This window comes from Ursus americanus, chromosome X (assembly GCF_024610735.1).
Source record: "Ursus americanus isolate L20-20 chromosome X, mUrsAme1.1.p, whole genome shotgun sequence".
In the NCBI taxonomy this organism is placed as follows: Eukaryota; Metazoa; Chordata; class Mammalia; order Carnivora; family Ursidae; genus Ursus; species Ursus americanus.
Window position 1 is genome coordinate 78,569,272 of NC_142164.1, and position 136,495 is coordinate 78,705,766.

Genomic DNA, 136,495 nt, shown 5'->3' on the forward strand with positions numbered 1-136,495 from the left:
CAATATGTAATTACATACTTGCTAAGCTCAAGGAAGGCGAACGACTCACTGAGAGCGTTTATCAGAGAGATCTGCCTCATCTGGGAGTGAGAGACGGTGCTGCTGAGGAATTGACATTTGAACTGAGATCTGGAGGATGAATAGGCGGTAAGTAGGCAAAGGCAGCGAAAAGAGCTTTCCACGCCAAAAGAACAGCAGGTGTGCAGGGCCCAAGAGGGGAAGAGCCCAGCTCCCAGGAGGAGCGGTTTGCTCCTTGAGGGCACAGCCTGCCTCTTGTTCCTCTCTTGCTATCGCTCCAGGCCTGGCACACGGATATGCCAAATCAATGCCTGTTGAATTGGATGAAATTTTGTCATGGAAAGCATCGTGGGCTGGGGGTGGGGGTGTCAAAAAAACCTAGCTTCTACTTCCAGCGCTTCTGGGCAATTCAATTCCATTTCCCAACTGCTTACTGTGTATTCGCCATGTGCAAGGACCTGCCGCCTCGTCTAGTTGGGGGATTGAAAGGTAAACAAAATTGTCTCTGCCCTTTGGCAGCACATGGTCGGTCAAGTGACAGGTAGACAGGCGGCCCCTTCCACTCTCTGGGCTTTTTTCTCTCCAGTTCTAAAGTGAGGGTTTGGGGTTATAGGATCTCGAAGGCTCCTTCCGGCTCTAACAGTCTTGATGTGCTTTTTCCTGAATAACAGCAGTGGGAGCAATGGAGCTGATTCTTTCATTTCTCCTGCCCTATGGGAGTCACATGGAATAGGACTGGAGAAATGCAGCCTGGTATTCTGTTTATGGACCATTTTTCCATGTACAAGGATCTCAGAAGCAGTTAGGGTTCGTTCGCTGTTTTTGACTAGAATGTTCTAGCATTTGATGAACTTTTGTTTCTTTCTTTCCTGTCTCCTTTCCCTGCCTGCCCTCCTCTCCCGCAGTCTTCTTTTCTCCACCCAGAGCTGTGTTTTTGCATATATTAGGGCTGGAAAGGGCCTTTTAAATCATCTTATCCAACTCCTCCATCCAGTGTTTACATTCCCTATGCAATAACAGACTCTCCAAATGAGGCCATCCAGCCACTCTTTGAAGACCTCCAGCGATAGTGAACTCACCATCTTTACTAAGCTTTGCCTCTGAGAGGTTTCTTCCCTCTGGGAATTTGTCTTCCTGTACTTTTTATCCATTGTTTCTGGTTGTGCCCTTTGGAGCTAAGCACAATAATTCCACTGCATTGGCCCTCTGACAGCCTAGTGGGTATTTGAAGCCAGTAATCATGTCTTCATAAGCTTGCTCTCTTCTAGGCCAAATATCATCTGTTCCTGCAAATGTTCTTCACTAGTTCAAATCCCCTTAGCATCTGTAAATATAGTTTAGTTTATGTAAGATTTATATCCCACCTACTTTAAAGAGGATATTAGGAGACTCATCAGTTATAACATGAAAGAAAGACAATTAGGGATAAAAATGTGGAAGAAAACAGACCAGAGACCATGTAAAGGAAGCACGAATAGATGTTGCCAGGTACCCAAAATGAACTGGATTATAATTGGACTCTGAATTTGGCTCAAAATTTTATGGCAGCTAGGACAAATTTGGAAACACATTGGGTTATGTGGTTTTATGTTCTGACAGGATCAAGCTTACAAATCATCTTCAGAGAGAAAATTTTTCCTGAAACAAAACTCCCGACTAGCCTATTAGGATTGCTTTCTGTGAGACTGTTCAAGACTGACAGGAACTTTGGATATATCTTGCCTCTTCCCCCACTAGGGGAAGAGGGCTGGAAGGATGATTAATTAATTAGCTAAATGCTGTCTCAGTTTTAAGCACTGCTATCTCTTTAGGGATCCCCACAGAGATGAGAGACTTCCTTTTCCCTTCCTTCTTCATTCCCCTATGTTCCTCACAGACAGTCACTTTTTTAGTGTTCTGCTCTTTAAAGTCTGCAATCTTAAGATGCTTTGGAACACCAGACCTCAGGAAATAGCCCAAGTAAGGGTTGGTAGCCTAGTGGTCACACAGCAAGTATGTGCAAATCATTTCTCTGGGGTCCTCAGTGTCCTCTTCGATAAAGTGAGTTAATCTCTAACATCACTTCAGCTCTGACATTCTGGACCCGTAAACTCTTTGACAGAAAGACCAATGATTGTTTTGTTTTTTAATTTTTGATTTTCCCATCTCGTGTCTGGCAGCTAACCGGTATAAGAGAAGATCTGTTTATGGACAGAGCTGTGAGAACCCAATAGGAAAAACCAATTTGAACAGATGTCACCTTTGCATCTGAGGAAAATATTTCCTGGCTCTCATTATCATGACAAGTTCTTGTTGACTGGATACTGGTAGTGGTGAGATGTGGTTTTCAGGGCTCTTTCCTGCTCTGGCTCCATATTCCTTGGCAAAGCTGGCCCCAGGGTAAGGAGAATTGGAGCAATCACACCAGGGGCTGAGGCTTCTGGGAAATGACCCTGGGAGCCAGCAGGCAGGAAAAAACAAAAATGTAGTAGCACAGTTTGTGCTGAACAACAATGAACCAAGACAAAACTCACCTTGTAGTGTGTAATGTTTGGTACATATAATATCCATGTGGACCCCCCCTCACTGCCTACCATGTTACTCTCTTGCTCAAAAATGTTCCATGACTTTTCATCGCCTATAAGAGAAGGTCCAGATGCTCTAGCTTGGCAATGGAATCTTCTCTAAGCTAAATCAAGCCACGGCTTCCCTCTACCTCCTATCCCTTACAACACACACACACACACACACACACACACACACACACACACACACACACACACACACACACACCTGCTCATGCATGCATCTTTTGTGCTCTCTTCAACCAAGCTGTGTGTGGCTCCCTAAACACACACCATTTTACTGGCTGTTCCCTTCCTCCCACCACACGTGGCTCCCTTCAATAGGTATTTTTCAGCTCTTCCACTTCCACCTGTTGAAATCCTAAGCCCAGCTGAAACACCCCCACAGCCATAAAGACCTCCCAGCACCCCAGTCCTGCTGTGCCTCCACTCTGGAGCTTCACACATTGTCTTGTTAGTCCTGTTTGTGCTTATTATGCTTGCAGCTCTCTGACTAGACCAGGAGCTCCCTGAGGGAAAAGGCTATGTCTGAATCACTCAGGGCTCTCCATCATCCTTCCCTGCTTTGTCTTTCTCCAGAGCACCTATCACTACCTGTGTGAGTCTCCTAGGGCCGCTGTAACAAACTATCACAAACTGGGGGACTTAAAACAACGGAAATTTATTCTCTCACCGTTCTGGGGGCCAGAAGTCTGAAAACAAGGTGCAGGCGGGGCCATGCTCTCGCTCTCTGAAGTCTCTAGGGAAGAATCCTTCCTTGTCACTTCCTACCTTCTGGTGGTTGCTGGCAATCCTTAGCATTCCTTGGCTCGTAGACCGCCATCTCTGCCTCTGTCTTCACATGTCGTTCTCCTCGTGTGTGTGCATGTCTACATTCAAATTTCCCTCTTCTTACAAGGACACCAGTCCTTGGATTAGGACCCACACTAATAGAGTATGACCTCAGCTTAACTTGATGACATTTGCAAAGACCTTTATTTCCAAATAAGGTTACATGCACAAGGTGGGCATCCAGTTTTGAGGGCAACTATTCAATCTAGTATACCATCCAGCGTGCTCTGTATGTTCTATTTGTTTATTGTCTCTCTGTCCCCCTAGAATGTTAGCTTCATGAGGTTAGGGATTGCTGTCTATTTTGTTCATTACTCTATCCTCAGTGTCTAGAACAGTGCTTGACGCATAGTAGAGACCCAACAAGTATTCTTGAATGAATCTTCCTACCCATTTGCCCCATGCCCACAGGGAGTCTGAATGAAAGAAGCAAGGCTAAGGATGAGAATGCGTGTATTGCCTAGAACATAATAAATACTCTGTAAGTGTTCCCTGGATGAATAGAGGTGTTTGATGGAGTGTTAACACTTATGGAGCACCTTTTTTGTATCAAGTACTGAGAAAAGGCATAGAGAAGCGAGAAGGAAACATCTGAGCATCGCAGCTATGCCTCTGTGTGACCCTGGGCAAGTCATTCAACCTCTGGGTTTCACTCTCCTTACCTATAAAGTGGAGGTCATAACACTACCTACCTCACAGGATTGTCATGAGGATTCAGTGAGCTCATCCATGTAAAATGCTTAGCACAGTGCCTGGCACATGGTAAGCTGCGTAGACGTGTTAGTTATTATTACTCTAGTTGTTGTTATGTGCTATACTTTGGGCAAGGTATTTGTGTTTTTTTTTAACCAGCCTTATTGAGATAAAATTCACATATCATAAAATTCTCCCTTTAAAAATGTACAGTTCAGTGATTTTTAATTAACAGAGTTGTGCAACCATCACCACAATCAAATTTTATTTTTTATTTATTGCATTTTTAGAGAGGGAGAGAGAAGGGGGTGGGGGCAGAGGGAAAGGGAGAGAGACAACCTTAAAACAGGCACCATGCCCAGCGCACAGCCCACCTTGGGGCTCAATCTCACGACCCTGAGATCATGACCTGAGCTGAAATCAAGAGTCGGAGGCTTAACTAACTGAGCCACCCCGGCGTCCCACCACATTCTAATTTTAGAACATTTTCATTCTCCCTCAAGAAAACCCATACCTGTTAGTAGTCACTCCCCTTTCCCCAACACATGCCCCAGCCCCTGACAAGCACTACTCTGCTTTTTGTCTCTATGAATTTGCCTATTCTGGAATTTTATATAAGTGAAATCACGATATGTGGGCTTTTTTTTTAAAGAGAGAGAGAGAGAGAGAGAGAGTGCATGCAGGGGAGAAGGGGCAGAAGAAGAGGGAGAGTGAGAAACTTAAGCAGTCTCCATACCCAGCACGAGCCCAATAGGGGGCTCGATCTCATGACCCTGAGATCATGACCTGAGCCAAAATCAAGAGTCAGCCGCTAAAGCAACTGAGTCGCCCGGGTACCCCATGATAAGTGGCCTTTTGTGTCTCATTTAGCATAATGTAGCATAACCTTTTCAAGGTTTATCCACATTTTAGCATGGATCAGTACTTTATTCCTTTTTATGGCTGAATAATACTCCTTTGTGTGGGTATGGCACATTTTGTTTGCCCATTCATCAACAGATGAACATTTGATTGTTTCTACTTTTTGGTTATTACAAATAATGCTGCTATGAACGTTCATGTACGCATTTCTTGGTGGACATATGTTTTCATTTCTCTCGGCTATATACCTAGGAGTGGAATTCCCGGGTCATAAGGTAACTCTATGTTTAACATTTCGAGAAAATTTCAAACTGTTTTCCCAAGTGACCACACCATTTTGCATCCCAAAAGACCACCCAATGGTTGTTCCTATCCATTCAGTGGCCTAAGCAGTGGGAGCTGCAGAGCAGTCTTCTGCAGTGGGCTGAGCACTCCAGTCTTCAATAGGGAACTTCTGGAAAGGCACAGAGGGCACAGGCACACCTTCAGACCAGTTTGTGACCTTGGGTTGAGTAACAGTAAACTTGGGAGCTGGAGCAGTACATTCACCTTGAAATTCCTCCTTGGCCACACACAGCCTTTTCAGCAGTGGCCTCCTCTTCCTTTTCGATCTCTTCAGGATCTCTGCAGAAGTAGCAATCAGGCATGATCTCCCATGGGTGCTCATGGGAGATGATGCCACGCAAGCACAGAAAGAACTTCGTGGTCCAGCATCCACCACATCAGACTCACTGAGTGTTCTCCCTTGTTGTTGCGCAGGATGGCAATGCCCACATGGCACAGAGGAGAGTCTGTGTTACACAGAGCAATGGTAGGCAGATTAACATAAGACGCCTCTGTGACAGACTGGTGGTCAGCCCTGGGACCAGTCACCCCCTCCTGGGAGGCTGCCTGGAGCTAGCTAGTGAAGCTTCGAGGAGTGAAGTGGCCAGCAGTAGGAGGGGCTCCAGGAGCAGCAGCAAACTTCAGCACAGCTCGCTGGCCAGTATTCCTGGAGGATATGACACTGGCATCAGCCAGGTTTTCAATGGCAACAATGGTACAAGCCACTGGCGGAAGCTTCTCCCAGATTCTCTTCAGATTGAAGATGTAGATGCCTTCACTTTTCCTTCTAGAGATGTACTGTTCCACTTGGAAGTCAAGCATGGTGCCACCTAAGAGGGTTCCTCCTGCAAGGAATTTAAGTTATGACAGGAACCCATAACAATACCGTGTGGGTAGCACAGAAAGCTCATTGTGTGTGTGTGTGTGTGTGTGTGTGTGTGTGTGTTTTCTCACTGTGGTTTTTGATCTGCATTTCTCTGGTGGCTAATGATGGTGAGCATCTTTTCATGAACTTATTGGTCCTTTGAACTTCTTCCTCAGAGCAATATCCCTTCAAATTCTTCGCCCATTCAAAAAAGTTGGGTTGCCTTTTTGTTGTTGGGCTCTAAGGGTTCTTTGCGTGTTCTGAATACAAAACACTTATCAGATATACCATTTGCAAATATTTTCTCCTGTTCTGTGGGTTGTGTTTTCTGTGCCAAATGTTTTTACCTGGGTTTTTTTTTTTCCAAGACCACTCCTGTGAGGCAGGTGTTATTGATTGGGGAAATGGAAGTTCAGAGAAGAGAAGATAGAATTTAAATCCATTTTTGTCTGACTGTAAAACGGATGCTTTCTCCTCTACCCCAACCTGCTCACAAAGATGAATGGAGACATGTTTCTGGCTTTAAGGAGCTCAGCCTGGCAAAGCACATAAAACAAGAACACAAATGAATGCGCTTTAAAGCAGCGTTCCACTTGTCCCACGGTGCCACAAGTATAGAGAAGTGCAATGGGAGGTTGAGAAAAGAGAGAAAGCAAGCACTTCTGGCCAGGGAAATTGAGGTTGGCTTCAGTAAGGTGGCATTTAAGTCCTGAAGGATGGGTACAGTTCCCCTGGATGAAGACCATGGGCAGAATGGAGAAGAGCATTTCCAAAGGAGGGCAGAAAGTGAGAGTTGAATGAATGAATGAATGAATGAATGAATGAAGCTCTGATCCTAAGACCGGCTGCGTTGGGGAGTCCCAGAACTCCTTGGGATGGGATCCTGGGACTGCCTCGGTTGGAGGACCCAGGGACTGTCTAACCTTCGCGTTGACTGGGGTAGGGGAACTGGGTGCTGTCTTGGATGGAGAGTTTAGGAACTGGCTGGAGTGGGGGGATGTCTGTGATGTGTGTGGGGGAAAGGGGGGTGATGTTCCGGGGGCTGCCTGGGAAGGGGGAGCTGTGGACTGCCTGGGCTGGAGGGACATGGGGCTGGCTGGGTTGGAAGAATGGTCCACGGACTGGCTAGGATGAGAAATCCTGAGACTACCCGGGATGTGGGCGGGAGGAGGTCGCCTGAGATAGGATGTCCAGGGGTTGGATGGGGAGTCTGACACTTGGAATTGACAGACCCAGGGGATGCGGAGTCCACGGGATGCCCGGATCCGGAGGCTGCCTGAGATGGGGGTTCCAGGGATGTCTTCGATGAGGATCTTGGGCTGAGAGGACCCGAGGGACATTGGAACGGACTGGGATGAAGGGCTTCGTCGGGTTGCGGCAGCACGGAGAGCCCTCCGGCAGCCTGTGAGGCAGGCACCCCGGCCTGGCGCGGGTGTCTCGGGGCGGGTCCGCTTCGGGCGTGGGCGGCGGCCGCAGGTGGGGCGCGCGGGGGCGGGCCGGGCGCGCGGGGTGGGGGTGGGGGCAGGGGCGAGGGGCGGGCCGGCGGCCGGGGCGGTCCCGCGCGGCCGCGCTGCGCAGTGACTCCGCAGCGGGCGGAGCGCCGCGGGCCGCGTCCTCCTGAGCCGTGGCGGTGGCGGCGGCAGCGGTAGCCTCAGCTCCTGCTCCCGGTGCCGCCGGCCCCAGAGCTGTCTCCCGGGCCCCCCCGGGCCCCCGGGCCCTCGAGCCCGGTGCGCGCCCTCGCGTCCCGCCGGCCCCCTCCCCCGGCTGGGCCCGGGGGAGGGTGGCGCCGTGAGCGAGCGGGGACCGGGCTCTCCTGCCCCTTCCCCTGCCCCTGGGCCGCCAGGATGGAGGCGGGGTCGGGGCCCCCGGGCGGTCCGGGATCCGAGAGCCCCAACCGGGCGGTGGAGTACCTGCTGGAGCTGAACAACATAATCGAGAGCCAGCAGCAGCTGCTGGAGACCCAGCGGCGGCGCATTGAAGAGCTGGAGGGCCAGCTGGACCAGCTCACCCAGGAGAACCGCGACCTGAGGGAGGAGAGCCAGCTGCACCGCGGGGAGCTGCACCGGGACCCCCACAGCGCGCGGGATAGCCCCGGCCGCGAGAGCCAGTACCAGAACCTGCGCGAGACCCAGTTCCACCACCGCGAGCTGCGGGAGAGCCAGTTCCACCAGGCGGCTCGGGACGTGGGCTACCCGAACCGGGACAGCGCCTACCAGAACCGGGAGGCAGTGTATCGGGACAAGGAGCGGGACGCCGCCTACCCGCTCCAGGACACTACCGGCTACCCAGCCCGCGAACGCGACGTGGCTCAGTGCCACCTGCACCACGAGAACCCAGCCCTGGGTCGCGAGCGTGGCGGGCGGGAGACCGGACCAGCTCACCCAGGCCGCGAGAAGGAAGCCGGCTATTCGGCGGCGGTGGGCGTGGGGCCCCGGCCGCCGCGGGAGCGGGGCCAGATGAGCCGTGGCGCATCCAGGAGCTCCAGCCCCGGGGCCGGCGGCGGCCACAGCACCAGTACCAGCACCAGCCCGGCCACTACCCTCCAGAGAAAGTAAGGAACGTGTGTTCGTACCCCCACCCCTCTGTTCACCCCAGCTCTTCCCCTCTAGTTCCCTCTCCAACTTGTCCGGCTGATAAAGTAAGAAGCCCGTGCCTGATTCCATGTCCTCCTCTCCCGTCCCAGCCTGTCAGGAGGAGCTGGGTCCTCCTCAGGCAGCTGCCACCCCTTCTCTAGCCTCCCCAGTCTGGGCTGGCCAGATGAGTGCAGGTGTCTCTTTCTCAAAACCACGGCCAGTGAGGGCCTACAGCAGTCATCACCCCTCCACTTCTTCACCCCCTAGCTGTACCCTTGCCAGAGGATGGTTTTCATTTATTTATTTTGGATGTGCTGCTTGGGATTTATATTATCTGATGGTGTCACCTCAGAGCCCCAAGGGAAAGAAAGTCCCCATCCCCCCCCCACCTTTGGGTCTCCTCTGCAGGTCCTGAGTGCAGGCCTGATCTTGTCTCTGGCGGCCTCAGCCCCATCTTTTCCCAGAGAGGCAGGTGGGGACCGGAATGGCTGCTGGAGGCTGAGACGTCCCTCTGAGGGGAACTGCAGCACATCCTGGCCAGGGGAGCAAAGATGGGGGAGCAAAGATGGAGGCCAGGCCCTTGGCTAGTTCCTCAAAGACCACCCCCTCTCCACCCTAGAGAAAAACACCACCCAATTAAAGAGCTACCAGGGAGGGAAGTCTACAGATCTTCCCTCTTGTTGGATCAGTGCCAGTTTCCGTGCTGGGGTCTGTGTGCCGGCCTATTTGGGACACCTTGGCAGTATCTCTTGGGTTGGTGGGACATGGGCTGGGTCCGCTTCTTCCATGCAGACAGTACCATGAGCTGGTCGGGATAAATGTCAGGCTAAGAGAGTCAAGGGCGTGCAGGCTCACAGGGCTGCCCTGGAGGCTCCCTGATTTCCCTTTTGCTGTATTGGAAAGAACACTGAACCGGGAGTTAGGAGACCTGGGTTCCCCTTCCAGCTGTGCTGCAGGTTGACTTCATGACCTTGACTGAGTCCCTTCCTCTCTCAGGCCATCGGTTCCCCCCATAGCTTGTCTGCCTTGAATGCTCTTTAAGGTCTCCCAGCTTAGATTTGAGGGTTCTATGACTGATCCAGCCACACTACAGAGCAAGTCTGAAGTCCTCTAGCGAATGGACAGCCTTCCCCCTCCTCTCACTGCTCAGCTGGTCCTACCATGTGCCACAACCAGTGGAGTGTCTCTTGGAGGCTGGGCTGGGGGTGGGGAAGCCTTCTGCCTCAGGAAATCTGCCGGGAGACAGCTCTCTGCAACTCCCCCGTGGTGAGGCAGCAGGCTGGGGTGCTGGGTTGAGATGGCTGGGCCCCAGGAGCAGCAGCTGCAGCTCGAGGGCCCAGCTGGGCACCACTGCAGTGCACCCTCAGCTGAGTTGTGGTGTGGACTGCCCCAGAGTAGTCCGGGCACGAGGAAGATGGGTTCTCCTGTCCAGGCGTGGTTCCTGGGAGCCCATTCCCCATAGACTGCCTGTGTGGGTCCCACACTGGAGGAAGGGGCCAGACCCACCAAGTAAGGCTGTTTCAGGAGAGGGCCATGGTGGGGGTAGGAGCAGTAGACTGGATGGGCATGGTGGTCCTTGAGCCTGGCTGTGGAAGACTTTTCTAGAGTGGTCAGGCCTGTGACAGGGGAAGCAGCCTCATTATGTGTGGCTTCAGGGAGCAGAACCAGGAGCAGGGGGAAATTGGAGGATAAATCAGGGAGAACTTTCCAACCTGGCTGTCTGGTGATGCAGTGGACTGACTCAAGCGGTGGGGGCGGGGAGAGCTGGCTGGACATGTCCAGCAGAGGCCCAGTGGGTGTCAGGAAGAGCTGGAGAAAGCACCGTTCCTGAATTGGGTGTAAAGCCCAGTGAAGTGACCTGGGTCTTCCCCAGGTCCAGGATTCCATTACCCTCAGATTCTCCATCCTGCAGCCGTGGATCTGAATCTCTTGGCTGGCTGGAAGCCCATTTGCTCTTGAGCTCTGTGCTTCTGCCATCCGCACAGGCCTGCCTCTCGGCCTGTCCCTCCTTTGTGCACCCTCCAGGCTGTTCGTTGGATTTCTTTGCCTCGCATTTCCTACTGGATTAATAAGAGGGTTTAGATAGTACTTTGAATCTCTCCTAACCATATATTAAATATCTGCACATCCATTGTTGCCTCTTTGGGGCCTCACAACAGGCCCTGTGCAGTGAGCATTAGCAACTCCATTTTCGAGATGGGGAAACTGAGGCTCCAAGACGAAAGGGTTTGGCTCAAGGTTATGCTGCTGGCTCCTAATGGAGCTGGGACTCGAATCCATGTCCACCTGTATCCGAGGTCCATCATTTTTCCACCAGAGCTTTACAACTCCCAGGAGTCTCTTGGCTTCAGGACCTGGCCAGGTCGCAAGCTGAGAGAGGCCAGGAGAGCCTTAGGTATCTAGAGGATTTGAGCAGGAGGAGCTGACTCTGGGATGAGTGGGGGCGCCGATGGGGGAAGGAGGGAGGCTGTGCCTCCCTCCTTTCCACTCTCCCTCGCAGCTAGGCATCAGGACGGCCTGTTGCTGCAGTAGCCATCGCTGCCACCGCAGCTGCTGAGGAGACTCCCCTGCCAGGCCCGTTCTGGGTTTGTAAGGAGTGGGTGAGAAGGCTGCCGCGGGAAGCCAGGGCAGGCAGGGTGGGAGTTTTCGCAGCAGAGGCTGCAGGACTGGGGGAGGCTAGGTAGAGCTGGTACAGGCTCTAGGCGTTTCTGGTCACCAGGCTCCCTCTGGCGGAGGAAGAGGGGAGAGCGGGGCCGGGGCTCAGCGGCCGCTTGTTGAGGGACTTAATGTAGTCCTCCGCGCGACCCTGTGCGTCTGTCACCACGATCCACGATTTATAGCCGAAGAAACGGAGGGGGCTCAGAGGATTGAAGCGACACGCCAGAGGTCACAGTACCCCGAAGACAGACTCTTCGTCCTGTGAACTTTCCCTGTACTGCAGCTGATAGCCCCTGTCGCGGCCACCCGCACCCACGTCAGACCCCCAGGATTCCCACAGCCTCCCGCACTGTCTCTCCTGGGCAGGTTCCCGGATGCCAGTCTGCCTTCTGCTCGGCTCTGGGTGTGGCCTTTTTAGTGCAGCACAGAGCGAGACGAAGCTCAACCTCCCTCTGGCCACTGGTCTTCTGCATGTGAGGGCTTTGCTTGTTTGCTTGTCAGTCGCGGCTGGTCTCCACCAACATTCAGGTCTTTTATCCTTGGCATTGTCGCCTTCTCCAGGTGATTAGGGAAGAGCTCTGCGTTCGTTGCTGATCTTGGCCTGGCCCCCTTTGCAGTTCTGGCGCCTGCAGTGATTTACGGGTGTGCTGGGGGCCACTGCTGAGGCGCTCCACACAGAAGAGAGCTGTATTTCCCACGCTTTTTGCATGGGCCCAGCTCTGGCTCTGCTGTAGGCGGTGGTGGGCTGAAACTGGTTTGGTGGTAACTCTCCACCCTCTGCCCCTCACCGCCCCCTCCCCCGCACACGTACCTACCCCCCCCCCCATCCTGCAAGCTGGTTCACACTGGGGGACGGCAACCAGAAGGCCGGGTCTGGTGTTCTTGACAGCCAGGGCAATGCATGGTCTACTGCTGGGCTGCTGGGCTGTGTCAGTGTGCTCCCTGCAGGGGCTGAGGGCACTGGGAAGGAAATGGGGGGGTGGAGAGTGAGCCCAGGAAGGGGCCCCGGGGAAGTCTGTCTCCTCTGGGGTCTCGGGTGCTTTTCCCAGGGGGGTTTCTCCTTCTTCCCAGGAGGGTAAGCCATTTATTTTCCCCCCACTGTGTTGGGAGCATTATACTTGTGTGGGAGGAAATGATAATGTCGAGTTGAATGAGAATTAGAGGAGTCTTGCTTCTCTGTCTAGATCTGGGGCAAGAATGGGGTTGTTGTCATCCACAAACATTTCTTGGCTGCATGCACAGAGCAGGAGGGGCTGCCAGGCTGAGCAAACACCGTGCTCTCTGCATTTGCAGAGCCCCTTCCTCCTGGCCGGAGATGCAGGGTTCCAGGTTCAGCCCACCGTAGCGACAGTGCTCAGCACAAAATGAGCAGCAGGGGTGGTGGGGTGTGGAGGTTCTGGGAGGAAGGAAGGATCAGGGCAGGGCAGGCCACTGGCCGAGGGCCCGGCTGGGGGGCTTTGAAGAGAGTGGGTGTCTCCTGGTGTCAGATGGGGGCCTCGGCGGGAGAAATACTGGACCCAGTCTTGCCCTCTGCTACTCTTTCCTCTCACCGCCCCCCCCACCGTGCCTACTGGGGCCTCTGAATTTGCTGAGAGCATAGTAAAGGCCTGGAGCATGGAGAAGGGGCCCCACTTGTGCTGAGTGAGTCTCAGCCTTCTGTGTGCCAGGAAGCACCCTATGTGGCTTTAGGTAATAATAGCTAGCACCTTTTTTTTTTTTACTGCATTTACTGTGTGCCAAGCACTATTTGTTCTAAGCGCTTTCCATGTATTCATTCATTCATTCAGTCTTCTCGTGAATCCTTTGATGTGGATGTTGCTATTAAATCCATTTCACAGATGAGAAAACCAAGGCCCAGAAAGGCTGGTTAACTTACCCAAGGTCACTCAGTGAATAAGCAGCAGAACTGAGAAGGAGCTTGAAGGAGCCCAGGTAGCCAGGCTCCAGAGTCCATCTGCGGCATTCTCACCCACCATGCAGCCCGGCTGCTTATCTCATTTGCAGAGTCCCTGCCAGGTAGGGGTCCTCATTTTTCAGACAGGAAAATGAGGATTAGAGAGGTGCAGTGACCTGCCTGAGGTTACACAACTGCATGGGGCCCAGAAGTGTCTGGCTCCAGTCTGTGGTACAACATTGCCTCCCGTAGGCAAGGTGGAAAGACGTTAAAGACACTCCAGGCATGGCTCCGGCCTTCCCCAGCCAGAGCTCCCAAGACGGCTGCTCGAGTCAGGGTCTGTCTCCTGATGGCCGCCTGGCTTTTTGCCACAGTCTTCTTTCACAGATGCCTCCCCTGCCTTTGCTCCGTCAAGCCTCTGGTGACACGCAGTCAGGCCAAGCTTTCTGCAGGGCTCCCATGGTTTCACTCTGCCTTCGGCCTGCAAGAAAATGTTCACACTCCTGCACCTGCCATGCAGGGCCCTCTTAGGATCGGCACCCAACTCACCGTTGTCTTCCCATCTTTCTCCAGGCCCCTTCCCACACACCACGCTCCAGTGCCTGTGACCCCCTCCTTAGCCCACTCAGCCTGCTGATAGTCTCTCGGTCTTTACTCGTGCTGCCTCCTTCTCCTGTGCTGCTGCTCCATCCACTTCCTAAGGCTGAGCTGCACTGTCCCCTCTCCCATGTTTGTGTGCTGCTTTATCTCCGACCGTTGAAATGAGCACTTTGTCCCCTTTGATACCTTTACTGTTCTTCATTTGCATCTTGTGTCCTCCCTACTGGATTGAGAGCCCCTTCAGACTGAGATGTAACTGACACGCATTGAGAGCATGTTGCGTGGGTCCCTATGGCAGGTGCTCTGGGCGTGAGTGAGAGAGCAGGCAGCTTGGAAACATGCAGCACAGCACATCGTAGCTGCCTGGTAAATGCTGAATAGACAAATGAATGTTAGAGTAAGCCTCGGAGCACTAATGGCCAGAAGTGCCTATGTCTTTCCTCCTTCCGGGGCTCCTGTGGCATGAGATGACTCCACTTCAGAACCCTCTTGGCTCCTGTGTGGCCTTGTCCTCATGCTCCCAGGAGTGGTTTGGCCTCCACTCTCTGTGCTTTTCGTATTCACCCACCTTTCCAGTTTTTAGGATGTCAGGGTAGCAGAGTCAGACGAACCTTTGGGGACATTGAGGCCAATCCGCTCATTGTTACCTCTCCCTCCCATGCCGTGGCCATGTCATACCATGGTCTTGACCCTCAGTGCAAGATCTTCTGCTCTGAGAGGAACAAAGAGACACGCGTAGGACTTGTGTGCGGTCAGCCCAGTCTAGTGGAAAGTGACTTATTTTCCGTCACGTCTTTATTGGGTTCAGACTCCGGGCTGGGGGTGGTGTCTTAGAGTCAAAGTAAGATGCAACCCCTTTGGCTCTTTCCCTGCTGGATTCCCTGGCAGAATGATAAACCCTGATCATGGGGAAGAATGATGAGTAAATGACTTGTTTCCACTTTTGACGTAACTCACTTAAGGCCAGGTAATTTGCTAGTTACTCTGACTTTCTCCTGGAAGTTATTTGGTCCCTCTCCAAGCATCCACGTTGAAAGCATTTACAAGGGGGAAGCCTGCTCTCAAGCACTTAAGAACCGAAGCTCTCTAGCGGCCTTAGTAGTTAAGGAAAGTGCAGCGCCGTAGAAGGAGGAGTTTTCTGCGACTCTAGGCAAGTCACTTAACTTTGAGAGCCTCAGTTTTCTCAAATAGCAGATGAGGGTCAAACTGTTTTCTGATAGATAAGATTCATGTTGTGCCTCCCCTTCGCCCACCCCGCCGCCAAATATATCAGAAAACTGCCTGTCTGCCTAACATACCCATCAACGTTCTGATCAGGATGGAAAGCTGAGAGACAGGAATGGAAAATAATTTGTGGGGCTGCCCTGCCCCCTAGAGGTGTAATGTAGCAAACAAAAACCATTCCGCCAAGATCCTCACCTCAAATCTTCTTCAAAACAAAGATAACAAGCCAGAGCTCTGCGGGCTCATCAGGATGATTCCTCAAACATTTTGGAAGGAAATTTATCACAGTTAGCACCTGATATGTACCGTTTCCCTAATATCAGTGCATTTCTTTGTAGCTATGTGATTTTTATACCCCTTCAGACGGATAATATGACTGCATATCTGGGCCTTGTGATTTCCTACTGGATTTCAGGATGCTGCACTTACCTGAATAAAGCCAATATTTTCTTCTATATAGCCACTTTAGAATCGTTGTCATCATATCTGTGATGAAAAGTACCTAAATTGTTTTCCCTCCCCCAAAGTTCCCTTATAAAACTGGGAGGGAGGCAGTTGTCCATCTGAGAGGCTGGCCAGCTCATAAATGGTTATGAATCTTCTCATGATTGTTGTGCAAATTAAATAAGATGACATAGGTGAAATGTTCAGCACACAGTGTCTGCTTACTTAGCAATAGGCATTATTATTGTTAATAACTTTGCCAAACTCTGTGCTGCGGAGGAGCCGGAGAGAGAGGCCATGTGGGAGCTCACCGCGCTTCTGAAAGAGAGGTCAGTCCAGTGACTATTGCGTGCCTACTACACACCATGCCTTGTACTACTGCAGTCAGGAAGTTCTGTGGTTACTATCATACAGTTCCTGGCTCCATGGCATTCACAGCTGGGTAGGGAAGATGCACATACTGGGGTTTCCTGTGTGCTGAACTGGAGGGGAGCACAGGGGGCTGTGGGTGCCCAAAGGAGGGACATCCACCTAGATCACTGGGGAGAGCTTCCTGGAGGAGGTGATGCCTGAGCTGAGACTTGGGGGATGAGTTGGAGTGAGTTAGATGAAGAAGGACGGTATGTGGGTTGGTAGAAATGGAGAGCAAAAGGGAAGCTAAGGCAGAGGGGACCGCATGAATGAACGTGCAGAGACATGGAACCAGCAGGGTGTGGAGGGAGCACTTTGATGAGGTCAGTACAAACTAAAGCACAAACAGCGAGGCAGGAAGGGTCTGGAGGAGGGTCTAAAGAGTCAGCCAGCCCAGATCAGGAGGACACTTGAATAGCAGGATAAGGAGCTTTCTTCTGTTGGGAATTGGGAGCCAAGATAGGGTTTTAGGTTGAGGAAAGAGGTGCTCATTTTAGATTATGGGGTGATGTGTCGAGAGCCATGTTTTAGAGAGATCCCACTAGTGGACAGTTTGGAAGACAGATTGGAGGGCATCCAGTGAGGAGGCTAGGATGACAATCTAGATGAGAAATGGTAAGGCCCGATCTCAGGCAGTGGGGAATAGAGATAGTCTACTGGAGGAGAAAGAAAGTGACGACACATTGGCAAGTGCAGCTGACTGCGGGGCCTCATTCACGACCAGCAGGATTTCAATAATCCCAGCATAAAAGCCAAGAAACTTGGAGCTAGAGGGAACCTTAAAAATTATCCAGCTCAAGCTGTTCATTTCACAGATGAGAAGGCTGAGGCCCAGAAAGAAAGGACTTGTCTGAGGCCGCTCGCTGTGTGAGCAGAAGACCTCTGATCAGAAGAGTCACTCTAATGTTAATGCCAGTGTTCAAAGGACCATTCCTTAAATGTGCAATTTTATGCCTTGAAATCCTGGGAAGGTTGCAGGGCTTGTTGTCTTTGTGTCCTACAGATGAGAAAAGCGGGGCTCGAGATGGTTTGGTGACTCGCTGGGGAGGAAGCCATGAAGAGGAGGCATCACCTAAAGAAAGGGTCTCTTGCTTCCGTGACAGACAGACCCTTGCTCTGTCTGGTGCAGCCCCTCAGAAATCAGATTTCCTAGATTCACAGCGAGGGAGGAGACCCAGATTTCCCTTTCTCCACCCAGGCCCATGCAACTCTTTTTTCCTGTTGTTCTCTGCCTTCGAGGTCCTCATTTAATGTAACTGAGGCAGCTCAGAGGCAGTTTTTGGCCTGAGAGCCAGGCCTGTCATCCCCCTTTTTTCTGTTTTCATGGAAGAGGGCGGGCTTGCATCTGTCGTTACTTGTGTGCCCATTGCCTTGGGCAGAGCATCTCCAGCCCGGCTGCCTTTGTTTTGAGTCCCCACCGTATGATACACAAAGAATGAGCTTTGGAGACAGACCTAAGTTTGTCTCTGTTTTGTTTTGTTTTGAGTGCAGTGCACACACAGTGTTACATTTGTTTTCAGGTGTAGGACACAGTGACTCCACAAGTCTATATGCTATGCTGTGCTCACTACAAGTGTAGCTACCAGCAGACAGGCCTGAGTTTGAATCTCCACTGTGCCCCAGCCCACTGGAGGACCTCAGCTATGTCATCTTGCCTTCTCTGAGCTTTAGTTTCCTTGTCTGGAAAAAGGCATGACAATGCCCACCTCTCAGAATTAACTGAAATCATTTGAATGGCATTCCCTGATACTTGTAGGTGCTTAATAGTCATTCCAGGGGAAGAAAACCCATGAAATAACCCAAGATTGTGCCAAAGCACATGCTCTTATACCTCATTTCTTTTTTTTTTTTTTTGGTATTTTAAAAAACATTTTATTTATTCATTTGAGAGAGAGAGAAAGAGAGAGAGAGAACAAATTGGGGGGAGGGGCAGAGGGAGCCAGAGAAGCAGATGCCCCGCTGAGCAGGGAGCCCCATGTGGGGCTTGATTCCAGGACTGCGAGATCATGACCCGAGTTGTAGACAGACATTTAACCGACTGAGCCACCCAGGCACCCCTCTTTATACCTCATTTCTATAATCATGATATTACCTGAGATTCTTAGGTTTTTATAGGAGATAACTCATCCAAGTAGCTAGATAGCACATCATTAAAGTAGGACAACTTAAAGTTTAAAAACAAAACCAAACCAGTCCTTTCCTTTTCCTTCATGAAATCTCCCATGGACAGTGATTTGCAGAATTCTGTGCCCAGCAAAGATTGCGTCCCCCGAGAACGGATATATTTCTTCCTTCCTAATACGAGGCTATCATGGCTCATTTTATCTCGCTCTTCTTCCCCGGCTACCGGCCAATTTGAAATACAGTTTGAGCATCTTTGTTGATCTCTTTTTCTGGGCTCCTATTTTCTAGTTCAATTTTTTATTCTTTTTTTTTTTAAGATTTTATTTATTTATTTGACAGAGGTAGAGACAGCCAGCGAGAGAGGGAACACAAGCAGGGGGAGTGGGAGAGGAAGAAGCAGGCTCCCAGCAGAGGAGCCTGATGTGGGGCTTGATCCCAGAATGCTGGGATCACGCCCTGAGCCAAAGGCAGACGCTTAACGACTGAGCCACCCAGGCACCCCCAATTTTTTATTCTTTCTTTATCTGTGTTATTGGAGTAAGCCACCTCAAATCCTTTGTGACTCAGGCAGGTATAAATAACTAACGGGTGTAAATAGTCGAATGAATGGAAGGCTGGAGAGGCCTGCGGCTGGGCGACTGTGGGGCTGGAAGGAGACTGGAGGGTGGTGCTGGCTGGGGCAGCTGAGAAGGCATCCTCAGGGACTACTGTGGCTCCAGAAGGAGTTGGTTGTTCGCTGGGGGGGGGGGGGGGGGGGCTCGGCCCTTCACTCGCCTGTCTCATTCCTGCTCTAAAAAGAAGCCTGCATTGGAGAACAGGACCTCACATCATGTGGAATCATCACCCTCCCTCTTTTGTCCGTCCCATGTGGGAGACTGAGGTCCAAAGAAAGAGGAGGGACTTGTTTTTTAAAATCAAATTGAAATGGTACATATGCATAATTTTAAATTTAAAATAATGGGGCGCCTGGCTGGCTCAGGCAGTAGAGCGTGCTACTCTTGATCTTGGGGGTTGTTGGGTTTGAGCCCCATTTTGGGCAGAGAGATTACTTAAAAATGAAATCTTTAAAAAAACCTTTTTAAAAAAGGCAAAGGGCACACAAAGACGTGTATAGTAAAAAGCCAATGTCTCCCTGTCCCCTCCTTCCAGCCCCCAGAGGGGGCTGCTTTTACCATTTAGGTTTTCTTTTTTTTTTTTTTTCTAAAGATTTTATTTATTTATTAGACAGAGATAGAGACAGCCAGCGAGAGAGGGAACACAAGCAGGGGGAGTGGGAGAGGAAGAAGCAGGCTCATAGCGGAGGAGCCTGACATGCGGCTCGATCCCAGAACACCGGGATCACGCCCTGAGCCGAAGGCAGACACTTAACCGCTGTGCCACCCAGGCGCCCCCCATTTAGGTTTTCTAGTGGTGATTTCATTTCTCTAAATAACAGGCTTCAATGGTTATTTCTTCATTTATCAACTTTATGTTTTTTCAACATTTTATTTATTAGAGAGAGCACACAAGCACGCGTGAGGTGGGGGGGAGGGGCAGAAGGAGAAGCAGACTTCCCGCTGAGTAGGAAGCCCAGATGCAGGACTCAATCCTAGAACCCCGGAATCATGACCTGAGCCGAAGGCAGACGCAACCGACTGAGCCACCCAGGCTCCCTTCATTTATCAACTTTAAACATTATCTACTGACTTCTTTCTACTAGGACAAATGAGGATTTAGCTTGCTTAAAACACCTGACTCTTTCCCCCTCACAGATTGTGATAGTTACGTTACTACTTTGGTTCCTCTGTTAGTTACCTTTTAACTTTATTAAGTAGTGTTTTAAACTATGCTTTCTTATTCCATCCATTTTCCACAGCATCTCTTCACCACTCGGTCTGTAAGACATAGTTATTAGGGCCCCATCCTTCCCTCCCTCTCTCTTCCACCCTTGCACCTCCCACATTCTGTGCTCAGTACTTTTGCATTCCGCAAGGTTGATTGCATTTGCATCCTGTAATAATTAGGTCTTCAGTGCTTTATCAAGACAAATTGATTTTAAAAGTTGACTACCAATACACTGTGTTTATGTGCTTATGACTATAATTGCACCTCAGTTTCCAAGGTCCACTGTCGCAACCTCTGTACTCCCAGGAAGATGTTCCTAGCACCAAGAGCAAATGAATTTTCCTTTCTTATGCTCTACCACATGGTTCAAAATCATACCACTGTTTACTTTGTTTTATATTTGGGTCCAGGACTTTCTTTCTACCTTACGTTTGCTTGCTTGCTCACTTATATCGTTACTGTTGCGTGGAGTTCCTTGAAACTGCAGGATAATCATAGCATATCTTCTGGGACAGTTTGCTTGGAGATTTCTAGAAGAAGGTTTTTGCGTTTTTTTTTTAAACATCACACTGAAACATAATATGCATACAGAAAAGTGTTCATATCACAAATGAACAGCCCGGTCAATTTTTACAAGCCAAACACACCTATGTAACCAGCTATGTAACCTATGTAATCAGTTCAAGGTCTGTTTTCCATTCGCCCGACCTGGTACTCAGTAAGTCTGTTCAATCGGATGCCTTTTATCTTTTCTTACATAATTTCTTTGGTAGTTTCCTCCCCTTCATTTTCTCTGTTTCCTCTTTCTGGAATGTCCGCTAGTTAGATGTGGAACTTCCTAGATTGATCCTCGAGGCTGCCTATTTTTTCTCTCATACTTTCTATTTTATAGTTTATGAGTGAGTTAGGAGAAAGTCTGATTGAGATGTCTGTATATCCAGGCTGGCTTGTCCACTTGCTGGCTTTATTTTAGGTGAGCCTCAAGGGGGCTGGCTATTCTAATGGGTGTCCTCTAAATGCCAGAATGAAAAGCACTTCGTTCTGGGGACACCAACATGCCCCTCAGTGCCCTAATTCACCCCAGATAGTTTAATTCCCTTAGCCAGGAGCTCTCTGATATTTTGCCATGCCAGGCAGCTTGGATTCTGGATTTGGGAGTTAGAGGAGCAGGGGAGGATTTCATGTACTTACCTTCAGCGTATCCCCCCCGCCCCCACCCTGCCCCGTCCCGTTTTCAGATCTTGATCATTCCTGCCCTTCCTCGTACCTACCATTTCCAAGTCTAGAGTCTCTCCGAGCCTCTGCTGGCCCGATTGGCTCCCACCCTGGCTGCAACCCCCTGAGCAGTGTCCCTGGCTCTCCGTCAACTATGAACACTCTTCTCTTTGTTTTTTGTTTCTTGTTTTTTTGCTTCCAGAAATTTGTTGAAATCTCTCATCCACTGATTCCGCTCTCTTCCATCCTCTTCACTGGTATGACTTCATACCTTGTTTTATTTTTCACATTCATTTTAGTGGGCTCCTGGGAGCGCAGCCCAGCCTCCTTTGCTTAGGCAGTGGGAGCAGGTAGGCCAGAGATGGGCCCCTAGCGCACAGCAGGGGGCTTTGAGGCTGAGCGGAGGCTTCTGCAACAGCAAGCTGCTCTAAGCTGCTCCCCCTTCCACCCACTCTCCTTCCCATCATGGCTGAACCTCCATCCCTAGCAGAGGGAGGCAGGAAGGGAGGGCTGGAGAGAACCAGTTCCATTTTCCTTTTCTCTCTCTCCCCAGCCCCCCCTTTTTTTTCTTTTGGTCATAATGCTGAGCTGATCTGGGCTGCAATACCTGTGCCTAACGCCACCTCCCCTTCTGACCTTGAATGATTGTTTCTTCCAGAAGCACTTCCCCTGAATGCTCACTGTGGGCAGGGGGGCGGACTTGGGCAGCTTGGGCTGCACTGTGTGTAGGGGAGATTGGAGCCAGGTGAGGGAGAGAGGCCAAGCTCACAGGCTGGTATGGGAGATGAAGTGCCACTTAGCTCTGACATGACAGAAGGAAACCACAGCTGTAGCAGCTAAAAGCATTGATTTTAGAGTCAGACCAACCCAGACTTGAATCTCAGCTCCACTGCTCATTAGCTGTTGAAACTCTAGGCAAATCACATCACTACCCTGAGCCTGAGTTTCACATCTATACAATGGGAAGAATAACCATTTCGCCCAGCTGTCAAGAACATAACACAAGCCCTGAACTGTCGTAGGTGCTTAATAAATAGTCACTTTATTCTTTTTGGATTACTAGAAGGCAGAATATGCTAAAGACCAAGTAAAGCCTGCTTGACAAGAAGGAGCATGAGGTGGGGGAAGGGAGCACCTGACCTTATCACTCCCACTCCCGGGGCTGAGCTCCACAAGGGCTCCCCAGAAATTACAAGAGACATGCTGTTGCCTGGTATTCAAGGCTCTTTGTTGTAGCCTCTGCCTATCTTCTTTTTAAAATAAAATGTGAAGTGGCACTTGCCTCATTACTTCCCGAGAAAGAAATTTAAAAAGTGATAGCCAAATATTTCCTCTGAAGTATGCAGCCGTCTTCATCATCATCCTCAGCATCCCTGGCACCCCAGAGCTTGTTCAATGAATGGTGGTAATCAAGGACCACAGGAAGAGTAATCACCAGCGAAAGGACAACTGGCAACTGAAATTGCCTTGGCCTTCATTTTGCATCCCTGCCACCACCTTGGCCTTCGATGTCGGGGGATCCATTGCCGAAAGAGATTTCATTATCCAACAAGCGTTCTGATTTGTCCGGTGGTTCATCTGGCTGTTCTCTCTTATTAACCTTTATGAGATTTTCTCACATGTCACCATTGTCTCATCCTCACACTCTCTCTACCTGCCTCTGTGTCATTTCTAGGTCTGATTCTGGGCTCAGATGGGTCCCTTAAGCAGGAGTCTTCTTCTCCACCTGAATTATCTTTCAAAAGGTTTTTACAGTCATTTTTCACATTGCCATGATTTAGATGGCTCTTGAACTTGGGAGGTATCTTTGCCTCTCCCCGAGGGCTTTTCCAGTCCCTGGCCATCATCACAAGTAAGTCTTTACAGCACTTGTGGTCTAGGGAAACTCTTGCGTGCTCCTTTTGGTCAGGCCATGGCTCCACTCATCTCTCTAGCCACGGTCTTCCCTTCCTGACCAGTACTCAAGTTGCCTAGGGTTCCCTAAGCATAGTGGACTTCGTGCCCCCATGCCTATATTCTGGCTATTTTATTAGCCAAGAATGCCTTTTTACCCCTAAGTAGCAGATATTTACTTAACTGTAGAAGAACATCTTCTCTGTACCTCACATTTTTCTAGGTACTTGGATACAGAGAACAAAACAGATAAAATCTCTGCCCTGTGAAGCTGATATTCTATTGTGTGTATGTTGGGGGGCAGGGGCAGAAAAGAAACAAGAAGATACAGAATATGTCCTATAGTGGTCAGGGCTATGGTAAAAAATAAAGCTGGGCGGGGGGGAGTACAGAAGGCCCCGTCAACTCCACCATAACCAATATTTGCACAACTATTATTAAGCAGCTTTTCCTCATTTAAGCATTTTCCAATGTTATTACATATTCTGTACAACCACAATCCTTCCAACAACCCTATTGGGTTAATGCTATTGTTATCTCCATTATACGAGGAGCAAACTGAGCCTTACAGATGTAAATCACATAGTTAAGAGGGGCAGAGCTGAGATTGAGGCCTAGGCCTATCTGACACAAAGCCTGTGCTCATAACCACTAGGCCATTCTGTCCCCGGCAAGCCTCACCACAGCCCTCTGAGGTTGGAAATTATTACACCTGTTTTACAGTTGGGGAAACTGAGGTTCAGAAAAAGGAATGGGCTGATTGATGGTCACACAGCAAATAAGTGGATTTGAATGCAGATCTGTCCACCTCTCAGTGTTAGACCTTTTCTATAAACCCTGAGGCCTAAGGACCTATGGACTTGCCCGCCTCTACTTCTACAGAGCCCAGGCAAGGTACCAGCCAAGGCCCTTGGCCCTCCCCTATTCTCTTCTCACCTTTGGTTCATACAGAACCTTGAGATGTATATGGACACTCCAGGCCTGCCTCCCTCCAACTTCCCTTTGGCCACCTGTTGGGCCTAGCAGATGGACCCAGATAATAAGACCACACAATTCTTGCAAATAAGCTCAAGAGATGCGGGCAGGGAATTCTGGGGTTCTGGGTACCTGGCATGCAGTCTAGAAGACAGAGGGCCAAAGATCCTGATGATCATATTCCCTTGGCCCCACAGACACTTTACCTCATGGAGAGGAGCATCTGAAGTTTGGGGCCCAGTATAGGGGCCTCTGTTTTCCAGTATGGCCTATGGTATTGTGATTTGTAAGAAGCCAGACTTCAAGATCCTCCTCCTTTGGCGTCTCGAGCGAAGTCCTGCTTTTGTGGTGTGGGGGTGGGTGTTCGTGGGCCTGAATCTTTCAGGCCTCTGGACGGTGAAGAACAGAGCCTCCCCAGCAAGCACTGCTGGACCTGCACACAGACTCCTAGGTGCCCCTCACAGTATTTTCTCCATAGCGCTCTCAGGACATTTATCTTCGTTTCTTAGGAGCTTTTAGGAAAATTAGACATTTAATGCATTCTTGCATTAGAAAATGTGGAAGAACTTGGAAAAGTAGAGGAGAAAAACATTACCCGTAATTACAGCACACAAAGGCAGCCACTGTGAGCATTTGGTGTATTTCCCTTGTTCTTTTCATTCTTTTCATATAGTTGAAATGATATAGCACATACAATTTTTTCTTGCTTCTTTTCACTTGAGCGTTTCCCCCATGTAATTGCATATTCTTTGCGAGCATTATTTTTAATGGCAACTGATACACTATAAGGTACTTAACCATCCTCCGAATGTAGGGCATAGAAGCTGGGCCCATTTTTCCACGGTTTTTAAATCATGCTGCAGTGGGCAAGCTTGCACATATAGCTTTTAGGGAACTTAACAGCTTTTAAGGAACTGGCCTTGTAGAGGAACAATTGTCTTCAACTTATTTCCCTTTCTGGATGGTCCCTCCGGCTGGGTCTGATTCAATCTGGTAGTCATTCATTTATTCATTCATTCCATCACCGCACAGTGACTCTGTACCTCTGTGGGCCAGACCCTGAGATCTGGGGGTATAGGCATGACTACATCACAGCCCAGACCGCCAGGGGCTCCTGATCGACAGGGAGAGTCGGGCATAGAAATGGACACTTTCAGAACAGTTTGATGGGGCTGTGATGGAAGCAAGAAAAGGACGCAGCAGGGGGGCAGAGGAGGGCCTCCTCATCCAGCCTAGACGCATTAAGAGAAGCTTTCTGGAGGAGGTCTTGCCTAAATGAGTCACGGAAGATGAATAGGAGTTGGCTGCAGTAAGAAGAGGAACTTCCTGTTAAACATAATGAGTTGAATAAACTTATTTATTTCTGCTGCTTCCCCAAATCCAACTGGAATATGAGTAAAGAAATAAAAAAGGTAGAAACACACAGGGCCCGGGATGCTGACCAGAAGTAAGCTATTCCACCCAGAGAGCCCCAGAAATGCTTAGGATTCAGAGATGCTAGGAACCACAGAAGGCTGGGTGAGGTGTGGGATTGAAAACAAGGAGAATATTGAAAGTCTCTGAACAGACCCTCTTGTCCCCTCCCTGGCCCCATCTAGTGAGGGACCTCCCCACCACCACCACCAAGCCCCATCCCTGCAGATGGCTCTTGATTCTTTGGACAAACTGAAGTTAAAAGACCCTGGGCTTGGGGATACCAGGCACAATGAAGGGTGGGATGAAACAGGGTTATAAGCAAAGGGGTCTGCATCCTAAAACAGTGGGACCCCAACCTCCCCCCCCCTACTTCTAGGACACCAAAGTTAGGACCATACAAGAGAGCAAAGTAGTCTTCTCTGAGGAAACTGAAAGACTCTAGAAAAAGGCCTCCAAAAGATGACATGTGGGAGTCTTTCAGCAAAAGAACAGGCTTCAGCCCAGCAGTTGTAGTGAGGCCCACCCCTTGGCAAACTCCATCTATACACAGAGCTTCCCATCTGCTTATTAATGTCATGGGAACCAATCACCAAGGATCACCAGCCAAGGACCCTTAAGATAGGTATATTTATTTTATGTACATTAAACCTCAGTCCAACTGACATTTAACACACACACACACACACACACGCACACGCGCGCGTGCACCCCGGCAAGCCTTAGGTAGCTAGAGATGATCAGATAGCACACGGCTATTTGAAGAAGACCATCAACCTGTAAGAGTGACCAAAAAAGCGAGCAAACAAAGAGAAAACAAAGGAACTTGGAAGGAACAGAGGTCAGGAGGGAAAAGAAACCTGGGAAATTAAAGATAGTGAGAGTCAAAATAAAGATTTCAGTGGGAAGAATTAGAAAATAAAAGGAGGCAAACTATCCTAGGAAGCAGAATAACAAGATGGAGAAATAGGCAACAGAAAAGATGAGAAAATTGGAGGATCAGTTGAGGAACCCCAACATCCAAAACAGGAGTTCCAGAAATAGAGGAGGAAACAGCAGGAAGGAAGTGATCAAAGCCAAAATACAAGAACATATCCCAGAACTGAAGGAATGAAAATCCCACTGAGTAACCAGCAAAATAAATGATAAAAAGACCCACACCAAGGTATGCCTGTAGAATTCCAGAATACCAGGGATAAAGAGAAGATCCTGAAAGGTTCCAGGAAAAAAAAATATCATGCACAAAGGATCAAAAAAGAGAATGGCATTGGATTTCTCAATAGCAACATTGGAAGCTAGGATACAGTGGAGCAGTGTTCTCAAAATTCTGAGCGAACATAATTTCCAACCTAGAAGTCTATACTAAGTTGAAGTATCAATCAAGGCGGAGGGCATAAGGAAGACGTTTTCAGACAGATGGGGTCTAAAGATTTTATGTCCCAGTCCTCTTTTCTCAGAGGAGCGCTAGAGAATGTGCTCCAGCAAAATGTGGACACAAACTCAGAAAAAAGGCCAAGGAATCTAGGAAACAGGAAATCCAACGCAGAAGAGAGGCAAAAGGAATCCCAGAGTGAGAGGGAGGGGACAAGATCCTCTTGCACTCTTATGCGGGTCTAGAGAGTGCCCAGCCTGAATTGCAGTCGGGACAATGCAATTGTCCCTCCCTCGAAGGGAAAAAAAAAAGAAAGAAAGAAAATCTGATGGATTACCTGAGGTGTCAAAACACATTGAGAGGAGAAATGCACTCCTGACAGTTTGGGGAGAACCAATCACGAAGAAAACTAAGCAAGCAAAATCATCATCACTGTCACCACCATCAACACCAGGGAAAAGGAAAAGTTGTATGGGAAAGGAAATGTAGTTATAGCATATGCTATGGCGAGCATAAGCAGGGGAGGGGACGGGAAGGACAGAGGGTGAAGCAGGCTCCCTGCTGAGCAGGGAGCCTGATGAGGGACTCGGTCCCAGGACCCTGAGATCATGACCTGAGCCAAAGGCAGATGCTTAACCAACTGAGCCACCCAGGCACCCCACATGGGCTCTTCAGCAATGAGGAGGCAAATACCTGAACAAGCAGTTAAAAGAGTTGAAGAGGGTTTATCTGTGAGAGTGGGGGTTAGGGGTGGGAAGGGGGTAGAGTGGGGAATTTGTGTTTTCTGTTACAACCCTCGCAGTCCTGTGTGACTTGAAAATCTACATACATTTATTACTTTGGCAAAAAAAAAATGTAAAAGGACACACAAGAAAACAAATTTCCCAAGCAGATTAGCAATACGAACATATACTTTAGAAATCTGAAAGTGAACTCAGAAAAATGCTGTTGAAAAGGAGTTTCATTCTGTTAAGATACTTTTACAATATGACTTTTAAAACTGTTTCACATATCACTTTAATACAATTAAAAATAACTTAGGGGCGCCTGGGTGGCTCAGTCGTTAAGCCTTTGCCTTCCTCTCAGGGCTTGATCCTGGCATTGTGGGATAGAGCCCGCATCGGCTCCTCTGGCTCCTCCGCTGGGAGCCTGCTTCTTCCTCTCCCACTCCCCCTGCTTGTGTTCCCTCTCTCACTGGCTGTCTCTCTCTCTGTCAAATAAATAAATAAAATCTTTAAAAAAAATAAAAATAAATAACTTAAAAGACCGAAAGAGGGGCAGGAGTGTTCCAGGTAGTAAATACCAGATGTGCTAGAAAAGTCGATGGGAGGGCAGAGTGAGATGGAGAGCTTTGGAGAGTTTGGGCTGGACAGGCAGGGAAGTCAATGCAAGGAGTTACTGAATACTTGAAGCAGAACTATGTCAGCTGATTTGCATTTTAGAGAAGTTCCTTTAGCAGTGAGAAGGGAGTACTCCAGTGAAGAGACTTGTAGTTAGACAAGGTGATGGCTAGGAGAGAAGGTGCCTGGCTATCCCAGGGCTGGTTCTCAGCTTTTTGAGAGACCTGTGAGATCCCTGGGCCAGGGTGCCCACCTCTTTCTCCTCAGGGCACTGCTGGAAGGAGCCCAGTTCACAGTTGTCCTTCAACCCTCCTTTTTTTTTTTTTTTTAAAGATTTTATTTATTTGATAGAGACAGAGTGAAAAAGAAAGAGCATGAGCAGGGAGTGGAGCAGACTTTCTGCTGAGCAGGGAGCCCGATGCAAGGCTCAATCCCAGGACCCTGGGATCATGACCTGAGCCGAAGGCAGACGCTTAACCGACTGAGCCACCCAGGTGCTCCTCCTTCAAGCGTCCTTTAAAAAAATCTACCTCCATGGGTGTCCAATCTCCTTTCTGTTGGACACCCAAGTTTTTGACATTTTACTCAACTCAAATCCTGACTTGAGGACCAGTCTGTCTCTTTGGGGTAACTTTGCATGTCTCGTTTCTGATGTATTTTATGTTTATTAGTTTAGCTCTCAGAGGACTGTCTTGTTTATCTAATTCCAGGTTCTTGGGGTGAGGCACCTTATTGTTTCCCCAGGTACTGTTTTCAGATGGCTCAGAGGACCGAAACCAGAGGCAGGGAACCAGTCAGGAGGTGATGGTACAAACTCCAATATGGCAACTCAGGGGCATACATTCTTTTCAGTTATTCTGCCCTGTTATCCCAATAAGCCCCTCACAGGTTCAGGAACTTTCAATATTTTGCCATTTATTGTCCCATCTGCCAGATTGCTTCTTGTACCTGGAAGCAGCACCATCAAAATCTTCCATCAGTGGTGCCTGACCGGCTCAGTGGGAAGAGGATGAGACTCTTGATCTCGGGATTGTGAGTTTGAGCCCCACATTGGGGGTAGAGATTACTCAAAATCCTTGGTCAGATTACATAGCCAAGTTTTTGGTTCAGAAAATGTGGTCACTGTACTCAGAGGCTTCAATAAGTTACTGTTTATTGAGGACCACTCCTGAGGATAGGAAGTGGCCCAGCTAAACCTTTTGAGAACCCTGGGGTCCCAAGTGGCCTTTCATTAGGAGAAGGCTGTGGAAGTAGCAGCAGAGATGGGTCTCTTCTCCTGACATGGACTGATAAAAGGAGGCCTGGTACCCTGGGTCTTTGGGTCTCTATGTAGACAGCTGAACCCAGTTGACACAAAAGAGAAACTCTGGCATTCTGAAGGAACGACATATTTTAGGGCCTGAAGATTGTCTGGAACTCAACTAACATAGCGCCATTGTTTATAGGTGAGGAACCAAGGTCCATTGTTTATAGGTGACTTATCCAAGTCTGTGCTGCCTCCCAAAGAATGGTGGCTCGGCTCCGTGGAGTAAGAGGTAGACTGACCATTAGGCAGGGCATTAGCCCCAAAGAGGTATAGGAAAGGGCAGCATTAGTGGTGATTGTTATCTACACATAATTAATAATATACTAAATGTATAAGGGGCTGTAAACCTCTGAGGTGGGATGCACCCCTACATTGAGGGTCACACGATGCCATAGACCCTCAAACTAGTAAGAATCAGTCCACAGTGAGGAGAACTGGTTAATTCATTCTGCATCATGGCTCAGAGCTCTTTTGCTGCCCTTAGCTGCTATCTTGAGGACTGTAACACATCCCATAGAAATGCTCTTGGAGGGGCACCTTGGTGGCTCAGCCGGTTAAGCATCTGCCTTCAACTCAGGTGAGGATCTCAGGGTCCTGGGATGGAGTCCTGAGCCGCCCCCCCACACCAGCCCCGAGCCCTGGAGCCCTGCGTTGGGCTCCCTGCTCAGTGGGGAGTCTGCTTCTCCCTTTCCTTCTGCCCCTCCCCCACCCGCTCCTACTCTCCCTTTCTCAAATAAATAAATAAAATCTTTTAAAAAAGAGAGAGAGAAATGCTTTTGGAGCAGAGGTGCCTATGTGATAACCTCGCAGAACAAAGAGCCCTAGACAGGAAGAGTCTGTCTTGACATTAGGGAAGTAGGATAAGGAAACTCACTTTAACGTTGCGTATGTGCCCAGCACTGAGCCCCTGGTACAGTGGAGAGTGGTGGTAAGAGCACGAGCTTTGGGGTTCATGCCAAGTTCCCCTACTTGTATGATGTGTGGCAAATCATTTCAACCTCTCTGAGTCTCAGTTCCCACATTGCAGGATCAAAGTAGATAATGTAAGGAAAGAGCTTGACACTGTGCCTGGTGCATAGCAGGGGCTCAGTGATTATTCACACGCTGATGGAGATGATTATATAGGTTGCTTATGCTCTAAAGTAGATTGGGGCAAGGTGGCCGGGCCCGCGAGCTCCTGGAAGGTTCATATTCCCAGGTCTGGGTCTGATTAAGTGTGTGCTGGGGGTTGGGGGTGGGGTGGTGAGAAGACAAACCTGCATGGAGCAGAGGGTTAGTGTTAGGGAGAGTGGCTGAGGGGCTTGACCTCAATTCTGTCGACAGCTGGGGAGTCATTGAAGTCAGACCCTCCGACCTGGCACCTGTGAATAATTGGGCCGGGCCTCAGGAGCAATCTTGCTGCTGCAGAGTGAGATGGAAAGTTTTAATAAATGTAAAAAGGTGCTCTGTGGCCCTGGTCCTCTGTCCTTTAGGGGGCTGTGAAGGCTAAAGGTTAGTGCCACTGTGCTTGGCTGAACATGCACCACGTGCCACGCAGACACTGTGCTAGGCGGAGCCTCACAGCCACCTGTTGAGAGGAGGAATTCTCTCCCCCACCCATTTTCCAAGTCAAAAAGCTCAGGCTGGGCATAGGGGAATGCTTTCCCCAGGATTATGTGGCTAATAAGTAGCAGAACTGGGTGCCTGGGTGGCTCAGATGGTTAGGTGTCTGCCTTGGGCTCAGGTCATGATCTCTGGGTCCTGGGATCGAGGCCCACCTCCTCTGGCTCCAGGTTCAGTGGGGAGTCTGCTTCTCCCTCTCCCTCTCCTCCTGCTCATGTGCTCTCTCTCTCTCTCTCTCTCTCTCTCTCTCTCTCAATTTCTCTGTCTCTCTATATTTCTCTGTCTCAAATGAATAAATAAAATCTTCAAAAAAAACTGGGAGCCCTGTACTCACACAGTTAGAGCTCCAGCACCCTGATGCTTGTCTGCCCCACCTTGCCCGTGAGGGCTCCATTCACTCTTCTAACAAATACTCCCTCCTGAGGTCCACCTCCTCTCCCTGTGCATCCCTCTCTCATTTTGCACCCAGCATAGATGATGTTCCTCTCACTGAGGTTGAGTCTTGGTTCTCTCACCTGAGGACAGAGCCTGTGATGTGTTATCTCTGTCTTCTCTGCCTGGGAAGAGGCTGGGCGGGGAGTGGGGAGGAGTGTGAGGGAGGAGGAAGGAGACAAAGGGGATGAGAAAGGCTGCTTCCCACACTTTCCCACTTCTTCCAAGTTCCCTGGTCCTTCTTCCTCCCCTTCCCCACCCCCAAGGCACCAGGTCCACTGTCCCAATCCTCCCCCCAACTCACTACACACCCCCCTCTAAGGAGGGGCAGCCAGAGGGGTGTGGTTCAGATTCCGCTCATTCTTCAGTTCCTTCAAAGCTGTCCTCCACTCCATTCTCTTCTCTCGCCCTTCCTTCACCTCTGAGGGGGCCTCACAATGAAGAAGGCAGACCAATGTAGTAGAAAGGAGCCCAGCAGCTGACTCACTTACCCCTCAGCCTCTTTCTCTTCATCTAGAAAATAAGCAGGTTGGACCAGGCAATTGGCAAAGCTTTTTCTATGTTGTTAATAATACCTGGCATTTGTCTGCTGGGTTCCAAAGGGCTTAATCATCCCAACAGCCCTGCCAGGATTGGCCTTGTGTTCCAAATGGGGAGACTGAGGCTCAGGTCTTGAGAAGGGAAGTGGCTTGCCTGGGTCACAGGGCTGGTACGTAGCAGAACCAATATCCAAGGTTAGGTCTCTCTGTGTTTAAAGCTTGAGCTGTGCCCTGGCCCACAGCTGCAGGCTGCCTCTCAGCCACTTGCATTTGGGCCTCACTTCTCCCTCTGACCCACCAGGCCCCACATGGTTGGTTCCTGGCACCTCTCTGACCTCACCACCTACCACTCCTCCCCTTGCTCGGTCCACCCCAGCCACACTGTCTCCCTCCCTGTCCCAACAACCCAGCCAGGCCCTTCACCATCTCCCAGCCTTCGCACTGGCTCTTCTCTGCATGAAATACCCTACCCCTCACATTTGTGACATGTGTTGGGCCGCAAGGCCATTGCATAGGGCCTGGGAGAAGAAGCATACGGAGCATATTGCTGATCGTTGGGTTTTTTTTTTTTTTTCTGTTTCCCTTTCAGATCTGATGGTGAGAATTCCAGGACAGTCAGGTCAGTACCCCCTTTCTCTAGTAGCAGTTGGGAGATGGGACAGGGACTGGGGTTGGGCCCTCTGGTTGGTTACTAAGGGATCCATGGGCAGGGGCGGGGGTCAAGCCCAGGGGTTTTGTCCTGTTGGTATTAGGAGTGGGTATGGAGCAGAGTGGGAGGACTGGGGTGAGTGCGGCAGGTGCGGGAAGGGGGTTGAAAACTGTTCCTCAGTCTTTCTGACCCTAGCTCCTCTGGGCTGGGCTAAACCCCAGAGGGACTCATGGCTGCTGCCCAGACGGGAAAGCCAACCTGCAGAGAGGCCGGCTCTGGACCTGGGACCTTCTCCACCTTCTATGAGAGAAGTGGGGCTTCCCTGGTCCAGTGTTGGTGCTCCACCCCGAACTGCGCTGGCCCTGAGTAGTGGCATAAGGGTGGACTTTCGATGTGACACATTCTACACATTAGAAACATGCATTATGGTGAAAAGGGCACATTTTGTATTTACATGCTTGCTTAAAAAGGGTTTACAAGCTTCAGTAAGTTGTCACGGTGTGATCAGTCTGCCACTTGGGGAGGTGAGAGTAAAACTGGGATAAAGACAAGGGCTATTTGTACATTTCCCGGGCCTTAACCCATCAGAGGCTTGGCAAAGACACAAGTATCAAGGCTAGGGTCTATATGGGAATGATGGGGGACTCAGGCTGGGGCCCATTCAGTCTTAGCATTGAGGCCAGGGGCGATGTGGTTGGCCTCTGAGATGAGGGGGGCCCAGGTAACCGAAGCATGGGATGGATACACTGAGTCCCAGCCAGGGCTACACAGTGCCTAACTAGCACACACAGTGCCTTCATGAAGGGTGGAATCCACTGAGTGGCTCGGTGGGAGGAATGTTTCCTTTCTACAGGGCTACTGCAGCCTCTCACTGGGGTTCCCGGCTCAGGGAGCAGAGCTCAGTTTGCATGTCAGCCCCCATTTGTGGCCTCTTGGCTGTGAACCCTTGCACAGGGCACAGCTTGCCTGACCATATACAGCAGCCCAGGTCCTGCCATTCAGGTAGCAGATGTGGGAGGGGGGCTGAGGATTGCAGCATACAGCCGAGAGTGCAGTGCGTCATGAGACACACGGCGTCCTGGCGTCCCAGGCAGGGGCCGTGGGACAAGCACGCTGATGCTTAGGGCCAAGGTAGGGGCTGTGGCAAGCGGGAAGGCAGGAGACTGTGATGGAGGCAGTCAGGCCCAGCGTCCAGGCAAAGAGTACACGACAAGATGCAATTAGTCCCAGCAGGCAGCCAAGGAGTACGGCTCGGGCACAGCCTGTCCTAGCGTTTAAGAAGGCACTAGTTTAGCAAAGGACACGGATCCCGCTGTCCCACTGCGGGTTTGGAGAAAAGCAACCGAGCATGGCTCTGAGCACTGATAGCTCTGCTACTCGTCAAGGAACCTGATCAAAGGCATCTCTAGCTCCCAGCTCTCCCCAGCAGGGAAGTTCCTGGGACCCATAGCTCCCGGTGTTTACTAATGATCATAATCATAAGTCATGATGACATGCATTGGGACTTTACAACTTAACAAAAGTTGTCAGGGACTTTCTTTTGTTTGATCCCCCCAGTGACACTGTAGGTGGAACCTGGGCTGGCCTTATCACTGTTTTACAGTTGAAGAAACTGAAGCTTGGGCTGGTTATGGGTTTTGCCTACAGCCACGCAACAAATAGATGGCTGGGCCGGGATTCAAACCCAGGTCTGCCTGGCACCAAGCCCAGAGCCCTGCCCACGCTGCCACTGCGGGAGCTCTTGACAGCCTTGCAGATAATAATAATCCTCCTCATCATCATCCTAATATTAGTAATAATAGTGGTTATCATTTGCTTCTCACATATTAAGAACTCTGAACATGATCTTATTTAATGCTCCCAACAGCCCTGTTAGACATGGATTGGGATCCCTGATTTACAGATGAGGAAAATGAGGTGCCCCAGAGGGTCAGCGCCTTGCCCGAGAAAAGAAGAGCAAGAGGTCAGGGTGGCACCACTCTGACTCATACATACCCTGTGCTGTCTGGTTCCAAAGCCAGCATTTGGTTTACTAAGACGTGCTGCGCGACATCCGTCTTGGGCCCATAGTCCAGGAGGCTACGGGGGCCTTGAGGACTCAGCAGTTGAGAAGCAAGGGTCACACTTGGGCTGTGGAAGGGTCCTAAAACATAGCACCTGTGGGGCAAGATCAGGCAAACGTGGTGGGAAGACCCTGGAACTTGGAACCAGGGCTGGGGGGGGACCGTGTGAGGACGCTCCCAGGACCCCACATAGATGTTGTGCTCACTTCAGTTAGGGATCAGGGAGAGCTTCCTGGAGAAGGCAGACTCTGACCCCAGCTGTGGAGGACTGACATGCAGACTCTGCGTGGCCGTGGGGGTGGTTCACATCGCTGGAAGTGGAACCAGCTTGCTTCCGAAGTGAGGGCAGGATCAGAGCAGGCGCAGGGGATTGGGCTGAAACAGATCTGGGCAGGAAAAGAGCTAATGTTAAAGTTCAGAACACGGACTGGGCCTGGGTCAGATACCTTCTGTCATCAGTGGGACCAGGGAAGGCTGGAGGAGAGAGACTGGGCTCTGCAGGGTAGCAAGGGGAGTGACTGGATCCGGACAGAGGGGCTCCATTTATAGCTAGGTCACTTTCTAGTTATGTGACTTTGGACAAGTCTGTTCATCCCTTGGAGCCCCAGTGTCCTCATCTAATAAACATCGTGTGTCTGTGTCTGTAAAAGGGAAAGGTTTAGGTGGGCAGAAGAAACGCCAAGGATTGGGGCTAGGCCTTGGCTATTGTGCAACAGAGCAGCAAGGAGGGAGCAGGGTCGGTAGATTGAAAACCACCGAGGCCTGAGGGCTTCTAAGTATGAGGTGCCAGAGGAAGTGGGGAGTCTAATGAGAGCTGCACAGCTGGTGTTGCGTGAGGGCTGTGGGCAGAGGAAGGTGCCCGGACTTCCTGTGGATTTGTGAGAAGTTGTCAAGGCTACAGGCACTTGAAACCAAGGTCCGCAGAGGGCGATGGCTGAAGTTCACAAAGCTAGCTCTCAGGGAGCCTGCTTCCTAGCTGTGCGCTCTCTGCAAAGTCACTGAACTTCTCTGATCCTTGGCTTCTTCACCTGTGAAATGGGGACAACAATTCTGACTTCTCTGGGTTAGATGAGAGAAATGGAAATAAAACAGTGTTCAGCATATGATAGTGCTCAATACAGTGTCGTGCCCTCTGCCCTCGTCTACCCCAATCCATTGTCTTTTACTGGAGAGTCAAGCTTGAGGAATGTGGAGATGTGCCCCCAGAGGTAGGAGGGGCCGTACCTCTGCCACCAGAAGGTGAGGGAGCCCGGGGTTTAGAGGCACCGCCGTGGTAGGGAGGGTCAGGCTGAAACGAGGGGGCCTTGGGGACCAGGCTGGGGTTGCCAGGCACGCAAGGATGAGAGCCGAGGAGGTGGCCTGTTGCTAGGGAAGGAGGGAGGAGGTGGGGGAGCCACTGACACCCGCAGAGCCAGGGATGTCCCCATGGCAACGGGAGCCGCTGCATTGGGGAGGAGAAGTGGGAGGAGGAGCCACTGCTGGCTCAGTTCCCAGAGGAGGCCTCCCACTCCGGGCCTCAGTGCCCCCATCTGTCTGACCGAGTTTGGATTAGATCATCTCTAAGATTCTTCCTTGTTTTGACCTCCTGGCAGTCTGGGGTGGCTGAGACCTCACGGACCTCCCGAGGCTCCCCCAGCCATATGTCTCAGACGCCACCAGTCCCGGGAGGCAACCCAGCTGTGTCCAGGTCTTCCCTCCCAAGCCGCCTCCTGTTTGGTGGCATAGCCTGGTGGCCCGCCCTGCCCAGCTCTCTGTTCCCATCACGTCCTGTGCCTGGAACCCTGTCACTTAGTGTCTGCTGAATCCTTTCTGGCTCTGGGGGCCCAACTCCAGTCCTGCTCACTCTGGGAAGCCTTCCCTGGCTGCCCTGATCCACCCTGCCTGCTTCCTCCCTCCTGGGATGCTCTGGCCCCAAAGGTCTGAGCTTCTCCTTGCTGCCCTGAGTATTCACTGCTCCATTTACCGGGCAGCTTCTAAGGGCTGGGCTCCACACGGGATGCTTGACAGGCTCAAATCTTTACAGTAAATCTCTGGTGTCACATCACGAATCCCCATTTTTCGGATGAGGCAGTGCTCTGTGAGCTTTTGCGACTTTGAGGTTCCCCGGGGACTGCGTGGTGGAACCAGGCTTGGAACTTGGTTCTGTGTAATTGCTGCTACCCCGGGCCTGAGGTGGGGTGTTAGCAGCGGCAGCATTTAGTGAACATTAGCTAAAGCTGTTACGTGCCAGGCACCCTGCTGGCCACTTTACCTATACTCTCTCATTTAATCTCCATAATAATGCTATCAGGTGTATATTCTCGTCATTTTATCAGTGAGGAGACTAATCTTCGCTGAAATCATTTATCCCGCAGGAGAACTAGGATAGGAATTCAGACCATCAGAGTTGGAGTCACCACACTGTACAGGAGTCAACCCAATGGAATTCCAGAAGCACATAGAGCATTGCCTGTGTACTAGACCTGTGGTGGATGGTCTTTTGGGGGTTGGGAGGGACAAAAGTGGGGTAGAGACACAAGAGAGCTGGCTCTGGCAAGCCCATATGGGAGGGTGCTGAAAAGGAGAAGCCAGTTGTAAGGACAAGAGTCTGGAGTGGGTAGAGCTGGGATGTCAGTGGGATAGAGGAGAATGGGGGGAAGTTGGGTAATTTTCCCAAAGGAGTTGCCATTCCAGGAAGCTCATGAGGAACAAGAAGGGGTAAGAGGGTCTTCCCTCCCTTTCCTGTTTGTGTTCCCCTGCCTCTGCCTGGCCCAGCCCCAGGAAGTGGGTGACCCCTAAGCTGGCTGCGTGCCTGGTTGGCACCAAAATAAACTTGCCTTCTCTCTCTTCCCCTCCCCTTGCCTCTGTCCCCTCTGTCCTGGCTTTAATTAGCAGCCCTGGGGATGAGTCACTTGGCAGCTGGGGAGGGAGGCTTCACAGAGCCCAGTCAAGCCTCGACTCCTGCCCCGAGCCTCGCGGGCAGTGCCACTGTGTTCATGCGTGTCGGTGCACTCCGGTGTGCCACCCGGTTCCGTGTCCATGTGGGTGCGGAGAGCACAGGGGCACTGGCACGTGTCCTTGTGCGTCTGGGTGTCTGCGCAAAAGCATATCTAGTCATCGCTGCCCTTGTTTCTGCATGCCACTGAATGTCATCGTGTGTGTGTGTGTGTGGCTATAGCGTGTGTCTGTGGTAGCAAGTGTCAGGAAATGAGGGAGCATTTGAGTGAGCAAACACAAACACTTTATAATTGCCTTCCCCGCTCCCTGCATAATGTTCCCTATGCGGTCTTGCTTATGCAAGCCCTGCACTTATATCCCCAATTTTCCCTTGTCTTAGTCTGGGTACATTTTGTTGCAGGGAACAGAAACCCACTCAAACTCGCTCCAGAATAAAGAGTGGGGGGGGGACTATTGTGAGGCTCCATCTCACAGAATCTGAGAAATGAAGTATATATAGCCAGGCCTCACACCAACTGGAAGCAAGACCAAGAAGTCAAGGACCAAGATTTCTCTCCCTCTCTCTCTCTGCATCTCCCAGGCCCATGTCTCGTTCTCTCTGTAGCTCATGGCTTGCTTGATCCCTGTCATCTCTTAGTCACTGACTTGTCTCTCTGGACTAGCCTCCTCTGCTTTCACACGACTTGCTGTGGCTGGCAGCTCACAAGCTATGTGACCTTCTGGCTTAAGGGTCCATTCCATATGACTGCGGTGTTTCTGTCCAGCCTGTGGTAACACAAAACAACAAGGAGCTGTGGGGGGGAGTCAGTTCTGTTAGAAGTGGGTGAGGGGAGACAGGTCAAATACTTCCACAGTGAGCAGTTTTTCTGGGTGCGTAAGTGAGGTCAGTGCCTGGGGTGGGACAGTCTGCTCAGAGCCCACGGTGCTAAGATTGCCCATCCATCAAGACTTCCGTTCCTACTCTAATGCAAGTTGACCTTTTCTCACTGTGCTTTCAATTTCCGTGTTCTTTTCTTAAAACACCCCATTTTATCGAAATAATTCCCCCCTTTAAATGCCAGAACAGCTTTTAAGTGCACAGTGAATATTACCGTTGCTATCAGTGTGTGGTGATTTTCATAACCTCGGAACAACTGGCGTCAGTGCTCATCAGGGTACCAGCTGCTACTGAGTTCTTGGTTGCTTTGGGAATTTTCACATTTTATTAGTGCAGTGACTGAATTTATAGTTATCTGCAGTATATAATTACAAGCACACATTATCAATATTATCAGCTTGACGCTTGAGCTTACTTTTCCATTAATACAAACCCCTGCAGTTTTATATTAATTACAGAGAGAATTAATGACCTCTTAGACAAGTTTTCACCTATGAGTAAAGAGTTTGGAACCAGCTGTGCCCATTATGTCTGCTCTCCAGACGCAGGGCCAATGCCCACGGCCTTGGCCTCACATCCTCTGGCTGAGACTTGGAGGCTGCCCACCGCCTCCCCAGGGCCTCCTGTTTCTGGCCTGGCACATAGAAGGTGCTGTTGTTATTTTTAATAAGAATGATAGTTTTCTCATGATCGTTAAAGCCATCTTCCACGTGTAAATGGTAAATGTGAGTGGGAGACACCATCCCAGGTTCCGGGCAGGGTCTCCTTCAACTTCTCTCCCCTCCCCTCCTTTTTTTTTAACTCTTCCAAATATTAATAATTGCTTTGATCCACAAAATGTCTGCTGCATATTAGGTACTGCCAGGGAGCATTTGGCACACATTCTCTTTAAGCCTCTCGGCCACCCTGCCAAGTAGAGGTGATTATGTGTACTTTACCGCTGTGGGGAAACTGAAGCCTGTGGAGGTAAAGGGACTTGCCAGAGTCATCCATCCACCCACCCTCCCACCCACCTGTCCACCCATCCATCCATCCATTCATCCATCTATCCATTCATTCCCTCAAGGATGATTTATTGAGCACCTCCAATGTGCCAGGCACTGCGCTAAATTAGAAGCAGTTGATACAACGATGAATAAGAGTCCTGCTCTGAGGAGACTCACTGTCCAGTAGGGAAACAGACAAGAAAACAGACAATTACCGGGGAAGTGCAGGGCGGGAACCTCTCAGAAGTGTACCCAACCCAGCCTGAGGGTCAGGGAGGCTTCTCTAAGCTGACATCTAAGCTGAGACTGGGAGGACAAGTAGGAATTGGCCAGGTGAGCAGTGAGGGTGGGGCGAGGCGAAGTGGAGAGTCGGGGCAGAGCAGAAAATGTTATGCCAAGACTGTGGGAGGCGTGTTTGGCGCCTGCATTTGTGAAGAACTAAAGCTGTATCTGCAGAGGAATGGGGCTGTCGTGAGAAATGGTCTGGAACGGGAGCAGAAGGTAAATTGGGAAGCTGTAACTGGGACTCTGGTCAATTAGGCCCAGAGCTGAGGAGCTGCAGGCCCCAGGAGCAGAGTTTCTCTGCTTCCCTGCGCACCTGGTCCTGGGGCCGCCTTGGGGCCGCCTGGGCAGCATCAGGCCGTGATTGCAGTGGCTGCAGTGCCCTCTAGTGTCTACCAGCCCATCTTGCAACCTCCGCCGCAGGGTGGATTGTCTACCACACTTACTGACCCGTGTGACTAGGAGCCCTGTGCTGGGTGCTGGGGACACGGGGATAAATAAGCCCCAGCCCCTGTCTCCACAGGGCTCCTGGCCCAGAAGGAGCAACAGCACGTGAACAGGCGATGCTGAGACAAGCGCAAGGTGGGAAGGAAACAGGGGAGAGAGGTCAGGGCGGGTCCCCAGAGGGCACAGCCTCTAAGCTGACTTGTGAAGAACAAAGGGGAGCTAGCGAGGTGGAGAGGGGGCAGTGGGAGTTGGGGGTGGGGAATGGCTTTTTGAGCAGAGGCAAAGAGAAGGCTTGGACAGCCGTGTGGTTGAGAATGTAAGTGCTTCTGTCTCGGTGGAGTACTGGTTGAAGATGGGGGGGAGAAGGCTGAGACTAGTTGGAGGGTGGGGGGTAGCAGCCAGCTCAGAGAAGGTCCCAGGGTGCCTCCCTCTAGCTTATGGTTGAAGCTTAGTGAATGGAATCATATAAGGTGCTTCCCTGCCCTTTGGGGATCATAAACCCGTGTGAGGATCTGATGAAAGCTATTCTCTCCCCCCCAGACATGCTGTTACTCATTAATATTTTCCATACAACTTCAAGGGCTTCAGAGATACTCCCTCTCCCCACAATGGGGGCGCCCACGAACCACAGGCTGCCAAACTGCTCTTAGTATCAATACTGAAACTTTACCGTGGCCTCCGTGGCTCTGCATGATTGGACCCCTGCCTAGATCTCCAGTCTTGCCTCTCTCCCCTTTGTTTTTTTCCGCTCAGCTGTGTTGGCCTCCTCGCAGTTCTTGGAAATACCGCCTCAGGTCTTTTGTCCAAGTTGTTTCCTCAGCCTGGAACACTCTCCCCTGCTACCACCACTTTTTGCCCAGCTTAATTCCATTCATTGGTGAATGTCTGTCTTCTCTGGGATACAAGCTCCATGAGATCAGGCCCAGTGCCTGGTCCACAGGATCTGTTAAATAAGGGAGTGAAGGCCCCTCCAGTGCCCTGTGGCTGGGGTCAAGCTCCTCACCTTTAATTCTTCTTCCTTTCAGCCACGGGGTCATCACACGAGTCTACCCAACATTCTCAGATATGTCTGAATTCCAGGAGTGGCTCAGAGATGTCTTCCTAGAATTCTCCCCTTCCTTGAAACAAATAGGCTTCCCCGTGGGTCTCCCCTGTCTTACGGGGAGAGGGGTCAGACTCTTTCAGGCTCAAGCTGACTCTTCATCATAGATGTACATTCATTTCACTGAATCCTCACAAGAACCCACGAGGTAGAAATTGCCACTTGTCTCTTAGAGATAAGGAAACTGAGCCTCAGAGGGGTTATCCAGCTAGGAAGTGGTAGAGCTGGGACTTGCACTCGCTCTTACCAGGCACCCCAGTGTAGGCTCTTTGCCTCACCACAGAGCGAAAGGAGCTTGCGCTGGGTCACACAACCTCAGCCATAAAGCCGGGACTAGCATTTCTGTCTCTCAGCTCCTACCAGGCCAAGAGGAAGGTCTGGGCCAGGGGTGTGTGGGGACAGGGCACAGCTGCTGCAGGAGTGAGAAGGGCTGCTGAAGGAGAGAGAAAAAAGCAGGGGTTGAGGCTGGAGCCGCGCCTGGAGGACAGGGGATTTAGAGGGTGGTAAGAGGGAGAGGAGGCCACGACCGGCCCACAGATGCCAACTTTGCGGTGGTCCGGAGGGCCTATCTCTCTCAGCGGCTTTGGCTTTCTTGAGAGGAACCAGCTGCCCCGGCAGGGAGGCAGGAAGACAGGAAGGCTGGCCTGTTGCCTGTCAGTTCCTATTCCTTCTAGATCACTGCCCCCCTGGCCCCTCCCAGGGCCGCCTTCTGCTCAGAACAGCCAGGGGCCTAGACTCTGGGGCCATGAAAGGACAGGAGCACTCTGAGCTGGAGCTGTGGGCCTCTTCAGGAAACCCCCCTCCCCAATCCTTCACATGTCCAAATTCTCTCCTTTCTCCGGCTGCACCCATATGGAGGAGAGAGAGAGACAGAGATGATTGTGATAGGTAGGTGGGGAGTCAGGGCATCTGGATTCTAGTCTGACTGGCTGTGTGAACATTAGCAAGACTCTTCCTCTCTCTAGGCCTCAATTTCCCCATCTGTCAAGTCAGGCAGGGCAGTTTCCTTGGGAGAAGAGCCTCTTGATCCAGAACGGCGTTTCTTCTGATTTTTGCTCTTCTCTTCAGGGAGCATTTCTCTTAGCCAGTCCAGGAAACAACACAGGAGAGAATGAGAGCTTATTGCAGCGGTCAGGAATATTGGCCAGGGCCTCATCTTGATTTCCCCAAATGGTTGATTTGAATATTACTTGATCTGGAACATCCGGGCACAACAAGAAAACAGAGTCTCTTTAATTGTGGAGAAGATGAGAATGTTTGTTGAAAAGCTTCTATGGAAAGATTTCTGTATTCACAAGGCAGCAATATGACCGAGGGGACAGACTCCACATCTGGGGAATGGCCAAACCAGGTCTTGATCTTGAGGTTCTGCCACTTAGTAGCTGTAGTACCTGTGCCCAATTACCTAACATCTCTGGTTCAGTTTTTTCCTCAGGAGAGTGGGGCTAGTGACACATACTTAAGAGGGTGCTTGGGGAGATTCCAGCAAAGATGTATATAGGGAGCCTAGCCTGGGTTTGGCCCAGAGGAGTCACTGTGAGTTCTCAAAACTGCTTCCTCTTACTTGGAGTTCCCAGCCCTCCTGGGGGAGCAGGGGAAGGAGCAAAGTTTCCAGTTGCAGTCTGGCCTACCGCCCGGCTGGCCTGGCCCCGCCTCCTTGGTTCCTCCTTCTAGGGAAGGGCTGGGGAGGAGGGGGTGGTGACACAGTGGAGGCACCGCCCGGCCAGGGGGCCTGCCCTCGGGACAGGTCCAGACCCATGGAGCCCCCCGGGAGGAGTAGCAGGTAGGAAACTAGCCCCCTCCACCTTGCAGCCTGACCCCCTCCTTCCCTGCCCCGGCCTGGACGTGGTCCTTGGGCTGCTGATTCAGCAGCCTCCTGGCTTCCTGGTTCCTGGCTCCCCTCTTGGACTCTTGGAGGCCTTTGGCTTGGGGAGGGAGTTAGCGAGAGTGGGTGAGCGCATGGACATCTGGGTGCCCAGCGTTGTAAGGACACTGGAGCCCTGAGCAGCACAGTCTGTGGGCCTTATGAGGGGTGTAACGAGTGGCTGCCTTGGCATGCTAGCCTGGCTCAGCACTGCAGGGCTCCGCATAGCCGCTGAGATTCTCTGATACGAACATTCCAGCAGCTGAAGGGGCTCTACCTCTCAGGTTTAATGAGATAATGAGTCAAGAACTGGGGCTCATGACTGGCACATAGATGGCACTTGAAAAACAGTTGTTCTGATGATGATGATTACTTCAGAGTCTCTGACAAGAACAGTCTCAGATTCTAAGATCTCTATAAGGATCTAAGATTTGGGCATCCTCAAAATCACAAGTGAGATACTGGGTAGCTGGAATGGCCTGCAGCCACATTTCCTGGCCTTTTCTTGCGCTTTGGAACAGCTAGGCCCTGACCACAACCTGCCTTCAGGGGCTTGTGGGGGACAGGGGCTGGGTGACCTGAAAGGGCCAGCTCCACTCTCAGCGTCCACCCTGCACTGGATAAACCAGGCCCTCAGCCTCACTACCCTACTGCCTCCCCCCCCCCCCGCCCCCCGGCCCATTCTCTGGACTTTAATTGTGGGAAGCAGGAGGCACAGGGGCCTTTGGACCCTGCACTAGGGGTGGGGGCACAGTGCGGGGGGGGGGGGGTGGTGGAGTGTGGGCTCTGCCCTGGGCTGGGGGCACAGCACTGGCCTTGGAAGCCAAGACTCCTGCTGGGAACGACCCTGTCCTCTGGCTCACTGGGCCCCACCCACCCACTCAGCGCCAGTCCCATCCTGTCACCTAGACCACTGAGACCTTCTCAGCTCTCCTCCGCCCTCGCCTCTCCTCTCCTTTGCTCTGGGGCTCTCTGCCTCTGCCTGTCTTCTCTCTGTGTCTTTTGTCTCGCCCTTTCTCTGTCTTCCTCTTTCTCTGTCTTTCTCCTTTTCTGTCTCACCCTTTCCTTGTCTCTTTCGGTTTCTCTCTGTCCCTTTCCCTCTCTTCCCTACAGTGTTTCCTCCACCCACCTGGCCTGGGTTCTTCCCCCTCTTTGGATCCAGAGCCTCTTCTCTCTCCATCTCTTCCTCCCTTCTTATAAGGGGTCTTCTATAAGGGGGAGCCCCCCCAATACAGCTTTTCCCTTTCTCTTTCATCCCCCCTCCCCTCCCCTCTTCCCTACCCGTGTGGCGTCTGGTGTGAGGAGGGCTCCCTTCCCCCTTCCCTGCTGTGGTGTCCCAGTGTCTCCGTGGCTCAGGTCCCCATGGATTCACCTGGAACACAGGAGGCCCAGACCGGCTCTTTTGTCTCTGCTGCCCCCTGTTGTCGTTGTGTTCTGTTTGTGGTTTGAGTGCCGTCCTCTCTTTCTTGACTTTGTGGTTTTTTTCTTTTTTTCTTCCTTCCTTCCTTCCTTCCTTCCTTCCTTCCTTCCTTCCTTCCCTCCCTCCCTCCCTCCCTCCCTCCATCTCTCCCTTCTCTCCCTCCTGCCCTACCTCCCCACCTCCCACCCCTTCTCTTCCATTCCCAATCCTCCAACACCCATTCCTCCCAGTCTTCCCTCTCCCCTTCCCCACTCGCTCTCACTTCCTTGTCCCTACTCCCCATCCTGCCTCTCCCCTCCCTCCCTGTCTCTCTCTCTGTCTCTCTTTCTCTCTGTCTCTTGCTGTCTCTCAGGTCCACAGCGTCTCATACTCTACACCAGTATTGCTGTCCTACTCAGGTCCTTGACTCCATGAAGCTTACCCCCTCAGGCAGGCTGGCAGAGAGCAGGTAAGAGCTAGACCCATCCCTCCCCCCATCCTTCACCCTTCCGGACAAATCTGCCACAGCATTGCCAGACCCCCTCCCCCATCTCCCTCTAGCCCCTGGAATGAATGTAGAATGGATGTCTGAGCATGTGAGGAGAGTGACTGGGAGACCAGGTAGGAGACCAAAGAGGACATTCAGGTTCTGTTTGTAGTTTGTCCTTCCTTAAAAATCCTTCCCTAGATACCTGCCCCCCAAAGTGGGAGTGGTCGGTTCAAGAATATGTCATATTTGAGCTGTTTTGAAGGATGAGTAAGAGTTTGCCAGTTGGATAGGATGGGGAAGGGTGTTTAGGCAGAGGGAAAAATCGCCCACACCTTTGAGAACAACATTATTTCCAAGTTAATTGGAAATCACATTTTACATTTTCTAATTGTAATGCAATAACATGAAATATTCATAGCAACGGCAAAAAGGTTAGGTCTATTTGAAAGTTGAAAAATACTTGGGTGAAAGAGGAAACAAGAATGGAATTTATAGACTATTTAGGATAAGTATCAATTATAGACTATTTAGAATAAATGTCAACGGGAATACTATATATCAAAACCTACAGGATGTGACCATGGGGGATTCCGAGAGGAGAATTTATAGTCTTAAATGCTTTTATTAGAGAACAAGACAGTTTAAATTAAATGAACTAATTATTCCACTCAAGAATTTAGAAAAAGAACAACCAAAAGAAAGCAGAATAAAGTAATCACTATAGATAAAACCAGAAATTAATGAAATAGAAAACAAAAGATTTGATAAACTAAGAGGTGGTTTTTGAAAAGACGAGTAAACTAGACAGACCGTCCTCTGGCAAATAGGACAGAGAAAAAGGCAAGAAAGACATAAATAAAATAAGGTATGATGAAGGGGATTTAACCACAGATTTTGAAGAGATGAAAAAAGTCATAAAAGATGCTTTTATACTTTTGTACCAATAAATGTGAAACTCTAGATGAAATGGGTGGTTTTCTAGGAAAATAAAAATTACCATATTGATTTAAGGAGTGACAGAAAAGCTGAATAGAATAGAACAATATAGAAGAAGTTAAAAAGATGGTCAAAGTTTTCTACTCGGAAATGGTACCAGGGCCCAGTTGGTATTATGGAAGTTCTGGTGTGATGGAAGTTCTATAGAATCTGTAAAGATCGGATAATAGAAAAAAATGGACAGCTTCCCAGTTCATTCCAGAAAGCTAGTATAACTGGATAGGTTTAGACAAAAAAAAAAAAAAAGAAAAGAAAAGAAAAGAAAGAAAACTATAGCCTAATCTGCCTAATCTCATATATTAATAAAGTCACAAATATTTTAAATAAAATAGTATCAAACTGAATCCATCAGTGTATCGAAAGAAGAATGTATCGTGACAAATGAAGGTTTGTCCCAGGAGCACAGGGATTGTTCAACATTAGGAAAGCTGTTATTGTAATGGATTACATTAATAGATTAAGGTAAACAGAACATATACCTATCACCATAAATGCTGAAAAAATAATCTGATAGAATTACACATCCGTTCTTGATTTTAGAACTCTTAGTAAGTGTCCTAGTTATATCTTGCTGTATTGGGGTAATTTGTTACACAGCAATAGATAACTAGTATAGTAAGCTATTAGTGAAAATGTCCTTAAATTGATAAAGAATTTTTTTATCAGAAACCAAAGACAATCATCAAATGTAATAGTGAAATACTAAATAAACTGCCATTAAGTTCAGGAACAAAGTAAGTGTGACTGCCATCACTGTCACTAACCAACATATTTTCTAGAAGTTTTAACCAGTGGGGTAAAAAAAAGAAAAAAGTGGTATAAATATTAGAAAGAAAGACTCAGAATTAGCACTCTTTGAGGATGATGTGGTTGTCTACTTAAATAATCTAAGAGAATAAAAGGAATATTTATTAGAACTAATAAGAAAATTATGTGAGATAGCTAGATAAAAGATAAATATATACCCAAACCATTAGCTTCTCTGAATACCGGCAATATCTAATCAGAAGACATAGTAGAGGGGCGCCTGGGTAGTGCAGTCATTAAGTGTCTGCCTTTGGCTCAGGGCGTGATCCCGGTGTTCCGGATCGAGTCCCACATCGGGCTCCTCCACTGGGAGCCTGCTTCTTCCTCTCCCAATCCCCACTGTGTCCCTCTCTCGCTGGCTGTCTCTCTGTCACATAAATAAATAAAATCTTAAAAAAAAAAGAAGACATAGTAGAAAAAGATTTCCTTCACAATAGTAGGGGAAAATGATAAAATTCCTAGGAATTGACAAGAAACATGAAATACTTCTCTGTAGAAAACTAAAATTTCACCAAAGTTTGTGAGAAGACTTGAATAGTCAAGCGTCCTATCCTGTTCCTGGATGGGAAGATTGAATATGGTAAAAATGATATTTTTTCCCTCAATTTGGTCAAAAGGTTCAATGCATTTCTCATTAAAATTTCAGTGGTTATTTTCTTTGGGAATTGAGCAATTGGATTTTAAAGTTCATTTGGAAGAGTAAATCCCCATGAATTACTAAGAAAATTTTGGAAAAGAAGAACAATGAGGGGGGAAACTTGTTCTATTAAATACAAAATTTACCATAAAGCTGCAGAAATTACATATATTAACACAGAAATAGACAATGACATACACGGAGCAAAATAGAGAGTTTAGAAACAAACCCATATGTTCATATGGGAATTTAATTTATGATAAAAAAAACACATGTCAAATCAGTAGGGAGTCAGTAAGTGGGATGGGACCATTGGCCACCATTGGGGAAAAAATGAAGTTAAACCCCTGTCTCATATAAAATCAAATACAAAGAATAGAACTATAAATGTACCAGAAGAAAATACATAATATTTTTATAATATTAGGGTGAAGGAGCCTTTCTGAGCATGACTTAAGAACCCAGAAGCCATAAAGTAAAGAGCAGTAATTTTGGCTACATTGAAGTTAAGAACTTCTGTGTGGAGAAAGATACTATACACAAAGTTAAAACATAACAGGCTAGGAAAAGGTATTTGCTACATAGGTATCAGGCAAAGGTTAATATTTCTGTCTATATATCATCACCTGGAAATCAATAAGAAAAAGTTGTATACCACATTTAGAATAGAGAAATAACGTGATTTGACAATTCAGCGAAGAAATCGACATCCATTAGCTGATGAATGAAAAAGGATACTCTAGCTTGCCCATAGCTAAAGAAATGGAACTAAAACAACAATGAAACACCAATTTTAAAGTGCCAAAATTGAGCAGATTGAAAGAGTTGTGAGGCAACAGAACCTCTCATATTCCTTGACTGGAGTGCAAATTGGTGCAGTTTTTGTGGCACATATTTGTTAGTTGCCCCCAGAATCTTAAACACTTCGAACCTGAGAACCATGTCTTGGAGGTAGATTTCTCTAATGCTTTACTACTAGATGGTCCCCCAACCAGAGGTCTTTTTAAAACATTCAGTCCCAACTGCAAGCATAAACTGTACTGTGCAACTCTTTATCACATGCCCTTGTAGGATAGCATTCTCAGCCAACTCTTAATGAAAAGGTTGCATGATGTATGCTACTCAAAATAAAGACAGGATTGTGTGAGTAGGAATAATCTTTTAGTCAGTCTATAAAAATCTTAAAGCAACAGAAATAACTTTTAGCTACATTTTAAACAAAATGTGCATTCCTTTGGCCCAGCAATTGAACTTTTAGGAGCCTATCCTTCAAAACTACTTCCAGACATACACAAAGATGTTCATTGCAGCATTGTTTATAATAGTGAAAAATTAAAACAACCTTCATGTCCATCAATAGACAGCAGCTTTTCCTTCATGATTCACCCCTACTATGGAATGCTCTTACAGATCAAAAGAAAAAGGTCTATCTCTGTATATGGGCATGGAAGGATCTCCAAGACTTACTGTTATATGGAAAAAAGCAAGTTGCGGAACAGAGCTTGTAGTATTATCCCATTGTTGAAAGGAAAAGAAAATCCACATAACGATGATGAAAACGTGTTATACACATCCTGTCATAATTTCAAAATTGCTGGCCTTTTTCCTTAACTTTTTCCCTAACTTATTTCCTTCCTCCTTCATACCATTTCCCTATGTCCAGTTGTTCAGATCTTGCTTTTCCTTTTAATAACGAGCTCAAATACCACCTTATTCATTCAGCAAGATTTGTCCTGCCTACCATTGGTAAGGCCTTGTGCTGAACCTTTGTGGGATACAGGAATGAATTGTATCTGGTCCTACCATCAGGGAGCTCAAGTCTAGAAGGGAGAGACACATAGACAATGACAGCGTAGTGTGGTTTGCTATGGGAAAGAAGTAGGTTCAGAGGCCTTCTGGAGGAAGGGCACCTAATCCCATCTGTACCCTACAGGAGGGGACATGGGTACTGAGTCTTGAAAGAGTAATAGCTTTCCTTTGTCCCCCAACCCTTCCAGAAGTGGTCTTGTCTACTTTTTTGGCTCTTCCAAACAAGATGACCTAATGGGGGAAAATAGTTGAGTCAGTACCTTTCTTTATTCAAATCTAAGTTTGACCACTTACCAACTCTACGACTGTGGGCAGGCCATTTAACCTCTGAGCCTCTGTTTCCTCATCTGTGTAATGAGGCTAATGACCACTTACCTCTCAGGGCTGATTCAGGATTGGAGATGGTACATGTAGAATTCCTGGGTGACTATCAACTCTTGAAGGGCAGGGACCACGTGTGTCTTGTGTTCCTCATAGCCAAGTATGTAGCATTCGATTGGGTTGGATCTGGGAATGGTTCTGGAGCAAAGAATGGGCCTGACCACAGTGGGGCTTTGAGATGAGCAGGCTGAGAGTAGTACACAGGATGGAGGGGATTGCACTATAAGAAGAAAGAGCCACATCTCTGGTCTTGCCATGAAGGTGACACAGGAAGGAAAAAATGGGCAGGTGGCCCTGGGAAATGGAGCCCAGACAGGGCACTCTAGCCCTGGTTCTTGGCCCTGTTCTTCTACTGATGCCATCTTCCAGTCTCACAGTCCAGGGCAGGGAAGCCTGGTGGGCAAAATTTGTACTGGTGCCAACACATTTCAGTTTCATTCCCAGTTCTTTCACTCACTAGCTGGGTGACCATAAACAAGTCCCTTCACATCTCTGAGCCTAGTTCCTTATCTGTTAAAAGAAACACAATACCACCAACATCATGGGGTTTATAGATGAGATCAGTTGCTGAGGGCCTGGCACATAAATGGGTACTCAAAAAAAGTGTAGCTGTTCTTAGTGCTCATTTCAGTAGACACTTACGGAGTTCTGCTGTAGCCAGGGCCTATGCTGGGTAATGGCTCTTGCCTTCTGCAAGTCCCCAGTCAGTTGGGGAGACCGAGGAGGGCTATGATAGAGGGGCTCATGGTGGCGGGTGGGTGCTGTGGAAGCCTAAAGGAAGGGATCTGGCCCAGTCCAGGACTGCTGCAGGTCAACTCAGTCTAAGAGGTGAGTCTTAGAGGATGAGTAAGAGGTAGTTAGGGACAGAAGGCTGAAGTGTGGAAGAACATTTCAGGCAGAAGGAGTGGCATATTCAGGAGAACCTAGATGTTATTGGGTAGGGCCAGAGGTTCTTAACCTGGGTGGCATGTGCTTTAGGTGGTTCATGAGCCTCCTGAAATTGAGTGCGAAATGTTTTGTGTGTGCATCTATGGACATTTTTTTGTTGGGAAGATGGTCCATGGCTTTTGTTACATGCATAAAGGGTTTGTGTTCCTCCAAAAAGGTCAAGAACCAATGTTGTTGGTGACAAAGTGTCATGGAAATGGATTCTAAATAGGACAGAAATTTGGTAAAATTCCTGTTTTAGAAACATCACACTAGCGGTCACTATGAGAAATGGATTGTATGCTGGAGGGCCTAAACTGGAGTGTTGGCACAGAAGGGAATGGATTTGAGCAGAACTACCCTGTTGCCCTACTCGACTGGGCACTTGTCATAAAGAAACATTTTAATTTCAAGTTATGGAATCAAAAGCCTTTGAGAGATATTAATGAGATAGACTCAATAGAAGATGAAGGAAAGGGAGGAGACAAGGATGAATTGGCATTAGCAGAGGGCCACAGAGACATGAATTGAGGGTAATAGTGCAAGAGGAAAAGGGAACCTCTATTAATGCTTACCCAGCACTCAGTGTCCTTGGTGGTTACTAACTTCCATCCTACTTGGTTCTTGAAGATCCCAGAACGACACTGGAGACACTTATCTCTCTATGGACTTTGGAGAGGATTTACGTCCGGTTTGTGAGTCAGGTTGTTTTCTGAAGAAAGTAGTGTTTGAGTCAATCATTCAAGGTCCATAAAAATTTGGGGAGCCAGAGGTAGGGGAGGATGCTCTGGGAGAGCACACAAAGGCCCGGAGGTGGGGGATGGTGAAATTGAATGTGGGAGGGGGCGGAGCTTAGACCTACCTCAAACAGCTGTCTGGGGCATTCAGGCTTCCTTCCTCATGGTTGGCAGCTAGGGAGCCATGAGCAGTTCTTGAGTAGGCAAAGTGACACATCAAAGAGGCTTTTTAGAGAAGGGAAACTAGGGAGGAGGGTGCTGTGGTAATCCAAGAGAGAGGTAAGCTAAGGTAGTGGCTTTGGGGATAGAGCAGAGGAGATGTGTTTGAGGGTGATTGGGAGGGAGAGAGAACTGGAGTAGTAGGCTGAATAAATAGTGGGGGTGGAAGGGAGTAGAGATGGCAGAGGTTGGAATTCACAGTGAGTTTCAGTGTTCAGGTCTGGCAATGGAGTCATTCATTCAACAAATATTTATTGAGTGCCAGACGCTGTGCTGGGCATTGGGAATACAGCACTGAATAGAACAGATGCTGGTGCTGATGGATCTTATGGTGGGTGAGATGGATAACAAATAAATAAACAACTAAATATATAGAATGTGTCTGGTGCCATGCCTCTCTGGGGGATGATGTTCCAGACAGAAGGAACGTGGAGCGCAGAGGCCCTGAGGCAAGAGTGTGCGGGTCATGTTTGAGGGACAGCAGGGAAACCAGTATGATTGAAGAAAGAGCCAACAAGGAGTGAGAGGAGTAGAAGATGAGGAGGTGGAATCGGCAGAATTTGGTGACTGACTTGTTAGGGGAGCAGGAAGAATCTAGCATGACTCCCAGGTGTGTTTCGGGCTTGGGCAACTGGATGGATGGTGGTGCTTTTCACTAAGCTGCAGAATGCAGAGGACGGGTTTGCAGTGGTAAGATGCTGAGTGTGAGGTCCCCATGAGCTCTGAAGGCCTGAAGGGCCGTCCTGGTGGGGCTCCCTGCGAGCATTAGGCTTGATGGGTCTGCGACCCAGGAGAGAGACCATGAGACAGAGACAGAGACAGAGATGGGGGAGGGGTCCTAAGCCATCCCTGAAGTTATGCAATGGAGGAGGACTGCTGACAACAGGGTGTGGAATGAAAGAGAAGAGGACCAGGGCAGAACTGGGGAAGAGGGACCAACATATAAGAGATTGGGAGAGGAAGAAGAGGTGGGGGTGGTCAGAGAAGTAGGAGGAAAACCAGCAGGGAGTGGGCTCACGGAAGGAGAGGAAGGAAAGAGCCATCCGCGTGCACAGGAGGGGCTTGTTAAGAGTGGCAAATGTTACAGCTGGGGGAAGGAAGATGAGGGTGGAAGAGAGTCTATTGGCTTTAACCACTAGGAGGTCCTCGGCGACCTGGCTAAGAACAGTTTCGGTGGCAGGGTGGGCGCACAAGGCAGATTGCAGTGGGTTGGAGAGCTCGTGGGAGGTACTGAAGTGGAGATGGCCAGTGGAGATGAATTTCTCAAGAAGCTTAGCTGTGAAGAGGAGAGAGGGACAGTGATTGCTAGAGGGAGATGTGGGGGCAGATAGAGGGTTTTTATTCCCAGATGGGAGAGACTTGAGCTGCTATAAATGTTGGTAAGAAGGAGGCAACAGAAACAGAGAGAGAGAGAGAGGTTGAAACACAGGAGAGAGAGGGGATGATTGTTGTGGAGGAGGTAGCAGGGGTGGGCTCCAGAGCCCGAGTGGTGGGGCTGGCCTTAAATAGTATAGGGGCCCTCTCTTTCTCACAGAGAGGCAGAGCAAGAGTAGTGGGGGTGAAGACAAGGGTGTTGAGGGGGTTGGTGAAAGAAATGCTTCAGTGGAGTTCGGAGCAACCACCAAGGGCAGGGATGGGGGAGCTAGGAGGAAGCAAGGAGTACTTCTGGTTGAGAGTCAGGGAGGACTTCCTGCAGGAAGCAGCATTTAAGCTGGGACATAATGTTTATATGGGATTTCAGTAGCGAAAGATGTGTGCAGAAGAAGAAACAGAGTCAGCAAAGGCACAGAGGTGCGAAGAGGCCGGCCATCCTGATGGAATAATGAACGAGCTAGTTTGATGAAGGCTGAGCATGAAGTGAGCCACTGATAATGACAGTTACTGTGTATGAAGCACCAAATCTACCCTGTGGCAGTTGCTCGACATACTTGAATTCATTTAATCCCACCACAGCCTGCGGAATGGGCATTTTCTCACTTTGTAGATGAGGAAAATAAGTCCTAGAGAAGTAAAGAAGTGGACCCAAGGTCACCCAGCTAGTAGGAGGTGGGGCTGATATTCATACCCAGGTCTGTGAAACTCTAAAGCCTATGCCTTTTCCACCAGACGAGGAAAGCCAAGTGAAGCCATGTGGTGGGGGAGCCTTGAATGCCAAGTTGAAGAGTCTGACCTTTATCCAGGAAGCAGTGGGGAGCCAAGATGGGTGTCTAAGCAGAGACAAGCAGGAGATTCATGCTTGCATACTTTATTAGGAAGCCCAGTGGGTCCAAAAGGGTAGAGAGAAGAAACTGGGAGGTGACTGCAGGGTCAGGGTAAGGGCTGGCAGAGGCCTGACCTGGATGCGAGGGGAGTGAGCAATGGGGCGGGAAGATCACTTGTTCTTCATGACAGCCTTGAGAGGTGTGGCGTTTTCTCCTTTTCTAGTTGAGGAATGGGAGACTCAGAAAGGGCAAGCTGCTTGCCCAGGACTTGAGCTCTGCTTCATGTGGTTTTACTGACTCTGACTCTGTGGAACAATGTGTCAGAGGGAGCTTTAAGTATGAAGAGTGGGTGCATGTGTGCGTGTATGTGTGTTACATGCACGTGTGTGGGCTTGTCTGCCTGTCAGATGGACAGCAGTGCCTTCCCTTGCCTGTCCCTGTCCTCTTTCCTTCTCATCTCTTCCCAATCCTCCAGTTTCCTGGCTTCCATACTTACTGCCTCTCTTGAGCCAAGGGGTCTGGGAGCGGGGTGATACTGTTCCGTTAGCTATCTCCAGAGGATCAACCTTTTCATTCCCAAGGCAGCTGGACCCCCTGAGCCCTGCTGTGTGTCCATCCACGCCATGAAACTGTAGCCCGGCTCCAGTGACTGCCACATGTAGACAGGCCCCTGGTACCACTCCGCAGTACCCTGGGGACAGGAGCTCGTTCCCGCACCGGCTCCTCACTGCCACCTTGGCACTTCTGTGTGGGTGCCAATGGCCACCTTGGGAAATAGATTCAGTTCACGAGCAGTTAACAATAACCGCCACCATGTTCCTGTTGCTCTTATTTGCCAGGCACTTGACATATGTTCCAGTCTTTGCAACAGTCCCATGGGGTTGGCATCACGAGCCCCATTTTTACAGATGAGGACACTGAGGCTTCAAGAGGGGCAATAGCATGCCTGGGCACATAGCCTGGGAGCACTTGCAGAGCTGGCGTTAGAACCCAGGCCTATTTGCTTCCAAAGCTGTGGGCTTTCCACACTCCATTTCTGAGCATCTCCAATTTCCCCAACCCTGAGCCTTCAGGAAATACAAATCTTTGTCCTTCAAGGGCAGGGTAGATTTCTAGAGATAGTGCCAAGTTCACCTAAGGGACCCAGCGGGACGAGTCTGAGACTTGGAGCTCTGAGTACTCCGGGCTGAGATCCGGACTCTCTCACCCAGCTATGTGACCTTGGGCAGGTTATCTCGACCTCTCTGAGCTTCAATTCCCTCATCTCTAAAATGTTGCCGTGTTGTTGCAGGGGTTAAATGAGATGATGTCTGCAAAGAGCCAGCACTGAGCAGGTTGCTACTATTTCTATTCAAATGAAGGTCGGGCACCTGCCGGGTCGAAGTGGAATTGGCATACTCCAGGCATGACCTTAAGCGTGCCCAGCTTGGGTGTGGGGAAGGGCTGTTGCAGGCTCCTTGGAGACTGAGTTGGGGGTGGCCCTAGATAATCTGTCACCCTGGCCTCCCCATTCAGACCCCCATCCTAGCCCCACCACCCTGGTTCCAAAGCCGTTCATGTATCTCCCCTTCTCTGCAAACTAATGCCTCTGCCTCTCTCTGTCACCCGCCCGCCTGTGGCCTCTACCCTGCCCTTCCTGGCCCCAGGGAAGAGGAGGAGGAGGAGGAGACTGAGGAAGAGGAAGAGGAAGACGCTCATCAGTTCTGCTGTCCGGCCTCCGAGTGCAGTAGTCCCTCCTCTCGGTAACTGAGAGGACAAGGGTCATTTTCTATGCAGAAGCAAAAGCCTTAACCAGCCCCCTCCACCCCGCCCGCGATCCCCCATGGGACCCTGTCCCTGCTTCAGGATGGGCAAGCATCGTGCCCCTTCCTCCCCCACCTCCTTGGAATTCCCCCCCACACACCCCCACTGCTGTCTCTCCTGGACTCCAGCCCCTGAATTATAAAGGCTGGAGCCCTAGGTCTGACTAAAATGTGGGAGCAGCAGAGCTTGGAGCTTGGAACCTGGACTCTCCCGCACCCACACCCCACTTCCCAGGCACCCTGGAGCCTGCCACTCCTGGAGAGGTCTCCAAATGACATCCCAAGGACCTACCTCTGTCCTCTGTGAGCACAAACAGAGATGCAGGGTGCCTAGGGCTCAGAGGACCAGACGGGGGCGGGACCCAGCCTGCCTAGTTCCCCGTTGCTTGTTCCCTCGCTGTGGCCATTGCTGCCATCTCCTCCACTGCTTAAAGGCCTCGTCCCATGCCCTCTGCCACTCCCATAGTGCTCTGTAAATATGATCAGGAGGAAAAGGCCTTTCAGAGTGCGTGAGTCGCTGTGTACAAAGGAGTTTCCATCAATAAAAGCTGATCTCTTCTCTCTGTCTGATGTATGTTCCACCCTTCCCCCCACTTCCCTCTTCTTGTCCCCACCAGGGCTATACCTTCTTTCCTATCCAGGGCTGGGGACAGGGCCTTGGAGAGAGTGTAGGGTTTGATTCTTGGTATTGTCAACACCCAAGAGGCAGGCACTCAATGAATGAATGGTGTGGCGCTCTCACCACGGGCAAGCCTGCTGCCTTCTTCAGCCTGTCAACCTGAGGCAGCATGAGCTGGCCAGCTGGGACACACCGCTTGGCCCCTCTGCTACCTAGTGTCCCCCCATGTGTGACAGGTGGAGCGGGCTTGGGTCAGAGGATCTCCAACGGCTCCTCCATCTCCGACATTCTGTCAATCTCAGATGCGACAATTTTAAGAAAGTATGATTACATGCATTTAAAATATGATAATTCAATGACACATTCCATGCAATTCTTTGGTTTCTATTTCTACAACACTGCAATTTGGGGAGTCTCCAATCCTGTGGATTTCATGATTCTATTATTTTAAAAGATTTCATGGCTCTGTTATTTTACAAAAATTTCTGATGGTATGATTTTAATACTCTGTGATGGTAAGAGTCCTTGATTCTGTACTTTCAAGGTTCCGATTCTACAACTTTAGGGATCTGTGATTCTAAGGGGAAGCCATTTGCTCCAGATGCAATGACCCTGAATATTTCCTGCACCTTCCAGAAGCTGGTTCTAAGAATCCCTGGAGACTGTTGGCGGGAGGGTGGAAGGTATCCTTTAGGGACTGTAGGAACCACACCTTCCATAATGTGTCTTGGGTGGGAGCAAAGTCAGGAGACCCCCAAGTGGGCTCATACCCTGGCTTTCCCTTTCTAAGCCTTCGACATTGAACAAATCTGAGTTTACCTTCCAGTTCTCTTATTCACTGCCTGTGTAATCTTGAGCAAGTATTTTCTCCTTGAGCTTCATTTTCCTCCCTAGCGCAGTGAGAATATGTCTACCTCCGTGGGTTATCGTGAAGATTAGCAAGGAAACACAAGGATCCCAGCATAGGGTCTGGTGCACAGTTGGGCAAGTGTGCAGTGACTGGTGGCTCTTGCTTTGATTCGGGCCCACGTGAGAGTCCCTCCTTTCTTTTAGCCCTCCCTTCAACATCCCCATCACGTTGGTCCTGTCCTTTTCCCAGAGGCTCACCTTATTCCCTCACTCTCTGTTTCACTGAGCCACTCAACTCATCTACTCACTTTCTCATTCAAACTCTAATTTATTTCTCATCTCCCTCTGGCCTTTCCTCTGTTCCTCCTTCTCTCTCTTCCTCTTCTCCCTCCTTTACTCTTCCAGAAGGCATTGCTTGAATACCTAACTGTGGGCAAGGCTTTATGTTACTATTTTATTTTTTTAAAGATTTTATTTGTTTGTCAGAGAGAGGGAGAGACAGACAGACAGACAGACAACCCAAGCAGGGGGAGCTGCAGGCAGAGGGAGAAACAGACTCCCCCCTGAGCAAGGAGGACCTTGGGATCATGACCTGAGCAAAAGGCAGATGCTTAACCAACTGAGCGACCTAGGCATCCCGACGAGGCTTTAAGCTAAATACTGTGAGGGCTCCAAAAGAAGACAGTGGCTGTCTCCCAGGGGAGACGAGAATGCCTTTGGAAAAATAGGGTGTGAAGGGCAGAAATGATTGAGTGGATATGGCTTCACTGGTGAACAAAATCTGTTCCTGGCCCAAAGAGGAGGGTGTATGTTGGGGTGGGCTGGGAAGGATGCTAGTGTCAAGGAGGGCTTGCTGGAGGAGGAGGGGCAAGAGTGGAAGGCTGGGAAGGGTTTGAATGGGTGGTAGATGTGAAGAGGCATCACAGGAGACTGTCACAGCCTGGTCAAAACCCTGGTGGGGAGCTCCAGGGTTGTGCTGGGGAGGGGTGTGAAGATGGCTCTGTTCAACTGGCTCTCCAGCGTGTGTGAGGCTAGATGAGCTGTGGCTGGAGAGACCATTCTACCCTTTATCTGACTGGAGTTACAAGGAAGTAGGGTGGAGGCAGAGGGTAAGTCAAGGTCAGGTGATCACTGTGGGAGCCCAGGAGGTGTAGACTCCTGTGTAGGCAACTGAATTGGCCGCGGGCCTGTGCTGGGGGAAGGGAGAAGGTTTCTGTCAGCTGTGAGGGAAATGTGTGTGCCTGTGCATATGTGTGTGTGTTTATGTGTGGCGGGCAGGTGGATCAGTAGTGAGAGACAGTGCATGTTATGTATCTAAGGGAATGTGATTGTGTGAGGCTGGGTGTGAGGAGCTCTGAGTGGGTGTGTGAGGTTGATTGTGGAGGTGCTGACCTTCTGTGCCTGGCAGGCTCTCTGTGTCTGCCTGGTAGAGATAATCACAAGACTGAGTGTGGGTGGGTTTTGATCATGTGGGGCTGTGGCTTTTAGGGTGACAGTCGTCAGGCAGGATGGTCACATACACTCAGACACACACGACTGCCACCTGTCTTAGGGGACCAAGGTGGCTGCTGAGCACGTGCTGTGTGCTGGGCCCTGGCCTGGGCTTGCAGGGTCCGCAGAGGTGAATCATACCCGGCCACTGCCGTTGGGAGACAGGAGCAGGGAAGGGGAGGGACACTTCAAGAGGGTGTCACAAGTTAGCTGCCAATAAGGACCACCCATGATGTGAGTGCGCACAAGGTGCAGAGCAGGGAGGGGCTGACCCTGCCAGGTTCTATGTGGGGGGTGAGGGGGGAGAAGTGAGTCAGAAGTGACTTTCAGGAGGGCTCACCTGCTCAGAGTGCTGCAAGATGCAGATGAGGTCTGGGGCCAAGGGGAGAGGGAGGCCATCCTGGGCAGAAGACACAAAGGAAGAATATGAGCACAGGCGCTGGGCTCACATAGCCTAGCAAGTGCAAGTTGCCTGCTGTTGCCCAGCTGTTGTCTGGGAGCTTAAAGGTGCAGGGTTTGGGGGGAGCTGGACAGATTCAAGGGGCTGCTCAGACTAAAAGTGGGACACTGGCCGGGAAGGTAGGGGATTTGGGTTCTCATTCTCCACGACCCTGGGCACGTCACTTTGACTTTGTGGGCCTCAGTTTGGATCTCGGGGATTGGATGGTTCATAAAGCCCGTCCCTGTTCTGTGGCTCGTCTCCCCATGGCAAGTCAAACCCATGACTCACTCTTCTCGAAGTCAGGCACTTCTTCCGTCTAACCTCAGTCTCTCCTGCTTCCTCCAGGGTTGCTTCCCACACTCCACAGATACTTACCCAGCATCTGGCCTTCTGCATGTCACTATGGAAAGGCACAGGGAGCTGGGGAATGTGGACCAGACCTGGGAGGGGAGGTTCAGTGTGGGGCGGGGGTTCGGGGGAGGGGTTCGGGTAACAGCAGGAATGTTGATTTGGCTCCTGGGTCCACCACTGCTGAGCTCTGAAACTTTGGGCAAGTTTTTTTCATCCCTCTGCATTTCAGTTTCCTTATCTGTTATCTCCTTCAGGGAGAGCAGCCTGGACCTTGCAGAGTTGCTAGGCCTAGTCAAAAGTAGGTACTCAGTAAATGACAGCAATTCTTTCTAGGGCTGCAAAGAAGTAGAGCTGGGATTCAAGCCCAGGTCTGTGTGCCCTCAAGCCCACATTTGCCTGCTGTCTCCCCAGTTAGCCCCTTTGATGGCCTCCTCCCCTGCCAGCCCCTGTGCCAAGCCACGCTGGCCTCAGGTTTGGAATCTCCACGGCACTGGGACTGGGCAGCAGAAGAACCATCAGAGGAGATGGAGGTGATTGGGGTCCTTCCACCCCTCTGCCCCACCCACCCCTTTGTCGGATCTCCTGAGCTGGTCTTCCTGCAAAGCCCGAAGCCCCTGCTCTCATCTAGGTGTGCTGACCTCCTCCCCTTGTTTTCTTATCTCCCACTTCCGGTCCCCCCCCTTCCAGCCTAAGTTGTCATGGGGATAGTCCTCAGCATCCCTAGCTTCCTCTTGCCCTCATCTTATGGTATCCATAGCGACAGCCCCCATTCATTTCCATGGCAACTGCATCCTGATCCTGTCCCCTGCTGGCTGCCTGGCTCAGGGCAGTGCCAATAAAGGGAAGGAGGGAGAGAGACCTCCCATTAGGAGCAGCATCCAGGGAGAGTCAATCAATGCCCCACACAGCGGGCAGGCCACTCCAAATCCCCACAGAATGTTCTGCCCTGCTTCTCCCCATCTTAATGCCTTGGTTCACGCAGTCACTCACTTCTACCGGCTCCTCCTAGGTAAGGCCCTGGTCAATGCTTCCTCCCCAGGGAAGCCTTTAACACAGCAGGGGAACTAGTCCAGGCTCTGGGCTTTAGATTCCTGTTCTGCCACTTGCTGGCTCTGAGACCTTTACTTTCCCCCTCAGAGCTTTTTTCCTCACCTGCAAAATAGGAATCCTAATTCTTCCTTCACGTTTGTCATGCAGATTAAATAATGTGCGGAAAATGCCTGACACAGGGAAGGTGCACTGTAAGTGTGAGTTTATTTTTATTCTGCTCAGCCACCCCCAAGCAGAAGGAATCTCTCTCCTGAGCTCCCCCAGCACTTCCTCTGTTCCCCAGCCTTGAGAACTTTCAGCTTTGTACTGTGGTTATTTGTGTAAAGTGGTTTATTTCCCCCACTGCAGAGGATGCTCTTAGTTTCCCCCACAGAATGGCCCAGATGACAGTGCACACAGGCACATGTGTGTGTCTGTGTGTGTCTGTGTTCTTGTGTTCTTTGCTCCTGGCTGGGAGGAGTCCAGACAGGGCGGTGGGGGGGTGTCTCCCAGGCCCTTTCTGAAGTCCAGGAATCCAAAGAGGAAATTGCATTTCCCTCTAGCCCTTCACAGATGAGAAGCAAGTGCAGAGAGGTAAAGAGACATGCCCAGGCCCACACAGCCAGTGAATGGCAGTCAAGCCCTGAAGCTAGTCTTCCCAGCTTTTTACTGCACGTATTCCTCTTGTATGTGTGTGTGCGCGCGCGTGCGTGCACGTGCTAATGTGCCCATATGAGAGAAAGAGAGAGAGAAGAGAGATTTTCCATGTGATCAGCATGCCCCTCAGTGTTTTGGGGGCCCTGAGCAAAGGGATTTCACATCCCCAGGTCCGGTTTCTTCAGCAGTCTGTATGGTATCAGGAACAACACCCTCAAGCACCGTCCTTTTTGCCAGGCCCTCTTGGGGGAGGCTGCGCTGACAGCCACTCTTCCCTTTGCGATCGGAGTTGGGGGCCAGCTCCAAAAGGAAGAATTGCCAAAGAGTGGACAGCCAGGGGCAGCACGGAGCCAGAAGTAGCGAGAGGCGACGAGATGTCATGAAAAGACAGCCTGGGCCCTGTCTTTGCCTCCTGACTTTCTCACTTAAAAGCTGTGTGATCTTGAGCAAGTTTATATCTCCTCTTTGAACCTCTGCGTCCTCATCTATAACATGGGGCTAACGGTGTCTGCCTCAAAAGTTTCAAGGATTCAGTCAGCTCATTAATGCTCTTGCCCTAGGGATAGAGGTGACTATAGGGCCCTACGGCAGCAGAGGAAGGACCTGTAAGCCCACCCATGTGGACGGGGCAGGTAGGCGTGGAAGGGCACACGTGAGCTAAATGTTGAAGGGTGAGCAGGAGGTAGCCAGGTTGAAGGCACGGGGCAGAAGGTATATGAGGCGGGGGTCAGGACAGGAGAGCCATCCATGGTTCTGCTGAGGTAGTTAGAGGTTATCCCCTGGATGATGATTCCTATAAAGCCTAAGGTAGATCACATCCCTCCTCTGCTCATCTCGATCAGAGCAAAACCCAAAGTCTTTATCGCGGGTGCAATGCCCTTCATGATTTGGCCCCCATTCCCCCTCTGATCTTACCTCCTCTCGTGCTCCCCTCATTCACTCCCCTCCAGCTACACTGGCCTCCTTGCTGTTTCTCAAACATGCCAGGCATTGGTCTACCTCAGCGTCCTTGCACTGGCCCTGCCTTTTGTCTGGACTCCTTTGGCCTCAGGGAACCACACAACTCACTCCCTCACTTCCGTCCGGGCTCAGCTTATACGCCATTTCTTCAAGAAGACCTTCCCTGACCACCATGCTGAAAACAGCACCTTTGATCCGTCTGCCATATTTTCCTTCCTAGCACTTATCTCTTCCTGAAATGGTCATATATATTTATAGTCTGCCTCTCTCACTGGAATGTCACCTCCCCTGGGGAATACATCTGATGTGTCTTGCTCACTATTATATTCCCAGCACCCAGCACTGTGCCTGGCACATCGAAAATGCTCAACTGTTGTTTGTTGAATGAGTTCTGAGGAGCTGTGGAAGGGTTTTAGTAGGAGAGCAGACTGGTCAGATCTGTACTTTCAAGGGTTCTCTCTGGCCACAGGACGGAGAATGGGTTGGAAGATGACTCTGGCGGTGGAGGTCAAGGCTCAGGTGGGAGGATTTATTAGCATAGCCACCGGCGCTCATTCATTGACTCCTTCACTCCAAAAGCATTTATTGAGCTATTCTGTTCCAGGCCTTGTGCTCGGTGCTGGCTAGGAGATTACCAAATGCTCTTCCTGTGCTGGGATTCTGGGAGTCATGAACACAAATAGCTGTCACGCTTTGCCAAAGCTAACCTGCACCATAAAAAGAAGGACAGACATGTGCTATGTGTGGGAGCTCCGAACAGGATCAGCAATAATTTCTGGCTGGAGGCGGGCTTCAGGAGGGCTTCTTAGTGATGGCATATGACCTGAATCTTGATAGAAGTAGGGTGTGGGGGGATTTCTCAGATTGCAGATGGCAGAGATGATAGGGACTGCATTCCAGGTGGAAGGTACCGTATGAGCAGTTTGGGAGGTGGAACGCAGAGGAGTATTTGGGAGAAACAGGATCTGGGCCAGGCTGGAGGGAAGGGTGGATGGGATGGGGGGCTGGCAGCTCACCCTGCAGTCTGGCTGAATGTTTAAGAGTGTGAGCTCTAGAGTCAAACTGCCTGGATTTGAATCCTGGCTCTATCATTAGTAGCTGTGTGACCATAGATAAGTTACTTAACCTCTCTGGGCCTCGGTTTCTTGATGTGTAAAATGAAGCTAAGTCACAATACCTATCCCACAGGGTTGTTTTGAAGAGTACACAGGTTATTAAATGTGGAGTGGTAAGAACAGTGCCTGGTGTGCTAAATGCTCTATAAGCGTTAGCTATTGTATCTTTGAGAAGCGTCAAGTGCCAGGATAAGAAACTTGCACTATCTCTTGTGGGCAGCGGGAGCTATGGATGGTTTGTGAACAGAGGAGACAATTGGATCAAACCTGGCTTTGAGCTGTGTGCCAAGAGGGAGAGGTTTGGAAGTTTAATGGGCAGGATCCTGCAGTCCTGAGGGGGGGTGGAGAGGAGCATCTTAGATGCCTGGGTTGGTGGGGGAAGCTAGACAAAGTCTGACCCCCAAAGTGGGACTTCACAAGCCCCTGAGGCCCCGGAGGAAAGAGGATTTGGAGTAGAGGGCAGTTCCCCAGTCTGTTTCTGCCTTGCTTCTGGCAGTGTTATAGGCTGACATTGGGAGGGTGGGGGATGAATGGTGGGCGGCAGGGGGAGGAGGGGGCCCACTAGGGTGGAGCTGAGCTCTACACCTGCAGCCCAGGACCCAGCCTGGTGGGTGGGTGTAGCCACCCCACTACACGCAGCCCCCAGCCCGAAGTGCTCTCCTGCAAGGCTGGCAGGTCTGATGCAGCTGAAGTTCCTACACTGGTAGGGAGCCCCTTACATCCACCCCAGCTTGCCCGGTGCTGTGCCCTGGCCTCTGCCAAGTAGGGGTTGGGGAGTGGCCCCTTAAGCCTTTCCAGCCAAGAGCCCCCCAACCGTGTGCCTGCCCAAACCAGACCATTCTCTGGGCTCTACCACACCCATTCCCCCCACAACTCCCATGCCTCACCCACCTATCCCTCCCCTCCTGGCCCCCCTCCTCGGTTCTCTTCACCTCTGTGGCTCCTCACCTTGCCTGCTAGGCTCAGGGCACCTTGGCGCTGTTGCCACCTAGGTTCCCTGGCAGCCTGGTTGCCATGGCACTATGGGAGCAGGTCTGGAGGAACAACAGCTCTGGGTAACCAGGGCAGGCAAGGCCCAGTGCCCAGCTCCTGCTAGTCTTCGATCTCAAGACTTTTGCCCCCCCTCCCCCAGCTGAACAGAGGAGGCCATGAGGAGAAAAAAGAAGCTGCCCCGCAGGGCAGCTCTTTACCTGTGAGGATGCTGAATGGGAGGCACCTCTGGCTGTCTCCAAGCCTGAGCCCTTGTAGCCAGGGAACCCTGGGAACTGGCCAGGCCAGTGTCCAGGCAGCTGAGGGCAGGGGCAGGGCTGTAGGGGGAAGGGCTGGGCAGGGGAGGGGTGAGTCTGAAGGCACAGGATGCAGGAGTGGGCCCCAGACCTGGGGTCAGGGCTAATCTGGGGTGGTGCTGGGGGATCAGGCTGGGAGGGTAACTGTAGCACATGGTGTTGGGCCATGTGGGCTGGAGCTGAGAGGGGAAGGGGCCTGGGGGGAAGATGGGGCTGTGAGGGAACTGTCCATCAGGGGAAGGAGGGTTTGGGGATGGAGTTGTTAGGGGCCAGAACTATTAGAAAAAGGGACTCGAGTGGACAAGACTGGGAGGAACTGGTCTGGGGATGAGGGTGTGAGGGGACATGGCCATGAAGGGACCAGGTGTGAGGGGTGAGTAGGAACAGGGACAAGCCTGTGAGAAGACCCAGCCTTGAGGTAAAAGAGTCTAAGCAGCTAGAGCTGTGAGCTGTGGGAAGGTAGGGTTGTGAAGGCCAGGGACCTGAAGGGAAGGGACTGCAAAGGACAGCTTGGGGAGAGGTAGAACTCCCCTCTGGCTTTTAACTATTGGGGGTCCTATGTCTGTGAGGAAGCTGGGGAGGATGGTGTTGTGGGAAGGGATCTGGTCCACCCACATTCAGTCTGGCTGAGCAGGCCCATCTCCTGGTCCCACATCCTGCCTCATCTTATCTCATCCCCGCAGTGTGGAGGGTGATGCCCCAGGCAGTGACCTGAGCACAGCGGTTGATAGTCCTGGGAGCCAACCCCCCTACCGGCTGAGCCAGCTGACCCCCACCAGCAGCCACATGGGGGGCCCCCCAGCTGGGGTGGGCCTTCCCTGGGCTCAGCGAGCTCGTCTCCAGCCAGCCAGTGTCGCCCTGAGGAAGCAGGAGGAGGAGGAGATAAAGCGCTCCAAGGCCCTATCGGACAGCTATGAACTCTCCACGGACCTGCAGGACAAAAAGGTGCAGAGGAGATGGCTCTGGCTGGGAATGGGGGCGGGAGTGGGCGTACAAGAGAACCAAGGGGGGTCGGGATGTGGCACTTGAGGGTGGTATCCAGGGAGGGATAGGGAGCCTAGAATGGGAGACTAGCTCTAGGATCCTTCACCCTACTGGGGACTCACCCACTCATTCACTACCCAGCCACTGAGTCTCCTGTTCACTCAGTAAACATCGACTGAGCTCCAAGCCTGCACTGGAGACATAAAGATGAATGAGACCCAGACCCAGTCCTCCAAAAATCTATCCAACAGGAGAAGCAGACACATACATTGACACTTTCAGAAGAGTATATCACATATATCACACAGGATATCATTCAGCTTTAAAAAAGTGGGGGGGCACAAAATACCATGTATAGAAAAAAAAAAGCAACAACCTGGAAGGACATATACCAAAATGTTAATTGTCATTCCTAGGTATCAGGACATTAGGCGAACCAATCTTCCTTCCTCTCTTCTTTCCTTCCTTCTTTCTTTCCCTCTCTCCCCACTCCCCCTCCCTTCTTTCTTCTCTCTCTTCTTTCTCTCTTCCTCTTTCCTTTCCTCCTTCTGGCTCTCAATTTATTTCTTACTTTCTCTCCATTTTTGGCTTCTCTGGGGTTTTTTTTTTCCGAACTTTTTTGGAATAATGGACCTCTACTTCTTGTAAATAAGAAAGAAAACCATAATCCAGCCCCATGTGACAAGCGCTATCGGAGATTAAAGGGAGGACACCACACAGAGCCCAGCCTGGCATGTCCAGGCAGCTCTAGGCAGTTAGCTGTGACTTGGCGGGGGAGCGGGGAGTGTAGTTGAGTCCCAGGGAGATGAATGAGGCTGGGGTGAGTTTTTGACCTTGTTCCCCTCGACCCTCCCCTGCTAGGTGGAAATGCTGGAGAGGAAGTATGGGGGCTCCTTCCTGAGCCGCAGGGCTGCCAGGACCATCCAGACGGCCTTTCGCCAGTACCGCATGAACAAGAACTTTGAGCGACTCCGCAGCTCAGCTTCAGAGAGCCGCATGTCCCGTCGCATCATCCTTTCCAACATGAGGATGCAGTTCTCCTTCGAGGAGTACGAGAAGGCACAGAACCCCGCGTACTTCGAGGGCAAGCCTGCCTCGCTGGACGAGGGTGCCATGGCTGGTGCCCGGAGCCACCGGCTTGAACGAGGGCTCCCCTATGGAGGCTCCTGTGGAGGGGGCATCGATGGTGGGGGAAGCTCCGTCACCACATCTGGAGAGTTTTCTAATGACATCACAGAGCTCGAGGACTCCTTCTCCAAACAGGTCAGCATCCCTGGAAAGGGCCTTTCCTCCCCATCCCCGTGTGCTGGCTCCTCCTACAGCTCTTTACCTATATTCCACACTGAAAGAAGTTGCCTGGCAAGCATTTGAGGAGGGGCTATGAGATTGATGAGAACGAATTGGCCAGACAAAAAAAATCAGATCGTTAAAACAAGCAAGTTAAAAATCTAGGTGTGGAGAACACATAAGAAAATTTACGTTCCCACTCTTTGGAACTTGATTCACTATCAAATTCAGGTCTAACTAACAGGTGATGCGCTCCTACTCTGTGCCAGGAGCTGTGTGTGCCTTATAACAATCTGCAAGACCAGGGTGGGGGCTAGGGGTGGTGGTGTTTTCCCAATTTTACAGAGAAGGAGACTGAGGCTCCAAGTTCCTGAAAGGCGAAGTGACTTCTCCAAACTGGACTGGAACTCAGCACTGTCTAGTTCCAAACTCCGTGCCCTTTCCCTTATACCACACCACTAGGGACCAGGCTCTGTGCTGGGCACCGTGACGGAGACAGATGAGAGCCGTGCAGGGTCCTTATGCTTAAGGAGCTCTGAGGCCAGGAAATGGCAGACATGTGCACGTGCTTGTCTCCTGAAATACAGTGTGCTCTGAGCCATGAGGACGGATCACGTAGAGTGCCATGGGAACCCAGAGGAGGGAAAAGAAACTTTCTTCTAGGACGACCAGAGAAAGCTTCTTTGGGAGAATAGCACTGGAGTTGGGCCTTACCAGACAGATAAGATTTAGCAAGTTAGAGATTGTTGGGAGGGTGTCGCTTGCACAGGCATTGCACTGGCAAAAGCACGAAACGGCGAGAGTGTAATAAGCCGTGATGGTGGTAGGAGGTTATTCTCAGCTTGAGGTATAGTCAGCGTAGCCGTACAGGTGCAAATCCCAGTTCTGCCATCTCCCAGCGATGTGACCTTCAGCAAGTTGTTTAACCTCTCTGAAACATGATCAATACAATGGAGATAAAACCTTCCTTTTAAAGCCGTTTTGAAGAGTCACTTCAGCTAGGTAATATACATGAAAGCACTTATACATGGTAGCTGCTAAGTGCATGTTCGTTTCCTTCCTAAAACCAAGGAGGTATTTGCCAGAGTTTGTTGAATGAACGAATGAATGAATGAATGAAGCTTTATAAGAGAAGAAATCATTCTTCTCTAACCTCTGTGATCTGGCACTGCCATCGGCCAGGACAGGCTTCCCTGGAGCTAGTGAAATGGTGTAGGTAGAGGGAAGGAAAGAAGTATTAAAGGGAAGATCTAAATCACTCATCCATGCATACAACAGACATTTAATTGAATACCTCTTCTGTGTCAAGTGTGTTGAACTGAGCTAAAAAGAGAGAAACTGGACCTGGACCCAGGCCTCAAGGGGAGAATGGGGGATAGGGGATCACAGTCTGGTGCAGAGATTGAGGGACCAGGCTTGGGCCCAGCTGTCAGTGCTATCCACATCCGATGGAGAAGTGTGTTAGTTACATGTGTTAGTTACATTGCTGCGGAACAAATGACCCCAAAATTTAGTAGCTTAAAACTGAACTTAAAGACTGAGCTTATACAAGAAACATTTATTGCAGTTTCTGAGGGCCAGGAACCTGGGAGTGGCTTGGCTGGTGGTTCTGGCTCAGGGTCTCTCATGAGGCTACAATCAGGCTCTAGGGTGGGACCACAGTCTCTGAAGACTTGACTAGGGCTGATGGGTCTGCTTCCAAACTCACTCACTTGACTAATGGCAGGAAGATTCAGGTCCTCACCATGTGGGCATCTCCATAGGACAGCTCATGGTGTGGCTTCCCCCAGACCAATGGGTCTGAGACAGAGAGAGAGAGAGAGAGAGCGCAGAATGAAAAGGAGTGCTCAAGAAGGAAGCTGTAGTCTTTCATAACCTAATCGCAGAAGTGACATCCCATCCTTTCTGCCATATAGTGTTTGTTCCACAGACCATGCCTGGGACAGTGTGGTACATAAGGGTGTAGATACCAAGAGGTAGGGATCATTAGAGAGCAGTTTGGAAACTAGATACCACAGAGAAGCAGAGTTACCAGCCATGGTTTGGATTCTCAAATAATAAATATTATGGATTTCCTAAGACAGAACCAGATGGAGGGCTCTGGGAGCCCGGAGGAAGCCGAGATTTTGGTTTACCCTGGGGAATGGCTGAGGCAAGAAATACGGGTTGAATCAGGGAGGAGGGGGCATTTGGCTTGGGTCTATAATGAAGGAGGTATTGAGGTATCTGAGAAGGGAACTTGTCGCCATTACCCAGCTCCTGTGAGCTCACAATGGCTCCCTGGGAGTTGTTTTATATACTGCTGAGAACCTGTGGAGGTGGGGGAGGGGACCCACTTCTTCTTGGCTGATCCACTAAGGAAGATTCTCCCTTTTCCCCTCCCTCCCTACCTCCCTCCTTCCCTCCTGCCCTCCTTCCCTCCCATCCTCCCTCCCTCCCATCCCACCCTCCTTCCCTTCATCTTGCCTTCCTTTCTCTCCCTTTCCCTCTTCCCCTTTCTGCCCACACAGGTAAAATCTCTGGCTGAATCCATTGATGAGGCCCTGAACTGCCACCCATCAGGGCCCATGTCTGAGGAGCCAGGGTCAGCCCAACTGGAGAAGCGGGAGTCAAAGGAACAGCAAGAGGACAGCTCAGCCACATCCTTCAGTGATCTTCCCCTCTACTTGGATGACCCAGTTCCCCCACCATCCCCTGAGCGACTACCCAGCACAGAGCCCCCACCCCAGGGCCGGCCCGAGTTCTGGGCGCCGGCCCCCCTCCCGCCAGTTCCCCCACCAGTGCCTCCAGGGACCCGGGAAGATGGTGCCCGTGAGGAAGGCACGCGCAGGGCTCCTGGGTGCTTGGAGTGCCGGGATTTCCGGCTGCGGGCCGCCCACCTTCCCTTGCTTACCATTGAGCCTCCTAGTGACAGCTCCGTGGACCTGAGTGACCGCTCAGATCGCGGCTCTGTCCACCGCCAGCTGGTGTATGAGGCTGATGGCTGCAGCCCCCATGGGACCCTGAAGCACAAGGGGCCACCAGGCAGGGCCCCGATCCCACACCGCCACTACCCAGCCCCGGAGGGCCCAGCCCCAGCCCCACCAGGGCCCCTGCCACCAGCCCCCAACAGTGGCACCGGGCCCAGTGGTGTGGCTGGGGGTCGGAGGTTGGGGAAGTGCGAGGCTGCAGGCGAGAACTCTGATGGAGGAGATAATGAGAGCCTTGAGAGCTCCAGCAATTCCAACGAGACCATCAACTGCAGCTCTGGCTCGTCTTCGAGGGACAGCCTGAGGGAGCCTCCAGCCACAGGCCTGTGCAAGCAGACTTACCAGCGGGAGACAAGGCACAGCTGGGACTCGCCAGCCTTTAACAATGACGTGGTGCAGAGGCGGCACTACAGAATCGGCCTCAACCTGTTCAATAAGTACGTGCTCCCCAATCCTGCCTCCTCACCCCTTCCTACCCTGCCTGCTAGGGGCACTTTGCCCACAGGGGCTGAACTCCTAGCTGAGATCCTGCTTCCACCATCCTCTCAGCTTGTGGATGGGGTTTCTCCCCAGCCTTTCAGGGAAGAGGATTGGCAATGGGGTGGCAGAATAGAAAGCCCTCCCCAACACACACACACACACACACACACACACACACACACACACACACACCCTCTGTCAGAGGCAGCTCTAGTCCTAATACTGCCTCTGCCTGGCTGTGTGACTTTGGGCAAGAAGCTTCCTTCTCCCCAGTTCGCTGTCTATAGGGACGGGTTCTGAACCTTGGTTCCCCCACATCCCCTTTTTGGTGGGGAGGCGATATGATGCATCCAGAGCCCTGCTCCGAGTCACAGGAGCCCTGAACCCCTAACCCAGCTTCGGCCAAACTCTGTGTGCAGTGCTGGCCAAGGTGTGTTCCTTCCTTGGGCTTCAGTGCTTTCATCTATTGATTAGCAGGGTGTGTATATTTGAAGCGCTGGGGGGCAGGGTGGGGTGCTGGAGTAGTCAGTGACTGTGACCGAGGTCTTTCCACATGCCTGGTCTTGTGCCAGGTGCTTAGGAGCGGGGTGGAAGCATGACATTTGGTCAGAAAAGAATTAGAAAACGAGTGCCCTATGTCTTTGTAGCCTAGTAGACCCTGCCACCTGTATTTACTTCTCGCGATAGAGCAGTAAGGTGGGAAGTAGCTCCCTGTTTTATAGAGAAGGAACTGAGGCTTGGAGAAGTAAAAGGAGTTGTCCTGAGTCATACAACTGGTAAGCAATGGACTTGAGACTCTGGTGGTGCTAAAGTCTCTTCCAAATTCCAGCCTCGTGGGGTCCAAAAGCTCTGGGGTTCTGAATATGGGCTAGTTCAGACCTGGATTTGGCCTTGTGGAAAGCAGGGAGTATTTTGTCTGTTGAACCACTCACAGAGGCTGGGTAATACCTCGTCTGGGTGGAATATGGGATGCAGACAAAGTAACCTCTTTGCTTTCCTATTCTGAGGGTCTGTGACCCGGAGAGAAGGGTGTAGCCTGGAGCTCAGGCCTTTTCCCAGGACTCCTCAGTGCCTGCTGGGAGTATGGAAGCTCCCAGAATAGAGAAGCCTCTCATTAGATCTTAATTTTCTTTCCATTGTAGTGTGGTTCCTGTGAAGGAGGAAGTTGGGTTGAGGATACCTTGGAAATTGGAAGCTCTGTGAAAGTGGCTTCCTTTCCTTGGGCCTCAGTTTTCTCATCTGTGCCATGAAGGGATTGGACCAAATTATATATTCAACTTCCTTGGTTCTCTGAGGCTACAGTTGGGCCCCAAATTAGTTCAAGCAGTGGGAGAGAGGGCAGAGTTCTTGGAGGACAGTCATCTCATCTACCTCCCCTCTTTCTGCAGGAAGCCAGAGAAGGGCATCCAGTATCTGATCGAGCGGGGCTTCCTGTCAGACACACCGGTGGGAGTGGCTCACTTTATCCTGGAACGGAAAGGCCTGAGCCGGCAGATGATAGGGGAATTCCTAGGGAACCGGCAGAAGCAGTTCAACAGAGATGTGTTGGAGTGAGGACCCCAGGATGGGGCAGACTGGGCCAGGGATTCCTGGAAAAGGAGGGCAGGAGGGAGGGAGTGGGCAGCTGGTCCTTTTTGCTCTGATAAACTTTACAAAACAGGATGAAGAGACCTTCCTGCTCCCATACCCCTGTACTTCAAAAAGGTCTGATCTCTCTTGGCCCTATTCCTAAAAGTCTTCTGGGTGGCCTGCTTGTCCTCTGACCTGCTTTGGGCCTCAGTTTTCCTGTCTCTGAAAAGAGTGGGTCAGTGGAAGGACCCTTAGTAACCATGTGTCTGGCCTTGATTTTTCTGGGATGAATTCCATTTCAAACATTCCATCCTCCTAAGTACTTGCTAGGGCCATGGGTCCAGATTTTGGAAGTCTGGCCATGGGGGCATTTGTCCATTCCGGCAGGTCAGGGTTGGCCAGAGGTTTTCTACAGAGGATTTGAGAGTGCCATACCTACTTCTTTGTTCCGCAGCTGTGTGGTGGATGAGATGGACTTCTCCTCCATGGATTTGGATGACGCACTCCGGAAGTTCCAATCCCACATCCGGGTTCAAGGCGAGGCCCAGAAAGTGGAGCGACTCATTGAAGCCTTCAGGTGTGCCTGTCTCCCACTCCCGAAGCTTCCCTTCCGGGGCTGAGGGGAGGTGGACAGTGTAGTATGTGTCTCCAAATCATCTCTCTGAGCCTCAAACTTTCCTCACCAGAGAATGGAAATGATAAGTCCTATCTTACCAGGCAGTTGTGCAGTTGTGAGGATCAGAGGTAGTGTGCCTAAAGTATCTAGCTCAGCCTCTGGGACGTGGGCATCCAATAGGTGACAACAACAGCAGCTGCAGCTAACGCTTGTCGGGTACTCACCAGGTATCAGGTGCTGAGCTAGGCACTTTACACGATTATTTCGCCGAATACTCACAACAACCCTATGAGGTAGGTGCTTTTATTGTTATTCCCATGTTACAGATAAGAAATCGGACATTTAGAGAGGTCAGGTGACTTGCTCGGGGTCATACAGTGAGTCAGAGGTGGAGCCAGGATTTGAACTCAAGTGTGTTTGCCTCCATGACCTGATGCCCTGGACTCTTATCCTCTACTGTTAATGCTTTGGGGATCAGGCAGACCTGGATAGATATCCTGGCTCTACCACTTCGGGGTATGTAGCAGAGAAATAGAAGAATTGCTGAGAACTTGTTGCCCGTAATGGGAGAAAGATTTGCCGTATAGTCAGAAAGATCTGGATTTTCATCTTGTCTTCACCATTTGCCAGTTCTATTACCTTGGGCAGGTTACCTCTTCGCTTTGCCTCATTATTTCCTCTGTAAAATGGGGCTGCTAATAGCAACCCTGCAGGATTGTGATAGGATTATATGACACAACATACCTATGTCCCCTAGCAGAGCTCCATAAAAGGTCGTGGTTGTGATTTTTACACGCTAGTCTTGGAGAAACTGAAGAAAGAGAACATGCCCAAAAGGCTTGGGAATATTTCTTGGGGGAGAGGGTTGGGGACACCAGACTGGGTTTTGGGGGGATGGTGGGTAGGTGAAGATTACTGGTGCCTGACCTTGGCCCTGATCCTGCCTTACAGCCAGCGGTACTGTGTGTGTAACCCAGCCCTCGTGCGCCAGTTCCGGAACCCAGACACCATCTTTATCCTTGCTTTTGCTATCATCCTCCTCAATACCGACATGTACAGTCCCAGCGTCAAGGCTGAACGCAAGATGAAACTAGATGACTTCATCAAGAACCTGAGAGGTGACCCCAGACCTCCCTATCGGCTTGTCCGGTCCTTCACCTTAGAAGGGAGAGTGGGCAGGGGGGGTGGGCTGGGGAAGGAGCGGGGGCGATCACATACGCTCCCTGGAAATGAACCTGTGATGTTCTCTCATTTTCTGCCAAAGCTGCCACATTCCCTTATTAATTCACTCAAAACGTTGTTTGTCTATCCGCTCATTCCTGCACTGAATACTGACTGACTGGGTTCTGGGGTTATTATAGCAGTGAACGTGAGAGATAAAAGCCCTGGCTCTTACCAAGCTTATACGAATCCACTTATTGACGCATCACTTCCTCTTTCCTTCTTGTCTTTATTTATGCCCATAAAGGCTCATTTAATTATTCTCTGTATCCTTTCCTCCATCCATACATTCATTTATTCCCTTGACCAGCCAGCCAGCTGATGCTGAGGGACTCCCGTGTGCCACACCCTGTGATGGGCGCAAAGGACACCATAGCCCCTGCCCCAAGAGAGCTCCCAGTTTGTGGGACAGACTGACTTACAGGATCAGTTACCCAACGCAAGAAAAAAAGCGAATCATGATGTCAGGCCAAAAGTGCAGTCAGAGCTCAGAGGAGGGAGAGCCCACCTCCAACACACTTCCTGGAGGAAGTAGCATTTTCATTTTTGAGGTGGTCCTAGAAGGCGTGGATAACATGACAGGGTAGCAATAGAGGAGGCTTACCTAGCAGTAAGAATACAAAGGCACAGAGGTAGGAAAAGTTGCTGGGAGAACAGTCAAGAAGGGGTGGATGATCCAGTCGGGAAGGTCAGTGGGAATCAATACATGAGGGCCTCGAGTGCCAGGTGAAAGGTGTCACCTTGACCTTTTTTTCTTAGTTTATTGTATTGATGTCAAGCCCCCAGCCTCTTACCGAAGAGCAGTCTACTAAAAATGGCACAGACGTTAGGATTATTTAAACAGAAATGAAAGAGAGAAATAGAATTGAGGAAAAGAAACAGATGAGACAACTTGGCTGACCGGCGGGCTTTGTACGGTTGCCGGGCTCAAGCTCCTTGGCAGCTGAGGTAAAAAGGCAGTGTGATAAATGATGTTCCCTTAGCACCTGTCCAAGGAGGAGGCGTGGCATTTCCAAAGGAGAAAACATTTTCTCTAGCAGAAGGTTTAGAGGGAAGAGTGAGTGGGTTTCACTCAGCAGACAGTCGGGAGTGGAGAAGGATGATAGACTTGGGAGGAGGAAGTTAGATCAGGGGCCATCTGGAGCTGTCTCCCAGAATCCTGCTATTAGTCATTTATTCATTCATTCATTCATTCCTCCCATCCTCTCTCCTTCCCTCCTCCTCTCTATGTATGTGTGTGTGCATGCACACATACATGTATGTGCATATATGTGTGTAGGTACATACATACGTGTATTGCACATACACGTATGTGTGTGCATTATGTGTGTGTATGTTTGAAGAGGAGGTACCTCCTCTCTGTATGTATGTGTGTATGCGTGCATGCATACGTACATATATATGTACGTGTGCATGCATGTATGTACATGTATGTATGTATTATATCTGTGTATATCTTTCCCCCTCCAATTATTAAATAAATAAGCAAACAAATGAAATGAATACTTGCTCATACCCAGAAATTTCAGAAATACAGCAAATGAGAAAAAACTGTTTAATCATCCTGAATTCTGCCCCCTAGAGGCAACCGTGGTTGATATTTTGCTGTTTTCTAGTCTTTTTTTTCCCTGTGCATACATAACTTTTTACACAGTTAAGATCATGCCGTGAATGTAACTGATTATCCTGCTCTTTCCACTTACCTTGCTACAGGAATTTTCTCATGCTTTTGGTAAACATCAAGTTTTGAATAGCTGTAAATTACTTTGAGTGGATACACTCAGCTTTAGTTAATTATGCCTCTATTGTGAGAACTTACGTTGTTTCAAACTTTTCCTGTAAGTAGCACTTGTACATGTATCTTTGCACGTATTTCTGAGTAATTCTTTAGAGCAGATTCCTAGAGAAAGAATCACGGAATATTTAGGTTTTTGCCAAGTTACCTTCCGAAACAGTTATGTTAATATACGTGCCCGCTTCCCTGCCCTTTTAACACTGGGTATATCATTTAACATTATTTTTGCTATTTAGAAAGGAAAAAAGGATCTGATTATTTTCATCACAGTGTACTCTGAGTTGCTTAGAAAAAATCCCCACACTGGGAAAGAAAGCAACTGGCTATCCAGTTGCTTAGCGAAGGATTCCTTTCTGGCCCAGTCCTGACCAAGGGACTGAGGGTGCCCACTCTCTCCAGTCCTGGTCACTGTTTGCACTCCTGCCTAGGTGTGGGATGTTGTGCAGAACCCCTGCCACGCACTCCCCACATGTATGCAATATATCCCTGTGTTCCTCCCCTCCCCAGGGGTTGACAATGGTGAAGACATCCCCCGAGACCTCCTGGTGGGCATCTATCAGCGTATCCAGGGGCGCGAACTGCGAACCAATGATGACCATGTGTCCCAGGTGCAGGCCGTGGAGCGCATGATTGTGGGCAAGAAACCGGTAAGTGCCTTAGGAGGCTGCAGAGGGGACAGGGTTTGGGTCGGCTTCTGCCACTGAGTGATAGGTACCCCTCTCTGAGCCCCAGGCTCCCCCCGTCCTGCTGAATGGAGTGGGTGATAATGCATTCCTCAGGGGTCCTGGTGCAGAGTGAGACGCTCTTGGGGGAATGCATCTAACACACATCCTCCCCACCTGTGATTTTGCCTTTCCATCCCAGGTGAGGAGCCAAGCTAATGGTTAGCTGATAACCAAAACCAAGACCACGCCCTAGTCTTGTAGTCAACAAACATTTACAGATGCCTTTCCACAGAGCCCAGCATTTCACGAGGGAGTAGGGACACAGATGTGAATCAGACAGAGTCTCCGTCCTTGGAGGCATTCACAGACTGGGAGTGTGGGGTGTCAGACAGCACCACACTTCTGCCTTATACTCAGTCTAAGGGAGCAGAAAGGAGGGAGAGGCCATTTCTGTCACTAGAACTGGGGTTTGGAGGAAGAGTGGAATATGGAACTGGGCAAGAAAGGCACTCCAGATAGACAGAGCTCTAAGGACCAAGGCAAACCAAGGCCTCTGTTGCTCAGACTGCTCGTGTCAGAGTGACAGTGATATGTATCAGAAGTAGACTTCCTCTTGAGGTTGAACGATAAGGTGCCGGAGGCCCGAAGCTGGCGTGCTAGCCTTGCTGACACCTATTTCTTCATGCCTGCCTAGGTCTTGTCTCTTCCCCACCGTCGACTGGTTTGCTGCTGTCAACTCTATGAGGTACCAGATCCAAACCGCCCCCAGCGGCTCGGGTTGCATCAACGGGAAGTCTTCCTCTTCAACGATCTCCTTGTGGTATGAGCACTGGTGGGGGGAGGAAATGAAGTGGGGGTGGTGAGCTTGGACCCTGGGTCCAGGGTGAACCATGTTAATGTTGGCGGGTGGAGGTGTGGTGGGTGAGGTGCTTTGCCATGGGATCTCTGCAGTCTCAGATAAGGCACAGCCACCTCCCCCGCCCCCCTTTTCTCTTTCGGATCCATTTGGAGGTAGTGACGGCTGCACAGGGGGAGAAAATGTGAGGACCAGGGGAGTTGACAGACCTACAACCTAGGAAGCGGTAGGAGAAGTCCCCATCCACCTCTGTAGCCCAGAGTGTTGGCTGGAAGGAGATGAACCTGTGACCCTGGGGTCACTCTGAAACCTTCGGGTGGTCAGGGTGCTTGAAGTGATTCTTAAAACCAAGCTCATCACCATTGTAGATATGCATCTTTTAGAGCTGGGACTCCTAAGGACCCAGCTGGTGGGAAGAGAATTTCAGGGTCTCCCATCCAACCTCTTACCCAGGACAAGAACCCGTTTCTTGCATGGCCCCCTGCTTGCATGACTGTGGAGACAGAAGGCCGCCTTCCTCCAAGGCAGCCAGTTTCCTGGTTAGACAGCACTGATTGGTAGAAACTATCTCCCAATGGGTTTCCTCTAACCATCTTCCCCAGGCCCTTGCAATCAGAAAGAACAAGTGCTCTCCTGTGCTGAGACGGCTCCTCAGGGATTTGAGGACAGTGACCTGAGCCCCCCGCCCCCCCGACCCCCATGGTCTTCTCTTCTTTAGAACAGGATTTCTCAATCTCAACACTGTTGACATTTGGGGCGGGGTAACTCTTCGTTGTGGGGGCTGTCCTGTGCACTGGAGGACATTTAGCAGCACCCCTGGTCTCGACCTACTAGATACCAGTAGCAATCCTTCAACCAAAACTGTTTCCAGACGTTGCTAGATGTCCCTTGGGGTTCAAAGTCACCCCTAGTTGAGCATTGCCGCTTTAGTTGAAGCCCCTCTGATGCCTTCTCTAAGCCTTAATTTCCTCCTCTGTGAGGTGGGGCTAATCCCTATCTCATGGGGTTGTCATGAGGATGGAGTTAAGAAGTCAGATGTGGAATAGCCTAACCCAAAGGAGTGCCTGGCCCACACAGAGGCTGAGTAAATGTCTCACCACCTGTCACGCACGGATGCCTGTGTGTGTCCAGCCCCATGGTAGGTACTGGGTTCACAGAGATGAGTGAGACTCAGTCCTTGTTCTTGGGAGCTTACAGTCCAAAGGACTAAAAAAAAAAAATGCTCTGCATAACCGTGAGCTGTAACCATCCTGAAATGAAATACTTTGCTTTTAAACACCACTTGTAGACTGTCCGAGGTGTTCACAGCCTATGGTGGTTGAATCCAGAGTGCCCAAGTACTGGTAAAGACCTTGGGCTATTGAGAGGAAGACAAGTTAACTCTAGACATGGGTTCATTGGCATTTGCCATTGTTTGCTGGGTTCTTCAGGGATGGGCAAGAGACAGGAAAACCAGACTCCTCTTGGCGCTCCTGGTCCAGCAGGGGGCGACCACACCCTCAGCGTGCTCACCTAAAGCGTCATAGTGAAAGGCACTTGAAGCAGCATTCTGGAAGCTTGGAGAAGGGGGCGGGGTGGGGGAGTCTGTGTGAGATGTTAGATAGAACAGGCTTTCTGGAGAGAACAGCATTCAGTTACTTCCTGTAAAAATCGTAAATGCCTGTTGTGCGTCGTCATTACATCAGGAACTTGCATTTTCTCCCGTCTCTCCTGTTCTCAAGCTTCAGTTCTTCCCAACTCATGGGTATGTGTGTTTGTGTGTATATGTCCGCTAGTGGCGGTGGGAGGGGAGGGTGGCTATGAGAAAGAGGTGTCATGTGGAAAGTCCCCACCCCAAGCCCTGCCTCTTGTCTTTTTCCCACCCCCTGCCAAAGGTCACCAAAATTTTCCAGAAGAAGAAGATCTTGGTGACGTACAGCTTTCGTCAGTCCTTTCCTCTCGTGGAAATGCACATGCAGCTCTTCCAGAATTCATGTGAGTCCCTTCTTGGATCCTAGCATCCCAAAAGTCTATGCCATGGCCCCTGTGCTCATCCTTCATCCATAGCAACCTCCAGTTTTTTGGAGGCTTTACAATGGGACTAAGGTCTCCAAAGCACCGACTTGGTCCTGGGATGCAGAGCAGGCCAGGGTGAAGTGTAATTTGGGTCTGTGCCCTGAGGAGCTTGTGGTCTGGCAGGGAACCGCAGTGTGTATGTTTTCTGGTGGGCCGAAGAGATGGTGATCACTCTGCGCTCTGAAGGACTGAGCCACAGGCGCTTTGTTGGGTGGCAGCAGAAGCAATGTGAGTAGAGGCAGAGGTGTGAAGGAAGGAGTTTGAGAGAGCAGCTAGACTTCAGCTTGCCTGCATATCTGGAGTATAGGGAGTAACGGGGCCATGACTACCAGGAGTTTGGGGACTTTGGGGGGACAAAAGGGAGCCACTAAAGATGCATGAGCAGAGAGGAGGCTGGATCCGAGTTGGACGGTAGAAAAATCAATTCACGTCTGAGCCACATCGCTTCAGTCCTGACAGAGGTGCCCGACCTCCCCCTTCCCCACAGACTACCAGTTTGGGATCAAGCTGCTGTCCGCAGTACCTGGCGGGGAACGCAAAGTCCTCATCATCTTCAATGCCCCCAGCCTCCAGGACCGGCTGCGCTTCACGTCCGACTTGCGCGAGTCCATTGCTGAGGTGCAGGAGATGGAGAAATACCGTGTGGAGTGTGAGTAGCCCAGCGGCACCTCTTTCTCCTTTTCCTGACACAGCACCCTGCAAACACCAAGAATCCTGTCCTCTGAGAATCTTGGGGTTGAGGGTTAGCTTGTCCAGCCTTCCTGCCCTCATCCTAGGAACCTTTCAGCCTCTGCTTGAATACCTTCAGTGACGACGGGCTCATTACCTCTGAACAGCAGATTATTACTCCAAGCCCTAATTATGAACCAACTCTTCCTTCTGTTGAAAGGCAGCAGGGAGAAGAATCGGGGTTCTGGAGGTGGGACTCTAGTTTCAGATCCCAGGTTTGCTACTTACTATTTAGGTAAACTGGGGCAAGTTGCCTGACTCCCCGAGCCCCAATTTCTTCATACATGACATTGGGAAGATGAAATCTCCTTCACACAGCTGTGGAGATTCGATGAGGTAAGGTAGACGAGATGTTCTCATCCCACATTCCAGTTCCTGAGCTGAGTCCCCATCACCCATCCTTCTGGCCCCCAGAGGCCACATCAAGTAATTTTCAGCATATATAATGGGAAATAGTGATTACATCTCATTCCACTCGATGCCCTCCAAGTTTTCTCTTCTCCAGGCTAAGCAGTCACAGTTAAGTAACATGGTGTTGAGGAGAAAGAGGCAGGCAGACACAGAGAGAGAAACTGAGGCAGTGGACAGCTGCTTGGTGAGCTCTTCATGGTTCCAGGGTCGACGCTACTCCTCAGCAAGGCAGGGTCACACATTTCAGTTCACCAGATCCTTGAGACCCAGGGGATATTCAGAGAGGGGTGAGCACACCAAGATGAGGGGAAAGGCGATAGAAGTCTCCGTGACCTCCTCAGGGAGGTGGGGGTGTAAAGAGGCTAGAGAATGCAGGCTTTGGATTCAGGCAGACCTGCTTCCAGAATCTCAGCTCCCCATTTCCAGTTATATGACCCTGGGCAAGCTCTATGACTTCTCGGGTTCTCAGTTTCTTCCTCTGAAAAACTTGGATGGTAATACTTACTTCTGAACTGTTGTGAGATTGAGCGAGGTCAAGTACGCACAGCTCCCAGCACACTGCTGGCATATAATAAAGGCTTCGATTCCTGTTGGTTTCCTGCTCCTGTCCTTCCAGGAGCCCTCTGCTCTGGAGCAAGATATCTGAGAACTGAGCGGACTTTGGAATGATTGCCCTTTGCCATAATCCAGAAGGGCCTTCCTGCCCCTGCTGTGACCAGCAGCTGTGAAGCTCTGTTTTGAAGGGCAGGGGTGGTTTGGGAGACCAGACTGAGAGTGAGCAGGGGAGCCGGGAGCAAGAAGGGCGAGAGGAAGGGGGGAGGAGCCGGAGGGGTGGGAGGAGCAGGCACCGGAGAGGGAAAACCTAGCCAGAGGAGATGGCGCAAAACAGGGTTGGGCGCTGTGTGGGGGGCTTCAGAGGTGGAGCTGAGGTTTGAGGGGAGCATGCTGCCTGTCCAGAGGGCAAAGCAGGAGGCCTGGGGAGAGAGCGGGCAAGGATGGAGGAGGTTCATGGAGTCAGGTGGCCTTTCACTTCTGTCCCTGACCTTCTCACCCTGTCTTCCCCACTACCACCCAGCGGAGCTAGAGAAGCAGAAAGGTATGATGCGGCCTAACGCCTCACAGCCCGGCGGGGCCAAGGACTCAGTGAATGGCACGCTGGCCCGCAGCAGCCTGGAGGACACGTATGGGGCAGGCGATGGGCTCAAACGGGGTGCGCTCAGCAGTTCCCTGCGAGACCTCTCTGACGCAGGCAAGTGTTCGGGGCCCCCGCCCTGGCTGGGGAGATGTGGGACCGGGTGTCCTCTCTGCCTCCTATCACTGACCGCCAGCCTTCTCTGCACCCGCCACACATGCACACACCCTGCCTCTATCCAGAGCCCTCGGCGCCACGCTGCAGGGGGCCTGGGAGCCAGGTCAGACCAGGTGGAGCCCAGAGTCTGGGCCAGGGAGTGTGAAGTGGGGCCACAGTCTTAGCCCCTCTCTCTCGCTGCTCCACCTCTCCTCCTCTCTTTCCTCTTCTATCTCTCCAGCACCACCTCTCCTCATTCTCCATCTTTTCCTCCTCTCACGCCTCCTCCTCCACCTCTCCTCCTCCCCACCTTCCCCTCTTCAACGGGGGAAAGGGAATAGGGGTGTCTGTCCCCGGGAGGGGCCCAGGCCTGGTACCCAGCTCTGGAGCCCAGCAGGGTGGGGAGGGGGGGTTGCTGCTCTGACGCTGGGCTCCTTGCTTGTGGGTGCAGGGAAGCGGGGGCGGCGTAACAGCGTGGGATCGCTGGACAGCACCATCGAAGTAAGTGCCAGCTCCTGCCCCACTCGCCCTCTGCATGAGCCCTGCCCTGCCATGGAGCCCCAGAGGAGGAGGGGACCTGTTGCTTCCCCCTCTTCCCTGATGGGAACCTTGAGGCTGCCTCTCCCAGCCAACCACTCTCTCCATCTGTCCTCAACTCTGTCTGTCCTCACTCTGCCTGTCTCTCAGTCTGTCTTCCACTCTCCCTAGCCCCTCTCAACCCCAGGGCCGACTCTGAGTAGAGATGCCCTTGGAGTTGGACCGTGAGAAGCTCTCACCTCCAAGTCCTGCTCTTTGAGCCGGAGCAAGTCACTCTGTGTCTCGGGGCCTAACATTCTCCCTGCCTGCAAAATGGGGATGAGGAGGAGGTCCTACTGATTCTTCCTCTCCCGGCGGAGGCTCAGATGAGATAGTGGATGTGACAGCAGAGCTCCGCAAGCTGGGGAGCTCCATGTACAAAGTACAGGACTGTTACTGGTTTTCATTTTATGCCCTTGGCGTTCCTGTCTCCCCAACTCCAGCCCTCAGGGACCGGGTGGAGTTTTGGGTTGGGGGTTTAGAAAGTCTAGACTGGCCTGACTTTCCCTCCCTCCCCGCTTCCAGGGGTCTGTTATTAGCAGTCCACGCCCTCACCAGAGGATGCCACCTCCGCCCCCACCCCCACCGCCAGAGGAGTACAAGAGCCAGAGGCCCGTCTCCAACTCCTCATCCTTCCTGGGCTCCCTGTTTGGAAGCAAGCGGGGCAAGGGGCCCTTCCAGATGCCACCACCGCCAACAGGCCAGGCTTCTGCCTCCTCTTCATCTGCTTCTTCCACCCACCACCACCACCACCACCACCACCACGGTCACAGCCACGGCGGCCTGGGGGTGCTGCCCGACGGGCAGTCCAAGCTCCAGGCCCTGCATGCCCAATATTGCCAAGGACCAGGCCCTGCCCCGCCGCCCTACCTCCCACCCCAGCAGCCCCCTCTCCCCCCACCTCCTCAGCAGCCCCCACCCCTGCCCCAGCTGGGCTCCATTCCACCGCCGCCCGCCTCAGCCCCTCCCGTGGGGCCACATCGCCACTTCCATGCCCACGGCCCAGTCCCAGGCCCCCAGCACTACACCTTGGGCCGGCCAGGCAGGGCCCCCAGACGGGGAGCTGGAGGACACCCTCAGTTTGCTCCACATGGCCGCCACCCCCCTGCACCAGCCCACATCCCCACTACCCCTGTACAGTCCTGCCCCCCAGCACCCTCCAGCCCACAAACAGGGCCCCAAACACTTCATCTTCAGCCACCACCCACAGATGATGCCAGCATCGGGGGCCACTGGGGGCCCTGGATCCCGGCCACCAGGAGGCTCCTATTCCCACCCTCACCACCCGCAGTCACCCTTGTCACCGCACTCACCCATCCCACCCCACCCTTCCTACCCACCCCTGCCCCCACCCTCACCCCATACCCCACACTCGCCCCTGCCGCCCACCTCCCCCCATGGCCCACTGCACGCCTCTGGGCCCCCTGGCACAGCCAACCCACCCAGTGCGAACCCCAAGGCCAAGCCCAGCCGGATCAGCACCGTGGTCTGATGAACGGAGGGAGTGAGCTGGGGCCCAGGGAGGTCTGGGGAATCCACAAGAGATTCCCCAGTTTTTCTAAAATATATATACACATAGAGATGTCCTTCTCCCCACTTCCTCCCTGCCTTAGAACCCTTCCTCTAACCCTCAACAGTCGCCGTGGGGTTTCCTTCCAGATTCAAAGATCCTTGCCACTTGAAGCCCGGACGCAGGGCTCTCAAGCTCTGGGGAGTAGTGAGGACCTTTTGGAGATCCTCATCCTTTTTTTTTTTTTTTTTGTCCTCTCTCCATCCCCCTCCCACCCCCGCTCCCAGAGGTGGCCTCAGACCTCTGGGCCAGTGTGGGCTCCCTGTCAGCTCTGGCTGGTAGAGAAGGGCAGGCAGGTGTCAGGAGTGGTGAGGATGAAGGCTTCCCCAGAGTGCCTCTAGCCACGCGGGGCTCGGAGGGAGCTCTGTACCGTTGTGGCCAAACGTCAGCTGGCTCGGCCCTCTCTCAGACCTCAGGGCCTGGCCAAATTCCTCCATGTGTCTCTCTACCTGCCAGAGGAACAGGGCTGTCGGTGCCCTCAGTGAGTGGGCCCCCACTAATGCTGGCCCCCCAAAGGGACAGAGCTTCTCCTTCGGAGCCAGCCTCTGTCCTCTTTCCAGTGGGCCCCAGCCCAGACCTCTTCAGCTTCAGGACCTTGCCTCTCACAGCAACGTTCTTATTCTGATCAAAATTCAGACAGGTTTGGGGGGGGGGGGCTCCGGTCTGGGATGAGAAGGGCACTGCCCTCCCTCACCCATATTGCATGCCCCCCATTCCCTTATACCTACCCCACCTACCACTGAAGACAATGCACTTTACAGATCTTGCCCACATACACCTTGCTGGGGCACGGCACCCAGCACCAGCCCTGGGGAGAGAGGCTCCCAGAGGGCCATCATAAGCCCATGATGTCCTTCCTGAGGCAGATTGAAGCCATCAGAGTGGGGGCTGGGAGCCAGGATGCCTAAGTCCTTCTGTCCGTCAAAATCTCTGCTGCCCCTCCAGCCCCTTTACAGCCCTGTTTATTTATTATAAATATATTTTTTACAAGCCCCAGCTCCTCTTCTTGCCCCACATACCCAGCTCCTTTCTCAGCTCCTTCCTCCCCCCCCCCCCACCATGGGCTGCAGTACAGACAGATAGACCCTGGCTGTATGAAGGTCCGGGACCCAGGGGCTTGGGGGCGGGGGAGGGCAGCAGCCGGAGGGGCTGTACGGAGAGGAGCTGGGGTTCAGGCATTGTCTTTTTTCCTCCTTGTATATAAGAATGTATATTTGATGCCTCATAAAAGACCTTGTGATCACCTCCCGCCTCTGCCTCCTACTTATGCCGCCTCCCCCGGGTGGAGCCCATGGAGAGAGAGGCCTTTAGCCCAGGGAGGTGAGGAACTAAGGGTAGCAGCTCAGGCACCTGGGTGGGTGACATGCCTTGGTTGGGTGGGAGGTGGGGGAGGAGGGAGGTTTCCCCATCTCAGCTCATTAACTGCCTGTGTGACAGCAGCAAGGGTGTGGGCTTTGGAGCTGATCCAGTTCAAATCCTGGGGTTTTCCCTACTGAGGCACGCACACTTGGGAAAAGCACCCTCTCAGTCTCGGTTTTCTTGGTTTAAAACTGGAGGTGACGAGCCATTGCCACATGAAGTCACGATGATGACAGGCGGTGATGAATGTCAAGCAGACAGCATGGAGTAGGTGCTCGGGAAGTTATTTCCCTGCTCTTCCTTTCACAGGTTGGAGACTTCCTTCTGCTCTTGTGCCCTCTATGCTTACCCTTTCGTGGCTGGCCTGGCTACGCCTGGGGGCCCTCCACCCCCCCACAGCACGGGCCTTGAGCCATGTTTCTGCCCTTGAGGGTAGGGGGGCGTGGGGGTGACCTGGGCCCGGAAGGCAGGGGCTAGATCCATTATAAGAGCTCTTTCATGTATCTAATTAGGTTGTCAGGTAACAAATAGCTGGATTCTCTTCAGTTTACATGGGAGGGGACAAGTCCAGAGAAGGGAGGGGTCTTTTCCAAGGCCACACAGCAAGTCAGGACAGGGGTTCCTGACTCTGAGGCCAGGCCACTCTCCAGTCCCCCAACCTGCCTCCCTAGGAAATGAACATGTTTCCAGCCCCACCAATTATGTCCTGGCAGAGTCCAGGAGGAATGGGGCAGAGCATTGGCTCTTGGTTAGGGTCAGCAGGGTCCCCAGAAGCAGCAGTCAGTAAACATTTTTTGGTGCCTTCTTAGAGTCTGGAATAGCCTCTAAGAGGGAATGGTTTGGGTGGCTCCTCTCTAGCAGCTTGGACCAATGTCTTGGTTTTTGTCTTCATATGCACATTCAAGTGGAAAAAGCAGCTGGGGCCATCTAACCATTTGATGCCTCCTCGAGGACCCAACCTGAGCTTTTGAAGAGCTTAGATCCAGAAGGACCAGAATGAAATCCAATAAGCATTTGGCTTGTTTGTTTCTTCCTTGGTGGGCCAAGCTGGACTGCCTTTGGTTGCTCCCCATTCTCCCACCTTCAACTTGATGCTGGTTTTGTCTTCCCAAAGCTTAGCTGTTAGCACTCAAATCCTGGCTCAGTCACAGACTTGACCCTGTTACCCTTGGCAAATCACCTAGCCCCTCAGAGCCTGGTCTTTCACCTGTAGAATAGGGATAATAATCTTGCAGGGAAATTGTTAACAGATGCATGTGAAATGCCTGCCTCCTGCCAGACACACAGTAAGCTGTTCTCTGCCACCTACAGAAACGAACGCAAACTTCTTGTCTTGACATTGGAGGTCCTCCACCGCGTGGCCCCAGTCGATCTCCTCATCCTCATTCCTCGCCCACACTTCGACCACCCACTCACTGTTCCCTGAGAAGGCCTGTGTGTAATTTTCCGGCTCCGTATTTTACCTGTGCCTCCCCCCACCCCCACCAAAGGTGCTTCCCCCAGCCTCCCTGATGAAGATTTCGTCACTCTTGTGAGATGGGCTTAAAAGACCCATCCCTCACAAAACGTGCCTTTGATCACATCCTCTGAGATCCTTCATGTCGTTATCATTCTTCCCCACCAGACCAAAAGCGGCTCAAGAGTGACAATGGTCTGAATCATCGCTGTCCATAGTGTTGCACAGCACAGATGACACTGAAATTTTGTTGATTTGAATGAATGTATAGTTCTTTCTAAGCTGAATCTTAGAGTAGGGTATCTTTGCATTGGTTGGTTTGCTGATTGGTGCAACCTGCATACCGAGCTTCTGGCTGCCCCCCCACCCCCCCGGCCGCCCCCACCTCTTCATTCCTCCACTCCCCAGAGACTCAGCATACAGACTGTGGAGGAGGGGTAGTTCGTCTCCTCACCTCCCCATTTCTTTTAGGGCCTGAAGACAAGAAGCCCAGTGGCTGTCTGGCCATCAAAAGTTCTACTGCCGGTCTCTTTGGGGATGTGGATGGGAAGGGACAACACATAACAAAGGACAAAGTCCTAGACTCTCACAGAATTCTTTGTCCTAGACCCATGCTGTCCAATAAGTCTGTGATGATGGAAATGTCCTATATTTGTGCTGTCCAGTACAGTAACCCCTAGCACATGTGGCTATTGGGCACTTGAAATGTGGCCAGTGCACCCAAGGAACTGATTTTTTTTTTAAATTTAAATAGAAATAGCCACGTGTGTGTGGTGGCTACCATATTAGACAGAGCAGGACAAGACCTTCAGTAGGGAATAGCCTGGCAGGGATAATGTCCATGAGATATGATACTAAGTATGGGCCCAGAAGGGAGCAGAGCATGTATGGGGGTACAAAGAAGGGGAAAACCCAACTTGGGGTGGGGGGTGGATGGGCAAGAAGGGAACTGCCCCTTTAGCTGAGTCTAGAAAGGTGAGTAGGAATCACCCTGGTAAAGGAGGGCATTTGTCAGAAGGAGTAGGGTGTACAAAGGCGTGGAGGTGTGTGAGTGTGTGATGTGTTAGTGCCATAGTGAGAGGAATGGGAGAGGGAAGTTCAGAGGGTAGGCACGGCATATCCCGAAGCACAGAAGCTGCCAGGCAGTGTGTCCTCATTCCTCTGTTGCCAATAGGTTTTTTCACCCGAGCCTTATGAGGACCTAAAGTAAGACCCAGTGACACACTGAGCTACATAGTGTTCCCCACTGTAAAGTTACTGCATTTCCCCTTTGTGATAAATGAGCATCTCATGGAGAGCATCATTGAGATTATGTAAATATCTTGTTCTCCTCAAACTTTCACCCACCAGTATTTACTGATGAATCTCCAGGTTGCCAAATGGTGATTTTCCAATGCCATCATTCTTTTTACATGGATTAGTTGGCTTTCCACTGTAAGGGAGAGCTTTCCCTTCTTCTACAAGTATTTGTTTATATCCTCATGGACTCTTGATTGTCTATTGTATTCGATGGGTTATAACACATTAGTATCATTCTTTATAATGATGTTCAAAATGCCCCAGATCTGGCCAGCAGGAGGCCCTCTGGGAGCTGGCTCTGATGTCGTTTTGGCAAGTCTCCATCTTTTTTTTGAGCACTTCCTTGTTTTCTGGCACCAAAAGATGCTCCAGGCCCATCATGTACTTTCCCTGCCCCAGTCTTGGAATCAGCCACTTTTTCCAAGGAGCCCTGGTTCTTTTTAGTAGAGAATGGCATTTAGAAACCAAGATTTGGGCCAAGATTCAGTGTCATAGCTATGTTTTAAGAACTTACTTTTTTGCTTGGAAAAATTCTGAGCATCTGTTGATGATCTTCTAACTCCATCCTTCCTTCAGGGAAAAGCTTTTCCTTTTCCCTCATTTTATTTATGTATATCAGTGTGGAGTCATGGATTTTTATTTCACTCTTCAATGAGTTATAATCCACTATCATAATTCATTTGGAATAATTATTTTTTTTTATTTATTTAACAGAGATAGAGACAGCGAGAGAGGGAACACAAGCAGGGGGAGTGGGAGAGGAAGAAGCAGGCTCATAGCAGAGGAGCCTGATGTGGGGCTCGAACCCAGAACGCTGGGATCACGCCCTGAGCTGAAGGCAGACGGTTAACCGCTGTGCCACCCAGGCGCCCCTGGAATAATTATTTTGACTGTATCATTTTATTGTTATGTGTATGGATATATATCCATGAATTCACACAGATACCTTGATACTTTGAGGAGGCTCTTTTGATAATCCAGGCTAGAGATAGTAAATGGCTCTCAGGGGAATAGAAGATTAGAAAATAGCAGGGGGAAGAGGGAGAGATTCCAGAGCTATTCAGGAGTTAGAACTCACAGCTCATACCTACTTCAGAACTAGAAGGGACCCTATTTTACAAATCAAAAAAGTAAGGTACAGAGTCACTCTCATCCTGTCCATTCAGAAAACACGGATGGGGTGAGTGTGGTGGAGATCCCAGCCAAGGCTTCCAATCACTGCTTTGCACCAGCTCCGTACCAGACTCCCTCTCCCAGGTGGGTGGGTGAGGCCGACCTAGCCCCCAGCCCAGGATGAGCTCCCTGGTGCTTCCCAATTCTTAACTCTGCAGTGCCTGGATGCAGGTTGATCTCCAGCAAGACCCAAGGGTTGGGAAAGGAACCAGTTTCCTGAGCACCTTACTGGGGTTGGGGGGTGGGGGCAGGGAGCACCATCTGAGACTTTTACAGGCAGAGCAGAATTGTGTAGCAGTCAGACAGACCTGGGTTTGAATTCCAGCTCTGCCACTGGCTAGCCATATGACGTGATAAATTTATACTTCCCTGAACTTCAGTCCCTTTATGTGTAAAACAGGGATAACAATACCTACTTCATAGCCCTTGGCCCTTGATGAATGGCAGTTATCATTATCTCTAATCTTCATAACTACCCTGTGAGGAAGGGATTACAGATCCTCATTGAATAAATGAGAAAATCAAGACTAACAAAGAGGTACTTAGCAGATCTCTGATGGTGAATGTCAGCTTCAGGAAAGCAGGGACCATATCTGTCTTGGTCACCATTTTATTCCCAGGGCTCAGAAAAGTGCCTGGTGCATAAGAGGAGCTTGTTTTATTTTTATTTTTTTGCGGAGTAGGGAGCCTGACACCGGGCTTGATCCCAGGACCCCAGGATCGTGACCCGAGCCAAAAGCAGACGCTTCACCAACTGAGCCACCCAGGCACCCCAGAGGAGTTTAATAAATATTTGTGAATGAATGAATTAGATCTGACTGGCTTCAAAGACTCTCTGCAATTTCCATTTGCCCTTAGAAGATGGTGGGGGAGGTGTCGGGGCTAAGGATCTCAAAGAAGGCTATGGGATGTGTGGGCTGAGCTGAGCCCCCAAACCTGGTCTCCTGACTCCGGATTCATATTCCCTGCCCTTCACTGAGCTGCATTTGATGGAAAGGCTGAACTGCCTTCAGCCTAGGATCTGGCGTATCTCCCACTTTCTGCATTCTCCTCACTCTTCTGCCTGGTCCTATTCCTGGTGAGAACAAATGATAGGAAGAGCATTTGACCAGGAGGTAGCAACTTCCTGTGTAACAGTGGGCAAGTTGTTTAATCTTTCTAGAATTTAGTTCCTCATCTACAGAATGGGTAAGTTGACCTACATCTTTCCTGGGACAAAGGTTAAGGGAAATTGCAAAGATTAATAATAATTAAAATAATTAGGCCTATCTGACACTAGGGTGTGAGCTCCTACTGGTGTGCACTGCTCTATCAGATAGGATGTCTTCAGATCAGTCCTGAAGTAGGCAGAATGATGTACCTAACTGGGACATGATATAGTTAACTGTTCCTGCTTCAAACATATTCAAGCTTGTAACAGATGCTTAATCTACACAGGAAGTATTGCAAAGAGCATATATTATTTTCAATCAATATATACTAAGGATGCTCAAAAATATACATTCATTTTTTCTTTTGTTTACTCAACATTTACTGCTTACCATGACAAGTGCTAGGGATGTATAAAGCCACATGGTCCCTGCCCTTAAGGAATTCAGTCTGATGGGGGAACACAAAATAAGCATACATGTACTCTAATATGTGCACAGTAGGTGTTCAAACTATATGCAATAGGCCCACAACCAAGGAATAACATAATGCTCAAAGGCTGCAGATGCCTGATGTGTGGGCAAAGTACTGGTCTGATACTCAAAGTAGTTGCAATAAACCTGTTCAGAAACTGCTCAATGAACATGCACGGAATAGGAGTAGATGTACACATAGTAGGCACTCAAATGCATATGACAGGGGCTATACACAATAAATACAACCTATGTACACAGATGTTTGGTAAGTACACATTAGGCTCACAAATGGTAGGTGTTTCATACAGTAGGCACTGGTAGGCGATAGGTAAATATGCTGTTGTTAAACATCCAACAATCAAAATATATATACACTCAGGCCTATTTTATAGGAGTCAATTCTATAAATGTACACACAATAAAAGTGCATACAGAACAATTCAATGTGTTCATTAAAATGCTGACTGACAATGACTCTTTGCGAGGTTTGAATGGAAGTCCCATCTCTTGAGAGGCCGCTACACATAACCTTGGATGAAATATATATTTCCTTCCTCTCCTTGGGACCCAGAATTCTAAAAATCAATAATCCCCAGGGGGTGAGCTACATCTTGCTTTCCTTCTTACAAAGCCCCAAAGGTGTTGGGAGCTCTCTAAGTCTTTCCCAACATGCTTGCCAGCATAAGGGGTCCCTAGCAATCAAGCACCCAAAGCCGCCTTCTACGGCCCACACCGGAAAGACCCTGAAGAAGAAAATGCTGGGGCGGGGCCCACGCCAGAGCTGAGGTCATAGAGGGGGAGCCAGTTTGGGCCCACCACCCACCAACGCCAGCTCCTCTTCCGGTCTGTCTTCATAACGCGCATGCGCACCACTGGCCTTTAAACGTGCGCCGCCGGTCCATCCGGAAAAAGGATCCGGCAGTTTAATTACAAATTTGCTCCTCCGCCGCCGTAGTGGACTATTTTCTCTCAGTCTGGGAGGTACTTTTGAGTTCCCGCTTCCAAATAGGGAACCTACACAGCAGATTCAGCTCGGTCCCCACGGGATGAAAGTTTCCTAGGGCTTGGCCTCACGCAAGGTATACGAGGCTCGGAGGGACACACCGCGGAGGGATTCGGTTTGTTGTGGTGAGGGGAGGGGGAGACGCTGACAAACCAAGATGGCGGCGGCGGCGGTGAAGGCCGCGGCTGCTGGGAGGTAACTGTAGTGGTGAAGGCTGCGGTAGTTGGGAGGCAGCGGCAGAGTTTGGAAGGAACGGAGCAGGACGAAGAGGCGGTAGCAGTAGCGCTAGCCTGAGCCTCTCAGAGCGTGGCAGCTACACGCCCCCCAAGGCCCTCGGCGGGCGGCGGCCGCCCCGCTTAGGGCCTAGTCTCCGAGCAGTGCCTCGGCTTCATACAGCGGCGTCCGCCATGAGTCCTTAAGGGTGGTCCGAGCCCTCCAGTCCTAGGGCCCACCATGGAGCCGGGGTCCGACGACTTCCTGCCGCCGCCGGAGTGCCCGGTGTTCGAGCCTAGCTGGGCCGAGTTCCGAGACCCTCTGGGCTACATCGCGAAAATCAGGCCCATCGCCGAGAAGTCGGGCATTTGCAAGATCCGCCCACCCGCGGTAAGGCCCGGGGTCTGTGGTCGCCGCCGGCAAGGCCGGGGATGAAGAACTAGGGTAGCTGGCGGAGGACTCTGGGGCGGAGGGTATCTCGAGGTGTGGGAAAACGGGGTGGCTGGGACCCCTGTGGATGTGCCGCGGGGTCGGAGAAAGGGTGATGGGGCCAGGGGGTCCTCTCGTGTGAGGCCCCCAAGGGACCTGGGGGTCAGAGACCCACCCTCACTTCCACTCCGCCTTTCAGATTCATTCCCGGTAAGGTTCAAAACAGGGATGCTTAGTGGGCCGGGGAGAGTTCAGAGAGGTACCTGCACATCTCTTAGTTACCCCGGACCACCCAGGTCAAGGCTGCACTGAATAAGGCCATTTTTCCGTTTATTGTCATCACTTCCCATAAGGCAGGCAATGTGGTGTAGTGGAAAGACCACAGCTGTAAATGGAGACAGACCTGAGTTCAAAATTCCACTGTGCAGCTTACCAGCTGTGTGACCTTGGACAAGTAACTTAATCTCTCTGAGCCTGTGAAATGAGTCCTATGAATGGTTATTTCGAGAATTGGATTAAACTAGGTAGAGTCTATGTAGTAGGCGCTAGATAAGTGGTAATTACTGTGACTGCGAAGGTGTTTGATGTGGTCATTGGTTTGCTTCTATGTGGGTTGACTCATATTTACTCACACCCTGCCAAACCAATCCATCTATGATAATGTGCTGGCAGATCAGTCAGGAAATAAGTCTCGCGGGGAATGTTCTGTTTGGCTCCCCTGAGATACGTTTAGGGAATTGTCCCCTTCTTTTCCTAGTTGAAGGCAATATCCTTCCCTGCACATCACCCCCCCGACTTGACTTCTATGGATAGGCTTGGACCAATCAACTTGGCAATGGGGTATGAGTCTTTCTCAGAAGATTTGTACTATGTACTGTCCCAGGATGTAGCAGGTCCCAGAGGAAAGGGGATTCTTGGACTCCCAAAAACAGAATGGAGCTATGGAAGTCTGTCTCCTTTAGAACACTTGATTCCCAGAGGTCAACGACAAAGGGCATATCTTTGTTCCTAGGCCTGGCTTCAGGCTGCAAGAAGTCCCCCAAGGGCTAGGATAGGCTGCCACCTTGCTGGCATGGAGGAGAAATGATGATATGAGTTGTTCAGTCACCACTTGTGATTCCAAAGGCAGGAATTGAGTTTGGAACAGGGTGTGTTTTTTTTGTTTTGTTTTGTTTTGTTTTAAGATTTTATTTATTTATTTGACAGAGAGAAACAGCGAGAGAGGGAACACAAGCAGGGGGAGTGGGAGAGGAAGAAGCAGGCTCCCAGCAGAGGAGCCTGATGTGGGGCTCGATCCCAGAACGCCAGGATCATGCCCTGAGCCGAAGGCAGACGCTTAACGACTGAGCCACCCAGGCACCCCTGGAACAGGGTGTTTTTGAGCGGGTGTCTCCTGTCTGAAAAGGGATGGGAAGCGTCACTGCCACCTGAGGAGGGCACCATAGGCCTCCTTATCCAGCTTGGTGTTTTCTGGTGTTTAGCCACAGATCTGTGGGAAAGAAGTGTATCTGACATAGGGGGTGGCTAAGGCCTGTATTTCCAGGTTTCTGCTTGGACTTACGGGCAGCCTGGCCTTGTGCAGGTGTTGTTACCCTTCCTTGGGGGACCAGGAAAGGGAAAAGTGACATGTTTCGTGTGTGTGTGTGTGTGTGTGTGTGTGTGTGTGTGTGTGTGTATGTAAGAGAGAGAGACACACACCTGCAGGGGGCCATCTTTTGTTGTGCTTCTGGTCTCTACCTCAATAGTGTGCTTCCCTCTGATCCAGGAGACCTGGTCTCTCTGGTTTTGTTCGGTTTTTTTCCTCCTATAGGGCTGCTCCTACGCCACCTTTAGGCAGCCAGGCCTTCTAGCTGGAATTTGAAGCACTTGCCCAAGTGGTGCTTGGGCCCAGAGTGGGAACCTGTGTATGGGTGGGTGCTTGGAAATTGGAGGTTTGCCTGAAGAAGGGTGATTTGGGTTTTGAGTTGCTAGACGGTTGACTACTAGTCTTGGGGAAGGTGGGTGGGAAGAGAGTGTTGGTACCCTAGAGTAGACCCAGGGGATCTTGGAAGGGCCTTGCTTCCTGCATTAGGTAGCCAGCTTTTTTATCACCATCCTGATAATACTGGTGTATTTGGCACACAGGTGTGTGAAACCAAAGGCAGGATGAGGGAGCTCGTAGGTCCCAGGGGGAGCCCAGCCGGGAGGTTTGCTGGACTTTCCCCAGCTATCTGTTGCACCCACAGCTCCTGTTCTAGGATTCAGTTTTGCTGTTTCCTGTCAGGTTGCTTGATGGTGTACTTATCTAGAACTTGACTCAGCAGGAAAGAAGGGTGTCTGGAGTTTTGGGTTTGAGTACCTTTCTCCCTGCACTAAGGGGAATGTCCTACTGATGGGTGGCAAGAGGGCACGGGGAGCTTGTCTGGGCTTGAGCCACACCATTTTAGTCTTTTCTGTCTCTCCCTCTCTCTGTCTCTTTCTCTCTCCTTTTTTTAATTTGCCAGTGCTTCACTGAGCCTCAGGTGTTTGCTGCAAACCTGCTTCAGCTGGGAGTTTGGGGGGGAGTGTGTGTGCATGCAAGTATGAGTCCTCTGGTTTCTTTTCTAAAAGTGTATGTGCAGAAGAGGCCAACAGCTTTTTCTTCTCTTTTACTACCACCGGCTTCCATATGTATGCATGTGTGTGTGTATGAACACTGGTATCCTGGTGTAGTGCAAAGAGCCTTGGACTGGAGATCAGAAGACATGGGTTCTAGCCTTGGCTCTGCCACTAAATCAGTATGTGATTTTGGAGAAACCATATTTCTTCTCTGGACCTCATTTTCCCCATTTGTAAAACAAGGGCACTGGTCTAGGTTACTCTAGGTTCTTTTTACCACTGTGACAGGAGCCGGGGCTCTGGGGAGAAGAGGACTGCATGGGAGGTTTTGGGGGGGAGGGCATCAGTGAGGGGCTCCCCACAACCACCCTTTGGGTAAGACACAATAGGCTCCAACTTGGCTGGGCAGAGTCACCCCCCCCCTTTCATTATCTTTCCCTGACTTCCTTCCTCCTCCCCAAATTCTCCCATTCTTTGCCACCACAGTTGGGTATTCCATCACTAACCCCACCCCCCACCCCCACCCACCCCCGCCTCTTCCTGTACTGGGCAGGTGTTTGAGAGAGGACCCACAGGAAGCCTTCCAGACTGGGTGAGTGATGCAGATTCTTGCTTTTCCCTGCAGTGTTTGTCTTAGGCCCTTTACATGAGAGAACAGACATTGAAGGCCCAAACCTTTAAATCCTGCCAGAATCGGAGCTGAACTACCCTGCATGTGTGGGGTCAGCTTAAGATAGCAAGTCTTAAGGACGACTCCTTTGGATAACATTTTCATTTAAAAACCAATTAAATTTTCCATATCAGTCTTATGAGGAAGCCAGGGCAAGTGTTCATATTCCCACCTTACAGATGAGAAAACAGACTCAGAAAGGTAAAATCCCATAGCTCATAAGTAGCAGAGCTAGATCATGAGCCAAAGTCTTCTGACTCCAGATCCTTTGTGCTTACCAGTACTTCCAGCCTGTGTCCTACCGCACATGCCTGCGGAACAAGGAGTTAATGTGGATGTAGGGAGAGTTTGGGATCAACTATTTTGGGCCCCAAATCTCTGTTTCTTGAAATCCTGGTGCTGTATTGTTGGGAGGGACTTGGGAGAAATTTCCCAGGACATGTGCTTGGGGCATTGAGTGTGGACATGAGGGGCTACTAGGGCCCTGTTGTGAGTTCGGGGGGGGGGGGGGTAGTGGGTTGGGTGTTTGCCAGGTTAAAGGGTCTGGGGTGGCCAAAGGTCTGGGAAGGCACAAACGGGATGCTGAGCTGCCTGTGCTGCCCTCTGGTCTTACACTGTGCTGGAATAACCCGACTCCCTTTCCCCTCTGTAACCTCCAGGACTGGCAGCCACCCTTTGCTGTAGAAGTGGACAACTTCAGGTTTACTCCCCGAATCCAGAGGCTGAATGAACTAGAGGTGAGAAGACTAGCAGCTGGTGGCAGGGTTGGGCGAATGGATATCTGAGCTCTGATCCCACTTCCCTCATTCCTTCTCAGGCTAAGGTACTTTACCCGACTCGGCCTTTATTCTCTCTTCTGTGAAGTTGCACGGAGGTCATGCAGGAAGCTTTAGAGCTCTGACTATAACCAAGAGCAGGAGCATTTATCGTCTCCAGTCTGATAGCTCAAAGACTGGGCGTGACTGGGCGTGTCCATTTCCCTAAAGGTTTGCTACTTCTGAAGCTCTCCTGTCAGCTAACCTATCATACCTGAATCAAGAAAAGGGAAATGGGTTGGCTGAGGTCTTTCTTGGCCAGCTGAATGTGGCCTTATTATCCAGTTCATCCACAGCCCTGTGCTTCCTACCTTCCTTCTATGGGGCTTAGTAAGGTGGGATGTGAGGTGGATGGGCAGGAACAACACAAGAACCGATCCATATGGAGGCTAGAATGGTTATAAATTTGAACCGGGGTCAGGCAGGTAGGCTTTTCCCTCTCCCTTTTGTTCTGTACAGGAAGTCCAGGCCCTTTGCAGGATAGGTGAGGTTCTCCACTAAGGGCTTGAGAATGCCCTGGGTTAATGAGAGTGGATGCTTTGAAGCCAGTTCTGGGAAAGATCCTGGAGTTTCCCATGGAAGATGTAGTTTAGAAGTTTACTGCCACTTTTCTACCTCATTGTTACATATCCACGAACCCTACTAGATGTCCTGGGGAGGGGGTGTATTAGGCCTGACTGGAAACCCATGACGTAAAGGCTTACTTGTTTCTAGACCACAGTTCCTCAACCTTGATACTATTGACATTTTGGCCCAGATAAATTTTTGTCATGTAGGGGCTGTCCTGTGCATTTTAGGATGTGTATCAGCATCTCTGGCTTCCTTCCACCTGATGGATGCCAGCAATTCCTTTTCCTAGTAATGGCAACCAAAAGTGTCTCCAGGCATTGCTAAATGGCCCCAGGGGCAGGGGGCAAAATTGTTCTCCTCATTGAGAACCACTGTTCTAGAGTCAGTCTATGTGCTGTCCTGGTCAGAGCAAAAATCCTCTCATGAAGGGGGTATAAGTTTCTTAAAGAAATGGATCTGACCAAGTCTGTGGGGGTACAGCTAGTACAAGATGTCGGCTAGCATGGGACAAGAACAGGTTTTCTAGAGATACTGTGCTGGCTAATGATGGGGAAGAGCAGGGATGAGGCCAAGATTGGAAAGCTAAGGGGTTAAGGTGCAGGGAGTAGAGTTCCTGGCCTCTTCCAGGTTCTCACAGCTAAAGAGCCATAGGTTGTTTCTTTCTACAAATAGACCTTAGTTTTCCCCATCTATGAAATAGAACTGTTTCTGTTCCTCTAGTGGGATCTGAGCAAGGTGGTGAATGGTAATGACTTCTCTAGTTCTCCCTAGAATCAGGCCCTCTGACCCGTGCAAGGTGGTGCTAGACTTGGGGCCTTGGGGAGCCTTTCTTAGGTCACTGAAATTTCAGGGAAGCATGGTACATGCCTTGTTTCCAGGATCCTTGGCCCACATCCAGTCCGGTGTTGACAGGGTGCTAGTGCTGCTTTGGTACACTATCTCTTAGTTCTTCAGCATGCACTGTCAGCCTTTAGCCACCATGGGACAAGTTTTGTGGTGCATAAGAAGAGGTAAATGTGCTCTTTTGGAGCCTTCAATCTCTGAAATGTGCCTAGAGCTTAGATACAGTTTTAGAGGTTCCAGAGAACCTTCACTTGTCTCTCTTGTAAGTCCACCCTTCTGGAGTAAGTGGACTGAGCAGTTATTTTATTTCGCTTTTATAATCTGAAGATGGAGGTCCAGAGAGTAGAACCAATTTGTTCAAGGCTATACAGCAAATCAGTAGCAGGGAATAGCTAAAACTTAAGTTTTTTGACATTTGGATCTCTTGGTACCTGCTCTGTGACGTAAGGAAGGCTCTCTGTAAAAGAGATGATGATCCTCACACAGCCCTGTCAGAGAGATTGAGAGGGTGTGTATGTAAAGCTGTGGCTGTTGTGACTCGACCTTCTCCGTGTTGGGACCTTGGGCTTATCCTATTGACTAGAAGGTGGCAGAGATGAGAGAGAGGTGGGCTAAGCACTGCCTAGAGCCTGGGACCCATTTCACTGGGAGAGGCCCTGGATGGTGGGCTGCTCTGTACCCTTTCTTCTCTCCTAAGATTAGGCCAGAAGACGGGTCAGGTGGGGGGGGAGGCCAGCCTCTTTGAGCCATTTCTTTTCCAGGCCCAGACAAGAGTGAAGCTGAACTACTTGGACCAGATTGCCAAATTCTGGGAAATCCAGGGCTCCTCCTTAAAGATTCCTAATGTAGAACGGCGGATCTTAGACCTCTACAGCCTCAGCAAAGTAAGAAAAGGCTTTTCTCAAACCCCTCTCCACCCCTTAATATCCTTGGTACTCTGGGGGTCCCTTGGTTTGGATATTAGGTCTCTGTGCCGCAGTGAAAGGGGCACAGCCTTGTAACACATGAGCTGTCATTGGAACTTCTTGGCATCGCTTACTGCAGTTTGAACCTGAGTGGTGGTGGTAGGAGGAGGGGATAGCCCCCAGTGAGGTGAGGGGCTGGAGTTGTCCTCATCACCCTGTCTGCAGGCCTACTCCCTTATGTACATAAGCACAGTACATCCACATCCCTTCCTGCTTGTCCCTGCAGATCGTGGTGGAGGAAGGTGGCTATGAAGCCATCTGCAAAGACCGTCGGTGGGCCCGGGTGGCCCAGCGCCTCAACTACCCACCAGGCAAAAACATTGGCTCCCTGCTACGCTCCCACTATGAACGCATCGTTTACCCCTATGAGATGTACCAGTCTGGAGCCAACCTGGTGGTAAGGATGCCAGGCTGGGGTGGAAGAAGGCTTCCCCCACCCCGCTAGATGCAGATTTCTTACACTTGCTCTTTTTTTTTTTTTTTTAAAAGATTTTATTTATTTATTCAACAGAGATAGAGACAGCCAGCGAGAGAGGGAACACAAGCAGGGGGAGCAGGAGAGGAAGAAGCAGGCTCATAGCGGAAGAGCCTGATGTGGGGCTTGATCCCATAACACCGGGATCACGCCCTGAGCCGAAGGCAGACGCTTAACCGCTGTGCCACCCAGGCGCCCCTCTTACACTTGCTCTTAATGGAACTGGTTCAGTGGGCTGGAGACCTGGGAGCTAGACTCTACCCTTTTCTAGTGGTGCTTATTCTCCTCCCATGCTGCCCAGGGTCAGAGGTCCTGGAGTTGCCCGCAGGGTCAGCCTATTGTCCAATATGTGACAAGGTTTTAACTGATAAAGACATTCCAAGGAGGGAGAGATGTTTTGGGCTGGAGAGGTCTGGGAAGAGATGGCATCTGATTTAATTAGGGAGATGCTTGTGGGGAGGTGTTTGAAGGTGGAATGACAAAGCAAAAGGAATTCTCGAAGTATGTGCTGGTGTCATTGGTAATGAGCATTTGAGCAGAGCCTATTGTTGTACGTCAGGTGGGTACAGCCACAGCTTTGTTTGCTGTTGGGTAAGGATAGAGGGAAGGCATTGTTGGGGGCTGCAGCCCCATACCCTGACCTTTACTCCTCACTTGTCCCCAGCAGTGCAACACACGTCCATTTGATAATGAGGAAAAGGACAAGGAATACAAACCCCACAGTATCCCCCTTCGACAGTCTGTACAGCCTTCCAAGTTCAATAGCTATGGCCGGCGGGCCAAGAGGCTGCAGCCTGATGTGAGTACTTCTAACTTAGAGCTTTGGGGGTGGGAGTCCACAAAGTTCTGACCAAAGTTCTGTTCCCTGTTTCACTCTCCCTTTACTCTGTTCTCTGAGTTCTGAGCAGTAGTGTGCCCCCCTCTGGCTTCATTCTTGCTCTTTCCTTCACTCTCAGCTGAGCTTCTGAGCTGGGTCTTGATCTGCTCATACAGTATCTTTTCTGTGTCTGCCTTTTTTTGCCTGTCTTACTCTTTCCGAACTCACTCTGCTCCTAAGGGTAGACCTCTTCTTTTCCTTTATACCTATATCCTAGCTTCAGGCAGAAGCTTATGTGCCAGGCATTGTTCTAGGCACTGGAGATACAACAGAGAATAAGATAGACATTGTCCCCCGGCTCACCAAAGCATGTCATTTAGTAGATTGTATCAGTCACTGCCATTTATTGGTAGTGCCACACACTGTTAGATTTCTTTCTCTATGTTACCCTCAGACCCCTTTGTAAACCTCCTTGTAAGGTAGGAGTTAATATTCTCATTTTACAGTTGGGAAAACTGAAATTCCACCTTAATTTCTTTCCAAGAGAGGGCTAATGGGGGAGCTCACTTAACCCTAGTCTCCAAAAAGCAGCTCTGAATTCTTGCTCAGGCCTGCTTCTGCCTCCTGGCATGAGCTCAAATGATATATAGCCTAAGCTATTGTTCTTTTAGGATGGGGCAGTTTGCCTTAGATAGCAGACTTGATTCATTTCCTTTTTCCCTCCCAGCCGGAACCCACGGAGGAAGACATTGAAAAGAATCCGGAGCTGAAGAAGCTACAGATCTATGGGGCAGGCCCCAAGATGATGGGCCTGGGCCTCATGGCCAAGGATAAGACCCTGCGGAAGAAAGGTAAGGCCTGACAGGCTGGGGCAGTGTGAAGGATGGCCTCACCTGGGGAGAGGAGGCGGGGCCCTGACTGTTCTAGACCTGTACTTTAGAGCCACTCTTCCCTCTCCCAGATAAGGAAGGGCCTGAGTGTCCCCCCACCGTAGTGGTGAAGGAGGAGTCAGGCGGGGATGTGAAGGTGGAGTCAACCTCACCTAAGACCTTCCTGGAGAGCAAGGAGGAGCTGAGTCACAGCCCAGAGCCCTGCACCAAGATGACCATGAGACTGCGGAGGAACCACAGCAATGCCCAGTTTGTAAGGACCCAGCCCTGACTTCTTAATGCTCTGCTTCTCATCCCTTCAGCGAGCATTTCCCCAGCATGGCTCTGGACCAGGTTGCATTAAGCAGAAAAGTGGGCCTGGTGGGCCCTGCCCTCAGGTAGCTCACTTAATTGGGGAAACAAGGCCAACTCAATGGAACAAAGGACAAGAAAGGGTGATCAAGTGCTGTCAACATGAAGTGCTGGAAGGGTCCAGAGAAGGAGGCTCCCTCCATTGCTTCAGGATAAAGGCTAAGCTCCTCATTACCATGCATGATCCAGTCCCTGCTGACCTCTAGCCTCATTCCCCAGCACTGCCCACCTCACTCCTCTGCTATAGCCACACTGAACTACTTGTAGGTATGTTCGTTTTTTCCCCTGAGACGTGCCATGCTCTTTCTTTCCCCCCATCCCTTTGCACCTGCTGTTCCTTCCACCTGGAAGAGTTTTCCCCTGTGCTCTGCCCCATTGCCAAACTTCAGTTTGCCTTCAGGTTTCAGTCAGTTTCAGATGTCATTGTCAAGTGTCACCTTTTCAATTAAGTTCTTCCTTCAAGGCTGTCCCTCCTTATCTCCAGCAGATTGGAGTGCTCCCTTCTCTAGGCTCCCCTAATATCTTCTATGAGCTGATATCAGCAGTTTCCCCGTTAGCTTTTTAAACTTTTGTAACTGTGCCTCTCTGGAGTACTGTGTGCCTTTAGAAGGCAGATGCCATATCTTATTTATTGCTGTACTTCAGAGTCCAGCATAGTGTTGAACACGTAAGTGCTCAGTGTTTATTGAATATGACTGCGTGATAAAGACTCAGCTCTCCCAGCTCTTGTTGCTTATTTGGAGAGGTGGTATGTGCGTACAGTTAAGTTCCAGAACTAGATCGACTAGCCTGTAACGGGGCTGTGACTGATCTAGCCAGCAAGCACGGTGGGTTTCTGATGGAGAACTCTGTGGACTAGGGTGCTGTCTGGAGGACAGTTTGAAGGCTGGACAGAGCTTAGGTTGATGAACTGTTGCCTCCTTTTCCTCGCAGATCGAGTCATATGTATGCCGGATGTGTTCCCGAGGGGATGAGGATGACAAGCTTCTGCTGTGTGATGGCTGTGATGACAACTACCACATCTTCTGCCTGCTCCCTCCTCTGCCTGAGATTCCCAAGGGTGTCTGGCGGTGCCCAAAGTGTGTCATGGCGGTAAGGTCTCCCAGCCCCAGTTCGTGTCTGCCTCGGAGGGTAGTCTTGCCTTCCTTCATCAGGCCTTACTGACAGCAGCTTCCCAGCTCAGCCACAGTTTAATGTTTTGGGTGCCTGGGGTGGGGCTAGGCTGGACAGTTTGGGGAGAAAGAACAGGAAACATAGCCTTTCCTATGTCCTCTGGGAGCCCCCAGACCTCCTCGGGAGGCGAGAGTCATGATTGGACAGATTGTGTGCCGACGTACAGTCAGATGCTAAATTATGCTTTAGAAACTCTGAGGTGTGAAAGTTCAGAGGAGAGGAGAAAGACTAAGGGTAGTAATCAGGGAAGGTGTCAGGAATGAGATTTGGAGTTCAGGAATATGAAGGAAAAAAATCGTTCTTTTGATTTCCAGGTTTTTTATTCTTTGTTTTTTTTAGAAAGCTTGGAAAATAGACAAATTACCTATCATCTCACCACCTAGAGACAACCATTTTTAATAGTCTGGTGTATTTTCTTCTCATCTTTTTGTTGTTGCATATATGTAACTATCTTTAACAAGTTTGGGCTCTTATTGTATGTTTTCATTTGCTATTTTATAATCATTTCTGTATATTATTACATTTATTCATGGGTAGTTTTTTCTTGGGGGGCCATCATATGGGTATAATACTTAGTTTGCTTTCCTTTTGTTTTGATAATTTGATTAAGTTTGCAGTGATACAGGCGTTAACTAGAAGAGGTGGGCAGGCCTTGTAAACTTGGGGATGGAGGCACGCCAGAGCAAGGGTAGTTGGGGAGGATGTACCTGGGGCAAGAGGGGCATCTGAAGCAGCAGCAAGGGCTGAGAGGCCCGGTAAGTCTGCCAGGTTCATTTCATGAGCTTGCTTCCTTCCTTCATCCAGATTCTGGGCACTCATCTACATTTCTCTCTGGGTTTCTGGAGAGCAGATGTTGATGGTCTCTCATCTTATGTTAGGGACTCATCTGTGGTCCTAGAGACCAGCTGTGCATGTGCACACACACACACACACACACACACACACACACAGCTGAGGAAAGAGACCAGAGCAGTGTGTAATGGCCTTGGAAGTGGTGGAGATTCCTTCAGGGAGGAGTTTGGACACCAACAGTATTATAGACAGTGAAGGGTGTCGGCTCTACTTGGCTCTCTTTAAGTGGTTGTGGGCCAGTGGACCAGATTGACATTGATTTTTTCAGACATGAGTGACTCTAACTCTGGGGTACATACAGCTCTCCTCTAAAACCATGTACCTAGGTACAAAGTGAGGTAGTCTCACGTCCTGTTTTCTGAGACTGTCTAAAGGACAGGAATAGTGTAGGGTTTGACAGTGTAGAAACTGGTGCCTTTGATATCCGGCCTCTGCACTACTGGAATATTCAATGCCATTTTCCCAAGCTTGTAGTTCCAGTCTGGGCATAAGAAAGCTTCCTTGGGCATCCTGTTTAAACTCCCTATTTTAGCTCAAGAGGAAAAAACGGTGGCAGAAGAGCATAGGATAGCATATTTAAGTCAGAGGTCATAGTTTCGATAGTAAAATCCTAAAGGAAGAGAAGAGCAAAAGCATGGCAGTAGTGCATGTGGGGAAAGAAAAGACTAAGCTGAAGCGCTGGGAGAAGAAGGTGCAGCCATAAAGTGAGGCCTGCCTCAGGTGCCTTGAGTGCAGACCTAGGGCTGTTCTTCCTCCCTGCTCCTACCCCATATTCCAGCTTTGCTTTTGAGGATTCTCCACCTCTGTGCCCTCTGTCTTGGTGACATGTTCTCCTTTGGGTTTCAGGAGTGTAAGCGCCCCCCTGAAGCCTTTGGCTTTGAGCAGGCTACCCGGGAATACACTCTGCAGAGCTTTGGCGAGATGGCTGACTCCTTTAAAGCCGATTACTTCAACATGCCCGTGCACGTAGGTGATGGAGGGCTGGGGTAGTGTCAGAGCTAGGGTCGTAGGTGTTGATGCCTGATAGGCTTAGCTCTTCTGGGTCACTGGGGCCAGGATGTGATGGGCCACGGTCATCTGCTACCCCTGTTCCCCAGATGGTGCCTACAGAACTCGTGGAGAAAGAGTTCTGGCGGCTGGTGAACAGCATTGAGGAAGATGTGACTGTTGAGTATGGGGCTGACATCCATTCCAAAGAATTTGGCAGCGGTTTCCCTGTCAGTGACAGTAAGCGGCACCTAACCCCCGAGGAGGAGGTGAGTGGATGATTCATGGTTATATGTCAGCTGTGTGTGCTTTGGCAGGTCATTTAGTATCTCTGTTGGGTGGGGGTAATTATGCCCGCTTCCCACGGCTGCTGTGAGATTTAGATAAGATGGTATATGTAAAGAACACAGCCCAGTATCTGGCATGGCATCTCTAGCCACGAGGATTGGCTGTTTCTTTGTACGATAGGGATAGTATCTACCTTACAGATTTGTTGTAAGAATTAAATGAGAAGGTGTATGAAATACTTGGCAGGGTGCCTGGCTCATTCATAAGAAGTGTTCAGGGACTGGTATTGTACGTGTGGGGGAAAAAATGAGGGCCCAGGCCTACCTCCAGAGAAGGGGGCGTTTTGGTCCAGAGCAGGGACTTTTAGCTTGCAAGTATTTTGGTGAGTGTATCTGTAAAACTCCCTGAAATTGAAGGGAATTGAAATTTTGTGTGTATGCATTTGGTGGGTGGGGGTGGGTAGGAGGTGGAGAACATCTATAATATTTCTCAGACATGTCAAAGAGGTCTGTGACCTCAAAATTAAGGTTCCCTATGCTGAAGATCTCAGCTCCTTAGCATAACCCTCATCCCCTTTCCACAAATACCCAACCTGACAGGAGTATGCCACCAGTGGTTGGAACCTGAATGTGATGCCAGTGTTGGAGCAGTCTGTACTGTGCCACATCAATGCAGATATTTCCGGCATGAAGGTGCCCTGGCTCTATGTGGGCATGGTCTTCTCAGCCTTTTGCTGGCATATTGAGGATCACTGGAGTTACTCCATTAACTACCTCCATTGGTGAGCAAGGGGCCTGGGAAGCCAGGGAGGCAGGGTAGGCTCCCTCAGGACCACATGTGTGACCACTCTGTGTGTCCCCTTTCCACGTGGCCAGGGGTGAGCCGAAGACCTGGTATGGGGTACCCTCTCTTGCGGCGGAACATTTGGAAGAGGTGATGAAGAAGCTGACACCTGAGCTCTTTGATAGCCAGCCTGACCTCCTGCACCAACTTGTCACCCTCATGAATCCCAACACCCTCATGTCCCATGGTGTGCCGGTGAGTGCTCAGGAAACAGGGACAAGGGGTAGGAATGATGCGTGTGCTTTGTGGTGGTGGTCGTGGTGGTGGTCATCGTCTGGAATCTACCCCTGCCTCTTTCTCATTCCTCTTCTATCTTAATTTGACAACTCTAATAGAGACTGCACATCATAGTGGCTAGATAATGCAATGTGACGGTGAGCCCTCTGGGCCATGTGTCTGAGGGCAGCACCTCAGGATGGCTTCTTTTCATGTCTGTATTCTAGCCAGTGGAAGAGGGAAACGGGAGAAGGACAGGGCAAAACAAGTCTCCTTATTCTTTTTTTTTTTTTTTTTTTAAAGATTTTATTTATTTATTCGACAGAGATAGAGACAGCCAGCGAGAGAGGGAACACAAGCAGGGGCAGTGGGAGAGGAAGAAGCAGGCTCATAGCGGAGGAGCCTGATGTGGGGCTCGATCCCATAACGCCGGGATCACGCCCTGAGCCGAAGGCAGACGCTTAACCGCTGTGCCACCCAGGCGCCCCCAAGTCTCCTTATTCTTAAAGTCCCACATCATTTCCTTTCATCTTCTGTTAGTCACAACTTAGTCACATGGCCGCATTTAGCTTCAAGGAAGACTGGAAAATGTGATTCTTATTCTGGATGGTTAGGTACCGGTTACAAATTCATATTGTTGTGAAAGAGGATAAGAATGAATATTGGGGGTTAACTAGCCATCTCTGACATGTTCTATATAGTAGCCCTTCTGGGAGCAGTGGGTAGGTTTTTTTACTTATGTAACAGGTTGTAAGTTCTGTGGTAGTAATGGTAGTAATTTTTTTGCAACATGAAAGTGTATAAAGTCAACATGTACACTTTAAACTTAAACAGTTTTATGTCGTATCTCAAGCTGGAGGGGGGGTACATAACCTCTTTTTAAAAAGTGCTAATATCTGTCAACATTTAAAATAAAACAAATTGAACCCCGAGTCCTAGACTGAACCTCTCCTCCTCCCCTGTGGACTCCTCCCACTCCATAAAATGTTTTGCTGCTTATACAGTCTGGCTTGCCTATAAGGGAATTTCTAGTATTAGCATCATCCCGTTTTCTGGTGTGGATCTTAAGACAGCCTGATCAGCAGTTCTGTAGGAACAGTAATTAGTATATACCCCACCTGTGTTTTGAGTCTTATTCTGTGCTATTCCTCCTCCCCGCTTCCTTCAACCCCCACCCCTGACTCCCCCTCCCCCACCACCTTGGCTGCCTTGCCACTTAGTCTAATGCATAGGACGAGGTAGGCAGTCATTACATACTGAATTGATGTCTCGTTGAGATCCCCAATCATCTGTACATTTGGCTTTGGACTAGGTCAGTGGTTCTCACCCACATTTCTTCTTGTCTTCAGCTTGTTTTGATACACTACATACCCTATAATATTTTTTATTGTATACTTCAGTGATACTTAACTAAACATTGAGGGATCTAGGGAATTAGAGGAAGTGTATCCCACAACAGTTCAGGCAGGCTTCTTCCACTCGAAATGGTCGGGGGCTGGGTGTCCTTTTCCCTCAGTGCCTCACTCCATTAAAGAACTATTGGACTCGAGAGGTAGAGGTGGTTGAGGGCCCTTCCACTTCTGCCCTTCATAAGTAGGTGTTGGGTCTGACTTTTCCTCATACTCCTTTCTTCCTGACCTGCAGCACAGCAGTAGTCCTTGCCTACAGTGTCAAGAAGAATTATGAGTGGAAGAGGATCCTTAAGGATTTAGACAGCTAAGATAAATAGCTGTTTAACTCTTATCTCATTTTAAGAAAACTTTAATACAGATTTTTAAACATGTGCTCTTTGCTTCCAGCTCCACAGCATTTGTCCTGCTCATGGCTCACCAGCTTCTCTGGCCAGCTGCCGCTTCACCCCCCACCCCCACCACCCGCCCTGCCCCTCCTGTAGGTGGTTCCCAGCATCTCCAGGCTCTTTGGACTTGGCAGTATCCCCTCAATCCAAGGCATCTGATTTTCATATTCTCATGCTGGCAGGCTGCAGTTTCGCCAGCTGAAGCTCCCCAAGGAGCTATCTTTAGCCCACCCCCTCCCCCCTTCCTCTTTGGTGGAAGGCGGCCATTTCTTTTTATAGCTATATAGCATAAGTATTATTTTCATTATAAAAGAAACCTGCCCCCTTTCCAGAAAATGGAAATTTAGAGTGGTCATCCCTATTTCCTCCACACTTTGTTACGTTTCTGTTATTTTTCTACATAATTTTGACATAACAGTAATCAGTATATGGGTTTTATAATCTCTTTTTAAGTTTAAATGATCTAGAACAGCACTGTCCAGTTTGGTAGCCACATGTGGCTGCTGAGCACCTGAAACATGGCTAATCTCATCTGAAATGTGCTGAAAGTATAAAACATGTGTTGGATGTCAAGGCTTAGTATGAAAATATCTCACTAATAATACTTTTGTATACCACTTTCACATCGAAATGGTAATATTATAGATATATTAAAATGCATTGAAGTTAGTTTCACTTATTTTTTTTTTACTTTTTTAATGTGGCTACTAGAGAATTTAAAAGTACATATGTGGCTGGCATTATATTTCTGTTGGACAGGGTGGTCTAGAATGATTTTTGCTTCCTTACTATAAACTATTTATAACCATCTTTTTAAAAAAAAAAACCCACAACTTTAAGGCAGTATAATTTACTTACCATAAAATGCACCCATTTTAAGTGCACACAGTTCAGTGAATTTACAGAGTTGTGCTACCATCACCACAATCCAGTTTTAGAACATCTGTCACCCCAAAAAGATCCTTCGTGCCCTTTTGTAGTCAGTTTCCATTCCAGCCCCTAGTCCCAGGCAACAACTCATCTGCCTTCTGTCTCTAGAGATCTCCCTTTTCTAGGCAGTTCACATACATGGGATAATACGTGATCTTCTGCATCTGGCTTCTTTCAGTTTGCATAATGTTTTCAAGGTTCATCCATGTTGTAGCATGTGTCAGAACTTCATTCCTAAATTTATGGTGGAATACTACTACATTTTATGGAAGTACCACATTTTGTTTATCCATTCACCACTCAGTGGACATTGGGGTCATATTTAACGACTACAGAATGTGAGGAGAGCCTTTTTAGGTAACTACATAGGAAATGGTAAAGGGACATTGCCAAAGTAAGGGTGCAGGTTGAGATGAAGAGTCAGGAGCCTTAAGTTCTATTTCTGGTTCTGCTTCTTGAAGCTTCTCTGGGACTATTTTCACATCTATAAAATTAAGGCTGGGTCTATATTATTTAGCAGGTATTGCTAGAACTCCCTCCATGTACAAGGCCTCTGGCCAACACCTTAAAGACAAACTAGTCCCTGCCTTTGGGTGTGTGCAGTTGAGTGGAAAATAGAGGTGACTAAATGTTAGAGGTGCTTCAAAAGGACAACAGACTGGGTCATTAGGAAGAGGGGGTCAGGAAAGCATTTGTAGAAGTGGTGATCCTTGAAGGAAGATAAGAGTTTACCTTTTGGGACCGTGTCTTCATCATGTGGACATGGGGTTTCAGGTAAGGGGTTCTCAGCCATGGCATTGCCGGTCAGATTTGCGTTTTTTGGAAGATCATTCTAGTGCTTGGTAATGGGGGCCAGTGCAACAGTCCAGGCAAGAAATGCTGATGTTGCCCCTAAGGAGGGATAGATTTGAAAAGAAGAAAATGTATTTTCTTAGTGGGAGGTGGGAGCTGATGTATGACCTGAATAAATGTGGAGATGAATTCATGAACGGGCAGATTCAATATTGTGAGGACGTTAATTCTCTCCACAGTAATCTAGAATCCTAACAGAGGAATTGTTGGGTTGAAGGGTATAAACATTTTAGGTTCTTGATTGATATGAGCAGTTTGGTTTTCCAGAGAGTAGAAGATACTGGTCCATTTATCAGCACTGTACCTATTTCACTGTGTGTTCATGAGCATTGAAAGTTCATCCTAAAAACCTTTGTGAGACTTCTGTAGATGGCAAATGAAACATAGACATGGCTGCTTCCATTCCTTACTGAAACTCCACTAAAATGGCACAAAGGGGTTTTTTTTTAGGTTTAAAAAATTACTAAAATGGAGAAAACAAGAGGATACAGTGATAAAATTCTTGAAACTAGAAAATGGATAAGAAAACAATCTTAGGCCAGTATTGAGACATCGGAGAACCAACCAATCTGATTTATACCTCAGAATTCCCCCAAAGGGTCAGTAGTCAGTGACATCAGGCATTCTGGGAAGAAAGATGAATGGGGTGAAAATAAGGATTGCTTCATGTCTGTGTAGGAAGCTGTGAGGTCCCCTTCTACACTGGGCAGCTGGAAATGTGACCCTCTCTCACTAAAGAAAAAGACTTTACTTTTGAAGAGGTTAAAATAAAAGATCTCTGGACTGAGGTCTTCTAGGTACAGTTGAGGGTGGAAGTATAGTGAAAATAGTAGGATTCATCATTGTGTACATAGTGGATGCCGAGGTTCCCAGCCGTCTTCTTACACTTGGCTCTTAGTACACTGGCAGACAGACCTTTTTCCTTCGGGCAAAAAAAAAAAAAAAAAAAAAAAAAAGGGATAGTTTTCTCGAGAATCTGGCCCGAAAAGAAAGACCTAGAGTTTCCCAAACTGAATGGCACTTCCAGATCACCCTACAGTGAAGCTCACAGTTGACAGACTTCGCCTATATACTCAGAACTTCCATTCAGCTTTTCCATTTCTTCCTCTTAAAAGTTGGCAGTCACAGATTAACAGACAGCTGAGGAAACTCTAGAAAATAGAACCAACCAAACAAACAAACCGACTTGGATTAAACAGGTTAGGCAGGCAGAGAAGTAAACTTCGAAAAGGGAAAGAAACCTCATGAAGATCTTCAGAGATGAGCATATAGCACAAACCGAAATAAGAACAGGATACTATTTGAAAACATCCTGAGAACAAAAAAGAGCTCTTGGAAATTAAAACTGCAATAATAAAAGGGGAAGAAAAAAGTTTAGAAGATAAATAGTTTAAGGAAATCTCTCAGAAAATAGATTAAAAAATAAAGATGGTAAAGAAAGCTGAAAGAAGAGATTTTGTTCAGGAGGTTCAATATTCAAATAATGAGTTCTAAAAAGAGAGAATAGCTAAAAACAATCAAATCATTAATGAAATTATTCAAGAAAATTTCCCTGAGGGGCGCCTGGGTGGCTCAGTCGTTAGGCGTCTGCCTTTGGCTCAGGGCGTGATCCCGGTGTTCTGGGATCGAGCCCGGCATCGGGCTCCACCACTGGGAGCCTGCTTCTTCCTCTCCCACTCCCCCTGCTTGTGTTCCCTCTCTTGCTGCCTGTCTCTCTGTCAAATAAATAAAAATCTTTAAAAAAGAAAAAAAAATTTCCCTGAACCAGGACTGAGTTTTCAGAATCAAAGGGCATACCCAGTACATGAATGAAAAAAGATGCACACCAAGGTATATCTGGTGAATTTTTATATCAAACACTGGGATCTGAAAAATCCTACAAGCTTCTTAAGAGAGAAAACAGGTTTAATTCAAAGCATTAGAAAACAAAATGGCTTAAGACTTTTCAAAAGCAACACTAGAATCTAGAAGACTAGAGCCATGCCTTCAAAATGGTTTTCAATTTAGAATTCTGTATTGGTCAAATTTGAAGTACAAGAGTAGAATAGAGACATTTAAAAAAAAAAAAAAAGTTCTTCGCACCACTTCCTGGGAAGCTATTGGAGGATGTGCTCAAGTATAGGAAAGAATAAACACTGAGAAAGAGGAAGACCTGGGGTCTAGGGAACAGGAGAGATCATCGTGGGAGAGGGACGGTCCAGGAAGTACAGCTGGTTCAGGTTGGAACAGAGTGTAAGGCTCTGCTACAGAAAGGTGAAAACTGGTAGGCAAGAGGAGGGTTGAATGCTTGTCTAAAAGGTTGGGATTGAATTACTAAGACATGCGCAGAAAACTAAGCAAACTGAGAAATAACAGGAGGCTATTTTGAAGTCTAGAGGTGGGACGCCTGGGTGACTCGGTTGGTTAAGCTTCTGCCTTTGGCTCAGGTCATGATCCCAGGGTCCTGGGATCGAGCCTCATGTCGGACTCCCTGCTCAGCAGGGAGCCTGCTTCTCCCTCTGCCTGCTCTGCCTGCCCTGCGTGCCCTGCCTGCCGCTCTCCCTGCTTATGCTCTCTCTGACAAATAAGTAAATAAAATCTTTAAAAAAAAAAAAAAAGTCTAGAGGCATGTTATCTAGGGTTGTTAAGGTAAATGCCAGAATAATCAGAAGAGGTGAAAGTGATTGGCTCTGGGAAGTGGAGAATGGCAGAGCCTGCTGATTTGAAAACAAATCTTGTAGAACATTTGGCTCTTGGAACTGCATATGTGACTGATAAAAGTAATTATTAATGAAAAAGCCATCACCAGCTTAATGAAAAGTGATATTTTAAATTTTTATAAAAATTGGTAGGAATGTTGGGATATTTTGGTATGTACGTTTCCTACTTTTGACTCATATCTTCCTGTTGCTGCCAACAAAGATCTCAACTTTGAGAGCCAAGGCCAATGGTCCTTCCTTTTGGAATTGGAGGATTTGAGAATCTATTGTCACACTGTTCCTTCAGGCTGTCCTTTGTCTCCTTAAGGATCCTGTTCTTAAATCAAGTTTCTCCCAACTGTGGAAAACCTATTTCAGTGACTTTGGCCTTTTTCTTCCTCAGGTTGTCCGCACAAACCAGTGTGCAGGAGAATTTGTCATTACTTTCCCTCGTGCTTACCACAGTGGCTTCAACCAAGGCTACAACTTTGCAGAGGCTGTCAACTTTTGCACTGCTGACTGGGTGAGTCTGGAGTGTGGTGGGCTGGCAGGGAGAAGCAGGAGGGTTGTGGGGAAGCTGAGGCACCATGGCCTTCAGACTTGGCCACACTCAGCCTTGAATCTGTCCCACAGTTGCCGGCTGGGCGCCAGTGCATTGAGCACTACCGCCGGCTCCGAAGATACTGCGTCTTCTCCCATGAGGAGCTCATCTGTAAGATGGCTGCCTGCCCAGAGAAGCTGGACCTGAACCTGGCAGCGGCTGTGCATAAGGAGATGTTCATCATGGTGCAGGAGGAACGGCGTCTACGAAAGGCCCTGCTTGAGAAGGTAGGGGAGAGGGGAGAGGGCCCTGAATTGGGCACACTATCCTGGCAGAAGTGGGGGAAGGAAGAAGTAGTTGTACTTCTATTCTTAGGGTATGGTAAAAAGAATTAGATATCTGGATTGGAAATCACATTCCAGGGGCACCTGGGTGGCACAGTCGTTAAGCGTCTGCCTTTGGCTCAGGGTGTGATCCCGGAGTCCTGGGATCGAGCCCCACATTGGGCTCCTCTGCTGGGAGCCTGCTTCTTCCTCTCCCACTCCTCCTGCCTGTGTTCCCTCTCTCGCTGGCTGTCTCTCTGTCAAATAAATAAATAAAATCTTAAAAAAAAAAAAAAAGGAAATCACCCAGGGCACCTGGGTGGCTCAGTCAGTTGAGGGTCTGCCTCTGGCTCAGGTCATGATCCCAGGGTCCTGGGATCGAGTGCTGCGTCAGGTTCCCTGCTCAGCCGGGAGTGTGCTTGTCTCTCTCCCTCTGCCCCTACCCCTGTTTGTGCTCTTTCTGGCCTGTGCACACACACACTCTTCTCTCTCAAATAAATAAGTAAAATCTTCCCCCCAAAAAATCACATTCCATTCTCTGCTCCGCCATTTCTCAACAACTGTGGGCAAGTTAATTTACTTCACTGTCAATATCCGTCTCTGAAAAATGAGGATAATAATGTTTATCTTTTGGGATAGTTGAGTAGATTAAAGATTATGTTTGTTAAGTAACTGACCCCATAGCATGTGCTGGTGTCACTGCTATTTGTAATTATTTAAATAACCCAACAGGACGGGCTGGCATATGAAACCCCTACTGCTGATTTAGCTGGCTGACCTTTTCAGGTTACTTAACCTCTGATAGTCTCACTTCCCCACTCTGTAAAATGGGAATAAATACCTAACTTGCAAGGGAATTGTAAAGCTTGAGGAAGGTGATTTATGTCAAAGCATCTATTAATTGCACTTACATTGTAATAGCTGCTATTATTGGTAATATTCATACATGAAGAAAATGTTTGAAATATGGAACATTTCTTAGGAAATGCCATTTTATTACATTCAGATGATTCAGTAGCTCAAACTAAGGTGATACTACCAAATACAAGGAGGTCCTCCTTTATTTTCTTTTTTTTAAGGCAGTCCTCCTTTAATAGATCTCTCATAAGCATGTGGTCAGTTGTGTTTGTAGATGAGTGGGACTGCTACTCATGTAGTTCAACTGCCTTCTTAAAGCTCCACACTTGCCCAATTAGGAAGTGACTTAGTGAGAGTCCTCTACAGTATTACAAAGGAATGCTGGTCCTGAGGGACCCCTTGCTGCCCATTTAGGGTAATACTTTCTTATTTTAAAGCTCGTTTATAACTTTCCCGTGAGCATGGGCTGTAAGGAGAATTTCAGCTGTGGTAATGTTGGAAGTCTGTGATGTTAGTTGGTAAGCCCCTGGGCTTTCCCAGGCATCATTTTCTCTCTCTGTTCAGTGCTGTTATTAAATGATGACCCTGGAGTTGTTCCAGACTATAAGAAGGAGTCAAAGCAAGGTGGGAAGACTAGGTATTCTCATCCTGAGATTGAGAATTCTTTATATTTGGCCCTTAACCTTAGAGAAGGGTTCTAAACCCCCCCAGTCTTAAAAATCTGTAAAAGATTGTGTGTGTGTGTGTGTGTGTGTGTGTGTGTGTGTGTGTGTGTGTGTGTGTTTGAGTACTCTTATGGGGAGGGAGTTCCTAGCTCACATCCAGTTCTCAGGAATCTATGATCCAGAAATACCTAGGGGCTGCATCTGAACTTGGAGCATTCTCTGGCTTTAGAGTCAAAATAGACTGTAGTCAGATTCTTACCTCAGGCAGGTTACAGACCCTCTCTCTGAGACTTAGTTTCCTCCTTAGTAAAATGGGATAGGCCTGTGAAATAGGTATCCTTAATTTGAAAAGTAGAGCTAATAATAGTAAATATTTGTTTGGTCTCCCAAACTTCTAACTGGTGTGTGCCCTTGACCAACATCTCCCCATTTCCCCCACTCCCCAGCCCTTGCAAACCACCATTCTACTCTTGTTTCTATGAGTTTGGCTTTTTTAGATTCACATATAAGTGACATTCTATAGTATCTTGACTTTCTGTGTCTGGCTTACTTGACTTAGTATAATGCCCTCAAGGTCCATTCATGTTGCTACAACTGACAGTATTTCCTTCTTTCTCATGGTTGGATAATAGTCTGTTGTATGTATATACCATATCTTCTTGAACTGTTCATCCACTGATGGACTCTTGGGTTGTTTTGGTATCTTGGCTATTGTGAATAATGCTGTAGTGATCATGGGAGTGCAGATATCTCTTTGAGATTCTGATTTCATTTCCTTTGGATATATATCCAGAAGTGAGATTGCTAGATCATAGGGTAGTTCTATTTTGAGTTTCTTGAGGAACCTCCATAACTGTTTTCCAGGTAACTGAATCAATTTACATTCCCACCAACAGTACACGAGGGTTCCCTTTGCTCCACATCACTTGCTAACACTTATTATCTCTTGTCTTTTTGGTAATAGCCATTCTGACAGGTGTAAGGTGATATTTTGATTTGCATTTCCCTGATGATGATGATCGTCACGTTGAGCATCTTTTCATGTACCTCTTGGCCATCATATCTCTTTGGAAAATGTCTGTTCAGGTTCTTTGCCTATTTTTGATCAGATTGTTTGTGGGGGGGTTTTGCTATTGATGTTGGATGAGTTCTTTATACGTTTTGTATTAATTAGCCCTTTATCGAATGGATGGTTTACAAATACTTTCTCCTGTTCCGTAGGTTTCCTTTTCATTTTGATGATTTCTTTTGCTGTGCAGATGCTTTATAGCTTAATGTAGTCCCACTTACTTATTTTTGCTTTTGTTGCTTGTGCTTTAGGAGTCCTATCCAAGAATTCATTGCCAACAAGTGTCAAGGAACTTTATCACTATGTTTTCTTCTAGGAGCTTTTAGGTTTTAGGTGTCATGTTTAAGTCTTTATTCAGTTTCAAGTTAATTTTCTTGGGTGGTATAAGGACCCAAATTCGTTCTTCTGGTGGTTGCTCAGTTTTCTCAGTGCCACTTATTGAAGAGACTGTCGTTTCCCTGTTGAGTATTTTTGGCTCTCTTACCAAATGTTAGTTGACTGTATGTGCAAGGGTTTATTTTTGGGCTTAATTCTTTTCCACTGGCCTGTATGTCTGTTTTTATGCAAGTACCATACTGTTTTAATTACTATAGTTTTGTAGTATAGTTTGAAATCAGGAAGTATGATGCTTCCAGCTTTGTTCTTCTTTCTCAAGATTGTTTTGGCTGTTATGGGTCTTTTGTGGTTCCACTTATTCTAAACGTTATGATACTTAGAATTCTAAGTCCTGAGTTGCTGTATCTTTGTTAATCTTCATGACAACACAATGAAGATGATGCCATTATCTCCCATTTTATAATATGGGGAAACAGAAACCCAGAGAGGTGTAAATAATTTCCTCCATATCACACAACTAATAAGTGGCAGAGTGGGATTTGTAATGTACAAAGGCTCCTATCTGATGCAGAGGTTAGATGTTACAGGCAATATAGAATGAAACCTGTTAGAATTTCCCTTGAAAAATCCCTAAAATTGGCCATAATACATAGCATCATGTTGTCTTTCAGTTACTTCAGCATAGCTGGCTTTTCCTCCATGTTTGGAACAGAATGCTTTTTCTTCATCTGAGTAACAGATGAAGCCATTGGCATAGGTTTGGAAGCCATATTGTTGGGGAAAAAATTACATCTTTAAACACTGGACACAAGCACAGAGTTTTATTTCTGTGAGTTCTATATGTGCTTTGCAGTGTGTCCTGCCTGCCAAGCTGCCAGCACGGTGCCTGGAACACAGTGGGCGCTGAGAGACTGGAAGCCAGCATTGTTCCCCTCGTACACAGCCTTTCTCTTGGCCACTCCCACACAGTGCCACCTCTCTGGTGCCTTCGCCCACCGCTTTCCTCACCTTCTCTCACCCTAAAGTCCCTTTCTGCTGATCTGAATCTTACCTGATTTTTTTTTTCCTCTCAGCCCACACCGATCTAGCCCTGGTTCATCTGATTTCCCCGGTTTCGAGAGCTTGAACTTCACAGAGGCAGTATGTTCTGTGGAGTTTGCTCTCCAGAACTCTTCAGCACAGATTGGAGTTGAACGTGGGGCTTGGTTGTGGCAGAGATAGGGGCCTATCTGCAGCCCTGTTTGGGTTCTATATAACGTGCATGGGTTGAATGCTTCCAGGGCATCACAGAAGCTGAGCGAGAGGCTTTCGAGCTGCTCCCAGATGATGAGCGCCAGTGCATCAAGTGCAAGACCACATGCTTCCTATCAGCCCTGGCCTGCTACGACTGCCCAGACGGCCTTGTCTGCCTTTCCCACATCAATGACCTCTGCAAGTGCTCCAGTAGCCGGCAGTACCTGCGGTGAGCAGGGGGTCCTGCTGAAGGAAGTGGGCTGAGGAGGGACTGCAGAGCTGGGCCAGATGTGTGCTTCCCTGCCATCTTCCTCCAGGTATCGATACACCTTGGATGAGCTCCCTGCTATGCTGCATAAGCTGAAGGTTCGGGCCGAGTCCTTTGACACCTGGGCCAACAAAGTTCGAGTGGCCCTGGAGGTGGAGGATGGGCGGAAGCGCAGTGAGTGATGGGGGGACGGAGGGACTCCACAGGCAAGTTCTCTTCCCTTTTCTTCTGTACCCCCCCACCCCCTTCCTCTGCCTTTACTCAATACTGCCTACTCCTTGCTGCTTTCATTCTCTCTCCAGGCCTTGAAGAGCTGAGGGCGCTAGAGTCTGAGGCCCGTGAGCGGAGGTTTCCAAACAGTGAGCTGCTGCAGCAACTGAAGAACTGCCTGAGCGAGGCGGAGGCTTGCGTGTCCCAGGCTCTGGGACTCGTCAGTGGCCAGGAGGCCGGGTATGGCCCTGGGAAGTGGCGGGCTGATTCTGGCTGCTGAGGAGCCGGCCCCTAGGAGGAGTGGGCTCTGAGTGCCACTGGGCAGATGACGTCAGCAGGAAGCTGACAGGCTCTGCAGTGCAAGGTGGCCAAAGAGGTGTTGGTAGGGCAAGGAGATCAGGCAACTAGAATGGATAAGAGTGCTAAGAAAGCTAGAAATGGTTCTTTTTATCAGTACCTGGAGATTTCCGGCAGGCTTAGGGATTTTGTGGGCTGAGAGGAGTTGTGGAAGGTTTAGGGTCAATAAAAGGACACAGAAGTACCAACCTGATCAGAGAGTTCACAATTGAGGATGAGTTGAAAAGTCCAGCTTCTGTTACCATCATTTAATTTCTAAGCTCCCCCCCAATATATCCTGTATTCCTCCCTTCTCATTCTTTGCTCTCATCATATGAATGTGCTGATATCTTAAACCCCCCTCCTCTAATCTGGACAGTTGGGGGCACTGTGGAGTAGGAGCGATCAAGGTGGGCAGGTGTGAGGAAAGGCATTGGGTCTGAGCACAGAGATGGAGGGAGGGGACTGGATTTGGACCTGAAATCCCACATGTGAAACTCCATAGCCCCCACAGGGTGGCTGGTCTACAGATGACCCTGGCTGAGCTCCGGGCCTTTCTGGACCAGATGAACAACCTGCCTTGTGCCATGCACCAGATTGGGGATGTCAAGGTGAGGAGGAATGCACTTGGAGTGCTGATGAGGGTTCGGGGGGATTGGGAGACCTGGGCAGCAGGCCACTCTTGGCTTCCTTAAAAAGCGTCAAGTGTTTGGGCAAGACAGGATGCACCTGTGAGAGTAACAGGAGCTGGAGGCAAAGGGGGTGTAAGTACAGAACGCATAGTCAAGAGAAGGTGTCCTGGTGGAGGTGGAAGAGGAGAAAGGAGCAAGGATGTTTGTGGGCCTGGAAAGCTGAGTCAGGTTCAGGAAGGGAGAGGAGAAGTGGGATGAAGAGGGCAGTAGACACGAGCGTGAGCGTAGGGGTTTATGAGGAGGCCAAGCATAGCAGAGTGTTTTTAGGGCAGAGGGTCTCCTGGTACTATACATCAGAATCCTCTGGGGACTTAACTCCTGACCAAACCCTGTTGAGACTCTCTAGGGGTGGGGCCCAGGAATCTCTGTTTAACAAATTCCCCAGGGTATTCTAAGGGGCAGGGAACCTTAGGGCATGGCAAAGGAGGAGAACGCAGCCCATGTTAGGCTCTCTTCCCAAATACTAGACAGTAAGAAGGTAGGTGGGGCAAAGGTATTTGGTGGTGGACCTCTAAGTGGGCCCAGCTGAGGAATTTGTTCTTCTGTATCCTGGTAGGGTATTCTGGAACAGGTGGAAGCCTACCAGGCTGAGGCCCGTGAGGCCCTGGCCTCACTGCCCTCCAGTCCAGGGCTACTGCAGTCCCTGTTGGAGAGGGGGCAGCAGCTGGGGGTGGAGGTACCTGAGGCCCAGCAGCTCCAGCGGCAGGTGGAGCAGGCGCGATGGCTGGATGAGGTGAAGCGCACACTGGCCCCCTCAGCCCGAAGGGGCACCCTGGCTGTCATGCGGGGACTGTTGGTCGCGGGTGCTAGCGTAGCCCCTAGTCCTGCTGTCGATAAGGCCCGGGCTGAGCTGCAGGAGCTGCTGACCATTGCTGAACGCTGGGAGGAGAAAGCCCACCTCTGCCTGGAGGCCAGGTAGGTCCAGCTTCCCCGCGCACTCCTCTGTCCCAACCTTCAAAGTTTAGTGGAACAGCTGGCAGCGATTCCCATGGGTGGCCTTGGGTACCAGACTGCGGTGTTGGTGTATTGACTTTCTTTCCTTTTTTTGTTCCCTAATTTCCTTTTTTTTTTTTTTTTTTTTAACTCCATGTATACATAGAGGCAGAGATGGACAGATACAGGGGTGGATAGAGGACTAGCTCTACAGGCTAACATGGGCACATGCACACGAGCACAAGTACTAACAGGCAGATGGACAGATGTTGGGAGAAGCCACACACAAGGGCCACCTGACAAACTACAGTGCCAGATGAATATCACCAGTTGTGTAGGCAGCGTGAACAGGCTGACAGCCTGGCAAACAAGCAGAGGCGCAAAGGCTATGGCAGAAGTTGGGTGGGTGCGTGCAGTCTGGTGTGAGCAGGGACCAGCAGCCCCCTGTAGGCAGAGTACTAGCAAGTAGGCCCGAGTGGCAGCTCCAGGGGCCCCTGCCGATGTATCTGGTGGGCAGGCCAGGCCACTGGTCAGGCAGATCGCTCTAGACTGAGGCCTCTTTTTTCCCCTATCTTTAGGCAGAAGCATCCACCAGCCACACTCGAGGCCATAATCCATGAGGCAGAAAACATCCCTGTTCACCTGCCCAACATCCAGGCTCTCAAAGAGGCTCTTGCAAAGGCCCGGGCCTGGATTGCTGATGTGGACGAGATCCAGGTGAGGACCCTGTCACCCCCTGACCCTCCACCCTAGACTGTCGGTCCAGCCAGGAGAGCTGGCATACATTGGGTTGTGCTGGGTTGGGTTGGCTAGAGAAGCAGGCACAGTAGATTGAGAGGGGGCGAAATGTGCTTGGCGGTGAGCCACGTGAGGAGAGCTCGCAAGGCCAGGCTGAGGGTGAAGAGGTTGCGGAAAGGGTCGGAATGGTAGGAGCAGGGAACGTGGAAGAGGCAGACCACAGCAAAGTGATGAGTCCGATGGTCAGGGGGACTGCCCGGGTTATCTGCGGGCTGAGCCAGTGGGTGTGGGAGTTGTAGGAACGCTTCCCTTTAGCATGATCCCTGTTTTGTTCTGCCCAAAAACTACAAGTCTAGTGTCTCTTCCCAGCTCAGGGCCAGGCACAGAGTCACTTCGGTTGATGTTGGCAAGTTGACTTGAGCTTTCTCTTGCCCCTGTCCCAGAATGGTGACCACTACCCCTGCTTGGATGACTTAGAGGGCCTGGTGGCTGTGGGCCGGGACCTACCTGTGGGGTTGGAGGAGCTGAGACAGCTAGAGCTGCAGGTACTGACAGCGCACTCCTGGAGGGAGAAGGCCTCCAAGACCTTCCTCAAGAAGAATTCTTGCTACACACTGCTGGAGGTGAGGCCTACACCCTGGCCCCCAGCCTCTCCTGCCTCCGGTCCGGCTGTTGTGAGATGGCTCAGAGGAGAACGTGTGGGCTGGGGAGTGGGAGGTAGGGGAAGCCGAGTCATCCGCACCCTGTCTGCCTGCCTCAGGTGCTCTGCCCGTGTGCAGACGCTGGCTCGGACAGCACCAAGCGCAGCCGGTGGATGGAGAAGGAGCTGGGGTTGTACAAATCTGACACGGAGCTGCTGGGACTGTCTGCACAGGATCTCAGGGACCCAGGCTCTGTGGTAAGGAACTGCTGCCCACAGCGAGAGCCTGATGGTGATAAGTGTCTGAGCGGGGCAACCCTGGGCAGACCGCTTGCTCCTTGGGCCTCGCTTCTCCTAGTTTGGGAGTAGGGTGTTAAAGGTGCCAGAGGAGGGAGGGGATGGGCTGCTGACCTCCTCTCCCGCTGTCCTGGGCATGCCAGATCGTGGCCTTCAAGGAGGGGGAACAGAAGGAGAAGGAGGGTATCCTGCAGCTGCGTCGCACCAACTCTGCCAAGCCCAGTCCACTGGCATCATCAGCCACGGCTTCCTCTGCAACCTCTGTCTGTGTGTGTGGGCAGGTGCCGGCTGGGGTGGGAGCTCTGCAGTGTGACCTGTGTCAGGACTGGTTCCATGGGCGATGTGTGTCGGTACCCCGCCTCCTCAGCTCCCCGAGGCCCAGTCCCACCTCTTCCCCACTGCTGGCCTGGTGGGAGTGGGACACCAAATTCTTGTGTCCGCTGTGCATGCGCTCACGGCGCCCGCGCCTGGAGACCATCCTGGCACTGCTGGTAGCCCTGCAGAGACTGCCTGTGCGGCTGCCCGAGGGCGAGGCTCTGCAGTGTCTCACAGAGAGGGCCATCAGCTGGCAAGGCCGCGCCAGGCAGGCTTTGGCCTCTGAGGATGTGACTGCTCTGTTGGGACGGCTGGCTGAGCTTCGCGAGCGGCTGCAGGCTGAACCCAAGTCTGAGGAACCCCCTACCTACCCTTCAGCCCCTGCCTCTGACCCTCTCAGAGAAGGCAGTGGCAAGGATATGCCCAAGGTGAGCTGCCTGACCCAGCTATTGCCCCCAAATTCCTGTCTCCTAGCCCCCGCCCCCATTTAGGCTCCAGCCCTGTCCCTGCTGTCTGACTTCTGATCTCTCTTGGCCCGGCCTCCCTTCCCCATTCTATATTCTGTCCAGAACCCCAGACTGCTCCCTGCTACAGCCTTTGTCTCCTCTCCTCCTGCAGGAGGTGGAACGTCCCTGAGTCTGGGGTCGGCGGGGAATAGGGCCTGGTTCTTCAGTTACCACCATCCATCCTTGCTTTCCTTGGCAGGTCCCAGGCTTACTGGAGAATGGAGACAGTGTGACCAGTCCTGAGAAGGTAGCCCCGGGGGAGGGCTCAGGTAAGAGAGGTAGGTCTAGGTGTGGGTAGACTGTTTACTGGATATCCCCAGTGACCCATGTGCTCCTCGGCTTTGTGGTGATGGTGGTGGGGACACAGCCAGGAGCAGCCTCTAACCCAGAATGTCCCTGCAACCCACCAGACCTGGAGCTGCTGTCCTCACTGTTGCCACAGTTGACTGGCCCCGCATTAGAGCTGCCTGAGGCAACCCGGGCCCCTCTGGAGGAGCTCATGTTAGAAGGGGACCTGCTTGAGGTGACCCTGGATGAGAACCACAGCATCTGGCAGCTACTGCGGGCTGGGCAGCCTCCAGACATGGAGCGGATCCGCACACTTCTGGAGGTGAGGACAGGGATCATGGACAGGGCCGGGAGGTCAGGCCAAGGAGGCAGGGATCCCAGGCCTGACCGCTGGCCCACACCTCTTTCTGCCTGTCTGATACACAGCTGGAGAAGGCAGAGCGCCATGGGAGCCGGGCACGGGGCCGGGCATTGGAGAGGCGGCGACGGCGGAAGGTGGATCGGGGTGGGGAGGGCGACGACCCAGCCCGAGAGGAGCTAGAGCCAAAGAGGGTACGGAGCTCAGGGCCAGAGGCCGAGGAGGCCCAGGAGGAGGAGGAGCTGGAGGAGGAGACTGGGGGTGAGGGCCCCCCCCAACCCCTGCCCACCACTGGCAGCCCCAGCAGCCAGGAGAACCAGAATGGCTTGGAGCCGGCCCTAGGGGCCACTTCAGGCCCCTCGGCCCCTTTCTCTACTCTGACTCCTCGGCTGCATGTGCCCTGCCCACAGCAGCCACCTCAGCAACAGTTGTGACAGTGGCTGAGCCTAGCACAGACCCCCAACAAAGACCCCCCTTGGCCTCAAGGATCCTTTTTCTGACCATCAAGCCTGCTTCTTGGGAGGTGGGCAAGTAGGGGGGGATGGCCACCCCCCCAAGCCCACCCCTGAGTCCCTTGACTTTTATATTCTGACTCCAAGGTATTGTTCAGACCTCAGCTCCTGGGGGCCGGCCCCTGGAGTCCCCCTCCCTGGTAGCCTCTAACCAGCATTCCCAGACACCTGAGGCAGATAGACAGATGGATGGGCAGGTGGGCAGGGGGGTGGCTGGGGCTGGGCCAGCACCATTCCAGAGATAAGGCCAGTGCGTATGCAAACTGGGGGAAACTTCTCTCCCTTCTCTCCCCAGTTCTGGCCCTGGCCAGGCCATGCTACACTAACCTCACCTCCCTCTCACTCTTTCTCCTCCCTCCCCTTCCCTGCCTCTTTCCTCCCCCCTCCCCCCCCACCACCCTACCCTACCCCACCCCCTCCCCCCACCCTACTTTCTACCCCCTTCCCTCTCCCCCCCTCCCCACCCTTTCCCCTGACTGTTCCACCCAGGAGGAGGAAACTTCACATAGCTGTGCTCACAGTTTTTTATTTTAAATGAATTTGGTTGGGGAGCTGAGCAGGCTCCCTATGATCTGAAGAAAGCTTTTGGTGCTTGTCCTCACGACCACCTTGACCTTCTCTCCCAGTCCTGCCCTCTCTCCTTTCCTCCTCCTGGGTTCATGTTGTAATAAAAGAATATTGTTGGTGTGTAATTAATTTGTTCAAAAAAACAAAACAAAACAAGAAACTTGGTTCCAACTGAAGCCTATTTTAATTTTATTTTATTATTTTCCTCTTGTTAGAAATAAAACCCTTAGCAACATTTTTTGGAAATATGTTTCTGAAGTGCATTTCTCTTTGAAGGGGGAGAACAGTGCCTCCATCACCTGTCAGCGGAGCAGCTGCAGTGCTGGCGGGAGCACTAGGGCTGAAGTCTGGGAGCTCTGGGTTCTGAAAACAAGTTCTACCGGGTTCTCCTTACCTGTGGGCAAGACATCCTGAGTCTCCCCCTACCCCGTCCCCAAACCAGTTTTCCCCATCTCCCAACAGATGGGCCTGACCCCTCTCACCTAAACTGCCACAGCCCCTTCCAACTTTATGCCCTCCAGTCTGTCCTCCTCAAGCCCCCCAGAGGCATTTTTGGTTTTGGCTTTATTGAGATCTAATTTATACATCGTAAAGTTTACCTGTTTTAAATGTAAAATTCAGTGATTTAGAGCGCTGTTTCTAAAGTACAGATCCGATCATGTCACTCTTGCTGCTTACAACCATCCATGATGCTTTATTGCCCTTAAGATCAAGATTATATTTATGATCTCATTCTTTCTGGAATGCTTTCCTGTCCGACCCATATACCATGTTCAGGGATGCTTCCCTGACTTTTCTCTACCCTAAAGGGTTTCTTCTGCCCCTGTGAATGGAGACTAAAGCTCAGATGTGTGCTCATTTGCAGCCCAAGTTCACTTTTACAGCTTTATTGTGATACAATTTATACATCATAGAGTTTACCCCCTTAAAGTATACAATTCAGTGGCTTTTAGTATATTCTAGTTGTGCAACTGTCACTGCAAAAGATTTTAGAATGTTTTTTCATCATTCCAAAATGAAACCACACTCCTTAGGCATCACACCCCCATCCCCCCCGCCCCCCCATCCCTCCCCCAGTCCCCCTGGCCCTTCAACCCTAGGCTACCACTAATCTATATGGATTTGCCTATTTTGGACATTTTATATAAATGGAATCATACAATTTGTGATCCTTTGTGACTGTGTTCTTTCACTTAGCATAATGGCTTCAAGTTGAGTTTGTTTTTAAATGTAGATATGAATGGTGCCTTTATACTGGACAGAGTTTTTCCCCTCCCCCTTCTGGGCCCCAGGGTTTTTGGGGTTTTTTTGGTTTTTTTGTTTTTTGGTTTTTTTTAAGATTTCATTTATTTATTTAGACGGTGAGTGTGTGTGTGAGCAGGGGAGAGGGGCAGAGGGAGAGAGAATCTCAAGCAGACTCCCTGCTGATTGCGGAGCCCGACCTGGGGCTCAGTCTCACGACCCTGAGATCATGACCTGAGCCAAAACCAAGAGTTGGACACTCAACTGACTAAGCCACCCATGTACCTCCAAAGTCTTGAAAATGAGGGCATTGGACTAGATGGGGGACTACCACTACTATGCCCTTTCTCATCTTGGGTGCTCACAAAGTGGATTCATTTTGCTCCATTTCTCCCTCTTCCCAAGATTTCCAGTTGATAGGAACCTAGTGATGAGTGAGAAAGCCCACCCTCTTCTGGTAGTTTTGATTGGTGGGAGGAACTGGCTCTGCTCTGCCTCTAGTCTTCTGGCCAGGAGGCACTGGGCTGTACAAGTTAAGGGGAGGCAGAAGCCAATGGACACCTCAGTCCTGCACCCAGTTCAACCCCAGGCCCCAATCTAGGGGAGAGGCTGGCCTTTTGTCTGCCCACCTATTTGGAATTGGTCATGAAAGGAGGGTTGGAGGAGACACCTCAGAAGAGATGGGCTTGCAAGCTAGGACAGAGACAGGAAGGGGCCCAGGCTCAACGCTTCACTACCATTCCCACCCAAGGCAGTCTGCCCCCAGAAGTAGCCCAACAGGAGAGGAAAAAGGGGACCTATGGCCTCCAGCGGCTCCCAGGCCAGCAAACTGCTGGGCCCAGGCTGGGGTCCTCCAGGTTATGGCCCAGCCCTCGGCAGTTTGCAGACAACATTTTCAATCTTGGCACTGCCCTGCCCCATTCCACACCGTGGACGTGCATCCCGTGAGCTCCACAGGAGAGGCCCTAGCTCCGATCCTGTAAGACCCAGGTCAAACATGGCCTCTTCCAGAGAGGTGGCTCTGGTGGCATCTATGTTTCCCTTTCCCAGGCACTCACCTAGAAAGGGAGGAGTGACTGGAGGTAGGGGGGAGGGGGCGGATGAGGGAGAGGTGGGGCGAAAGAGGATCCAGAAAGAAGAGAGTATCTTTACCTCAAAGTCATTTTCTTTTCTTTAAAGATTTTATTTATTTATTTGACAGGGAGACAGGCAGCGAGAGAGGGAACACAAGCAGGGGGAGTGGGAGAGGAAGAAGCAGGCTCCCAGCGGAGGATCCTGGTGCAGGGCTCAATCCCAGGGACCAGGATCACGCCCTGAGCCAAACGCAGACGCTTAATGACTGAGCCACCCAGGCGCCCCTCAAAGTCATTTTCTATAGAGACACGTCCTTGCTGCTGCTGCTGCCGCACCCTCCCAGAGGTTACCACGTCGCTCAGGATGGCTCCTGAGTCTGCAGGTGGCAAGGATGGAAAGAGACAGCACTTGCATTAAGGACTTACCCCAACTCCTCTGGGGCCCAACTGACACCTTTCCTCCTCCTAGTGCTTCCACTGTGCCTTACGTGGTGTTGGAAACACTCTAGGATTAATGGGTCTGTTTCTCCCACCATTCTGGGAGCTCCCAGAGGGAAGGCAAGGCTCAGGCCCAAGTCCTCTGTCCCCACTTCCAGTCAGGGGCCTGCACAGTCAGGGCTCAGAAGGAGGGAGACAAAAGCAGCGTTTGGAGCCGCACTGCATATGAGCGCTATTCCCTTTCCACTACATGAATCTCCTTGGTAAAGGTGTTAACCTATGAGAGTGGGGTTTGGGGTCCAGGTCCATGGTCACTGGGGGCCTGAAGAACCAGACACTGACCATGCTTCTCAGAAGTCCTGAAATTGTGGTGATGGGAGAAGAGGGATTTTGAGGCAGATAGGGCCTCTGCTTCTGGGGCACTCTTAGGAAAGGGAAGGGAGCAGTCCCTTATGAACCCCGTCCTGGGTGCCAGCTCCATGTGAGACATTTCACAAAGTTCCTGTTGGACACGGGGGAAACAGACCCCTCGAAGAATAGGCCTGGTCTGGGCATGTCAGCCTGGCAGAGCTGGGCTTCCCACCAAGTCTGAACCTACAGCTCCGTGCTGCATGACAGAAGTCGGGCCCGAAGTAATCAGCCTGCACCCAAGAAATATTTCATAGCGGGGGCTCATTATTGAACTCTGCCACTGGCAGGTGGGGACTCAGCAATGCTACAGCCAGATTGGCCTTGGTAGGTAAGAAGTACATATTGCTGAACTTGTGCATAACCTTCATGCCTGCCTGTATTCATTATTGTTGAGAAACAAATTTCTCCAAAAACTTATGGGCTTAAAACCATGACATTTATCCCACAATTCCTGTAGGTCAGGAATCTGGGCATAGGTTTAGCTGGGTTTCAGTTTCGGGGCCTCACAGGCCGCGATCAAGGTGTCAGGCAGGGCTGCAGTCGTCTCAAGGCTCGACTCGGGGAAGGATCTGCTTCCAAGCTCACTCACGTGGGTGTTAGCAGGATTCAGTTCTTTGAGGGTTGCTGGACCAGGGCCTCAGTTCCTCACTGGCTGTTGGTTGCCCTGAGTTCCTTGTCATATGGACACTTCCATAGGACAGCTCACAACATGGCCACTTGTTTCTTCAGACCAGTCAAATGAGATGAAGCAGAGAATTGCATGAGTACAAGATGGAAGTCAGTCTTCTTGACCCATTCTCTGAAGTGACATCCCACCACTTTTGCAATACTCTCCTCATTATGAGTTAGTTACTAGGTTCAGGCCACACTCGAGGGAAGGGGATGACACAGTGTGTGAATACCAAGAGGTGAAGATCATCGGTGCCATCTTGGCAACTGACTACTATAGTTCATTCTCTGGCCCCCAAAGATTTACATCCCTTCCACTTGCAGAATACATTCACCCTTTCCCACTTCATTTCGGCATCACCTCAAAGTCCAGAATCTCATCAAATCAGGGCCAGGTGTGAACATGTCCCCTTGGGTATATTCCTGAAGTATGGCTCCTTAAGTACTGTTTTTCTCCACTTGTAGATCTGTGAAACTTTCAACCCAAGTTATCTGTCCCCAACACACCCAACATACAATGGTGGAACAGGCACAGAGTAACTACTACAGACATTCCAGTTCGAAAAGGGGGAAAATGGGAGACACAAAGGAGTCGTCGGTCTATAGCAAGTCTGAAATCCAGCTGGGCAAATGGAAGTTCCTTGATTAGGTCATACACAACTGCAAGGGACATTGGAAAATGTAGTCTGAATTTGTCCTGAAAAGGAAGAAGAAACAGGCTTAATGACCACCTAGCTAGTCTCTGTGCCACACTTCATAATGTATTTCTCGAAGCCCTCGTGAAAGGAATGCCCACGTGGCCAGAGGGTGAGTTAAATGGATTACACATGATAAATTAACTCTAACATTCTTATTGGCCTAAACATCTGGGGAGCAACTATGTTCACCACTATGCTATCAACACCCCTGGCATTTAGATATTCCTCCCTCTACATTGTATATCTGGCATCTTAACCTCATTTAACACAGGCTACTGTTGAGTACAAGTTTCAGTCAATCAATAGAACAAATCTTAGAAACACTCCTACTGCTTCAGCTAACACAGTACCTCCAGGATTGCTGGTAAGTGCACCCATATTGAAAAGTTTTGACCCTACCAATCAAAATAACTTCCCAAAAGTAAAAGTCCAGGGCCAGACGGCTTCACAGGCAAATTCTACCAACCATTTAAAGAAGAGGTAACACCTATTCTCAAACTGTTCCAAAAAATAGAAGAGGAAAGAAAACTTCCAAATTCATTCTTTGAGGCCAGTATCACCCTGTTACCAAAATCAGATAAAGACAAGGCAAAAAAGAGAACCACAGGCCGCTATCTCTCATGAGTATAGTTGCAAAAATCCTCAACAAAATAGTAGCAAACCAAATTCAAAAATACATTTTAAAAAAATCATACACCACCATCAAATGGGATTTATTCCCAAGAGGCAAGGGTGGTTCAATATTCACAAATCAATCAACATGATACAACCACATTAATAAAAGAAAGGATAAGAGCCGTATGATCATTTCAATAGATGCAGAAAAAGCATTTCACAAAGTATAACAGCCACTCATGAAGAAAACCTTCTGCAAAGGAGGTCTAGAGGGAACATACCTCAACATAATAAAGGCCTCATATGAAAAATCCACAGCCAACATCATACTCAATGATGAAAAACTAAGAGCTTTTCCCCTAAGGTCAGGTACAAGACAGGGATGTTCACTCTCACCACTTTGTTCAACATAGTACTGGAAGTCCTAGCTACAACCATTAGATAGCATAAAAAAGTAAAAAGCATCCAAATCACTAAGGAAGAAGTAAAACTTTCACTATTTGCAGATGACATAATACTATATAGAGAAAACCCTAAAAGACTCCACCAAAAAACTACTAGAACTGATAAATGAATTCAAGAAAGTCGTGGGCTGCAAAATCAATGCGCAGAAATCTGTTGCATTTATATATGCTAATAAAGAAGCAGCAGAAAGTAAAATTAAGAAAATCCCATTTATAATTGCACCAACACAATAAAATACCTAGGAATAAACTTAACCAAAGAGGTGAAAGACCTGGACTCTGAAAACTATAAAACACTGATGAAAGAAATTCAAGACAAAGCAAAGAAATGGAAAGGCATTCCATGCTCATGGGTTGGAAGAACAAATATCGTTAAAATGCCTACACTACCCAAAGCAACCTACAGATTTAATGTGATCCCTGTCAAAATACCTACAGCAATTTTCACAGAACTAGAACAAACAATCTCAAAATTTGTGTGGAACCACAAAAGACCTCGAATAGGCAAAGCAATCTTGAAAAAGAAAAAGAAAAACCAAAACTGGAGGTATCACAATTCCAGAGTTCAAGTTATATTACAAAGCAGTAGTAACTAAAACAGTATGGTACTGGCATAAAAATGAACACATAGATCAATGGGATGGGAAATCCAGAAATAAATCCAAAATTGTATGGTCAATTAATCTGCAATGAAAGAGGAATGAATATCCAATGGGAAAAAGTCTCTTTGACAAATGGTGTTGGGAAAACTAGACAGTTATATATAAAAGAATGAAAGGAATGAAATAACTTTCTTACACTATACACAAAAATAAACTCAAAATGGGTTAAAGACCTAAATGTGAGACAGGAAACCATAAAATCCTGGATGAGAGCACAGAAAGTAATTTCTGTAACATCAGTTGGAGCAACATTTTTCTGGATATGTCTTCTAGGGCAAGGGAAATAAAAGGAAAAATAAACCATTGAGACTATATCAAAATAAAATGCTTCTGCACAGCAAGGGAAACAATCGACAAAACTAAAAGGTAACCTACTGAATGGGAGAAGATATTTGCAAATTGCATATTGGATAAAGGGTTCATATCCAAAATATATAAAGAAAGAACTGTCACAATTCAACACCAACCCCTGCTGAATATTCCAATTAAAAAATGGGCAGAAGACACAAACACACATTTCTCCAAAGAAGACATACAGGTGGCCAACAGACACATGAAAAGATGCTCATCATCACTTATCATCAGGAAAATGCAAATCGAAACCACAATGAGATACCACCTCACACCTATTAAAAGGGCTAAAATAAAAAACACAAGAAACAGGGGTTGGTAAGGATGTCAAGAAAAAAGAACCCTCTTGCACTGTCACTGGGGATGCAAAGTGGGGCAGCCACTGTGGAAAACAGTATGGAGTTTCCTCAAAAAGTTAAAAGTGGAACTACCTTATGATCCAGTAATCGCACTACTGGGTATTTACCCCCAAAATACGAAAACACTAATTCAAAGGGATACATGCACCCTTATGTTTATAACAGCAGTATTTACAATCGTCAGATTATGGAAGCAGCCCAAGTGGTGCCCACCAATAGATGAATGGATGAAGAAGTGAGAATCACACACACACACACACACACACACACACACACACACACACACACACACTCATTCACACTGGAATATTACTCAGCCATAAAAAAAGAATGAAATGTTGCCATTTGCAACAACATGGATAGAGCTCAGGAGTATAATGCTAAGTCTAATGAGTCAGTCAGAGAAAGACAAATACTATATGGTTTCACTCATATGTGGAATTTAATAAACAAAACAAACAAGCAAAGGGGAAAAAAGGGGAGAGAGGCAAACCAAGAAACAGACTCTTAACTGTAGAGAACAAACCGATAGCTACCAGAGAGGAGGTGAGTGGGGGAATGGAAAAAAAGAAAAGTTTGACCCTACCAAAACCAGATAAAGACATCACAAGAAAAGAAAATTATAGACCAATTTTCCTTATGAATATAGATGCAAAAATCCTCAACAAAATACTAGCAAATCCAACCCAACGGTTTATTTAAAATATTATACACTATTATCAGTGGGATTTAACCCAGGAATGCAAGAGTGGTTCAGCATCGGAAAGTTGATTAAGGTCATACATTACATTAATAGAACAAAGGGGAAAACCTTACATGATCATCTCAACTGATGCAGAAAAGGCTAATAAATTCAACAACGTTGCAGGGTACAAGATCAACACATAAAAATCAGTTGTGCTTTTATACATTAGCAATGAACAATCCAAGTATGAAATTAAGAAAGCAATTCTATTTATAATAGCATCTAAAAGAAATACTTTAAATGTAACTGAGGAGGAAAAACTTGTATATTGAAAACTAGGAAACATCGCTGAAAGAACTTAGAGGAGACATTCTATGTTCATAGATTGGAAGACTGTATATTGTTAAGATGTCAATACTACCCAAAGTAGTGTGCAGATTCAACACAATCTCTATCAGAATTCAAACAGCCTTTTTGCAGAAATATTGAAATGCCAATCAAAATTCACATGGAATTCAAGGGGTCCTGAATAGCCAAAACAATCTTGAAAAAGAGCAAAGTCAAATGGCTGAGTTGTTCTTTTTTAAATTTAATTATATTAGTTTCAGGCGTACAATATAATAATTCAGTAATTCTGTTTTTATTTATTACTTTTTAAATAAAAATTTTTAATTTTATTTATTTGAGAGAGAGAGAGCATGAGCGGGGCAGGGCAGAGGGAGAGGGAGAAGGAGACTTCCTGCTGAGCAGGGTGCCCGACATGGAGCTTGATCTCAGGACCCTGAGATCAGTGACCTGAGCCGAAGGCAAATGCTTAACCGACTGAGCTACCCAGGTGCCCCTGATTCAGCAATTCTATACAGTACTCAGTGCAAGAGTGTCAAATCCATTCAATGGAGCAAGGATAATGTCTTCAATAGATGGTGCTGGTTCAACTAGATTTCCACATGCAAAAGAATGAAGTTGGACCCATACCTTATATTTTTTGTAGCTAATATTTCCCTTTTTCTGTGCTTGAGAGTAGGGGTAAGAGAAGATCCCACAGAGAAGGTGGTGATGAGCTATTTGGAAAGATGAGCAGGCGTTTGTCAGATTATGAGAGAGAAGAGGATCAACCTGAGGGTTGAGCAGTAGCTAAGGCCTGGAGACCAGACAGCAGGGCTCAGCTTGCCTTGCTGGGAATGACTGGAACACGCAAAGTAGGATGGGAGGGACATGCAGTGGGAAACTCAAGGGCAAAATTTATAGGGCTATGGTCACTGAGGCAGGTAGAGAGAACCCTGACTTGAGAGCCCCACAGACGGGGACCTCCAGAAAGATGGCAGCTTCAGGGCAGTGTTGGATGACACGCAGCCCTTTTAGGTGAAGAGGCTTCCCTCCACTTCATGTTCCAGCTCCATTCCCCTCCCCTTGGGCACCTGCCAGAAGGTCCCCACTTTCTTTCCTGGGAAGGAAGGTAAATGGAGATGGGGAAGGAGACTTTGGCCCAGGAAAGTCACCTAGAGAACCTGTGATGAGATCTGAATTTTGGGGGATGCTGGGCCAGGGGGTGGGGGAAGGGAAGTGGTTCAAATAAGGAGAGCAGAGGAAGGTAGCCATGATAAAGGCAGGAGTCTGTGTGTGAGAGAAAGATGGTAGGGAGACACCAAGAGACTCTCCCTCCCCTGGCTGCACCTCCTCCTGACACTCAGGCTCTAGGCTCTTCTGAAGTTCGTCCATCATTCCCACACATCCCTCCCTCCTTGAGGAGAGGGTGTCCCATGTTTTATCCTCATGATCTGCTCTAGGTAGGTAGACTAGGGTCTTGAGAGGAGTGAAACCTCCTGTATGCCCTGTTCCACTGATAGATTCTACAGTGCTTCCTTCCCCTGAAAGGACTCTACACTGCATCTTTTCAGGGGATTTTAGACAGTGGGGTTTAGTCTCTGGGGTTTTCTGATACAGGGTTAGCTCTGGGGACGGAAAGATAGCTTCAGGACACATATAGGGCTGACTGCAGGTGTGTGGAAGGCATAGGAGTTGCCTTCTCAGAGTCAATAGAGAGGTATGAATAATGACTCTAGCATGGTCTTGATCCAAAGGGAGACTGTGAAAAGAAGATGGTTCTGAAGACCAGAGTCAGGGAAGCTAGTTCAAACAGATCAAGAAATCAGAGATAGGAAGGCATCTGGGAGTCCTTCACAGTGTAGAGTTATAGAAGCCCAGGTTGGGGTCCAGGCTTCCCACAGTACTGGGACCACCAGTGTAGCCCTCACAGAAGGGAAACCTTTGGAGATACCTTCAGGTGCAAACAGGCCTACAAAGGCTATGAAAAGGAAAGCGAGCTGTAAGGCTAACAGGTACATGAAGGAATGCTCAAAATAAGTAGCCATCAGATAAATACAAATTTCAAAAAATAGATATCCTTTTATACCTATTAGACTGGTGAAAAGAATTTTAAAGCAGAATAAGGCCAAGTGTTGAGGTGTGTGTGTGTGTGTGTGTGTGTGTGTGTGTGTGTGACTGTAGGACTCCTCATGAACTGCTGATGGGAGTGAAGACAGAGCAGCCATTTTGGAGAGCTTAGTCAAATTAAGAAGGTACTCTATGGCCCAGCAATTCTACTCCTTTACATACATCCCAAAGAAATTCTCCCAAAGGTGCATAAGGAGACATGTTGGAGGATGCGGATCACAACGAGACTTGTAGAATGGCAAATAATTAGAAGCAATCTGGGTGTCCATCCCTGGCGAGTAGACAGGAAAAATAAGGAGTTTGAACACCACGTAGTGCTATGAGGTAATTGAGGTTGATAGAAAATCTACACACAGCCCCTTGAATATATCTTCCAATATGTTGCTGCCATTTTTCATCATAGCCAAAAAAATGAAAACAACCCAAATGTCCATAACTGATGAATGGATAAATAAAATGGGGTCTATCCATACAATGGAATATTATCTGGCAATAAAAATGAGTGAAGTACTGACCCATGCTCTATAAAGGGATGAGCCTTGAAGACATTTTGCTAAATGAGAGAAACGAGACACAAAAGATACATATTGCGTGATTGCATCTCTGTGAAATGTCCAGAGTAGGCAAATCTATAGAAACATAGATTAGTGGTTGCCTAGGGAAGCAGTGGGGGGAGGTTGGAGGGAAATGGGGAATGACTACTAAGAGGTACAGCTTTTCTTTTCGAGGTGATGAATATATTTTATACTTATATTGTGATGATGGTCAAACAACTTTGTGAATATGCTAAAAGACACTGAATCGTACACTTTAAATGGGTGAATTGTATGATATGTGAATTACACTTCAGTAAAGGTGTTATATATATTATGTACATTTTAGAGGTAATTATATCTCAGTAAACCTGCTATACACAAACATATTGCTGATAACATAAAATATCTATATCATCTATCTATCTATCTAAACATATTACTGCCCCTTTGGAGAAAAGGTTGATTCCAGGGCTGGGACTAGAGAACTAAGAAAGGCTTTAAAAATGATAGAAACATTAGAAGCACAAAGAAGCCAACTTGAAGGATCTCCTAATGTTCAAATCTGGGACAAATTGAGCAACAAAATAAATAATGGATGAATGAATTATAATCCATAAAATAAAATTTCACGAGTCCATACAGAAATAAACACATGGGGGCTCCTGGGTGGCTCAGTCAGTTGACTGACTCTTGATTTCAGCTTAGGTCATAATCTCAGGGCTGTGATTTCGAGCTCCATGTCAGGCTCTGTCCTCGCTGGGGGTGGAGCCTGCTTAAGATCCTCTCCCTCTCCCTCCCCCCCTTTCCCTCTCTAAAAAAGAAACAAACAAATGACCAAGTAAATGAGCGAATGAACAAATAAAGAGGGGAGAAGGCAGCATCTTAACCACAGTAGGAGTCCAACAAAGTCTTAATAAATGTAGAAGGAATGATTGCAATAGAAAATCACTATTTGGCAAACGCCAGAGTAACAACTGTTATCAGGCACGAATCATCAGTGGATGCTAAAATTAGTGGGTGAAAGCTTGATGAAAAACAGGATGTTTACATGAATACTCTGAGTATCTCCACAAGTTAGTTGCTAATTACTACTTTACATTGGTGAACGCTACCTTAATCAAGTGATAAATGTTAACATCACCAAAAATAAGACATATGGATATCATACACCTCCTGTTCTGATGGACTAAGAAGGATGAATCACTTTTGTGGTATTCTTTTTTCCCCCCAAGTTTTTATTTAAATTCCAGTTACTTAACATACGGTGTAATATTAGTTTCAGGTGTAGAATTTAGTGAACACTTACATACAACACCCAGTGCTCATCACAAGTGCCCTCCTTAATCCCCATCACCCATTTTGCCCATCCCCCTGCCCACCTCTCTTCTGGTAACCATCAGTTTGTTCTCTATAGTTAACAGTCTGTTTCTCGGTTTTCTTCTCTTTTACCCCTTATGTTCATTTGTTTTGTTTCTTAAATTCCAAATATGAGTAAAATCATATGGTATTTGTCTTTCTCTGACTTATTTTGCTTAGCATTATACTCTCTAGCTTCATCCAAGTAGTTGCATATGGCAAGATTTCATTCTTTTTGGTGGCTGAGACACACACACACACACACACACACACACCCCACATCTTCTTTATCCATTCATCAGTCGATGGGCATTTGGGCTCTTTCCATAATGTGGCTATTGTTGATAATGCTGTTTTAAACATCAGGGTGCATGTATCCCTTCAAATTAGTATTTTTGTATCCTTTGGGTAAATCCCTAGTAGTGCAATTGCTGGGTCATAGGGTAGCTCTATTTTTAACTTTTTGAGGAACCTCCATACTGTTTTTCAGAGTGACTGCACCAGTTTGCATTCCCACAAACAGCGTTCTTGAAAAAAAAAAAAAAGAGCATAACCTATATCTAATCATGAGAGAACATCAGAAAAACCTAATTGAGGGATAGCTACAAAATAACTGACCAATACTCTTCAAAAAAGTGTCAAGGACATCAAAGACAAGAAAAGACTGAGGAGGGGCGCCTGGGTGGCGCAGTCATTAAGCGTCTGCCTTCGGCTCAGGGCGTGATCCCGGCGTTGCAGGATCCAGCCCCACATCGGGCTCCTCGGCTGGGAGCCTGCTTCTTCCTCTGCCACTCCCCTGATGTTTTCCCTCTCTCGCTGGCTATCTCTCTGTCACATAAATAAATAAAATCTTTTAAAAAAAGAAAAAGAAAAGACTGAGGAACTGTCACAGACAGGAGGAGACTAAGGAGGCGTGGTAACTAATTGTAATGGAGCAATCCTAGAACAGAAAAAAGGCAATTGGGGAAAAACCGGTAAAATCTGACTAAAGTTCAAAGTGAAATTTGAATAGATTAATTTAATAGTATTGTATCAATGTTAATTTCCTGGTTTCAATAATTCTAGTGTGATCCTGTAAAATGGTAACATTTGTGGAAGCTGGGTGAGATATACGAGAATTCTTTGTACTAGTTTTATGACTCTTTTTAGAGAGGGAGTAGGGGCAGAGGGAGA

General features: G+C 49.5%; 2 protein-coding genes and 1 pseudogene across 14 annotated transcripts; 2 read left to right on the forward strand and 1 right to left on the reverse strand.

Annotated features, from left to right (window-relative positions):
* Positions 1–5,235: 5,235 nt before the first annotated feature.
* Positions 5,236–7,496, reverse strand: LOC123793524 (small ribosomal subunit protein uS2 pseudogene; annotated as a pseudogene).
* A 301-nt stretch (positions 7,497–7,797) lies between these two features.
* Positions 7,798–84,720, forward strand: IQSEC2 (IQ motif and Sec7 domain ArfGEF 2). The gene is given in 17 exon segments (XM_087859627.1): positions 7,798–8,707; positions 32,585–32,614; positions 44,975–45,070; positions 65,090–65,351; positions 66,252–66,653; positions 69,188–70,083; positions 71,515–71,676; positions 72,150–72,272; positions 73,263–73,429; positions 75,835–75,974; positions 76,687–76,812; positions 78,723–78,822; positions 79,391–79,552; positions 81,119–81,292; positions 81,783–81,832; positions 82,433–83,008; positions 83,010–84,720. Coding segments are annotated over 17 exon segments (4,563 nt in total). The 5' UTR covers positions 7,798–8,000; the 3' UTR covers positions 83,400–84,720.
* Positions 84,721–91,399: 6,679 nt separating this feature from the next.
* On the forward strand, positions 91,400–124,478 carry KDM5C (lysine demethylase 5C). 13 transcript variants are annotated; one of them, XM_087859621.1, is made up of 28 exons: positions 91,406–91,995; positions 95,165–95,203; positions 95,941–96,018; positions 98,271–98,393; positions 98,701–98,871; positions 99,614–99,748; positions 100,494–100,617; positions 100,728–100,909; positions 101,941–102,099; positions 103,879–103,998; positions 104,130–104,288; positions 104,907–105,088; positions 105,183–105,345; positions 112,028–112,147; positions 112,258–112,452; positions 116,697–116,878; positions 116,967–117,091; positions 117,220–117,367; positions 117,969–118,074; positions 118,712–119,070; positions 119,667–119,805; positions 120,270–120,449; positions 120,587–120,724; positions 120,907–121,506; positions 121,784–121,862; positions 121,995–122,194; positions 122,299–122,424; positions 123,586–124,478. In XM_087859621.1, the coding sequence occupies exons 1-28, from the start codon at positions 91,846–91,848 to the stop codon at positions 123,721–123,723; spliced, it is 4,620 nt and encodes a 1,539-aa protein (XP_087715747.1). In that variant the 5' UTR covers positions 91,406–91,845; the 3' UTR covers positions 123,724–124,478. The 13 variants fall into 13 exon arrangements, with proteins under 13 accessions (XP_087715749.1, XP_087715742.1, XP_087715748.1 ...); XM_087859624.1 differs by lacking the exon at positions 123,586–124,478 and adding an exon at positions 123,232–123,555 and having other exon boundaries at positions 91,409–91,995; XM_087859616.1 differs by lacking the exon at positions 123,586–124,478 and having other exon boundaries at positions 91,401–91,995; positions 99,617–99,748; positions 122,299–123,555.
* The last annotated feature ends 12,017 nt before the right edge of the window (positions 124,479–136,495 follow it).

What these genes read in the sequence shown, in the direction of transcription:
- KDM5C (XM_087859615.1), top strand. Translation starts at nt 91,846, where the DNA reads ATGGAGCCGGGGTCCGACGACTTCCTGCCGCCGCCGGAGTGCCCGGTG. An exon ending in AGAGGCTGAATGAACTAGAG is followed by an intron (nt 96,019 to 98,270) that starts GTGAGAAGACTA and finishes TTTCTTTTCCAG; the next exon opens with GCCCAGACAAGAGTGAAGCT. An exon ending in ACCTAACCCCCGAGGAGGAG is followed by an intron (nt 104,289 to 104,906) that starts GTGAGTGGATGA and finishes CCAACCTGACAG; the next exon opens with GAGTATGCCACCAGTGGTTG.